At 47.5% G+C, this 143,426-nt stretch overlaps 1 protein-coding gene and 3 pseudogenes across 4 annotated transcripts; 3 read left to right on the forward strand and 1 right to left on the reverse strand.

The window, feature by feature from the left end:
* The first annotated feature begins 13,793 nt into the window (after positions 1-13,793).
* LOC136650036 (5S ribosomal RNA) lies at positions 13,794-13,913 on the forward strand (annotated as a pseudogene).
* Positions 13,914-16,393: 2,480 nt separating this feature from the next.
* PTP4A3 (protein tyrosine phosphatase 4A3) lies at positions 16,394-106,898 on the forward strand. 4 transcript variants are annotated; one of them, XM_066623350.1, is made up of 7 exons: positions 16,394-16,474; positions 36,320-36,441; positions 83,070-83,854; positions 89,227-89,319; positions 96,829-96,959; positions 97,746-97,820; positions 99,539-106,898. In XM_066623350.1, exons 3-7 carry the CDS (start codon positions 83,750-83,752, stop codon positions 99,654-99,656), a joined length of 522 nt encoding a protein of 173 aa, XP_066479447.1. In that variant the 5' UTR covers positions 16,394-16,474; positions 36,320-36,441; positions 83,070-83,749; the 3' UTR covers positions 99,657-106,898. The 4 variants fall into 4 exon arrangements, with proteins under 4 accessions (XP_066479447.1, XP_066479445.1, XP_066479448.1 ...); XM_066623348.1 differs by lacking the exons at positions 16,394-16,474; positions 36,320-36,441 and adding an exon at positions 78,063-78,207; XM_066623351.1 differs by lacking the exons at positions 16,394-16,474; positions 36,320-36,441 and adding an exon at positions 79,136-79,452.
* LOC136649979 (5S ribosomal RNA) lies at positions 41,365-41,480 on the forward strand (annotated as a pseudogene).
* Positions 43,527-43,643, reverse strand: LOC136649954 (5S ribosomal RNA; annotated as a pseudogene).
* Positions 106,899-143,426: the final 36,528 nt, after the last annotated feature.

Genomic DNA, 143,426 nt, shown 5'->3' on the forward strand with positions numbered 1-143,426 from the left:
ATTCAATGTGCAATTTACAGCAGAATGCAATGAAAAAAACTGGAGTGAAATATCTCCATTCTAACAAAAGTTCTGGTCAAAGAACCAGAAAACAAAAATGCAACTGTCTTATGTAACAAAAGTACAATTTCCTTAACTGAAAGCAGACCAGTGAGACTGATTTTTCAAAGCACCAATGAGATGCTGTTATGACACAGCATGGAACCCATAAGTTGTTAGCAAGGTGACACCCTGGAGCAGCGATTTTCAACTTTTTTCATCTCCCGGCACACTGACAAGGCACTAAAATTGTCAAGGCACACCATCAGGTTTTTGACAACTGACAAGGCACATCATGCTGCCAGCGGGAGGCTCACATCCGCCATTGGCCCTACTAATCAATGACCTTTCCGCAAGTTCCTGTGGCACACCTGTGGACCACTTGCGGCACACCAGTGTGCCATGCCACAGTGGTTGAAGATGGCTGCCCTGGAGGGCGACACCAGGGGTGGATCCAGGGTTTGTGTTTGGGGGGAGGCATAACCCTGACTCCAGAACCCAGGTAAACTGGGCAGATAGACCTGGGCTCCTGGTTGAACTTTGACTTCTGTAGCCAAGGTTTGCTGGGAGTAGACTTGGGCTCCCATTCTGACTGCCCCCTGGAGTCACTTCTTCCAGGTGGGTAGATCTGGACTTGCATCCAGACTTGAAGCTCAGATCTACCTGCTGAGTAGACCTGGGCTCCCATTCCAATCACCTTCTGGAGCCCTCTTCTAGGCAGGTAGACCTGGGTCCTGTTTGGATTTGGGGGCCTGATTTACCTGCTGGGTAGACCCAGGTTCCCATTTCAATCACTTTCTGGAGTCACTTCTTCTAGGCAGGTAAACCTGGGCTCCCATCTGGACTTGGAGCCCAGATCTACCTGCTGGGTAGACTTGTGCTCCCATTCTGACTGGTGCCTGATTTCACTCCCCATCCTGGTGGGCACCGTTATCTGCTGACAAATTAATTTTGTCATATGGGGGGATGACAAAAATCTATGGGTGTCAAATGACCTAGCTATGCCAACTTCCATCTATCCTTGTCTCTGCCCCATCAATTAAAATACTTGAGGAAAGCTTGGTTCCACATTCTACCTCCATCTGGGGTTAAATTGGTGGGTACATGAGACAAGCTATTCTCAGGCTCCCAGGCTCTAGAATTCTCTTCCTCAAGAGTCACAACACACCTGTCCTTTTGACAAACTTTTTATGTCGATTCTTTGAGGGTTTCAGTGGTCTTCCATGCTGTAGAAGCTTATGATCAATGCTGTTGATGAATTTGACTTGGGCGGATTTCAGTTTATAAACTAGTTACTTGGTTAATGCATTTGCATTAATGCAAATTAATGCAAATGCATCTTGCATTTGTTTATGGCTGTGAACCACTTTGGGGGAGGGCAGTCACAATGGAACCAAAAAGCAGCACAGGAATGTCGATATAAGTGAACAAATAAATCAATGCCTTCCAAAAGGTGTCTGGTCAGTGGAGAGGCAAGCTGCATGCTGGAGGGAGAGAGGCAGTAAACAGACTCTCCCTGGGGAAACTCCGGCTGCCCCAAGCTGGTGGCAGCCCCAGTTCATGCAGGGAGTGACGTCAGTCTTAAGTCCCAGAGGCTCAGCGGAGGAAGACCTCACTGCTCATTAATTTATCTTCTCATCCGGTTATTTCTCGGGATAACCCACACTGAGAATTCTGGGGAGGGCTTTAAATAAATCCCCAGTAACATACACTGTGAGAATAAAAAACTTTGTCCATGCCAGGCTGCGGAAACCTAATGCCGTTCAAGCGCTCCAGACATTCCTCCAAGACAGAAATTGATCCAGAGCTTAATCCAGCAATCAAATGGAGTAGGTAGCGAAGCTAAGCATAGGCCTGGGAAGCTCATTGTGGGAGTCACTTCACATAAATGTGGTTTGCTTCAGGGCACAAGAAATGTACCTGATGATCCCACCAGGAAGCAATCAAGCCCCCCTGGTTCCAACTGGAACAATGCCTCAGGTCCTTTTTCCTGGGCCACACTTGTCAGAGCACAGATTCCTTCATCTTCTGCTGAAAGAGCTTGTCTGTTTTGAGACAATATTGTGTGAACATAGAACTACCTTCTAGTACTAAGTCGGCAGGGACATACGGTAGCTGGGGAGGCAGGTGAGGCAAAGCCTCCCCACCAGAGACCTTTGAAAAGCTCCACCAGCGTGTGAGGTGCACAAGCACTTGTGAGTGCTTGCACACCTCACATGGCGGTGGCACTTTTCAAAGGACTCTGGTGGGGAGGCTCTGCCTCACCTGCCTTCTCACCCACCATGCATCCCTGCAAGTCAGTCTCTTGGTCAGTCTGGCTAAGTCCTGTCTACAATGACTGGCGCTCTCCAGGGTAAGATAGTGGTCTAATTCAGGGGTTTCCAAACCCCAGCCCGGGGGCCAGATGTGGCCCACGGCGAGCCTCTATCTGGCCCGTGGCCAGCCTCTTGTCCCCTGAAAGCCCCTGGCCCACTTTGCTGAACATGACTGGAACTATGCTCTGGTTGCATCTGGAGGGTGTTCTAAGGGCCAGAGAGGTTGAGTGAATTAGCCCATTCATTCATTTATTCACACATCTAAGTTCCATCTCTAATTTATTTATATAAATTTTATATTTAAAATTTTTTTCCAGCCAGAAAAACCCTCTAAACCATGCCAGACATTTGATGCGGCTCTCTGGCCAAAAGGTTTGGAGATCCCTGGTCTAATCCCATCCTACCTGAAGACTCCAGGGAGTTGATCTGAAGTCCCCAGCATGTCAAGTTCATACTTTGCCACTGAACTCCCTATGTATGTCTGGCCACCTTATTTGAATGTACAGGTGGGTCCTCTTTATTCGCAGATTTGGGAGCTGCGGATTTGTTCCCGCCGTGTGCAGGAGCCTTTCTGAGGCCCATAGAGGTCACATGCAGCCTCTAAGAGCCTCAGAAAGCCCCCCCCCCAGTTGTGTTTAAAGGACACTTCCAGTTTTTGCCAAAAACCAGAACTGCCCGTTAAACACCTCCAAGGGCTTTTCGGAGACTGTGGAGGCCACATGCAACCTCGGTGGACCTCAGAACACCCTCCAGAAATGACCAAAGCAGAGCTCCAGTCACAATCGGAGGTTTGGATGCCCTGACCCACGGATTTCATTATCCATGGGTTTCAGCAAGGGGGTTCTGGGAACTGAACCCCTGTGGATGCCAAGGCATCACCTGTATAGCCAGATACCTCAGAAGGCATATATGTCTCTAATAGCCCAATCCTGCTCCCCCCTCTACGCCATAGCATGCAGTGGCATCAACAGCTGTGCCAACAGCATGGCAACAGCCAAGACTGCCTTCTAATTTCTTCCCATTGAGCCCTTTTTAAAGGCACAGGAATGCTAGCTCGGGCATAAAGCTGGCAGTCCTGATATCCAAAGTCCACTTTTCCTTTCTGGTTTTATTGTGTTGGCTCAGAGGCTTTATGGGACTTTGCTTGTAGGCTGCCTGATATTTTAAGCCACTTAACTTGCTGTAACTTTTTTTATGAGATGCTCTAACTGTTCCCAGCAAATCCAGTATTGATTGCGCTACTTCCTTTGACCTCATACAGCCCTCACTTCGCCCTCCGACGAATCATAAGGCTCACCCCACAAGCCTCCATGGAGGCTGGATTCAGCCTCCAAGTGCCAGCACTACCTCTGTACGCTGGTGGAGCTTGCTCGTGAGGAGGTGCAAACGTGCTTTATGGCATGTTTGCAACCCTCCAAGGCTGGCCCAAGGGACTTGCATCAGCCTAACGTGCAGTTAGGATTGCGATGCAAGTAACTGAGTAAATAAGTAAGTAAAAAATAAATAAATAAACCAAGTTTTACCATAAATGCTATTCTCCACTTTTGACTGAGCAAGTTGTATACATCACTAGCAGGGTATGGGGGGCTGCGGGCCGTACCGGGTGACACACACATGGGGGTGACACCACTACTGGCCAAAATTTTTAAAATCTTGGTTTTTTTTTAATATTACCATCATATGTCATTCAATGTGTAATTTCATGCAGAATGCAATGCTGCAAATTGTGTTGAAATATTATATCAAAAGCTATAGCCAAAAAACCAGGGTGGGACAATGGTACATCACCATGCCCACTGCCTGGGGCATTCCCCCCCCCCCACTGCATGGGAGGAGGTCTATCCTAGGGGTGATGCACTAGCCTCCTGGACTGGGTGACGCAATCCCTAGTGATGCCACTATCTTATACATGGATTTGGACTCTTCCACCAAGTTGTAAAACATAGCCTTGCTGCTGCCAATAGTGATTTTCTCTTTCGTTTACTAGGTGGGGCATTTACTAGGTGAGGTTTTTCATTTACTAGGTGAGGTGACTTTATTTTCATGCCAGGAAAGTCTTCACCTGCTCAATTTCTGGAAGGCTGCAAGAGGCACAAAAACCGAGCTAGTAGGAAAAAAAGAGTGGCAGTCCAAGTGCACTTTACTCTCAGAGGTAGACAAGGAAGCTGGTGTAGAGCATTGCACACAGAGCTTGAGTTGAAGCAAACAAACCAAGAAACAAAATCCCAGCGTCCTGACACTGCTGAGATGCGAAGAGCACCATTGCACAATCACAAGTCCCATGTTTAAGATCATTCATCTCAGAGAACCATCCATGACCCGGCAGGCCGCTCGAGGCCAGCGACTGTTTGCTATGAAGTCGATCCAAGACCATCTCCAGGGACACGTTTTTATTTCCACAGCTCCAAAAGGGGCGATGGGGTGAAATTCACCACAAAGACGGCAAATAAACCACCAGAAAGGACGATGTAAGATTAGCTGAGCTAAGAAATTCATTTACCGGAATGGTTCTCTTGGGAGAAAGTTAGAAAGTCTTGTGCACTCTCTGTGGTATGGGGGCCCATTAATCTTCCAATGTAGAGTTATCTATTTTTGTGTTTCCTGTAACTTGGGGAAGCAGGGGGAAGAGTCAGCTCCCTGGAAAGACAGGCCTGTAAGGAATCACACATTTTGCAGAGGACTACAAAGATGGGGTTAAATCTCCGGGGCTGCCACAGGTCAAAGCTTAAGATAATGTGATCTCTGTGAGAAGATGTATAGCACATCAGACACTGTTTCCTATGAGCATTTTAGGCGTCATCACTCTGGGTTCAAGAATGCCGTGACCTTAATAGTGGAAACGCAGGAATACCCCTAACACAGTGGTTCCCAAACTGTGAGCCATGGCTCCCTGGGGAGCCACAGAAACCAGCCAGGCGAGGAGGAGAATCCTTGGGAAAAACCCACCACCCTATGCAATGGATAGGGTTGGAACCCTAATGGGGAACCGCAGCCAATGGCCCAGTAGGTCATGGGAGCTAAAAATCTCTTCACCCAGCACAGTGCACAGGATCCTGAAAGTCACAGATATACATTTTGTTACAGACTGTGTTTTCTCAAACACATTTAACATGTGCACGCAGGGGGGAGCTGGGATCCCGTGTAGCGGCCAATGGCACAGTTGTATTATTTGGCAAGGAAAAGGAGAGGAGGGCAAAAGGTGCAACAAAGCATTTATTGTAGTGAATGAAATACAAATGTTCAAAACTGGGGGCAAACAGAACTTACTCATACATCAGTCTAGACAAGGACAGTGGCATAGCTATAGGGGGTGCAAAGCACTAAGTTTTGCAGGGAGCCTCGGTGTGGCTTGCAAGCAGCCACTCCCCCTTGGAGCCATTCCAGGTGGTGGGAGCAAAATGGAGGTGTATGCTTTGCACCCCCTCTAGTTACACCACTGCCCCATAGGATCCTCTGGGATCGTGGCAGGGTGAACAAATTCAGGGTACATCCCATTGAGGGTGCTGTGGCTAGTTTGGATGGCCATTTGCTCTGCTGGTGGAGGAAGAGGGATAGACAATTTGTTACTAAAGACATCTTGTTGACAACCTTCAGTCTCGAAAGACTCTGGTATCGCGCTCTGAAAGGTGGTTCTGGAACAGCGTCTAGTGTGGCTGAAAAGGCCAATTCGGGAGTGACAGTCCCTTCCACACTGGGAGCAAGTGCAGTCTGTCCCTGGTCTGTCTCCCTGGCTATGGGACTTCCTTCTTTGCCTCTTTGCCTCAGACTGTTGGCCAAGTGTCTCTTCAAACTGGGAAAGGCCATGCTGCACAGCCTGCCTCCAAGCGGGCCGCTCAGAGGCCAGGGTTTCCCACCTGTTCAGGTCCACTCCTAAGGCCTTCAGATCCCTCTTGCAGATGTCCTTGTATCGCAGCTGTGGTCTACCTGTAGGGCGCTTTCCCTGCACGAGTTCTCCATAGAGGAGATCCTTTGGGATCCGGCCATCATCCATTCTAAACAGAGCTGCAGAAACCAGAAGAGTTTTGCATTTCCAACCGCAGTGCTCCAAACCCTCGCGGCACACCTTTGGACCTTTTGCAGCACACCAGTTGAAAATCGCTGCCTTATAGGGTGCTATCAAGATAACACAAGTGAAGTGCTTTGCTCAGTGAAGAAGTGCTGTGCAAATACAAAGTATTTTTGTAAAACCTGCAGCCCCTTCCAAAGTCAAGAGCACTTTGGCTTGGTCAGCATCCCCTCTCCTTGCCTCTGGAGTCCATGTTCATGAGGTTTTGTCACTGAGCAGCTGCTTGCTCCTGTCCTGACGGGCTCCGTATTCTCATTTTTATTTCATCAGCCTGACATTTGCTACGAGGACACTTCCTCCTCTCCCACTTTCCTTTGATCCCCCCCTCCCAACAGGAATGAATATTTCAAAATAACATCTCAGAGATGTGTTCCTAGCGGGTCGAGGGCACATGAATTTTTTAAAGTCACCATTTGTACCACATCATCTCTCCTACGCAGAATTCCACTATAAATATTCAGGCATCCATTTATTCATGGAGCTCTTGCAACAATCTCCAGTCCCACTTGGCTTAGCTTTTTATTTTTCTTGTCTGACTGCTTGTGTTTCTTCAATAAAACATTGGTAGTTGCCAAAGAAACAAACCCCCTCTTTCTTCGTCCTCCATTTCTTTTTAGCATTACTTATTTTTATTTTTATAAAGAAAGAAACTACCATAGATATTGGTGTATAAGTCGATCTCACAGATAAGTAGAGGGCAGGTTTTGAGCCAAAAATCATGGAATTCACTATGACCCTTGGATAAGTTGGGTTATAACTTAGGGGCTTGTCTGATTTTATCCGCGGTCAGATCCTGAAAAATAATCTACAGTGATTGTTACCTAAGAACTGTACAGTCTCTAATTTATTAAAAATTTAGTAAAAGATCATAAGATACATTTTTATTCCTTAACATTTTTAATTCTGGTCTTCCCAACCTTTTTGTAAACACTCTCAGACTTAGAGCCCAATCCTGAGATTAGCGCGCCAGCTTCCTGCCCGTGCACACTGTCGCAAACGTGCCATAAGATGCGTTTGTGAGGCTTACCGCCAGGCCAGCACCCATGCTAGCCCAGCGCTGGCCATGCTAGCCCATGCTGGGCTAGTGCCAGGTGAGTGCCTGTCCTCTGCCACTTGGGCAGACTGCCGCATACCAGACTGTATGGTAAGCAGGGGTGGGGAGAGGAGTGGGAAGGAGGTGTTCTGGGGAGGAGGAGGCAGGGCAGAGGCGGAGGGCAGAGAGATGGGGGAGGAGGCATTCCGGGGAAGGGGAGGCAGGTGGAGGGCGGGGAGAGGGCGGTGGGACGTGTGCCAGGGGGAGAGAGGGAGGTGGGTCTGGTGGAGCTCCTCTCCATGTGATCCTGCAAGTTCATGTGGGGCTCGGCGCCCTACACGAACGCCTTTACCTTACCGCCGACCTTTTGGTCGGTGGTAACTTGAGTAGCCCCTTTGCAGGGCTACTTCCCTTACCTGGGAGAAGCGGACTTCCAAGGGCCACCCGTGGTAGCCCGATGCGCACAGGATCCAGCCGTTTTCGGTGCCACCAAAGCTGCGCACTCCAGGCAGCTCAGATTTGGGCTGCCCAGCTGCAATCCTAACCACACTTTCCTGAGAGTAAGCCCTATTGAACAAAATAGAACTTACTTCTGAGTAGACCTGGTTAGGATTGTGCCCAAAGGCTGCAATCCTAACCACATTTTCCTGAGTGTAAGCCCCATTGAACAAAATAGGATTTACTTCTGAGTAAACCTGGTTAGGATTGTGTCCTTAGTGTATTGCTGTCTTGCATGCAAATTATTAACAGCATTTATATACGGCTTCTTCTTTAAGGTGGCTGGTGCATTGTCAGAAGTTGTGCATATAACACACAACATATAACTGGGTGTGTGTAATTAAATTCACAGTGCAGAAACAAGCAATACGGAATGCGAATGAGCAAGCACGGCTACACACAGTTGCAACTCAGTTTACTCAGAAGTAGACCCCCTTGCTTTCCATGGGCACCATTCTTAAGTAATGGTGCACTGAACTGTAGCCTTGGACTTTGTTTCAGATGTAAATGGCAGCAACTGTTACCCTGCACATGCCTGATCTTGTCTGATCTCGGAAGCTAAGCAGGGTCAGGCCTGGTTAGTACTTGGATGGGGGACCGCCTGGGAATACGGGGTGCTGTAGGCTTAGACCATGATCTTGGAAGCTAAGCAGGGTCAGGCCTGGTTAGTACTTGGATGGGAGACCGCCTGGGAATCCCGGGTGCTGTAGGCTTAGACCATGATCTCGGAAGCTAAGCAGGGTCAGGCCTGGTTAGTACTTGGATGGGAGACCGCCTGGGAATCCCGGGTGCTGTAGGCTTAGACCATGATCTCGGAAGCTAAGCAGGGTCAGGCCTGGTTAGTACTTGGATGGGAGACCGCCTGGGAATACCAGGTGCTGTAGGCTTAGACCATGATCTCGGAAGCTAAGCAGGGTCAGGCCTGGTTAGTACTTGGATGGGAGACCGCTTGGGAATACCGGGTGCTGTAGGCTTATACCATAGTCTTTCGAGACTGAAGGTTGTCAACCGAGGATCACATCCTGGTGCCAAACATTTGCTGGAAGGAGGTGCAGAAGAATCTGCTAAAGAGAATGAGGCTTGCTTGATTTAAATGGAAGCCTTCAGCCCTGGCTTACTTTTGTCTCAGGAGCAGTAAAAAGGTTAAAAGGTGGCACACCTGGGGACCATTCACGGCACACCAGTGTGCCACAGCACAGTGGTTGAAAATGGCTGATCTAAAGCAACCAGCAGAGACCAGGTGGCCAGCAACCAGTTACTGCCAGTGGTGTAGCTAGAGGGGGTGAAAGCACTAAGTTTTGCAAGAAGCCTCACCGGCACGACATGCAAGTGGCCCCTCTGCTTCAGAGCAATTGTGGGCGGTGGGAGTGTTTTGCCCAGAATGGCTGTGAAGGGAAGGGGCCACTTGCACGCCATGGTGGGGCTCCCTGCAAAACCTAGCGCTATGCACCCCCTCTAGCTACACCACTGGCTACTGCTCTGCTGGACAGCAGTCTACCTTTGCCTTACTGCAGACCTGTACAACAAATCAAAAATCAGCAAGGCACAGAGAAGCTGCGGCCAACAGTGCCATCCACAATCATGTAACTCAAAGCTAAATTAAGCAAGGCTGCTTGATGCTGTGAGTGGTGGTTCACTCTCATTTCTTACGACTCTGTTATCCTCTCTGTATCAGAATCTAGGCACAGTGAGTGATTTACTAGCATCTCAACGCACTAAGACAAGACTCCTGCCCTGAAGCCTGGAGCTTGCACAGCTTATAAATCACTTGTCCTCTCATTTCACTTAGTTTGCAAACGCCTGCTGCCAGAGATCAGATTATTTTATCAGATATCTATTATTTTATAAATCGCTTAGGAAATTATCTCGCTTTTTGGTTTTTTAAGGTGGCTGTTATTTAATCTGCCAACATTCCAGGCTGACACAACACAGCAGACAGTACGTCAGCTGATTAGGCTTCAAGAAGCATCCAGGTACCCTAGAAAATCCTAAGGGGGAGTCATATGTGCACAATTCCCTGCTCCTCACTCTGGGACAACATGGAGAGAGGGGAGGGGTACAGTGCTCCCTATTTTAGCCCACTAAATTTAGCTAAATTTAGCCCCTTTTCCTTGCTGTATTAACTTTAGGGTGCAGAAAGAAGGGACATAGCCTCCATATGGAACAGGGGCAGAGTAGTTGCATAGGCTGGCCAGTATATATAAACAGATATATTTTCTTATATTCATTTCTATACTATCTGTTCACAAAAAATAAATGCTCAAGTTCTAAACAAATCCGAATTCTTCATTCAAACAATTCTGTTCTCAGTGGCATTACGGTAACTTGAAAAGCCTAAAGACAACTTTTGCAGCCCCTTGTCCCCATAAATCTGCAGCACTCTTTGGAAGTACAGGTGAGTACAAACACCTTTTACAAAACCAAACCTGTCCTGCTCTCTTGCATGTAAGAAGAGTCTGACAGATATAAGCAGGGGAGATCTGGTATAACTGGCAGCTCCCAATTAGGGCTATAATCTATACATCAGCATTTCTCAAACTGTGGGTCGGGACATGAGCCAATTTCAGGTGGGTTCCCATTCATTTCAATGTTTTATTTTTAATATATTGGACTTGATGCTATCATGGTATGTGACTGCATTTGGTAAAATGTTGCAGACCTGTACTACATATGTATGTATATTCTTTTAACAAAGATAGTAGGATTGTTAAAAAAATTTCCTGCTTGATGATGTCACTTCCAGTTATGACATCACTTCCGGTGAGTCCTGACAGATTCTCTTTCTAAGAAGTGGGTCCCAATGCTAAATGTGTGATAACCACTTGCTATACAATGTATAGGGTAGTTGGTTTTTCGTGAGGATTCCATGACTTCCCTGGCTGGTTTCTGTGGCTTCCCAGGGAGCCAAGGCTCATAATGACGTCTCAATCAAAGTCACCCAGTCACTTTTAAAAGTCACTTTTAAAGCCACAAAACCACCGAGTGACATTATGCATTTTGCCTTCTATATAGCTTCCTTGACCCCATTTGTGAGCCATGTTGCTCCTACCTGGTGGTGTACATTCTAGCACAGGGGTGCTCACACTTTTTTGGCTCGAGAGCTACTTTGAAACCCAGCAAGGCCCGGAGATCTACCAGAGTTTTTTTTACAATGTTTGCGCCATCATAGCATATAACATTTATGTGTACAATGTATGTTGGTGTACCTTGAGCCCCACTGAGTATAACAGGACTTACTCCTAAGTAGACACGCCTAGGATTAGGCTGTGAGGCTGCAATCCTAGCCACACTTACCTGGGAGTAAGCCCCATTGAGTACAATGGGCCTTACTCCCAGCATTTCCTCCCAGAGGCACCTGAAAGGGGGGGGGGTCGGCACTCCGCGATCTATTCATTTTGCCTCGCGATCACGAGGTAGACCGGTAGATCGCGATCCACCTATTGAGCACCCCTGTTCTAGCAGTTTGTTTTTTTCGGTTTTAAATAAGCTCCATGGACTATGGAGAGATTGGATCCTCTTGACTTCCCCATTCAGTTTCTTTTTTATTAGTCCTCTCATTTTTGACAAGTTTCTTCTTTTGAAGTTCTTTGGAAAACACTAATACAAGAATGTTGCAACTACTCAAAAGCAGGACATGCAACACCTTCCACTAGATTTAAGAGTAGAAAAAAAGTATTCTATGAATTAGAGTAGAATTCAAAACAGAACTCAACAGCAAGTGATGGAAAAGCAGCCACCTAAACTCATAAGCATATCATATAAGTATATCAGTAAGTTAGGCTCTGTGAAAAATACAGCTGTGTGATACCCAATTGCTAGAGCTGGGAGAAACCAGCTTTATTTTTTGTGGATTTCAGTGTCTTCCAAAGTGAGAAGTGCAGAAAGCAGTGTTGTGTTTTTATTCAAAATTTACAACTATAATCACTTTAACCCAGTGTTTCTCAAACTGTGGGTCGCAACCCACTTGGCGGGTTGCGAGCTGATTTCTGATGGGTCACAAGAAGGTAGTGGCAGTCCCTGCTGTTGTGGAAGCCCAGTGCGACTGTGGGGATGACCCCTTGTCACAAATAAGTCCATGTTAGGCCTAAGTTGGCATGAGAAGCCTGAACCAAAGTAAGAAAGCATAACTGAGAAGTTGCTAGCAGTTCACAGCTGCAGGAATGTGGTTAATAAAACAAAGGGAAAGGAATGTGTTGTCTCTCCTTTGATGGCCAGGAAGGACAGATAACAGGAATTAGGACCAATTGGAGTGCTTGGCACCTTAGCAGACAGAGAGGCTCCTTATCAAGGGTGATTGAGTGCAGCTGTGGATCTTCAGTTGGGAGGGGTAAGAACTATGAGGGGTTAGCAACAAGGCCAACTTCAAGAAGATTCTGTTCATCAAGGGTTCTGATTGGACAGTCTAATAATTATGAAGTCACCTCAGTACTATTAGCATAAAGGGATAATAATGAGTGCCCAGAGGGTGTGGTTGTTCCCTCTTGAACAGAGAGTTTGGGGTGTGACAACCTGCACCCGCGTAAGCTCCATTGTTCAACATGGGCACCTGGCACCATAGGTACCCCTGGAGCTAAGAGATCTGCAAAGAGTAACTGACCCAGGTGAGAGATAGGTATTAACAGAGATAGCCAGCTAGCTTTATTATTTTATTGCTGATATATTGCTGATTCCTAGATGTTTATGCCTCTAGTATTTGCTGCCTTATTGTAGAGTGTGTATCCTTATGTACTTAATAAACTAAAATATCTTTTACTACATTGTGTTATTGTCTGTTGGGAACAAAGGTTCAGAATCCTGCCTAGCCGTTCAGCAAGCTACCAAGTACTCGTTGAGGTCTAGTACCTTGAGGCCTGAGGCTTTATTTGAGAAAGAGCTTAGTGCCTGCAAGGGTTAGCATTAAGCCTAGAGGGTCTCAGTGTCCCTGGACTGAGTCACTGGCACGTACAGGGTGGTGGCAGTACTACCGGTCAAGGGGCCTTGAGGTTTTAAGGTCTAAATCAGGGGTCTCCAAACCCTGGCATGGGAGCCAGATGCGGCCCGCGGCAAGCCTCTATCTGGCCCGCAGCCAGCCTCTATCTGGCCCGCAGCCAGCCTCTTGTCCCCTGAAAGCCCCTGGCCCGCTTTGCCAAACATGACTGGAACTATGCTCTGGTTGTATCTGGAGGGTGTTCTAAGGGCCAGAGAGGTTGAATGAATGACCCCATTCATTCATTTATTCATACATCTAAGTTCCATCTCTAATTTATTTATATAAATTTTATATTTAAATATTTTTTTTGGCCCTCTAAACCATGCCAGACATTTGATGTGGCCCTCTGGCCAAAAAGTCTGGAGACCCCTGGTCTAAATAACCAAGAGCCCTAAGTCTCCAAACCCCCTTTGATTACGACACCCCTGACAGGCTCAATGTGGACGTGCCTGTATGTTTTGCAAATGCAGATAAATGTGTAGCTTGCACTGACATGGGGACTGGGAGAGATACTACTGTACAGGATCAAAAGCTGAGAGGGCTGTCTGCTGCCCATTGTAGATCTTGCGGCTAATTACACAGGCCAACACACGTTTTGCTTCCTTAAACGTTACACCAACTCCTGGGTATATTTGGGGTGCTGATTCAAAAAATGGCATCCATTTTGCCCTATCAGGTCTAGTTTTGGAGTCATGGCATAGCCTCTTTAGTGAATGGTCCAAGCAGCTTCCTCATGAGGAAGCCTACACCTGGCAGACAGAAGAGCGTCTGGGGTAGCAGGGTGTATTTGATGAGAAAAGGAAAGAGGAGATGCTGCAGCTAAGGACTGTCACCGGATCAGGCCAGTCAAGCACACTCCAAGGAGCTGACGGTGCTGTCAGCAACTGTTACCCTGCAGATGCCTGATCTTGTCTGATCTTGGAAGCTAAGCAGGGTCAGGCCTGGTTAGTACTTGGATGGGAGACCGCCTGGGAATACCGGGTGCTGTAGGCTTATACCATAGTCTTTCGAGACTGAAGGCTGCCAACCACCACTAGCTGTCAGTGTGAGTGACACCCCTTTGAAGACTCTAGAAAACATGCTGGAGAAACTGAACCAGAAGCTGGAAAGATGACTTGGCTATGTGCAGCTGGCCAGCAACTGGAGTTGGGCCTCCGTGATCTGGGTCCATAACGTATTGTTGGGCCTCCTTAGACTGTTGACTCTCCCTCTGAAAAAGAGTCTATGACTTGTCCAGCCAGATGAGGATGGTGTTCTGAGTAAAGATGATCAAAGGCCATCGCAAATTCAAGCCCCGTATGGGTCACTGGTGCTGACTTGAGTAAGGTGGGCTGTCTCCCCTCTCGCCAAGGGATCCTGGAGTGGGGTACCTCTCTCCATTGGGAGATTCACTAGGGCAGAGGTTTGAGCCACAGTAAGTCCTTGTGGGGGCAGGTGGGAGGCAGCTCCATGATCCCCAGGATTGTGTCACGAAGGGAGCTGCAGGGACTGGCATTTACTTACCAGTCCCTGAAGCAGCCTCCCAGGGGTGCGAGGAGTCTTGCGCAACTGTCTGCAAGGCTCTCCAAAGTTTAGAAAGTGAAAGCTGATCGATCATGCTCTGCCTCTGCAAAACCAGAAGTGGAGCGTGATTGCTCCACCTTCACATTTTAAGCTTCGGGGAGCCCTGCAGAGGGTCGTGTGGGGCTCCCTGTACCCCTGGAAGGCTGCTGTAGGGACCGCTGCAGGGCCCTCCCCTCGTCACTCCCACAGAGCTTCCTTCTTCAGCAGCTTTGCAGGTGTTTCTTCCACATCCTTTCAAACTGTGACCCCTTTTGGAAGAGACAACCATTGATTTATTGTGCCAAGGAAACCGCTTTGTGAAGTATTTTGTTGAAAAGTGGCATACAAATATTCATCAAACTGATAGTAAATGTCAGGTGGCCAGCTGCTTGCCTGGGGCCCCAATCCTAGCCAACTTTTCAGTGCTGATGCAGCCACAATGCAGCCCCAAGGTGAGGGAACATTTGTTCTTTTACCTTGAGGGGGTCTCTGCAACTGCCCTCCCATTGCTGGGTGCAGCACGCATCCCGTTGGCAGAGCTGCATCAGTGCTAGAAAGCTGATAGGGTTGGGGCCTGGGCCTCTGATTAGTGCAACACAAGGAAACACAGCAGCTGAAGCTACAGAGAGAGGGAAGGCGACCCCTGCCCAGTTCCTTGCTGCGCGTGGCTGGTCAAGAGGACCAGAGCCTCCGTCTAGAAAGGGGTGGCCAGGGTTGGTGGCTCTGCTCTGAGTGGTGAAGACCAGAAGAGATTGTGAAGAGCTCCAGAAGGATCTCTCCAAACTGGCAGAATGGGCAGCAAAATGGCAGATGCATTTCAAAGTAAGTAGGATCCAAGGATCCAAGGCGCTCGTGCAGGGCTGTGCGCCCTACACGAGCGCCTTAACTTTAGCGCTGACCTTTTGGTTGCTGCTAAAGTGTGTAGCCCCATTGTGGGGCTGCTTCCCTTACTTGGGGGAAGGGGTGAACGTCCCCTTCCTCCTGTGGTAGCGCGGGAAGTGCAGGATCCGGAGGCAGCCCCCACAGAGCCGCCGGATCTGGGTGCTGCAGGCAGCTCAGGATTGGGCTGCAGAACAGATACAGGGAGCTGGACCTGATGGGCCTATGGCCTCATCCAGTGGGGCTGTTCTTATGTTCTTAGTTTGGGAACCACTGCCCTAAGGCTATTGAAAAATCAGATAGTGTTGCTGCAAATCACCCTGCAAAGAACTCACCTCCTGCGGTTTGCAAGATAGCTGCTAATTGCTCTTCACAGAGCAGAGCTCCTGTTGTTTGCAGGCTTGTGTCAATATAGGGAGATAGACTTCAAGGGTCTCTTTTTGGGTTATTATTTTAAAATAAGTAAAATATTATTTATTTTTTAAAGTCTTAGGTGGGTCCCAACAGTGTTGTTTTAAAAAGTGGGCCCTGGTGCTAAAAAGTTTGGGAACCACTGTGTTAGGCTGCAATCCTATCCACACTTACCTGGGAGTAAGTCTCATTGATGATGACAGGGCTTGCTCCTGAGTAGACTTGCATAGGATTGGGCTGCAAGTGTGCTGCAGCAAAAACCAACCAAAGGTCTCGTTGCGCATACTAACACAGCCTTCCTAGAGCTCAGATCACTGCATTTCCCAGTGTATTCCCGGAAGTCCCCCCTAGAGACACAGAGATGCATCACTCTGGCGCATTCTTACCTCTGTGGTTTACTCCGTTCACAAAAAAGCGAGGGGGCGTGGCCTAAAGCGCCAGGAGGCTGGGGGTGGATCCGTCCGAGAAAGGGAAAGAGCCGAGAGGGGGTATGCTTGGAGAGCGGCGTGCTCTGATTGGCTGCCTCCCTCCTTCGCGCTCGCGCCTGGGGGAGCGCGGCTGCTGAGGCCGGAGCTTTGCTGCTCCTGCTCCGCGCGCGCACCTCCCGTTGCCGTGGAACGTTGGGACGCGCGGGCGCGCGCACTGCCTCTTGCTGGACTTGGCGCGCGGGAGGCTCCCCGGGCGGCTGTTGCCGGGGCGGCCGCCGCCAGCGCACTAAGCAGGTCAGTGGCGCGCGCATGCATGCATTTCTGGTGCATTTTTTTTGCAGCGCATTTCCTGCAGTGCATCCAGCGGCTTGCATTGTGCACTGCAGCGGCAACAGCTGTACATGCTGTGCTCCAACCCAGGTCGCGTTGTGCTGCTGCCAGGCAGCCTTCTGCTCCTCGGCATGCACGTGCAAGCCCTGCCTGCAGTCCTGGGTGGGTCTGCAAAGTGGGGGAGGGGGAGAGGAGAAGGGGTGGTGCTGCATTTCCTTTCCCCTTTTGTGTGGGCGTGGGGGGTGCAGAGGGAAAGGGCGTCCGTTGCATGTGCTGGGTGGAAACTGAGGCACTGGGGGCGGGGCAGCTGGCAGAGAATCCGAAGCCCCCCTCTTTGCACTGTGGCCCCTTGCTAGAGAAGGGCGTTGCTCTCTTGCAGAAAAGTGGGGAGGGGGCTTCTTCCTAAGCACAGCACTAGGGGGTTGCTTGCTGCACAGGATTGCTGCCAGCAGCCCTTTTTCCTTCTGCTTGGACTGCATTCCGCGTGTGTTCTGGGACCAGCTGGGCCATGTGCAGGGACTTCCAGAAATGCACCCTGATGCCATTGCTTGGCTTGCACCGATGAGGTTTTTACAAGTCGGAGCGCTCGGCATGTCGGCTGGGTGCACCCATGTGGTATTCAGCGCATGGCCAAAGTGCTGGGGTGATAGATGGCTTTGCAGTGTGCTTGTATTCCAGCTGAAGCTTCTCTTGGCCAGGCCATTTCAGTGTGTGGGCTCAGTGCACCCATGTGCCATGTAGCACATGGCCAAAGTGCTGGAAGGCTTTGCAGTGTGCTTGCATCCCAGCTGAAGCTCCTCTTGGTTGGGCCACTCCAGAGCTGCTGATGCAGGGCGTGGTGTTGGAGCCCTGCCTGCAGTATGAGTGTTCCCTGGCTGGTGGAGCAGACTGACAACACCATGTGCTCCCTGTGCCATTTGAGTGGTGCAGTTTGACCCTGAGACTTGGAAGCAGTTTGCAAACTACATGGGGAGGGGGTGGGGAGAAGTAAACAATCATGATTAATATTTACCATGAGCAGATGCGGCCACTTCTGTGTGCATCAGTGACAGTGTCAGAGCAAATGGATATTGTCAAGGAGTGATGTGGGAGGTGACCAGATTTGCTTGAAAAGTAGCAACACTTGAGATTATTTATTTATGGGAAAAAGTTAGCCCTCACTTTCCTCTCCTTAGGGAGGCTCTTAAGGCAACTTACAAGAGAAGAGAAATGTATTGAAAAACAACTAAAATAAGATACTAAAAAGCAATAACAGCCACAGAACAACCATTAAAATAAAAAGAATTCAGCAGAAAATCATAAGCAGAAGGCCAAGCAGAACAGAAAAGCTTTTTGCCAATGCCAGAACTTAAACAAAGATAGCATTGACCTTGCCTCCTGGGGGAGGTAGTTTTCATAATTTGGGTGCCACCACAGCAAAGGCCCTGTTCCATGTCACTGCCAACGTCCTTTTATCAGCAATGGAACATGCGGAGGACCTCTCCTCGATGATTTCAAGGGACAGGCAGGCCTTCAGATACTTTGGCAAACCAGCATAGCAAACCTATGGAACTTGTGCTCAAGGTGGGATGGGTAAAAATTTTGTTAGCACGTAGCATGAAGTGGTACTCACTATATACAAGCAGAAAATGTATCATCCCTTTCCTGTGCACAAGTCTTGTGTGGGGTTTAAAGGGAGTGGATCCTTTTAAACTTTAAATGCTACATGCGGAAGAAGCTCTTCACTTCTTTCCTTGCTCAATGCTTAAGTTTGCTCCATACTTAGGTTTAAAGGAATGTGTTCCCTTTAAACTCTAAATCCCACGTGAGGATGGAGCACAGTGAGAAGGGAAAGGAAAAAAAGGAGCTTCCCCATTGCCCTTTCTTCTTCCAGTGCTGTGTGAAAGGGGGGGGGGAGATTATCACCACTGCAGATCACCTACAAGTAGGCAAGTACGGGTACCCTTCCCTTTAAGTGTGTTTATAAGGAGTGTGACCTGCAGCCTGCATGGTTTGCATCACTTCTGTTTGTTATAAGCAGTAGCAGAGCAAGGTGGGAACCCAAACTGCACCACTTCTGTTTTCAATAGAACAACATGGACCAGGCAGGCTGCATATCGTGCTCCTGGCAAATAAAAGGATCGGGTATGCAAATGTTAAATTTAGAATGCTCTCAAGCATTCCTTTCTTTCTCCATTTAACAACATTGTCAAATACAAATATAATAATAATAAGTTATCTGCTGCTCAAAATTATCATGGGCATGCTTGATTTTTTAGATTATTGTCAGTTTGGGCACATGGTCTCGGACAGGTTCACCAACCCTGTCTTAAGCTATTCAGGCCCTTGGTGGTCAAAACCAGCACCTTGAATTGCGCTGGGGAACATACTGGTAAACAGAGCAGATAACGCCATATAGGTGTGATGCGATCTCCAGGCCTCGTGCTGCTCAGTGATTGCGTAGCAGCATTCTGCATGGTCTGAAGGTCTCGGATGATCTTCAAGGGCTGCCTCACATAGAGTGCCTTGCAGTAGTCCAACCAAGATGTAACCAGTGCATGGAGAGCCATGGTCGGTTTTGGTTGGTCCAGAAGCAAAGCTGGCACACTAGCCTATGCTGGGCAAAAGCATCATGAACTATAGCTGTCTCCTGTGCATCCAGGTCTGGTCCAGAAGTACTTCCAAACTGTGAAACTTCTTTTTCAGGGGGAGTGCAGCTCCCAGAACAGTTTGTCCATAACCTGGGCCACAGATCTCCTGGCCTCTATCTTGTCCAAATTCAGTTTCAACTTAATTGCCCTCATCCAGCCCAACATCCAGTTCAGGACCTCCACTGCCTCCCCTGCATTGGATGGAACTGCAATATAGAACTGCAGGTTAGCCGCACATTAATGACACCCCCATGTCCCTTGCTGATCTCACCTATCAGTTTCATGTAGATGCTGAATTGCGTGGAGGACAGAATTGCACTTTGCTGGTGGCTCAAGGCTGATGACCAAGTTGTTGAGCAGAAGTCCCCCAGTGCCGCATCCTAGAACTTACCCTTCAGGAAGGACCAGGCTCAAAGAGGTGTTTAATGACACCCTGTCCCCTCAGCAGATCTCATCAGCTGAGCTGGCCAAAAATGCAGCAGAAGCGTAGATGATCTCTCATTGCCATGATGGCTGTTGGTATTCTTTGCTGTACAATTTGCAAAGAACCCTTAACAGGCCAGGCAGATGCCTAGGGTGCATCAAATGGATCTGTCAATGCAGAGTCTAAGTCAGTGAGGGATGTGGGCTATTGTATCAGCAAAGTAGTTAGCAAATTGGTCATAGCAGGCCACTAGAGCAGCTTTTTTTTTTCCAACTCACAGTTTTTCAATCTTATTCCTCTCACAGCACACTGACAAGGCACTAAAATTATCAAGGCACACCACCAGTTTTTAACGTAAATAATATCATATTATTGAAATTAATAAATACATTTAATTTAATTTAATTAATGCAATTAAATGATTACATGACAGTGAATCATGTAATTACATTAAATGATTCATTGTCATCATCTAACTTCCGTTTTTTAATTACAAATCTATCCACGTCTAATAAGCCCAGAGATCCCCTCAGGGATGTGATTCATTCGCATGCACTACACACAGTGAACATCACACACTCTGCTGCTCTCAGGTCTCCATGCGGTTGCTGCAAGAACTACAGTGCTTTTGGTGAGGACAGGAGAAATGGAAAGCAGGTACACTAAGCGCAGCACTAAGCCCAGAATAAAATACAAAACGGCTGCTCATAGCCCCTCTTTTATTTGAGCTACCCTGCAAGGCTCAAGGCCGCCTCTTCCCCCATGCCACTACTGTCTTCTGCAGCACACCTCTTTAAAAACCACTGCACTAGAGTGTCTTCACACTCCACTGTGGGTCTGGATGTAAAAGGTCATACACCACAAGAAAGTTCCTCTGGGTGACTTTACTAGTTTAATGGTGGCAGAGAAGTATATTTCCTTCTCTGCCATCATTGCCATGGAGTAATTCAGAAGATGGGTGATGGCCCATGTTCAGTTATGGGTGCAATCATGACAGATGCCCTGGTCAGCTCCTCATTCCAGAAGTTAATCAAGGCCTAACGTTTGGCAGCAATTCCTTATGCCTTCTTGTAGGAGCTCTCAATGGTAGCATTGATTTATTTTTCTAGTCGTGCTTGCAATTGAGTGTTCCAATTACTTTACTCCAATTGAGTACTTAACTGAAAATTTCATTTATTTAATCTCTGTGGGTTCATAGTTCACTTTGCACATGGAGCCCATTGTGGTCCAGTAAAGGATATCCCTTTGCTAAATATAAGAGAAATAACACTAAAAAGGTGTGCCTTAGGCCAGATACAGCACTTTGAAACTGGACCATTTCAAAGTTGTAATTAAATTTTCCTCCCACTTACCCCTAGGATGTGCACAGGTGCATGTGCAGCTCTTCAGGTGTGCTAAAATTAGTGCATTAACAGTTTGCAATGCAACTGTTCCGTTTTCCTTTAAAACTGGAATTTGTGCAAGGAATTGTGTGCTGTTGAGTAAAACAAGTTAAGTGTCACATTTGTTTGATGTGACATTTAAAGCGCATTTATGTGCTTTATTGACTTTTTTCTGATCAGATATATCATTTAATCATGATTGGTGGTTGGAAAAAGCATTTGAGGTGTAATACAGTATGTAAAAGTTACATGGCACCCATTTCTAATTTTGTTGGTTAAATGTAAGTCAGACATGCTAAATGGGATCCCAAACATTTTAGCATATTGTACAGTTTTGAAACTTTCCAGAAAATTTGTGTCATTACATGTTGCTTCTTTAACATCTTTGACTGCTGCCATTATGATGCATGCAGCTTACTCTGCGATACTAGCCTTATACAAGGGGATTGACCTTGTGCATATGCCTCCATTTTGGCCCTCCTGAATGACTTGTAAGGGAAGGGGCCACTTGCACACTGTGGCAAGACTCCCTGCAAAACTTAGTGCTTTATGCCCCTCTAGCTACACCACTGCCACATTCCTGGGGAGGATGCGCAAACCCACATAGACAGTGCCCCCAGCCAGAAATCAATGCACTTTTTCTCATCAACTTTATAAGAAAATGACTTTAAGTAGGGACTTGCTATACTACACTGCTGAGCTTACAGCACCCGTCTCATGGTTGAATTTGAGTATGAATTCAGTTGGATTTTTAGCCTGTGCTAGTCCAGGGCATAAACTGGGTGGGTGTATGTGTTCACGTTCTCACAAAAAGCTCATAATATTGCCCCAAAACAACCTGTTCCAAGAAAATGGTTTCTGCAATGTGTGTACATCATGAAAGCATAAACCACACTGAACATGTTTTATCATCATCAAGGGCACAACACTGAAACTTCCCCCAACATCCTTTGGCTTCTGATATTTCTCAACTTTCACATTTGTGGGCTCGCAATAGGGCTTTCTAAGACTGAAAACTATGCTGAAAACTGCAGGAATTTGAAATCCCACCTTCTAAGTGTGTTCCATGTTGGTGTGTAATCTGCTCAGATGTGTAATCACCTGAGGCTTCCCACCAGGGTTTGCTCAATTTTGACAGCTTCTTTGCTAACTGTAATTTTGGTGGTGGGATCTTCCAGGCTGCTCCATCAGCCCAAGTGCTGATTCAGCATTGCGAGGGACCCACAGATGAGTGTCATCACATAACTGTCTGAATGTTGGAAGTGATTGTGGGGGCCCTTTGAAGTGTAGTTGCCTCTTGGCAACTGAGTTGCTACACAAAACACCTTTCCCCTGAATTCCAGTGCTATGGAGAGAGCAAGGACATTCCTGGCAGTTGGCTGTGCAGCTGTGTCCTGTCTGTATGCAAGCTGCTTCCCAGAAAGTTGCTAGAGAGATCCCTACAATAGGTCTCCTTTGTCTACACCTTTGGGCTAATTAAGGGCCCAATCCTATGGACACAGTGAGCTTCTGGACATTGCATTCTGGCATCACAGCATGCTTTATGGCTGTCACAAAAAGTGATATGACATAGAGCATAGCTGCACACCAGTGAACCCAGGAGAAGCCCTGGCACCAGTAAGTCAGTGTAGGGGTGGGTGGAACAGAGTATGGAGGAAGAGGAATGAGGCAGAAACTGGGAGAGGGGGTGGATCAAGGCTGGGAAGGGGATGATAGCAGCAGCAGTGGTTCACTGATATCCTGTCTGCCTTCCTAGTTCCATTCAAATTTGCGCCAGCAAAATTGTTGGTGCAGATCCACGTAGACCCATTGGGGTGGTGGAGACTTAACCAGAGGAGATTCCACACCACTAAGCACATTTTTGGTCTCTTGAAATTCTTTTGGAATGAGCACCATCTAATAGTTAACCAGTAAATGTTTATAAACACACGTATAATGTAGGTACACTAGTCAGTAATTGGACTTGGGTGGTTGCACATGGTATAGTTGTGAATTCAGGTTTGACTTTAATTGTGCATCATTGGGAATGACAGTCAATCCTCATTCTCCGTGTGCGCCTGTATAACACATGCATTGGTTATGTTCATGAGCAAGTTTTAGGTATACACTTACATCAGGACACTAAGGAAGACGTGCTGGTTTGACTTCCTGATTAAGAGTACACAAAAGCTAACTCTGGTTTTCCTTATGAAATGTGCCAATGAACCATAAGTAGTTGTAGAAGTAACATTCAGGTGGTTGTCTCTTGGGTGGAGTTCAGTACCCTGAGAAATGTATGGGACTGATTCATACATGCAAGTTGTGATCTCTTTACCTGAAGTTTAATTGTTGAGTTAACCTCAACAACCTCAACCCCTGGGGGCTGGGGATAAGAATAGGCCCGCAGTTTGGCTGTACTTGTCATAAGCGGCGACTAAACAGCCACCGGGTAGATGGGATTCGTCAACCTGGGAAGGCAGCTCATCTGAGAGAAGGAAAACTCTGATCTCAAACCTCCACTGCCTTGTGGCTACATCCAGTTATGAAAAAGGCTTCAGGAGTCAACCTCCAGGCAAAATCCAGAGCCGGAGTCCCTGAGACAGTTCATGGCTGAACACAGTCACGTTCTGGCAACTCCTGCGAAGCCGCTGGAACCAACCGTATTGGCTTCTGCCTTTCCATTGGACCATTTCAGCGTTGTGGAGAGGGGGGATTTGCTGCATGGGTAACAGCCTATCCTCCATATCTACTTTACCCAGGCTTTGCGCACTGGAGAGGACACTCTATTCTAGAACCACCATTCAGAGCGCGGTACCACAGTCTTCCGAGACTGAAGGATGTCAGCAACAACAAATTGTTGAGTAGCGATTTGAATGCAAGTCTCCCTGGGCCAAGTCCAGAACCCCGTCCCCAGGGGCTCACATGTATATTATCCTGACTTGCAGCTGAGCATATTTGAAAGTAATATGATTTTAGATTAAGTTGGGTGGTATGTAAGTTGTGTGTGCAATGGTAAGTATTTCAGAAGTGCACGTTGCCTCTTAATGATACAGACATAGTATGGTGAACATTCACGTGTGAGCTTGCCCACAGTGATCTGTGAGGGATGCTATAAAAAACAAGGGGTATGTTCCTTGATGTGTGGACAGGAGCCTTTATTTTAGATCTTGTTTGTGTAAACAGTTGCTCTCTTCATGAGTGGGTTGGCATTAACATAAGAACAGCCCCACTGGATCAGGCCATCTAGTCCAGCTTCCTGTATTGCCCTAACACAGTGTGCTGGGTAACCAGGATGTGACTGGTTATGGCAATTAAAATGCAAATGTAGGAGGCCTCTTCTCCGTCTATTCCAAGAATTGATGAATTCCTGCAAGATTTGTGTGCCTGCAGTTCATCCTACTCCAAGGATTCTTGTATTCCCAGCTCATCTAAGAGTTAGTTTAAGCTACACTGTACATTCTTAGTAGGAGAGAATCCCTGTAGCTCTTTCACAGTTGTTTGCTCTTATAAATGCCTCCTTCCCTCCCTGGATTCTGGAAGACAAATAAAGATTTGCCTTGCTCTTATATCACTACCTTTGATGAGATATTACCACTTACTGGTCCCCATGCCTGCAGATGTCCTCGCTCTCCTGGGAGGATGGCTCTGGATTGGAATTTTGGTTCCCACGCGGAGAGTGCTGAGTGTTAAAGAAAGAGAGAGGTCCAATTTCCAAAGTGTAATTTGCCCACATGTTTTGCTGTGAGTTACGTTGCAGGCAGATCCCGAGATTTGCAGTTGCAGCAAATAACTGAGTAAGTGGCATGCGTCATCGTATCCGATGATTAAGCCCTGATGTTCTGCTGCCATAGTTCGTACGTCTCTGCAGACAGAGATGCTGGCTCAGATCTCTGTGATATTCAAAACCTTCTCAGCTTCTTCGGCAGATGTTTCCTCCTCCTTAAAGCACCACTGTGCGTTTGGACTTGTGTTCACAGAAGTAGGAAGAAGCTATTCAGATCTGGTACCAAACTATGGTTTGGTGTTAGGTGAACGAGTAGACAGGAACATGCCCTCAAATCCTCATGTGCTGAATATATGTTTCTGCCCATGTCTCCCCAACCATGCCTTGCTATTACCTGAATATTCCTGAGTATTATCTGACTGTTCAGTGGGTCATCTTTATTCGCAGGATCAGGACCCACAAGTTTGATCCGTGGCAGGGTCTAAACCTGCGGCTAGAGGACCCATGATCTCCCTGCAAATCAGAAGGCCTGCCAGAGCCTTCTGGGTAGGCACTTCTGGTTTAGCAAAAACCAGATGTTTTACCTTTTCTGGAGGAAAAGCATCATGGGTTACAAGCAATGATGGGTGTGTGCAATCCCCTGATTTTGAAAGTAGGCTACCTTAGAATGCCAGATGCAAGAGAGGGCACCAGGATGTTGGTATCTTGTTGTCTTGTGTGCTCCCTGAACCATTTGGTGGACCTCTGTGAGATACAGGAAGCTGAACTAGATGGGCCAATGGCCTGATCCGGCAGGGCTCTTCTTATGTTCTGTTCAAAGGCCCCAGCAGGCATTCTGAGGCACAGGGACAACATAAGAACCGACCCGCCAGATCAGGCCATAGGCCCATCTAGTCCAGCTTCCTGTACCTCACAGCGGCCCACCAATTGCCCAAGGAGCACACAAGACAACAAGAGACCTGCATCCTGGCGCCCTCCCTTGCAACTAGCATTCTGACATAGCCCATTTCTAAAATGTGCACATACACATCATGGCTTGTAACCCATAATGGATTTTTCCTCCAGAAATTTGTCTACTTCCCTTTTAAAGGCATCCAGGCCAGATGCCGTCACCACAGCATGTGGTCGTATGCGAGTTCCCTGTACTTCAGAACAGAGGTCAGACCATGAATTTAATAATCCACAGTTTTCAGCATCTGCAGGGGTTCCAGGAACAGAAGCCCCGTGGATGCCAAGGGCTGACCTTGCTGGGGAAGTCTTTTCTAAATGACTTTATGTGCTTTTAATCCTAGTTTTGCTGGCCGTTGTTCCTTGCTTAAGCCATTTCTGCCCCTCATGCCCTGTTGCATGTACACAACAGGGACCAAATATGTACACCCATGGGCCAGGCAAAAAAATGGGTTAAAGGCACAGATTCACCTGCTTGTTGTGCGTGCAACTGGCCCATCTCTTGGTTCACAAGGGATTGCGACTGCACATCTTTCCCCCTTTGCAATTGGGTTAATTGTGCAACTTCTTACACCAGTTGCAGCTTCAAGTCGCAATAATGTGTTTGCGCAGTTGATAGCAGTACTGCTGGCAGGAACAGATTTGGTGTTTTGCATTTATATTGTGTTTGAATGTTGATGTGCATTGTGTCTGAGGTATTCTTTGCTGTGGCTCGCCACTCCTGGTTGTGTGGTATGTCCCTTGACGAGTTGCAGCCTCCAGTGCAGGCACGAACTTAATTTTGCTCTTTACGGATCCATTTTCAGACTCTGCAGGGTTCTCTCGAGCTCTTTAGTGATGACCATTTATGGTACAGTTAAAGGATATTTTCCTTGTTCTCGAAAGGTGCTGGAGGAAGGATGGCTGTTTTCTCCCAAATTGATCTCATCACTGGAAGTAATCAGATAGAAGGTCTGAAACCGTTTTCCTGAGATTGTTCCTACCCTTGGCTGCAAGCTCTGCCTTGGAACCTCTGAAACAATTTTTTCCTACAAACCTGGGGGAGCAGTGAGCTAGTCCATTGGGACAAGACATTTGCAGAAAGCTGTGCCAAGGTCATGTGCAGGCAGTTTCCTTCAACCATCCACCTGTGGTCTCTACTTATTCCTTCCAAATTCTTTCCAGTGTAATAAGCATTCTTGCTGCTATTGAGGCTAACCTTCAAGCTGAGGAATGCGTAGCGCTTACTGAGAGAAAATAACTTGTGAATCAGTTCCCAGACATTATGACACTTTGTCTGGAGCAAGGCCGCTTGAACCCTGGCCCAAGGGCCGGATCTGTCCGCCAGTGAGCAGACCTTTCAGTTCCGCCCAGGCACCACATGAAGCCCTTCACGTTTGGAGGACAGGGTCACTCTGGGCAGTCATGTCTGCCAAGATGTCCTGATGTGCATCCTTCTGGGATACCGGGCAGCAGGCGTGACTGCCCAGAGCATCCCTGTCCTCTGAATGAGGAGGACTTTGCGCAGAATGCCCGGATGCTGTTTGGATGGGAACCGCATTCTGGGCACACAGTGGTTGCTAGTTTGAGCATCTCTGGTCTAGGGCAGCATTTCTCAACCAGTGGTACTCTTACCACCAGTGGTGGTTGGTGTCTGGTGGTACTTGTGGGGCCCCCAGGCTCCCTGCTTCCTGGCAGCAAGACCAGCAGTGCAATGCAACAAACAGCAGTAGAAGGCTGGGCTCAGCAGGCAGAGCTTTTCATCATGCATGCTTGGAAAAAGTCCTCCTGTCTGCTCTGAGCCTCTTACCAGTGTTTTCCGCATCGCATCTGACCTCCCAGTCTTGGAGTAACTGGCAATGACGTCATCGCCAGTTATTTCCAATGGTACTCCCAGTAGGTGGACCATGTGAAGTGGTGCTGCAGGGGGCAAACGTGGAGAAATGCTGTTCTAGGGCTCAAGTTGCTTTTCCTTCTCCCCACCACCATTCAGGGGTGGCTGCTTTGCCCTATTCAGGCTCATTTATAGTTCCGTGTTTCTGTCCCCTTTGCTCTCCAAAGATGCTCCTCCTGTCTTTTTCAGTGGCCAAGTTTGCAATGTTACCACAAGGTTTCGTTTTGCCTTCTCGTTCCATTTCCTGCCTGTCTCCATTTTATTTCTTGCATCTGCCTTCTGAGTTCTTGGCCTTTTAACATCTTTTTAATATCTTTTAATATTTTTTACAGGCCTGATTCTTTTATGACTCGCTGCTGCTCTATGCTCTTTTTACCTAATTTTTATTCTGACTGCCGTTTTTATGATATGTGTTAATATGTTTTTAATTGTTTAAATTATGTTTCTTAATCTGTTGTAAGCCGCCTTGAGTCCCTTCGGGGAGAAAGGCGGGGTAAAAATAAAGTTATTATTATTATCTGTCTCCTTTTTCACTGGGTCGTGTTCAGGCTTTTTTGAAATGATAAGGGTCAGACAAGACATAGTTCAAAAGTAGGGCTTAATTTTACTTGAAAATAGTGCTGCGTGAATGCCTGATCTGGGTCAACGAGTGACATTCAGTTCAGGACTTCTCATTCTTATGGAATGAGGTTGGAGATGTTCAAAAACGGCAAGGGAACGGCAGAGTAGGAATGGAATCGTGATGGGCCATGGTAACCAGACCAGCAGAACGAGAGGCTGAGGGAATAAAGGCACAAACAAGCCCTTCTCCAGGGACTGATATATCCATCCATGTTGGCATCCTTCAGTCTCAGAAGACTATGGTATTGCGCTCTGAATGGTGGTTCTGGAACAGAGTGTCCTGTCCAGTGCGCGGAGCCTGGGTAAAGTAGGTATGGAGGATAGGCTGTTTCCCATGCAGCAAATCCCCCCTCTCCACGTCGCTGAAATGGTCCAATGGAAAGGCAGAAGCCAATACGGTTGGTTCCAGCGGCGTCGCAGGAGTTGCCAGAACGTGACTGTGTTCAGCATGAACTGCCTCAGGGACTCCGGCTCCGGATTTTGCCTCGAGGTTGACTCCTGAAGCCTTTTCCATAACTGGATGTAGCCACAAGGCAGTGGAGGTTTGGGATCAGAGTTTTCCTTCTCTCAGTTGAGCTGCCTTCCCAGGCTGACGAGTCCCATCTACCCGGTGACTGTTTAGTCGCCTCTTACGACACATACAGCCAAACTGAGGGCCTGTTCTTATCCCCCAGCCCCCAGGGGAGGATATTACTTATTACAACTTATTACTAATACTGCATAATTATAATATTATTGTGTACAAAATAATTACTACCTGTACTTTACTATAATTACTATACTATACATACAGGTGGTATTTTGTATTGGCAACCTTCAGTCTCGAAAGACTATGGTATCGCGCTCTGAAAGATGGTTCTGGCACAGCGTCTAGTGTGGCTGAAAAGGCCAATCCGGGAGTGACAATCCCTTCCACACCGGGAGCAAGTGCAGTCTGTCCCTGGTCTGTCTCCCTGGCTATGGGCCTTCCTTCTTTGCCTCTTAGCCTCAGACTGTTGGTAAAGTGTCTCTTCAAACTGGGAAAGGCCATGCTGCACAGCCTGCCTCCAAGCGGGCCGCTCAGAGGCCAGGGTTTCCCACTTGTTGAGGTCCATCCCTAAGGCCTTCAGATCCCTCTTGCAGATGTCCTTGTATCGCAGCTGTGGTCTACCTGTAGGGCGCTTTCCTTGCACGAGTTCTCCATAGAGGAGATCCTTTGGGATCCGGCCATCATCCATTCTCACGACATGACCAAGCCAACGCAGGCGTCTCTGTTTCAGCAGTGCATACATGCTAGGGATTCCAACACGTTCCAGGACTGTGTTGTTTGGAACTTTGTCCTGCCAGGTGATGCCGAGGATGCGTCGGAGGCAGCGCATGTGGAAAGCGCTCAGTTTCCTCTCCTGTTGTGAGCGAAGAGTCCATGACTCGCTGCAGTACAGAAGTATACTCAGGACGCAAGCTCTGTAGACCTGGATCTTGGTATGTTCCGTCAGCTTCTTGTTGGACCAGACTCTCTTTGTGAGTCTGGAAAACGTGGTAGCTGCTTTACCGATGCGCTTGTTTAGCTCGGTATCGAGAGAATGAGTGTCGGAGATCGTTGAGCCAAGGTACACAAAGTCATGGACAACCTCCAGTTCATGCTCAGAGATTGTAATGCAGGGAGGTGAGTCCACATCCTGAACCATGACCTGTGTTTTCTTCAGGCTGATTGTCAGTCCAAAATCTTGGCAGGTGGCAGGTATATATACAGGTGGTATATATACTATATGCACAGGCCTCTTTATCCGCTGATTTGGCACCCACGGATTTGCCTCACCACAGGTTCTGATCTGTGGATTGCCCCCACTCCCAGATGCTGCCATCTCCCAGATGCTACCAGAATCCTGTTCCTGCTGCATCTGGGAGGTTTTCTGAGCCTTGGAAAAGCTGCATGCTACTATGCTGGATCAGGCCTCTGCTATGCCAGCAGACAGGTATGCAACAGCCTGCCTTGGCTGATGCGGGGGTTTGAGGAGGGTGGAACTGGGGCATTCCAGGGTGGGGGGAAAGTGGGTGGTGGGTAGGCTCATGGCCAGGCCTAGGAGGGAGGTGGAGTTAGGATCCAGCACTTAGGCCAGATCCTAAACCCCTTCCCAGGTGATCTGGACTAGCACTGGGTAGCTCGGATCAGCACCACCTCTTTAGGTGGTGCACTGGCTAGTAACAGACCTGCCCTGCTACGTGCCCCTGGGCAGAGGTTTGTGATGCCACCCCCCCCACACACACACACCAAACTGCCCCCCCCTTATCCGGAGCCTTGTGCAACGATGTGAACAACTTCTGAGGTTTCCCGTGTTCTCAAACAGTACTTTCAGGAAAGCAGAAGTACTGCTTAAGATCTCATTGGCTTCCCGCACAGTCTGGAGCGCTGTGTGAATGCAGCACTCAGGGCATTTGCCCCCTCGTCCCCCCCCTCCAGGCCTGCCACTGGCACTGCACAGATCTGAGTGGCCCCATTCAGGCCACTGCTGTGTAACATGGAGTATGGGGAAGTGATTCCCCCTGCCCCGGGTTGCACCACAGCCAGCCTCAACCCTGCACTAGATGAAGCACAAGCCAACTGGCTGCCTGTTCTAGTGCAGGATAGGATGGGGCTGTCCACTTTAGTGCAGTAGGGAACAGAGACTAAGGCGTGATGCCGAGGGCTCCATGGAAAAGGCGGGTTTTAGGAAGGGATTGGAAGAAAGCAAGGAGGTATATGCTCCCTCAACACATTAACTTAATGCAGTGAGGCATTAACAAATTCCTTGCAAGCAGAAAACTAGCATGGCAGAGATCTAAGTAAATATGCAAGGGACTGAGCTACACAACCACTGAAGTGCCTTACTTAGTCCATTGTTTCAGCACTGAACCCAGGAAATGAACTCACGGTGCAACCCTTTGCATGTCTACTCAGAAGTAAGCACTACTGAGTTTAGTTTGTATATACAGTAGATGCATTTATGCAAATACATAAAGTCTTCAAGCAGTGATTAGAGAACTGGAATGTTTGGTGGCTAGGGAAAACATTGACATAGTGGGCATGACGGAAACCAGGTGGAATGTGGAGAACCAGTAGGCACAGTCATTCAGCTTGTTAACCGTTATCTTTTCATGACTAGAGCATGAATTGACCCAGCTGTTATGAGAATAATTGAAGTGTCGTCGTTGTTGTCCATCCGTCCCATGATTACAACCCTAACTGTCATTGGTGCCTCGCTGATTTTGTGTCCTCATCTCAAAGTTCCCTTCTGGTTTTGGTCCAGAGGACAATAGCACATCCCCGCAATCACATTGCTCCCTGAACCTGATAACACAGGCCAACACACATTTTGTTTCCTTAAATGTTCCCCCAATTCCTGGGTATATTTGGGGTGCGGATTCCAAAAATGGCATCCAGTGATCTAGTGGGGCTGTTCTTATGTTCTTATGGCCTGATTTATTTCAGCCCACGAAAATGTGTAAAATATACAGTGTGGCCCTCCAACTAAAACTCTGTTTTAGAATGTATACATTTTTAATTTTATATTTATGTAATTCTGTATTTTATTACTGATGTGATTTTGTACTAATTACACAGGCCAACACACATTTTGCTTCCTTAAACATTACACCAATTCCTCGGTATATTTGGGGTGCTGATTCAAAAAATGGCATCCGTTTTGCCCTATCAGGTCTAGTTTTGGAGTCACGGCATAGCCTCTTTAGTGAATGGTCCAAGCAGCTTCCTCATGAGGAAGCCTACACCAAGGCTTCCTCATGAGGAAGCTGCTTGAACCATTCACTAAAGAGGTTATACTATATCTCCAAAACTAGACGTGATAGGGCAAAACAGATGCCATTTTTGGCATCGGCACCCCAAATTCATATCAAACCACCATAAAATTTGGGAAAAACTTTTCTGACCCTCAATTTTGTAGGCCTGTGTAATTTAACCCACAGTGATTCTGTGGTGGCATTGGACCCACAATCTCTACTGTGATGGTTTCTGTCCTTTCTTTGACACAGATGGCCACCCCACCTCTGTCTCTTCTATAGAGTTTATAGCCTGGGATTGTGGTATCCCACTAGGATCATCCTCGAGCAAAATGTCTGCTCCATGACTAGATTATAGCCCTTCTCCCATATTTCAAAATAAAACATGCTTTGTTTGTATTCTGCCAGTCAGTGCAGCTGGGGAGGCACACATGGTTATTCCATATTCTGCCATTCCCACTACAAGGCAACTGCAACTCTCCATTGGGGCTACAATCCTATACATTGTCTGGGGCTGTGGGTTTTTCATGAGGGTTCCGTGGCTCTCCTGGCTCATTTCCACAGCTCCTTGGGGAAGGAGACTCAGTTTGGGAACCAACTGCCACGGAGTGTCCTTCCCAGGTTGGTGCTGTGTGATTCAGATTTCTGTGATGGACACACAGGAAATTTTAGCCCAAAGGGCGCAGTACTGAGGTGTACTTCTTGGGACAAATGTATACACTTGTTCTAGTTTCTTTTCAGTTTCCCTTTCGTGGAGTTATATTTTTGGTTTGCAAAGTAAATAAAACCCAACTTTTTGGCTCTCTTTACATCTTTGCAGTCCAAAAGTTCAGGAGAGGCTAAATCTTTGGCTACGCTAGTTTGTCAATAGCTTTTTTTCTACCTCCTTGGAGATGCCTGACCCCTTGGATTTGGAGAAAAAAGCATTGAAATGGACAGCAATATTTTTGGGTTCCTGTGTGAAAACTCCTATAATGCTGCCAAATGCCAACTCCTGAAGTTCCCAGGAAGTCAGCTAACCATAGTTAGCATTTAATTTTTTCTTAGCTTCAGTCATGAAAATAATTTTCTTTTTCCTCTTTTTTTTTTTTTTTAAAACTTGCCAGTACTTTGCAGAGTTGGGGCAAAATCCTAACCAGGCCAGGTCTACTCAGAAATAAGTCCTATTTTGTTCAATGGGGCTTACTCTCAAGAAAGTGTGGTTAGGGTTGCAGCCTTGATTGGTTAAAGCAAGAGCCTCCAAACATTTCAGTATGAGGGCCACATCGTATATTTCACACATCTTCGTGGCCCATAAAAATTAGTTTTATAATCAGATGAATGAAATTTAAATGAATGAATACATTTTACCTGGATCTTTTAATCAGCATGAACAAATCAGAACAAAATAGAAATATGACAGTTACAAAGAAAGCCATGCTTGAACTGAGGCATGATATATAGTGAGCAAAAATGTCAAACATTTGCAAAAAAAAAAATAGCAATAAAAATATTTGAAATAGCTGTAGACTAGATAAAATTATGTGTGGAACTGGAACTGAGCTGTTAGGCTGTAATCCTGTCTTACTCACCAGACGCAAACACTTCTGCCCCTAACTCTATTATGTATAAAAGTAGCCTGGAATTAAGTATATCAATCCACGCATCACCATACTGAAGAAAGCTTACCTATGGATTTTTTTTATGATGCCTGGGTTGGCAACCCAGATTCAGAAACTATGGTTTCACATGAATTTTGCAAACCATAACTTGGTGTTAGACCTGCATTGGTGTAGACCAGGGGTCTCCAAACTCTTTGTCCAGAGGGCCACATGAAACATCTGGCGCAGTGCTGAGGGCCAGAAAAAATTTTAAATATAAAATTTTAATAAATAAATTAGAGATGAAACTTGAATGAATGAATGAGTGGGCTCATTCACTCAGCCTCTCTGGCCCTCAGAACACCCTCCAGATGCAATCAGAGCACAGCTCTGGTCATGTTCAGTCGAGTGGGCCAGAGGCTTTCAGGGGACAAGAGGCTGGCCGCGGGCTGGATAGAGGCTCAACTGTGGGCCACATTTGGCCCCTGGGTTGGGGTTTGGAGACCCCTGGTGTAGACCAATGAAGCAAGTTTATGCATGCTGGATTCTCAGACTTTTTTCTTCCAAGTCTCTAGCATTGTGAATGCAAAATGTTTTTTGAAAAGCTGGTGGAGCAAAGAGCCCATGAGTGGCAGGTGACTCTGATTTGGAGGACAAGTGTACTGCTTGGAGTTACAGGATCCATTTGCCCAGAGGCTTTGCAAACACAGCATTTGCACTGATGAATGTGGCCATCCTGGACATTGTGATGCTCCTTTAATTCTTCCTGCTGAGTAGGTTGCTGCAGGATGTTTTGCGAGCATGACCTCATGTGGCATTTTGGCGTATTCATAAGGTATGAAACAGATCATGGGTTTCCACCAAGTGACAGCACCCTTGAGAACCAATTTGTAAGACCTTTTAAATAAAAGTACCTGGGTTTAAATGGCACATTGCTCACCTCCATCTATCAGCTGTGAATGAGGCATTGCTGTTGAAAATCTCTCTGTACTGAAGCAGGGCCTGACTTCTCACTGGCTGCTGTTGCTTAGTTGAACAGGCTTTGCTTAACTGCATATATGATGAAAACACTATAGCTCTTTTACCATTTTGTCTCAAGTACTGTACTTTTTGTGCACAAGTTTAAAAAGTCAAGTGAATGGCCTACGAGAGCTATTTGGCCCAGTTTCACTTGCGCTGCAAGTTGGCTTTACAGGAACCCCCCTCTATGTGAACAGCACTTTCTGCCCCAGTTTGCAATCTATGCTGCTGAATAGGAAAGCTGGGTCAGGAGCATTCTAGCAACTCCCCAGTGAAACTGGCAGTGTTGGAGTGAAACTGACAGGTGCAGCAGTAGAGATGGGGGCATTTCTGTACATTTGAATAGAACTCTGAAACCGAACCTATTCGTAAATAGGGGAGCTTCTGTACTTGTAACCTACATGTGAGAGTGCATGGTCTAACATTGATCATAAAAGTGTGTCTTATGTAGCTGTTTGGCATTACAGTGAATGAGCTATTAGAAATGGGCTATGTCAGAATGCCAGATGCAAGGGAGGGCACCAGGATGCGGGTCTCTTGCTGTCTTGTGTGATCCCTGGGGCATTTGGTGGGCCGCTGTGAGATACAGGAAGCTGGACCAGATGGGCCTATGGCCTGATCCAGTGGGGCTGTTCTGATGTTCTTAAACTACAACTCCCAGGAGGCCTTGCAGGTCTTCTTGTTATCTGGTGTGCTCCCTGGGGCATTTGGTGGGCCGCTGTGAGATACAGGAAGCTGGACGAGATGAGCCTATGGCCTGATCTAGCGGGGCTGTTCTAATGTTCTTATGTATTTCCAGGCTACTGCCTCTTCCTCCCTGTTTGCAGCAAGCCACAGTCTGCTTGCCTGGACAAACGGGTAAACTGTGGTTTGTTGCACACAAGAATCAGAAACCTGCAATCATGGCAAACAACAGGAAGAGGCAGCACTGGAGCCTGAAACTCCTCAAAGCTCATTCACGTAGTACCAAATCATTGTATGGGCACTTGTGAGTGACTTATGAGTGAGTCACTTGTGAGTGACTGCATTACAATCTCTTCGCATAACTGGAGGTTGTCCATGACTTTGTGTACCTTGGCTCAACGATCACGGTCATGTCGTGAGAATGGATGATGGCCGGATCCCAAAGGATCTCCTCTATGGAGAACTCGTGCAAGGAAAGCGCCCTACAGGTAGACCACAGCTGCGATACAAGGACATCTGCAAGAGGGATCTGAAGGCCTTAGGGATGGACCTCAACAAGTGGGAAACCCTGGCCTCTGAGCGGCCCGCTTGGAGGCAGGCTGTGCAGCATGGCCTTTCCCAGTTTGAAGAGACACTTGGCCAACAGTCTGAGGCAAAGAGGCAAAGAAGGAAGGCCCATAGCCAGGGAGACAGACCAGGGACAGACTGCACTTGCTCCCGGTGTGGAAGGGATTGTCACTCCCAAATTGGCCTTTTCAGCCACACTAGAAACTGTGCCAGAACCACCTTTCAGAGCGCGATACCATAGTCTTTCGAGACTGAAGGTTGCCAATACAGTACAATGTGAGTGAATGTAAGAAAGCAGAAGTAGTTGATGTGCTCATACTTTTGTGCACACCTTTCCAAGAATTGCTCATCCTACATTTTAACTTCCACCAGTTTGTTCTTTATCCTGAAATATTTTCATTGAATTACTGGACCCAAAGCAAAATGTGGCACAGATTGTTGCTTTTAAAAACTGTAGTCTGCAGTATTAAAAACCAGTATTGTGCTTGAGAACAAGAAGATCAAAAAGCAAGCCAGTTTTGACATAAGGTGTTCATGATTTTTAAAATCAACCATTTAATCATAAAGATCCAGTCTAGCGGACATAGAATTTGAGAGTTCCTGTTATCCGTTTCTTCACAGGTGTGGATCATGAATGGTGACTTGGGAAAGTCCTGAGGATGGAAACAGTTGCATGGAGATGAAATTACTGAGCCTGCCTTTTGACTGTATTGGGGGCTTTCTTGATATAGGTGCTCATTTAGGTAAGTCATTGTGTTGAGCCTGCTGTTTTTCCCTGTTGAAGAAAACCAAACTGTGTGGAGATCTAAGCTGTTATTTATGTGCTGATCAGAAAGGAACTTAATTTTAAAGCGTCTGGGCTTGTTTCATTCTCCTTGCCTTGCGATTCTGTTGCTTTAGTCTGTCATGGGACATTGGGCACAAGTTGTGTTTGCTTCCCACCTGAAACTCTGCACAGCCAGACCATGTGGCTTTCATGGGCCATCCACATGTGAATTTTCAGGGAGTGTGTGGTGAGGATTTGCTGATGCAGTGGAAATGTCCTATCCCAGTGCCTAAGTAACAATTTTTTGCTTAGTTTGTCCTCTTTAGAATGGAAGGGGTTTTAGCTTGTTCTTCCTTTTTTAAAGAAAGCAATGCCAGCTAATAATTTGAGCTTAAAAGCATGTTCAAGAAAGATAGTTTCAAAACATTCCTAGCCAGTGGTGTAGCTAAAGGGGGTGCAAAGCACTAGGTTTTGCAGGGAACCTCACTGAAGCATGTAAGGGGCACCTCCCCTCTCCTTGAGCCAGGTATATGCCTCTGTTTTGCTCTCCCTGCCTGGAATGATTCCAAAGGGGAGGGGCCCCTTGCACGCTTTGGTGAGGCTCCCTGCAAAACTTACTGCTTTGCATCCCCTCTAGCTACGCCACTGTTCCTAGCCCTTCTTGCTATTTCTAAATGTCCAGCAAATGCCAAACCCAAGTAAGCCCTTTTGCTTTGGGGTGTAAGTAGGGAAAGCAAAGGGTTTGTTCAGCTCACTTTGAATTTGATGGGCACTTGGAGTGCTATACAAGTTCCTGCCACCTCTTTTTTTTCTGCTGTGAAACTGGAAGGCATAGCAGGAACTTGTCCAATTGACTCCTATGTGTGCAAGCTTGTGCCCCAGATATCTTGATGCAGGCCTGCCTGATAAGATCCTCAGGGGAGGGTCTGGATTTTCCACCCTGCATTGGCTCATTTGACTAGCTCACAGGTTTTAGAATTCTGTTTGTACTGCCCCTGCCTTAAGGCATTTCTGGAAAACTTGCTTGTTTGGCTGGGCTTTTGGGAATATGGAGAGATAAGGGGGCTTATCTGCTTTTACCTGATGGTTTCCATTTCTTTGCTTATGTGTTGTGTTTAAAAAAAATCCTTATACCATTTTAGAACTGTACTAAGCTGCAATAAGGTGACATAGAATTAGTATAGCTAATGTGGAAACCTTTCGGCAGGCCTTTAGACTTTTTTCAGAGGCTTTTAACTGCTGACTTGTCAGGCTGGTACTTTTTAATGAATATGATTTTAATTGGTTATCCGTTGGGGTCTGATTGTTTTATGGTTTTGGTTTAGATTTTAATGTTTTAAGCTTTTACTGTATTGTGTGTTCCTTTTATGTTGAAAGCTGCCTTGGGTGTCCCATTGGGTGGTAGAAAGGCAGAGGTAAAAATTCATTTCTTCATCATCTTCATCTGTGTAGAGATGCCATAGTTGATCAGTCTGATATTGGTACACAAGAAGAGTGGCATTGGGAAGCCCCACTAGTGATTATGCGCATTTTAGGAGTTGGATGAATGCCCTCTGATTGGGTGTTTGGTCAAATACTGGTCAAGTATTTAAAGAATTAGATACCCGAATCTTGAAACGTGGAGATTCCAGGTTGCCCTGGGAGTCTGCACCCTCATGTTGCTTAAGCATCGTCCCTGCAAGATGGGAGCCATGGAACCTCCAAGTGGGAGAATCTGCAGGGCAGGAAGGGGGGAGGAAGTTCCACCCACTTTCTCCTTAGCGCCTCAGGCTGCAATCCTAACCCCACTTTCCTGAGAGTAAACCCCGTTGAACAAAATAGAACTTACTTCTGAGTAGACCTGGTTAGGATTGTGCCCTCAGACTGGAAGCGGAAGGAAGAGAGTCAAATGGCTCCCAAGTTCTCCACTTCTGATGGTTTCCCTCGGTCTCTGACTCTGCGGCTGTCATTCAGGTATTCAGCCTTACCTCTGTCTCACCTGTGTCATCACAGGCACTGATCAGAGCTTGAGCAACCCCCAGTGATTGCAAAGCTGGCTCCTACACCTGTCTCTATTGCTTCGCTTGTCTTTGGGAATCGAGGCAGCTGAGCAGGAATTGTTGCAAGGGCAGGACTGTGTTGATGCAACTGGTTTTCCTACTGATGAGTTCTGCCGTCTTGGTCCCTTTGACCTGGAAGGAGGCCCTCAGGGTGGAGTGACTGGCCCTGCTGACAGCATTGGCTGTGGCAGGTCCGTACCTGCCCCAGAGACGCCAGGGCTGGACATGCATGTGCTGGTTACAAAAGCAAATTAGTTGACTGTTGCGAAATGAGGAGTTGGAACCAAGGACTCCTTTCCTCTAATGGAACCAGTCTTTCTTCCAGCAGAAGAAGGGAACCTTTTGGATCCAACCTGATGAAAATGTATGTATGCATTCATTCATTTTAACATAATGGATTATTATAACTCAAGGTACTGAGTGGCGCTTCTCTTTGAACATAAGAACATATGCTTTTATTCTGGAACACCAAGGTCAGCCTATAGTTAACAATAACTTTAAAAAAATTACATTAGAAATAAAGCAAAATAGAAAAGTTTTATTTGAAAAATAAAACCAAAAACTTGTTTTTAAGGGTGATTTCTCAGAATAGGCAGTGGCTCATTCTCCAGGGATCTTCATGGAATTCACGCGTTCTCCACATATCCATGGAGGTTCCATTCTGGAACCCCCAGTGGTTAAGTGAAACCACAGAAACAGGCAAACACCTCCCCCTGGAGACGGGGGGTGCATGGGGGGCGCAGACTCGATCTGCAGCTAAATGGATCAGAGGATACGGCAACCGCTGATACACCCCCCCCAGCCCATATTTGACAGTATTATTATTTATTATTAACAGTATTTATATACCGCTTTTCAACTAAATGTTCACAAAGCGGTTTACAGAGAAAAATCAAATAACTAAATGGCTCCCTGTCCCAAAAGGGCTCAGAATCTAAAAAGATGCAAAAAGAATACCAGCAGACAGCCACTAAAACAGACAGTGCTGGGGTGAGGTGGGCCAGTTACTCTCCCCCTGCTAAAAAAAGGAGCACCCACTTGAAAAAGTGCCTCTTACCCAATTACCCAACAGTAGTCATAGTGGGCAGTCGATTTTCAGTTATTGATCAGCATGGCAGTCGTAACACCCCAAATTAAGAAAATAGATTTGAAAGGTATTAAAGCATATTGTCTTGAGCCTCCTTGATGCACAGACCAAAGCCAGGAGTTGGGTGGGGTTATGTGTACTGTGTGTTCCTTCCTAAAGCTACAAAAATTGGAGGATGTGCTCTCAGCAGCTCTGTTCCTGGGTGTTGGAGACCACATCCAGTAATGAATGGCTGTATTAAAACTTAAAAGCAGGCTCTTTGCGGGGTGGAAGCCGCCATGTGCTGAAGGGAAGTCAGAACACGGTGTGCCATTTTGGGTGCCCATAAGGACAACAAGAATGGTAGAAGGGATCAGGCGTGGATAAGAACACCCTGGACTTGGCAGATGATTTGAATTTCAAAGCAAGCAATTAAACCACATCAGAAATGCAGTTCCAATAGCAAAGGATGGGGGGGGGGAGAACTGGGGTGTGCAGGGAGAAATGAGTAGAAGCTCAGCATCAAATTGGAACAGTTTTGAAGAATAGCAAGGATAGCAAAATGAGTCCCTTATGGGAGCTTAATTCTTAAATACTTCCACATGACCTCGGTTCTTGGCAGATTAAGGAAGGGCCTTTCTACTGGGTGATTTTAAGGAAGGCTGTTGCCTTGTATATTCATGGCGTGGAGGGGGGCTTGTTATCATTCCCCCCCAGTCCCCTTCCTATCTTTCATCCTACCCCCCTTCAGAAAGTGGATTTTTGAATAGCTTTTGAATGTCTGTCTGATGACTAAGGTTTAGGGGATTCTCCCCGGTATTTTCCAAAGGAAGAACTATAGTTCTGAGATGTGTGTCTGTAAGAGAGACAGAAAGAGCAAGTAAAACTTAAACAAGTTTTTTGGCATTGCACTTTAACAGCAGCTGCAGGGAGGGGACGATCTGAAAAGGAATGGTGGCCATATGAAAATGAGAACCCCCAGTCCTCTTGTATGTTAACCCTGTTAAGTGTAGCCAGGGCAGTTCATAGCCTATGCTTAAAAAAAATGCAACAAGAGAGTTTCTTGGCATGAAATTTATCTGAAATCTGCATCAGAAATTATTCAGATTCACATAATTCCTTAATTCTAGAATTTCTTGTGATTTCCAAAATTTTGTGTAAGGGTAACAGATATTGAGGGAATAAAAGGAATTTTAAGAAGATAAGGAGACTGGAAAGACACTGAATGAATTTGTATCTGTCCTCACTACAGAAGACAAGACTACAGAAGAGAAGGTTGAACAGACCTTCTCAAGGATGATGAACCAAGTCAAATAGAAGTGATTAATGATGAGATTCTAGAGCATGTTGACAAATAAAACATTAACAACTCACTGCATCTAGATGGCAACCATCCAAGAGCTCTTAAGGAACTCAAATGTGAAATTGCCAGTCGTCTCACAAAAATATGTAATCTTTCTGACCTCCGAGCCAGTGGACTAGAAGGTAGCCGGTGTAACTCTGATACTTAAAAAAAGGATGTGGCAGGTCTGGCAGATGGTAGGCTGGTCAGCTTAACATCTGCTCAGGGTAAATTTTTGAAAAGCATAATTAAAGGTAAAATTATGAAACATTTAGAAGAACAAGCTAAAAGAAAAATCAGCATGGCTTCTGCAGAATAAGTCCTGTGTGACCAGACGCCTTGATTTTTGAAGTTGACATGTAGATAGAGATGATCCAGCTGACATTGTTTATTTATAGAATTTATTTTTATTTATAGAAGTTATATGTTTGAGCTCTAAAAAAGCTGCTATTATTATATTGCTATTCCCTGCACATGCCTGATCTCGTCTGATCTTGGAAACTAAGCAGGGTCAGGCCTGGTTAGTACTTGGATGGGAGACCGCCTGGGAATACCGGGTGCTGTAGGCTTACACCATAGCCTTTTGAGACTGAAGGTTGCCAACCATTTATTCCTCCAAGGAATGGTATACATCAGGGGTGTCCAAACATTTTGGCAGGAGGGCCACATAATCTCTCTGACACTGTGTCAGGGGCCAGGGGAAAAAAGAATTAATTTACATTTAAAATTTGAATAAATTTACATAAATGAATTTATTAGGGATGGAATTTATATGAATGAATGACGGTCTTGCAGTAGCTCAAGGCCTATAAAAGGCCTTGCACAAAGCAAGGCCAATCTTTCCTTTGCTGCCACTGCTGCATCACAGATGTGGGATGGCAAGTAGTGGAGGGAGCTCCCATCCCACAGCTGAGGTAAAAGGTCGAACAGTCGTCCTCATGCTGAAAGCAGTTGCATCAGGCCAGCACGGGCTCCAGCAAGTCTCCGGAGGGCCAGAGTCTCCCTGGGGGAGACTGGGGGCTCCCTGTGGGCCTGATTGGGAGCCCCTGAGGGCCATATGTGGCCCCCGGGCCGGGGTTTGGGCACCCCTGGTATACATAGTTGTACACAGCAACTTCATAGTTATACATAGTAACTTCCCTTCTTTTTGGTTGTGGGACTTATTTTGACAAGTCCATCAAGAAGACTTTTATGTAAACCCAACAGTGGTGGATTAAGAGGCCACATCCTTTTTTGGATTTCTTTAACTGGGAGTGGAGAGTAGGAATAAATGGGCACTTCACAGGGAAGTAAGACGTGGGGTCTCCACTTCTTGGGACCAGTGCTGTTTAACTTGTTCATAAATGATCTGGAGTTGGTGGTAAATAGTGAGCTGGCCAAGTTTGCAGATGACCCCAAACTATGCAGTGTGGTTAAAACCAAAGCAGATTTTGAAGCGTTCCGAAAGGATCTCTCTAGTCTGGAGGCATGGACAGCCAAATGGCAATTGCAGTTCAGTGTTGTGATGTGTAAAAGTGATGCATGCTGGGGCAAAAAGTTCACACATACACTGATGGGGTCTGAACCATCTATGACAAAGCAGGAAAGGGATCTGGCTTGGAGAAGAGCTCAATGGAAATGTCAACACAACATGTAGCAGCAGTGAATAAATCAAATTACATACTAGGGGTTGTTAAGAAAGGGCTTGAAAATAAGGCAGTTAATATTATATCATCCCTATATAAATCAATGGTGTAGCCATGGTTGGGATACTACATGGACCAAGGCTCCAACTCAGTAGAAGGCAACTACAAGTGCTTCCTCTGTATATGCAGATTCAGGACCCCTAGGTTTAACTGATCACGAGTTCCAAACCCACAGTGCAGGCTGGACCTGAGCTCCCAGACGCAAGTAGGAGCCTTTCTGAACCCACGAAGGTCATGTAAAAGTGCCCATTAAACACCTCTGGGAGGCTCTCTGAGGACCATAGAGACCCTATACAGCCTCTGCGGGCCTCAGAACAGCTTTGGACATAACTGAAACAATGTTTCAGTCACGTCTGGAGTCCTTATGGGACCACAACCCATGTATTTAATTATCCGTAGGTTTTGGTATCTGCAGGGAGCCTGGGAATGGATCCCCCGCTGATACTGAGATTCAACTTTCCTTCAAGAGTGAAACCTTTCAGTTTAACTAGAAGAACAGACTATAGTTCTGTATTACAGACTCAAGAAACTGCAGTTTAACTAGGCTTAGAACAGGTCAGGAGATCAAGCCAAGATCAAACCATGATCTGATATTCTGGCTTTGTTAACAAACCACAATTCCCCAAGTTCATACTTTATGTGGGGAGGGAGTGTGCAAGTCTGATGCTCTGCGAGGCTTGTGCGAGAACCAGGCCACTCGGGGGTCTTCTGGTTTGATCCAGCCAAGTGGTTCTTATGTTCCTTACCCAAAGGATGGAATAACTTGGCTCCATGGGATTCCTTGTGATTTGGGCACTGTGAAGAAGCACCACCGAAACAGCTGCAGTGTGCATTCACCCAGGGCTATCTCCATATAAAGCATCAGAGGCATGATCTTGATAAGGCTCTTTGGTTGGTTGGCAACCTTCAGTCTCGAAAGACTATGGTATAAGCCTACAGCACCCGGTATTCCCAGGCGGTCTCCCATCCAAGTACTAACCAGGCCTGACCCTGCTTAGCTTCCGAGATCAGACGAGATTGGGCATGTGCAGGGTAACAGTTGCTGCTCTTTAAAATATAGGCATTGTATGCAATGTTGTATGCAATATATTCCTGACTTCCTTTCTTTTTAAACCATCAAACTTGGTTTGGAAGTAAGTCCAGCAAAACTACGCTTTTGAGGTTCTTCAGCCTTTGTTGCATTCCTGCAGAAAGAGCAGCGTGATTGGATGGGTGCCTGCCCAGCAGAACAGGCAGGCTCGAGATCAAAGTGCCAGATCTCTCTGCCTTTTAAAAAAAAAAAAAAAAGCCGGAGCAGGTTCTCGCTCTTCTGGGAATCTGCCTGAGCGGAGCTTGCACCTGGTGCCAGCTGGGGAGGCACTGTTGTGGTGACGGCTCTGGCTGCTTGCCTGTGCTGAGTGTGCAGAAGGCACATTTCATTCCCACAGTACTCTGTGGAAGCAGCAACCAAATGACCTCCTGATAAGGATCGCGTTCTATTGGTGTCCTCCCCTGTTGCTCTCGCACACCAGCAGCTGGAAGAGCAGTGCCCACCGAGGTGGAAGTTCTGGTTTTCCACCAGGGGCACACTAGTTACCTTCTGAATCTCGGGAGGGAAGCTTTACTCCTTTGGCTTGGACCTTCCAGGCAGCCACAGATCTCTTGGTAAGTTGCATGACTGGGGAGACTGAAACAGGATACAGAGAGATTCAGAGAAGCAGTCACCAAGGAGATTACCTGGACGCGGTGATATGTGGCTGTGCTTTTGTTGGCTCAGGCTTTGCAAAATTAACTGAAGGCAAGCAAGAAAACGTTCATTGATGCTAGCTTCTTAACTCCGCTTTTGAATTGCCCCTCAGTTTTATAAACCATATGTGAATTGAAGCAAATTAAAGCTTTGACGTTTGAAGTAGTGCCTCAGTCCCATCAGCAGAGAGAGAGACCAGTAGATCTGTAGCGCAGTCCTAGATGTGTCTACTCAGAAGTAAGTCCCACTAGGTTTGACAAGACTTGCTTCCAGGTCAGTGTGTATAGGATTGTGGCCTTAGTTGCCAGATCTGAAATGTGAAATGTATTTCTTTCCGCCTGATCCTGATAAATCAAAAGTGTACAATAAAAAAAATTATGTGGGATATTCGTATCAGTCTGTTTCAGCAGTCACAACAGAACGCAATATCCTTTTTGCAGGGCTTTGCAGCAGTGCTTGAGCTGCGGCTGTGAAGATTACGGTAACTGTGGAACCCTAGTGAATGAGGGTCCTCTTTTCTATTTGGAGGAGAGGTAACAAGCACAGTGCTGTCTTTCCTGTAAAATATTTGCATTTCTCCAAGGGCTAAGTTTCATGCAAATACCCTTAAAAATGTAAGCAGGTTGTACACACCAGCAAGCACTTTGCTTTTCCTTGCTGTGGGGGTGGGGGCTTAGCAGACTTCTTCCCCCTCCCAAGCACGGAACTCTGTTTCATTTTGGTGATGATGGAAAGGGGAGATGTTTTTTCAGTACGTGGGATACCCTGTAGGTTTTCCTTTGACAAACTTACTAATAGCCAGAACTGTGTGCCCATAGATTCAAGTTGTTAGTTTTTTGTCTTGGTTTTTATCAGCAATTATCTAGGGCTTGTAGCCAGAGGGTTGTTGCAACATCTGTTGCTTATTCAAATTCCTGAGAATTGCATTTTTCTTAAGATATGAACTGCAAGTAGGAGTTAGGATTGTGATCAAAGGCTAGCAAGCATACAGGAAGTTGACATTGATTGGGGCATGCAGGGGCATCCAGAGGTCATCAGGTAGCTGATCTCGCTCAGTCAGTCTCTCTGGCCATTATATGTGATAATCTTGTGTATATTGGATATTCATACGTGTTGGTTTGGTAGCCAAACACTCTTCATGGTCACCACCTTGGTGGTGGCATGAGAGGTCAGCCAGGTCAGTCACTGGCTGTTGGCCCACACCTTTCAGAGAGCCCATCAGGGCAGGCTGATTTTGAAGCCTCGGTGATGGTGTTAGAACCCTTAGCCATCAGGAAGCGTGGGGGACTTGGTGCAAGGATTTTCTCAGGGCCCCCTGGGTCCTGAAAGCATTATGCCGCCTTCTCTCTTCCTCCCTCTCAATTCTCACCTGTGCACAGGGAACTCAGCTTTATCCCTCCCCGCCCCCCACCCATCAGGTCTCTCTTCACTTTGCACACACTGGGGAGGGACAACAGGTCGTGAGGGACAACTCTGCACCCTTCACATCTAAATGTGTGTGATTTTTATGGGGTGCACAAGTGAGGGGAGCTGAGCCCTGCTCCCACCCTGCCTTTCCATTCCCCAGTCTTGTCACTTCAGGCTTTTTGCTCCCCAGGCTGAGAAACAGACCAGAAGCAAGAGGTGGGGAAAGGGCATCGTCCAGTTCCTTTCACCAGCATGCACATTTTTGGTACAAACAATTCTTCACACTTATGTTACGTGAATGATGATGTGAATGAAGCAGAAATGTCAACTGCAGATTATTGTGCCTCTCAAACATCAAGAATTGCATCTCTGCAAGAGGCTGAACCCACCCCACCCCCGTGCTTGCCAGATGACACGGAACGAGTGTGGGGCTGCATACCCAATCCCAGCACAATGCAAAAGATTGTTCTCCAGTACCACGCCCCCAGTTCTTCACATGTTGCAAAGGAGGATTGAGTGCCTTGCTGTTCATTGAGATGGGGCAGCAGTTGCTAGGAAGAGATCTGTGCTCCTTCACAAATGTTTTGAACCCTTTTGCTATTTCCCTTCAATCTCTCTAATCTCTGGCAAAACAAGACTCTGCAAGATCACCCATAACCAGGGCAGGAAGTGCTGTAGTTCAAGTGCGTTATCTGTACAGCAGCACTGAACTGACTTGTGACTTCTGACAGCATCTGTGGTTTCCAAAGTTAAGGTGTCTACCCTGGGGTATGTATTGCATAGAGATTTGGAAGACTTTCACAGAAGAGAAACTCATTATTTTTGCGTTTTGACGGCCAAAGCATGGGCATGTGTCCATAGCCAGAGGTCTGACTGCAGGGGCAGGCAAGGCTCGTGCTTGCGCTTGTACAGGGTGTGTAACAAAAACAGGAAATGAGGAGAGACCTGCCTTGAATGCGATATGATTCCAGAGCACATTGTGCACCTGTTCAAGGAAAACAGCCAGAAAGCCATTAAGTTCTGAGTGTAGAAACAGCAGCTATGCCTGGATGGACTCAACTAGGGATGGGAAAAATTGAGATCTGTCAAGGGAGCTGCTTTGGAAAGCATGTGATCTAGTAGACTCTGAACTTTGATGCAGTTGTAGACTGTCTTGCTGCTCCAAACTCCTGGCTGGGTGGGGTTGACCGGCAAACAAACACCTAACTTGGGGCTGACCTGGAATGATGGAAATGCCCTGTGAAAAGGAAACGGACTCAGGAGTTCCTCTTGGAAGCAGTTTGTGTTGTGTAGTGCCTGCAAGAAATCAGAATTAAACCCAGCAGTTGGTGCATTGTGTTCACTTTCTCTGCAGAAAACAAGGCTTTCTGCCCCATAGTCCGCAGCACCATGGAACAATATCTGTGGACTGGTCTACTCGTGCATTGCAGGTTCATCACTTGATGGAGCCTTAGAAAATGAACACATGAGAGAATGGCTTCAAATCCCTGTTCTGGTTGCATGTAAATTCACACACTGGTTTGCCTTGCCTGCCGTCCAACCTGGAGTATATGCATGTGTGAACCAGCCCTTGGCCTTTCTGATAGTATTTACGGTACCTAAAATAACGGAGATCACCAAGGCATGTAATGCCGCCAAGACCAGATGCTCAGAGGACTCACAAACTATTGTTGTTGGCAACCTTCAGTCTCGAAAGACTATGGTATCACGTTCTGCAAGGTGGTTCTTGCACAGCGTCTAGTGTGGCTGAAAGGGCCAATCCGGGAGTGACAATCCCTTCCATACCGGGAGCAAGTGCAGTCTGTCCCTGGTCTGTCTCCCTGGCTATGGGCCTTCCTTCTTTGCCTCTTAGCCTCAGACTGTTGGCCAAGTGACCAAGACTGTTGGCCAAGTGACCAACTGTTGGCCAAGTTGGCCAAGACTGTTGGTAAGTCTTGCCTCACGAACCTTATAGAATTCTTTGAAAAGGTCAACAGGCATGTGGATGCGGGAGAACCCGTGGACATTATATATCTGGACTTTCAGAAGGCGTTTGACACGGTCCCTCACCAAAGGCTACTGAAAAAACTCCACAATCAGGGAATTAGAGGACAGGTCCTCTCGTGGATTGAGAACTGGTTGGAGGCCAGGAAGCAGAGAGTGGGTGTCAATGGGCAATTTTCACAATGGAGAGAGGTGAAAAGCGGTGTGCCCCAAGGATCTGTCCTGGGACCGGTGCTTTTCAACCTCTTCATAAATGACCTGGAGACAGGGTTGAGCAGTGAAGTGGCAAAGTTTGCAGACGACACCAAACTTTTCCGAGTGGTAAAGACCAGAAGTGATTGTGAGGAGCTCCAGAAGGATCTCTCCAGACTGGCAGAATGGGCAGCAAAATGGCAGATGCGCTTCAATGTCAGTAAGTGTAAAGTCATGCACATTGGGGCAAAAAATCAAAACTTTCGATATAGGCTGATGGGTTCTGAGCTGTCTGTGACAGATCAGGAGAGAGATCTTGGGGTGGTGGTGGACAGGTCGATGAAAGTGTCGACCCAATGTGCGGCGGCAGTGAAGAAGGCCAATTCTATGCTTGGGATCATTAGGAAGGGTATTGAGAACAAAACGGTTAGTATTATAATGCCATTGTACAAATCGATGGTAAGGCCACACCTGGAGTATTGTGTCCAGTTCTGGTCGCCGCATCTCAAAAAAGACATAGTGGAAATGGAAAAGGTGCAAAAGAGAGCGACTAAGATGATTACGGGGCTGGGGCACCTTCCTTATGAGGAAAGGCTACGGCGTTTGGGCCTCTTCAGCCTAGAAAAGAGACGCTTGAGGGGGGAACATGATTGAGACATACAAAATTATGCAGGGGATGGACAGAGTGGATAGGGAGATGCTCTTTACACTCTCACATAATACCAGAACCAGGGGACATCCACTAAAATTGAGTGTTGGGCGGGTTAGGACAGACAAAAGAAAATATTTCTTTACTCAGCGTGTGGTCGGTCTGTGGAACTCCTTGCCACAGGATGTGGTGCTGGCGTCTAGCCTAGACGCCTTTAAAAGGGGATTGGACGAGTTTCTGGAGGAAAAATCCATTATGGGTTACAAGCCATGATGTGTATGCGCAACCTCCTGATTTTAGGAATGGGTTAAGTCAGAATGCCAGATGTAGGGGAGAGCACCAGGATGAGGTTATCTGGTGTGCTCCCTGGGGCATTTGGTGGGCCGCTGTGAGATACAGGAAGCTGGACTAGATGGGCCTATGGCCTGATCCAGTGGGGCTGTTCTTATGTTCTTATGTTAAGTGTCTCTTCAAACTGGGAAAGGCCATGCTGCACAGCTTGCCTCCAAGCGGGCCGCTCAGAGGCCAGGGTTTCCCACCTGTTGAGGTCGACTCCTAAGGCCTTCAGATCCCTCTTGCAGATGTCCTCACAAGCTATGTGTTAAATATACTGTGGTCCAACACTTTATTTTGGCCCTTCAGTGAATATGTTGAGAAAAGAGCAAAATCCCTGTATTTAAAGTTTTGTGTGAGATCTGCAGGCCTCACAGAACTACCACGACAAACAGCAAAATGCTACCAATAATTTATTTTTATTTTTAAAATATTGATACCCCAACTTTTTACTGGAAGCAGCCAAGAAAAAAAATCATAAAACAATAAAAATAGAATAACTGGATTCCTAAAACATCAAACAGTAATAAACCCTTGAGGTTATTGCTTTATTCCATCTTCTCTTTTCCCAAATGCTCAACCCAATAATACTGTTTCAGCGTACTGCTAGAATGAGAAGATGCTGGGCAAACATCGCCAGGGTGGGCATTTTAAAGCCTTGGTGCCATCACTGCTTGCAAGATCATATTTTTGTCTTCTGAAATATGCCATCCTGTCAGAATTGGATGCAAATTTTCTTAACCAAAGGTTGTCTGATTTGTGGTTTTCCTGCTGGCCAACCCATAGATATTATTTAAGAAACATGGACACCCCTGACAGATTTTATTATGTGTGTTTTCATGAATGCATGTAGAGGAGGAGCCGTGTCAGGCTGGCAGGCAACTGCATATCCCCCTCCCCCAGTCTCTATGTGCTCATTGGAAACCTGAGTATAGTCTCCATAGGTACAGGTTTCTATGCAGAGGGCTCTGCACATCAGGTTGGGAACCTTCAATCCCTGAATGTGCTAAGTACCTGTTCAGTGAATGCATGAGGTTCAGGATGGAACCAACCGCAGTTCACATTTCTTGAACACATGAGCACCTACTAATGTCTGAACAGGGGTATTCCGTTCATAGGGTCTTTGGAAGACCAAGATGTTCAGAGCACATTTGGGAGCATGAGGTGGTGTTGCTAGTTAAACCTGTGTATGCTAGTCTAAACATCTACGTGTCAGTGACACTTAGGAGACCCAATGGTGGTGGTAGGCTTTTGTTTGAACCCTCAAGGGTACCCAAACAGTTAAAAGAAATGAAATTTAAACCTTATGTCTTCAAAAGGTATTTAAAAAAAAAAAAAACACCCCATCTATGTATTGAACCCAGTGTTTGTGGCTATAAGATGGGGGTACCCAACATTCAGATGAGGGCCTTGCCAGAAACTCAGGGATGTGTAAGACACAAAGACATGTTAGGACTTTCTTGGCTTCATCAAATGTTTTGTCTATGGTCAAATATTATCAGATTGGCAGTCAGTTGTCCATATTTGACCGGTCACTGGCCGATATCCCAGTCTCGCACTTCTGCTTGAAGCACATGTGAGGGAGATACCAGGGAAGACTTCAGTGTTGCCTTGTATGTTACTTGTTGAGCCCACTGTTGTTGGACAGAATGTGGGCTTTCAGCTGCCATGGCCTGGTTCTGAACTCCAGCTCCATGACAAATTGACATGACAGGCTAGTGATGGGCTTGTTCTGTTCTCCTTGCTTTCTTTTTCACTTGCAACTCCAGTTTCCCTGTCTGCAAAATGGGAGTAATAGGCAGGCAGGACAAGGCAGTGACTTAAGTTTTTAAAAAAGGTGTTTCTACTAACTGGGGGGGCAGGGGCAAATAATGTTCCCTACCGTCTTGGATTCTAGGGGTTTGTTTTTCTAGCCTTGCTTTCAGAGTGAATTAAGAAGCTGTGGAGTACTGTAAGTCTTGCATCTTCTGACTTAAGTACAGATACCGCAGATATCAGGGAGGCATTTCTAGGCAGTAGTTGGAGAGTCAAGGCTGCCCTTCTGGCTGGCTCTCCAGCTCTGCAGAGCTACCCATCAGTAGTTTTCCAAGTGTTGTATGATCAGGAATCACTTACCATATGGACTTGTCTGCTGCAGGATTGTTGCACACCTGCCTCAGAACACCACAGCGTGTCATTAGGATGTGGGAGCATCGTTTAGGGCCCATGCTAAGTTCATGTGACGGGCTTGGCCAGGCCTGCTGGGCTGCAGCATTGTTCTGTATGATCTGAGAATGCACTCTACAGCTTGCCCATCACTCTCTTGCAGCTGCTTGTTATATAGAGGAAGATGTAGGACTGAGGAAGCTCATCCACAGACACTTACAATCCTCAGTGAGAAGTTGGCAGAATCCCAGGGTTTCCGGGAACTCTGTTTAGAAGTAACCAGGCTACTGGCAAAACCGCCCCAGTACAAAGTCAGACCTTCTTCATACAGGACCTCTGTAAAAAGGGAACATGATGTTGTGGGCATGTGCCAGAGAAGCTAGCGGAGCTTCTGTTGATGTGTGTGGAAGTTATTTAAAATCACTTTGGAGAGATTTGACCCGCTTGACTTCCCCTTCCAGCCGCCTCCTCCTCAATCCCCTCATGTTTTAGAAGTCTTCTCTTTTGAAATCAAAAGTGTTTGTGCTGAGCTTTCATAGAAGATTTCCATTTGCATATATATATTGGACAGGCTAGCATCGAGTCACTGAGTCCTCTCCGTTCAACAGCACTTATCACTCACACTACTAGATCCTGGGGTGCCACGTTGGATAAATTGATGGTCGCCTCCCTTCTGATCAGTTTCAAGACACTTGTTTAGTGCATCTAGAAATGTTCCCACTGTGTCATGGGAATGTCATGGAAACATGAATGTATCCAAGTCTCTGGGCGAGTCCTGCATGAGGCCTTCCTGGTTTCTGTCTCCCTGGTGATCTAATGATGGAGATATGATTCTGCTGTTCTCTCCCTTTGAGAAAAGGCTGATTTTCATAAAACCCGTTTCTCACCCTTATTGCTGTTCAACAGGAAACCCTAAAAATACTCTGTGAGATGCACTGACTGCAATGAAGGCAGGATCCCAGCAGCTGCTGCAAATATGACTGCAGTGTGTGGTGTGGTGGCTTCATATTCTCACAGTGTTGCTGCTCCAGCTGTGTTGCAAGAGCCAGTGGAGGTGGGTGGGGGCCTGGACTGCTGAGACAGTAACCTACTTTCTGTTTCTGGTTGACAGCCCAGATGGAGACCAGCTAATCTACAAACTGCCAGCAGCCAGTGAGCCAATAGCTTTTTCCTGCTCTCCTCCTTGCCAGTGGTAGAGAGCTTTTGATTGGGCCGCCCGGCCAGCCTCTCTGCCTGGAATACGGTCCTTCCATCTACAGGCATGTGATGAACTTGAAGTTAAATGTCAATAGAAAGCACTTCTGATTTCTAGGCAATGGAGTGGATTTGTTTCCATAGCAGAGAACTTTTGACTGCTGTCAGGCCTGCATTTGAGAGCATGTTTAGATGATGCAGCAGGTGCTGACACAAGGTTGCGCAAGTGCCTTACACCCGTGTATCTCACAACTTGGTTATAATGCTCCCTGGTGAAATCTCACAGGGGGAGGCAACACAAGTGCTGCCCGTCTCTCAAGGCTCTTGTATAATCCTTCCCACAAGGCATTGCATCAGAAGCACAAGTCCCTTGCGTGTGCCCTGGTCAGTGCTCTGCACTGCAGAGTTGGGGCAGTCCTTACGAGTTGGTAAATGCCCGTACGACTGCAGGGGAAAGATGGAGGTTTCCCCTCCGTCTGCAGCTCTGTGCCAGCGTTGCAGCATCAGAAAGACGAGAGTGTGCCCTGCTCTCTGGCATTGCACACACACACAGCCACCCACGCACCCCTGAGTTGAATTTTTTCCCTCTATAGATGAACGCTAAGTGAGGGGATGCCTCCCCCCCCCCAAGAAAGGGGGGGAACCCAGCACTTTCACAGCCCAGGAAGAAGGAGAAGGCCAAAAGCAATGATCCTTTAAAAAAAAATCCAGTTCTTTGCTTGATGCCTTTTTCAGTGAGCTCTTCCTCAGAAGCAGAAGATAAGTGGTCTCATCAAAAACTGGGGTGAAAATAATATTTTTTTGTTTATCAAAAGACCCGGAGCAATTTTTTCCAGGCTCATACCTCCACATCACACATTTATGTACCCAGATGCCCCGCTTCCTGCAGAAGGCTTGCGACCGCCTCTATTCCTCCTTTCCCACTGTCCATTAATTAAACCACTCTCAGGACATTTTCCTATATTGCTCTGCGTTCGAATGATATGGACTGCACATCACCATCTTGCCAGTACTTCTTCCACTCTGTGTGTTTCTTTATCCAGGTGTAGAAGGGATGGGAAGTCTTCCAAGTTAAAACTCTCTGCCGTCAAGCAAGAGGCTCCGTAACTTCAGAAATATTTCTTTACTCAGCATGTGGTTGGTTTGTGGAACTCCTTGCAGTAGGATGTGGTGACGGCATCTGGCCTAGATTACAAGCCATGATGTGTATGTGCAACCTCCTGATTTTAGAAATGGGCTATGTCAGAATGCCAGATGCAAGACCTGCATCCTGGTGCCCTCCCCTGCATCTGGCATTCTGACATAGCCCAGTTCTAAAATCAGGAGGTTGCACATGCACATCATGGTTTGTAACCCGTAATGGATTTTTCCTCCAGAAATATGCCCAATCCCCTTTTAAAGGCATCCAGGCCAGATGCCGTCACCACATCACATTCTTGAGTACTCTGCCTGTCTAGAGAGATCATTAAAAAGCAGCCACAGTGCAGCAGCTGCTTTAGAGACTGAGCGTCTTTGTTTTGTTTTGTTGTCCTATATACAGAAGTGTGAGCTGCTGGACAGGTGCAGCTGGAGAAGATGGAAGGCATTGGTTACAAACTGTTTCTAGATTCCTTTTATTTTAGGGCTCTAATCACCAGCAAAGTTATAAGAACATAAGAACAGCCCCACTGGATCAGGCCATAGGCCCATCTAGTCCAGCCTCCTTCATCTCACAGCGACCCACCAAATGCCCCAGGGAGCACACCAGATAACAAGAGACCTCATCCTGGTGCCCTCCCTTGCATCTGGCATTCTGACATAACCCCAGTTATGATGTCTGGAGGACAATTTAATAATGGCCCAGTCCTATTCAGATGTTGTGCTGATGGCACACCAACGCCAGTGCGATAACAACCATATCCTTCGCCCGTCCAGCATAAGGATGGAGGAGAAACATCAGGGACCAGGCTGTGGTATGCTGGTGCAGACCCTCCTGATTACACCTTCAGGGTCCATGGGAACCCCAACATACCCCATCATCCATGGAGCAGCATCCTGGTGACAGTGCATTATTGCTCCAGTGTCCAAGGAGAGCCAATCGCCTCATTCACCAGACCGCAAAAGTGTCTCCAGGCTGAACTGAGTAGTAGGGGGTAGAGGAAGTCTCAGAGTCAATGCATGGCTACTCTTGCCAATGACCCCACTTTCCAAATTGTGCACAGTCTCTCCCAACTCCATCTTGGTTCCTTGGGTGACAAGAGTTGGCCAGGTCTTTGCCCAAGTGGGGGTGGGGTGAGGCGAGGCGTAATTCCCTGTAATCAGGATCATGCTAAATAATAATCAAATGGATCACCCTTGATCCAGATGGAAAGCTGTGGCACTGCAGGGCATCTGTGTGTCACTGTTCTCCAAGGTCCTGCAAATTTGGGCTTCCTACCTTGGCATCACATCCTCTGCAAGCTCTCTGTCTTCTTAGTCTTCCTGTGTAATCCATTGAACTGAACTGCCCCGTAGCCAGACCTTCTAGTCTGTCTTTTCAAAATCCTTCTCTGGAAAGCCTCTCTCACCTCAGTATGGATGCAGCAGCCCACACTCTGCTGTGCCTTTTGTTCCTTCAGGAACTTCTCAGGCTGGAGGACAGTTAAAACTTTGTGCCTTCCTGGAAGGACACACCTTGACCCAATCAAGCCCGGAAACCTCCAGCTGCATATCCAGGAGATGTTGTAGATGCCATCAGCCCCCATCTTCCTTCCCCCCTGGAATGTCTTTGTATTCTTTGTCCCAATTCCTGTAACTACCCCTGCCCTCGGAGCAGAATTTTGGCATTTTCTTCACCATTCAAGACACCATGCTTTCTGCTTTAGTGGTCTCTCCCTCCAGTAGAGACTTGGAGGGGGAAGGGATGTTGTGGGCCAGGCAAGGAGTAGGATCAGGGAAGGAGTGGGATGTTGTGGATGGGGAGGGATCCTTTTCAGAAGTCTCCTGAGCCCTGCTGGGGAGCCTGTTCTGCAGTGATGTCAGGCTCTGCAAGCTTTCAGGAAGGGCTGTAAGGCCTTCCTGTTTTGCCAAGCTTTCCTAGGAGTGCCCTAATTATTGGCTTCTCTTTTGTTTCTGCTTTGTTGGCTTTGTTTTAATTATGCAGTCTGCGATTTAATTAGGCACTGCAGGATGGGGCCATGTATAGATATTGCACATATCTACCTTGTGCTAGCAAAATGCCCAGTGTTGGGTAGGCAGGGAGGTAGAGACAAGACTTGTCTATTTTAGGGACACCGACAGAAATCGGCACAGACCCATTTCACATACATGCGTGCCTTTGCAGGGGAGGCTTTGACCCTCCTTCCAGTCTTCAAAGACATAATTTTATTTTCTCCCATGTAATTTAATGATTGCCATTTATCTTCATGGGAGAAAGTCAAGGGGCACCCTTTGGGTGAGAGCTATTGCCAAGGAGTTTAGGGGGAGCAGGGCGCGCCAGTGACAGCCCATTCTTTTCTCTCCCACTAAGTTCTGTGGTCACTGAGAGTTGAGCTACAGGTGTCTACTTACCTTTGCCTTGGGGTGACTTTCTGGTCATGCACGTTCACGCATGTGCCCTGTAGGCAGAATCCAGGAATAGGTTTTGGAATTGTATGTCGTTTGTGAAGAAATGTGGAATATAAATATCAGTTTTGCTTCTAGTCCAGCAGTTTAAATCTGTGTCTCACCCGCCCCCCAATGCTGTTTATTGATAGCTTATATATTGATAGTGCGTGCATTAACTAAGGCTACGTGATGTAAGATGAAACCTTATACACACTTTCCTGGGAGTAAGCCCCATTGATGGGCTGCCTGTACAATGGGGTTTGCTTCTAGGTAAACATGCATAGAATCGTGCTGTTAGTCACTTTTAAAAAAGTATTTTGGTCATTTAAACGTTCCCTGAATAATTAATCTGTGACTGACAGAGTATACATGTGCATGCATCCACACACACAATTTTAATATTAATTATTATTACTTAGTAAGTACAAGTGATGGTAAATACCTTCCTGTGAGGCATTCCTTCCAGGGCCTTGGGGGGGGTGTAGGGAAGAGGGGTAGGGGGAAAAAGGAGGGGATTTTTCTTTTGAGATCTTGCCTCCTAGGCAAGAACTTTGCATCATCTGATACAAAGATGGTACACTTTTGGTTCAGATCCACTATTTTTACTGATATGCGGGTTAATCTATTAATCATGAGCTTCATTCAGTTTAGTCAATTAAGGTTTCTTTACACCAGCATCAGCCCTAATGTTAACTGTTTCTAAAGGCCTGGGCTGTTTGCCTCAGTCACAGGCTCTAAGTCTGTGACACAGCTTGTAAACCTCTGAGTAATTCTGTGCTGAAAACCAAGCAGTGAGGTTACTCAGAGTTCAACACAGATTTAGGGTTTGCCCCCTCCCCGGTGGACTGACAAAGCTGACGGCAATTTTGTTTATGTGGTTCCTTTTTTAACAGTAGTGTTCGCAATTCCACTGAACATTGAGGTAGTAGAGAAGATGGAAGGAGAACCATGTGCTCCTACTGATGTGGATGAGGGGCACAGAGAACTGGTACTGTTATCCAGGCAAATCATAGGGCAGCAAACATCCTAAATTGGGAGTCTTGGGTAGTGGAGCACTGGTACCTTGTTACTCATGCCACCATGACTGTTTGCTACAAGAAGAAGCTTCTAGCTTGCACTGCAGTGCCACCACTACAAGTGGCCAAAGGAGGTATTGCAGCAGTGAACCCTGCAAAGGCCAGGTGATACAAGGGGCCAATAGAGTTTCACCCAGTCTTATAAAGCTTCTGAATCTGGACCTTGCTCTTCATTTTGAGCAGCTCATCAGTTGAGCACAGACATGAGCGGCTTTTGAACATCTTGTTCCTGTGTGATCGCCTAAGACCCGGACAAACTATGTGGACTAGTAAGTTATTTTGAGCTGAAGCGTGAGAAATTTCTATTCTAGGTTGTCACAGGAAGGCTTATGATTCTTAGGTTCTTGGTGGGGTGGAGTTGGGTTGGTGAGCAGTTAAGAACTTCACGTGCCTGCCGTCCCCTTTCTTGGCCAAGCTTGGTCTAACGTGGGTGAATTTTAACTGTTTCAAGTGAGTCGTACTGAATCATTAGTGGTGCTAATGCAAAAGGTTGCTTTGGAACATACAGCTTGGTAGATGGAGAAGCTGGGCAGCCAAGGGCTAGGAAAGACAGTGACCAGAAGCAATTATCTTTGTTTGCACTGATTTGCGCTTGTCCAAGGAAGAAATAACTTCAGAAAGGTTTGACTCATTGCTTGACACGTCAGGGCACCTCTGCCTGTGTAAAAAGATGCAGGAGCACCCTGAGTAAGCAGTGAATAAGGGATTTGAAACTCTGGGAACTGGCAGTGGTGGGGTAAAGAAGGAGTGGTCTGAAATGGCTTCCTGAAATATCTACGCTGGGTACTGTACGCATTAGGATAGGCTTCCTGGAATGTTTTTCAGGAAGGGACAGACATGTATCAATTGCAGAAATCATGGCTGGTTTTTCATAGTGTCGTCAAAAGGTCCTGACTACTAGAGCGCAGGGAGTCAGTTTAGCAAAACGCCCTAGTTGCCATGTCTGCCATGCCATTAGGAGGCACATTCAGGGCAGGCAACTTCACAGGCTGCCAATCTGTCTATCTCTGAAATTCTCTCCCCAGTGGCATTTTTTTTTTCCTGAACCCAGTGTGTCTGAACCTTTTCATCTCTGTTAATGCTGCCAGCTTTGCTGCTATTGCTCATTTTTGCAGTGTGTGTGGGATGTCCGGGAAACTCAAGGGTGGAATATTGAAATCTTCCAGATAAACTCTTAGAAAGGCTTGGAGTTCCAACACATGCTACACAGAGCTTTCCTTCCATAAAAAAATAGGGAACGCTGCACCCTCAACAACTGCCTGTAAAGGGCTGATTGGCTGATCATGTTGACAATTGAAGCAAGGGTATGGAATATCTTGGGACACGGGTTCTTGTAGTCAGATCTCCAGCTGATTCCTGCTCCTAGGCTCACATAATCTGTTTTTATTTGTAGTGATCTGGATCTGGCTTCCCGCATTTGGCTACCTCTGATTTGGAGCCAAGCGAACAAGCTGGCTGGCTCCCCTTCTCTCCTGCCAGGCCCCTCTCTGTCTGTCTGTCTCTCTTGTTGCTCCGGGCCTTGGCCCTGTGCCATGCAGAACTGGAGCACTGAGCCTTGCAAAGCTGCCAGTTTAAATGATTATATTAAGATTCCCCGTAGAGCTGGCTTCTCTCCTTCCCCTTCCCTCCTTCCTTCTCCACACTGGCACTCGAGATTGCTAATTGAAGGCAGACACAACAGCTTGGGACTGGAGGGGATGCATTGATTTGCCTTCCTTTCAATGCTAGATAGTGTCCCTTCCCTCAGTAGCTGCCAGGAGGCATCAGTTAAGGTAGGACTATGAGCTTATTTCGGCCATTTCAGACCAGGCAGAGCTCAGCAAGCCCAGGGTGTTTCCCCGGGAGTTGCATGCATTTTTTTTCTTATACTTGTCTCTCTTCTGGTACCATCTGCCCACCCCTGGAAGTTTCAGAAGATATTTGGCCGGGCTTTCAGTGTTTCAGATTGGGACAGTCGCTTTGAGATGGGTGGCAACTTTGAGGGCTGCAGCTGTTGGCTGCAGGAGGAAGTTTGGAGGGGATATCCCAGCAAATAAAGTAAGTTGAACTTCCCCACCCACACTGTGTGACCGAGATGGGCTGAGGATAACACAGGCCTGCACACATTTTGTTGTCTGATAAGTTTGACCTATTCTTGGGTATATTTGCGGTGCTGAATCAAAAACTGGCATCAGTTTTGCCCAGTTGGCTCTAGTTCTGGGGGCACAGCACAGCCACCTTATATGCCAATTTGAGCAGCTTGCTGCCCTGCTGTTAGTCCAAGGAAACTATGATGTGCTGGATAGACCACCAGTCTGGCTCAGAAGTCTCCCTCAATGAGGACCATGCATTTCCCCAAGGTTCAGCCAGGTTTTCCTTCTCTAAGTGTATCCTCAGCACGTTGCTGTTGTGGAGGACAGCGTGGGCACAAGTCCTTTTGGTATCTGAGGCAGTGTGTCCCCCACTTGGGGACGCACCAGCCTCTACTCTTCCTATTCCCTGGATTGGAAAAGGGGGCTGTTAGCTAGTCCACCACTTTCCTCTCATCCACACTTCATCTTCTGCACCAGCCCCTCTTCCTTTTCTCGTGCAGGGAGCAGCAGGTGGAGGAGCAGTCAAGGCAATTGTGCAGGCAGAGGCTGGTGTTCCCCACTAATCTGCAGTGCCTCAGTCGGCCTCGTGGATGGGTTGACCCTGACTGAGAAGATAGTATTGTTTAGGATGTGTTGGAGAATTCTCTGTTGTTGACTAATGTGTGTCAGTTTCAGTTGTCATGTCACTGAGGTTCAGCAAGATGATTTCTTATCAATCGCAACAGCTGTGCCTGAACAAAAGGCTGGTTTGTTTCAGCCAAGCCATCGTTTTACTGTCTGAACCTGGGCCTGCCCATTAACTATATTCCCTGTAAGGGGTCTGCACTGGTGTGTGAACCCCTTCTCTTCCAGTGCAATGCCAGCTATGAATGCTCAGTGATGACTCTTGAAACAGGTTTGATGCCCCAATTGTTCAGACTGTCAACAAACCCCACAGAGCCCATCGTCCTGTCTCAAGAGGTAACCTCACCATGGAGATGGATGTAGGTTTACAAAGCCAAGTGCTAAGAAGATGAGAAACAAAACTCAGTATGTGACTTAATCTGTGGTTTGCCTGTTGCACATACTGAAGCTCAAATGATGATATGGGTTCTTAACTATGGTTAATGCAAACCATGGTTTCATGCTGTATCTTAACCCAGCTGTGGCATCATTGATATACTCCTTTCAATCTTTAAAGTCCTTTCTATACAATATTACAGTGGTCCTTAGAACAGGTCTGTAAAGTATGGCAGTGCCTTTTCTATATTGGAGGTGAGAGAGTTTGTTTGACAAGGGTCTGAGAGTTTGTTTGACAAGGGTTCAACCAATGTTGGCTAGCCTAGATTGTCAGCAAGAGAATTGTTGTCACCCATAATTTGCCTCTCCCCCAAGGGGAAGGTCCTGTCCCTGACCTTGTGCTGTGCCTCCAAAATGCAGTGCTCAGACAGGGGCAATCCCCTGCTCTAAGGTTCGTGTTGGGGAAGGGGGTGTGTGTGTTTGTGTGTGTGTGTGTGTGAGAGAGAGAGAGAGAGAGAGAGAGAGATCCTAGCCCTCTCCCCTAGCTCAGAGCCAAAAGGGGGACAGAAATTATCCCATTTGGATGCTGTATTTCTGTGCTTGTATGTACATGCACAGCTTGGAATAGAGAAGACAGCTGGAGCTCATCACAGGCTTCAGAAGGTGGTGGCTTTTCACATCGGCAAGCAGAAATCTTGAAGCTCAGCCTCACCTTAAAGTCTCAAAGTGAGTGTTGAACCTGTGGTGCTTGGATCACAGTTCAGGTGGCTGCAGCGTGAACCGGTGACTTTGCATGAATGGAGTGTAATGTGCAGGTCACACTTCTCCACTGCCTCAAGTGCGTAGCTTTCTTCAGTGGTATCAATTCATGCAGTTCATCTGCAAACAATCAAGTGATACAACTAGTGATTCAGCCCTTGGAGAGGCCTAAAAGCAGGGAAGGATCAGGAATCTGAACTCTGGGTTTGAGGAGGAGTTCCCCATAACTGTTAGCTGATGGAAAAGAGCCAAATACAACCTGCTCCATCTCACCCTGAGAGGAGGGGTTACTGGAACCTACATTGCTTCCTAGGTCGAGATTCCCTTGCATGCCTCAGTACTCCCCTTTTCCTGTTCACACGTACTTTTACCACTGCACGTAGTGCTTGTGTGAGCTGTATGCAAGTAAGACGTCCTCCATCGTCTGGTTTGCCTTACGTCCATGAAGGTTTAGTCTTCGTTGGGTTGTAGGTTTGGGGAAGAAAATGAGCAGGGCTCCGTGTATTTTTACCACAGCTTGGTAGCTAGCCATTATTTTTGGCAGTCACTGTCCTGCTCCTTTCCTCTCGGGATGAAAGCACTTGGAGCTTCCACACAGGAGTGGCTGTCCTGAATCCTCTGCTGATGCCCAAGACCTCCTCATCCTTGGAACTCTCTGCAGTCTGATTCATGAATTACTGTAGCGGTGGTCATGCTGCCAAACTGATGTGAGGCTCCTCTGCTGCAGATACTCCCTGTGACAGAGTTAATCCTGTCTGGTGTTGGGAAAAATTCACATCATGGGCTGGTTCTCTTGAATGCATTACCCTGGTGGCATGGGGGGGGGAGTGGGTTGGTGTAGACGCAGCTTCCGGCTTAATTGGGCCTGTGATATGTTAAGGATAAAGACAGGACTCTGTCTTCACTCTTGGCTTCTGGAGTAGAAGCTGGTAGTGTCTCACTTGGTGTGCAGAAATTGGCAGAGTGAAAGTGATGCTCATCCAGGAAGGGCGTGTCACTTTCGCTTGCACTTATCTGTCTCTTCCCTGCCCTTCCTCCAGTTCCTTTCCTTCCTCATCCAATGAAAAGAGACACCTCATTGCCCCTTGCCTTCTGCTCCTCAAAGTTCCAAGGCTCTCTTCCAGAAATTGTGTTTGCTGCTTAAAAAGGAAGGGACGGGGGAGTTCTGGAGTAATTGGGGAAAAATAACTTCTGGAATACTTCTGTGGTGCTGCCGCCCCCTCTGGATTTGTCAGTAAAGGACCATTTCCCTTCCTTTCCACCTGCCCCCTCTGCTGAAGAACCTCAGACAGATCCGTCTCAATGTGCTCTGACCACCACATCCCATTTTACCCAAGAAAGCAAGGTGAGAGGCGGGAGAGGGAAAAAGAAGAGGAAGTTTAATTTGGGACTGTGCATTTTTGAATAGTACGTCTGTCCTTTTTATAGCAGATGCCATTTCCTTTTGCTTCCCAAAAACAGAAGCCCTTCATCGCCTTTCTCTGTTATCCTCCTGCCTGTTTCCGGCTGGATTGGCAGATGTCGGTGGCTCTGTGGCTTTTGTTCATTCAGAAAAATGTTGGTGCAGATGATACTGTGTTTTGCTTCCTCCCTGCTCTCCTCTTCCTCCCTTCCCCCTCTTTAGGAAAAAAAGCACACACACACACACACACCCTTGTTGGCAGCCTGTCTTCCCAGTTTCCGCTTCAAGCCCATTTATGCAGATATTGGCTGTTGGGTTCTTTCTCTCTCCCCCCCCCCCGCCATCTCCTCCCTGTAAACCTTTCATCTTTAACATCCTGCTTCTTTCCACACCCTTCCACCCACTGGGAATTGGGTGAACTTTGCTTTCCTGTCGCTGCTCTTCTTGTGCGAAACATACACCCACAGCTGCTCTCAATGTCCGTCCGTCCCCCAAAGCAAAGAATCCTTGAACTTGCGAGTGGCTTGTAAAGCTGGCAAACTCTTAAGCAACACTGGAAGCCGCTTCGCCGATCAGGCTTGAATAGGATATCCTCGCAGTGTGGGGCAGGGTTGGATGGATCACAGTCCTTTGCTACATTGGTGGTTCGCAAGACTCAAGGAACTCCTCACACGTTGATTTTTCCATTGTAGACATCTTGTGTGTTACAGCAAGGGCATATATTAGGTGGTGGGAGGGAGATGTTGAGATTCTGGGGTCTACTTTGGGTTTTTTTACTTAACCCCCTAAAGTCTACAAGCTAAATCAGGTGCGAAATGACTGCAAGGTGTGATGCCACTTACCTATACAAGTTGAATTCTGCATTGGAGTTACTAGAAATCAGGGGTTCTGGGTAGACCACAGCTGCGATACAAGGACATCTGCAAGAGGGATCTGAAGGCCTTAGCGATGGACCTCAACAAGTGGGAAACCCTGGCCTCTGAGCGGCCCGCTTGGAGGCAGGCTGTGCAGCATGGCCTTTCCCAGTTTGAAGAGACACTTTGCCAACAGTCTGAGGCAAAGAGGCAAAGAAGGAAGGCCCATAGCCAGGGAGACAGACCAGGGACAGACTGCACTTGCTCCCGGTGTGGAAGGGATTGTCACTCCCGGATTGGCCTTTTCAGCCACACTAGACGCTGTGCCAGAACCACCTTTCAGAGCACGATACCATAGTCTTTCGAGACTGAAGGTTGCCAATACAATAACACAAAAACTTTAAAGCTGGTGAGCAAAGCCATACAAAAACCTCATCAACCTCAACCGATTAATAGCCATATTTTGCAAGTAAGAAATATTGTGGCTTAGAGAGAAGCAGTTAGACCATGAAAAAAAAGTTATATTGAGCTTTTTGTTTTCCTTGCTACTGTTACACTACTCCAAACTTGAAAATCTGTTGATCTTCCACAAATCACCTGGCAATCTACTAATTGGTCCCAGTCTGCCTGCCTCTTGTCTTGGGGACTCGGTTACAGTATGTAGAGCACTAGCTCAGCCTCTTGTGTGAAAAGAGAGTGCAACCCCTGTGCATTGCAGGAAACTGTTGGCCCTGGGCCATCTACTTCTTTAGGACATTTTCCACTATTAATGATATTTTAGTTGTGGAACTCTAGGTAAATCGTGACCATTCCCCTAATCTGAAACTCACCTTGTGCAATGTTATGTTGCAATGGTTGAAATGGGCAGTTTCTGGCACAGATCTTGAGCAAGGTATCCTCTGCCTGTATGTTCAATGACAGCACTTTGATGATATATACCCAAGCATTGTGAACTCTCTCCAAGCTTAGGATAGCAATGTGGGAATGCCATGCCTTGTTTAAAACTGGGTTTTGTATTGGTACAAACCTATTCTGCTTTTCAAAAAATAAAAAGCTGCCTTCTGTGTTGTATAAGTTTGTAAAAAAATTAAACTTGGGTATTCCACAGTTAGTCCTCTGCTGCTAAGCATAGACAATGCAAGACATTGTTTTTGTTCCTTTCTTCAGAAGTCTCACCAACAACTGGATGAGAACTTATTCAGGCATCCATCTGACCCTTGTGTCACACGTTGCCCACACATCCTCAGTGGAGTGCTTGCAATCAAGATGCCCAGGATCAGTCCTTTGTGTAGGGAATGGTTGGGGTTCCTGTGGGGTTCCTCCTGCGCCACTCTGGGAATATAAGAATATGGAACTCTTGACAACTATGTTGGGCCTTTTATTGTAAGGGTGGAAAGCGGGGTAAAAATGTTTTATAATAAGCAAAGCACAGCAACACTCCAAGTACTCTCCAGAGTGCATGGAGGCTGCTTAAAACAACAGTAATAGAGGCCCAGCAGAGGTGTATACCGCAAAGAAAGAAGGGCTCCACTAAATCTAGGAGGGTGCCCGCATGGCTAATGAGCCAAGTTAGAGAGGCTGTGAAGGGCAAGGAAGCTTCCTTCCGTAAATGGAAGTCTTGCCCTAATGAGGAGAATAAAAAGGAACATAAACTGTGGCAAAAGAAATGTAAGAAGGTGATAGGGGAGGCCAAGCGAGACTATGAGGAACGCATGGCCAGCAACATTAAGGGGAATAATAAAAGCTTCTTCAAATATGTTAGAAGCAGGAAACCCGCCAGAGAAGCGGTTGGCCCTCTGGATGGTGAGGGAGGGAAAGGGGAGATAAAAGGAGACTTAGAGATGGCAGAGAAATTAAATGAGTTCTTTGCATCTGTCTTCACGGCAGAAGACCTCGGGCAGATACCGCTGCCCGAACGGCCCCTCCTGACCGAGGAGTTAAGTCAGATAGAGGTTAAAAGAGAAGATGTTTCAGACCTCATTGATAAATTAAAGATCAATAAGTCACCGGGCCCTGATGGCATACACCCAAGGGTTATTAAGGAATTGAAGAATGAAGTTGCAGATCTCTTGACTAAGGTATGCAACTTGTCCCTCAAAACGGCCACAGTACCAGAAGATTGGAGGATAGCAAATGTCACGCCTATTTTTAAAAAGGGAAAGAGGGGGGACCCGGGAAACTATAGGCCGGTCAGCCTAACATCCATACCGGGTAAGATGGTGGAATGCCTCATCAAAGATAGGATCTCAAAACACATAGACGAACAGGCCTTGCTGAGGGAGAGTCAGCATGGCTTCTGTAAGGGTAAGTCTTGCCTCACCAACCTTATAGAATTCTTTGAAAAGGTCAACAGGCATGTGGATGTGGGAGAACCCGTGGACATTATATATCTGGACTTTCAGAAGGCGTTTGACACGGTCCCTCACCAAAGGCTACTGAAAAAACTCCACAGTCAGGGAATTAGAGGACAGGTCCTCTCGTGGATTGAGAACTGGTTGGAGGCCAGGAGGCAGAGAGTGGGTGTCAATGGGCAATTTTCACAATAGGGAGAGGTGAAAAGCGGTGTGCCCCAAGGATCTGTCCTGGGACCGGTGCTTTTCAACCTCTTCATAAATGACCTGGAGACAGGGTTGAGCAGTGAAGTGGCTAAGTTTGCAGACGACACCAAACTTTTCCGAGTGGTAAAGACCAGAAGTGATTGTGAGGAGCTCCAGAAGGATCTCTCCAGACTGGCAGAATGGGCAGCAAAATGGCAGATGCGCTTCAATGTCAGTAAGTGTAAAGTCATGCACATTGGGGCAAAAAATCAAAACTTTAGATATAGGCTGATGGGTTCTGAGCTGTCTGTGACAGATCAGGAGAGAGATCTTGGGGTGGTGGTGGACAGGTCGATGAAAGTGTCGACCCAATGTGCGGCGGCAGTGAAGAAGGCCAATTCTATGCTTGGGATCATTAGGAAGGGTATTGAGAACAAAACAGCTAATATTATAATGCCGTTGTACAAATCGATGGTAAGGCCACACCTGGAGTATTGTGTCCAGTTCTGGTCGCCGCATCTCAAAAAAGACATAGTGGAAATGGAAAAGGTGCAAAAGAGAGCAACTAAGATGATTACGGGGCTGGGGCACCTTCCTTATGAGGAAAGGCTACGGCGTTTGGGCCTCTTCAGCCTAGAAAAGAGTCGCTTGAGGGGGGACATGATTGAGACATACAAAATTATGCAGGGGATGGACAGAGTGGATAGGGAGATGCTCTTTACACTCTCACATAATACCAGAACCAGGGGACATCCACTAAAATTGAGTGTTGGGCGGGTTAGGACAGACAAAAGAAAATATTTCTTTACTCAGCGCGTGGTCGGTCTGTGGAACTCCTTGCCACAGGATGTGGTGCTGGCGTCTAGCCTAGATGCCTTTAAAAGGGGATTGGACGAGTTTCTGGAGGAAAAATCCATTATGGGGTACAAGCCATGATGTGTATGCGCAACCTCCTGATTTTAGGAATGGGTTAAGTCAGAATGCCAGATGTAGGGGAGAGCACCAGGATGAGGTCTCTTGTTATCTGGTGTGCTCCCTGGGGCTCCCTGGGGCCGCTGTGAGATACAGGAAGCTGGACTAGATGGGCCTATGGCCTGATCCAGTGGGGCTGTTCTTATGTTCTTATGTTCTTATGTACAACTTCCCACTGTTTCTTTCTAGATTGTAAGCTCTCTGGGAGCAAGGACCTATGCCTTTACTATTAAACTCTGTAGAACATTATGTACAGTGGTGCTATGCCAATAGCAACATTTGTAAATGCACTGGCTGAAGGCTCATGGTGTGTCAACTGCATGGAAGCTAAACAGGTCTAGATCTGGCCATGTGGGAGACCTCCTGAGTTCCATCATGGGAGAAAAGCAGGTTATCTGGGAAGGCCTTTCGTACTGACCTTGGGATTGAGCCATAGGGGAACAGCAAGTGCACCATTCAGGAAGTGGAAGATTCTGCTTCTAGGCTGTGCTTGAGGTGGGGCTTGTATTGAAATGTCCTGTGCTGGCTCAGCCTTGCACGTTGGCAGAGAAAGGACTCGGAGAACGAAATGCTACTTGTATGATGGAGCTTGTGATGTAGGAGTGAGAAGATCAGTTCTCCTGCACCTGAGAGAGGCAGTTACGACATCAAAGCGCACATTAAAATGTTGCCATTGCGGGAGGGGGGATCCAGACTCCAGGGAGATGAGCAAATACTCTTCTGTGTGACTCACAGTGTAATCGCTTGAGAGCGATCTGTAACCCTTGGTGTTTGGCAAAATCCTGCCTCTGCCTGGGGTGTGGCTAGGAATGGATAGACATGCCCAGCCTCTCCCCTCTATGCACCTGGACTCTGGTTTCGGCTTTGGTTGGCTCACCTGGGTCACACAGAAACTGGCTTAATTTGCAGGTTCTGCTCTGGCCAAGCCCGCCTCATTGCATTCCACCTTGTTTTGATTTGGGGCTGTCTTTCTTGAAGGGTGCATGTAAATGGCTCCTTCTTCAGCCTGTTTCTACAGTCCTGCAGTAGTGTGCTAGAATGGTCTTGTTGGGTACAAGCCCATCCAGCCCAACATTTTGTCTTGACTGTTGGGCTGCAGTTCCAGAACGTTGACAAGACACCTGCCCCTATGATTGACTCAACCTGACCTGGACAGACACAATTGCACACATGTACAGAGTTGCCCTGAACTTTGTGCTTGCTGGGGGAAAGCCCTCCTGGATGTTCTTTGCATACTGCTTACTCAGTCCTCTTCTACTGCTTTACCCAATATGTCTCACCTCCGTGCTGCTTTCTCGCAGGCAAGCATGGTCTAATGATGACTGCATATGGAGAAACCATCACTTGGTGGTAGCATGCATGCTGTGAATCTTAGATCTGTAAGATCCAGGTTCAAGTCTCAGTCATGAAGCTTCCTGGGGAACCTTGGACCAGTCACTATCTCTCAGCCTTACCTCACAAGGTTGTTGTGAGAATAAAAAAGAGGGAATAAATCATGTCAGCTACCCTGAGCTCCTTGGAGGAAGGGTGGTCTAAAAATGTGAAAAATGAAAACTGTTTAAAAAATGCCAAAGATACTTTAACTTAGTTCTTCAGACCATGGTATTCTAGATGTTAGAAAATTAAGCAGAGGGCATGATGGAGAGAGATTCTGGGGATAAAAGACAAGAAGTTGCTGATATTTGCTGAAGTGTGCCTCTGATCATGATAGTTCTATTTGTTAATCAGGGCTAACAGCCACTGATAAATCAGTCCTCAGCCTTGTCCAACTTTCTTGGTTGCCCTAAACCAGCCATTTTCAACCACTGTGCCGTGGCACATTGGTGTGCCGCGAATGATCCCCAGGTGTGCCGTGGGAATTTGGAAGAGGGTCCTATATTAGTAGGGCCATTGGGGGATGTGAGCCCCCCATTGGCAGCACACTGTGCCTTGTCAATTGTCAAAAAACTGGTGGTGTGCCTTGAAAATTCTAGTGCCTTGCCAGTGTGCCGTGAGATGAAAAAGGTTGAAAATCTCTGCCCTAAACTGTTGGTGCTATGCATGGGGTGGTGCACAAGCTTACAATCTCTACCCTGCCACCAAATCTCCAAAGTACAGACCCATTCAGAATTTACGGGGTGGGGACAAGGGTAGAGGGAGAGATGCCAAGGTTAGACTTGAGAAACCAAGGAAAGACTTTGCTGAAGAAGCGATCCTTGAGTAGTTCCTCAACCACATGGAGCACCATGCAGACTATCTTGCTTTGCAAGGGGTTGTGGGGTTGTGTGCACCTGGGGAGAAAAGGTCTGTATCTAGTCAGATCTGGAAGTTATCATGCAAAGGATAATAGAAACAGGATGACTTCTTCCGAAACTTATGCCGAGTTAGATTCAGGATTGCCTAGTTTACAAACCCTGTAATTGAAGCTGGCTTGATCCCAAGCACCAACTTTCCTAGAAGTTTCAGTGCAGGCAGGCTCTGAAATGTGCCTTCTACCAAGCCAGTTGCTAAAAATCTTGGTTCTGCTGAACAAACGGGAATATTGTAAGCATTTTCTGTCGCCCTGTGTGCATTGCTAGTCAGCATTCATGTTTTAGTGTTTGGGCCATTTCACGTGTTTCAATGAGCCTTAGAAAAACCATGTGTGGCAAGTCCTCCTCCTCATCATCATCATGTTTTTGTGGTGCATTTTGTGCAGATGGAGCTTTGGGTCAAGAGATTATGGCCTGTTTCAGATGAATCTGGAACCTTGTGCATGTCCAACAGATGTTCTCCCCTGTGCTGCAGTCCTTCCCATTTCTGACCAGGACCTCCGTGTTCTTGCTACTCCCCAATTATGTGTGTCCATACATAGAACACTTGGTTTGGGGAAGCTGGGGCGGGCAGAGGGCTGGCCTCTCTCCGCTGTGCTCAGCGCAGCCTTCGTTCAAAACTAGCCACTCCAGGAAGCGGTGGTTGCAGAGTTGAAAGGGAGGCTTTTTCTGAGTGACACCCACTTTGGTCATTCCTCTGCCTTGCTTACCTCTTCTGCAGTCGCTGCCAACTTGAGGGTCCTGCAAATTACACTTGCAGCGAAACAGAACAGCAGTGGCCGAGTTTCGTGTCTGACTGAGGTCTTTTGCAAAGAGAAAATAAAAAAAGCTCTGTGCATACCGGAACCTTGGATGGTCCAGACCTGCAAATTATCACCGCTGCCCATATAAACTAGATGACCCACATCCCCCTGCTGGTGCCAACATCTTACAGGCTGCTTTCTTTCCCTCTTTAAAAAAAAGTAAGCAGCTGAGATTTGCGTAGGGTGTGGGCTGGAAGTTGTTGTGTGTCCTGAAAGCCAAAAGGTGACACCCATGCTAGAAAGGCTTCCCGTTCTGTTCAAGGCTTTGACCCTTTCAGTCTGGAAAAGAGGCATCTGAGGGGGGACATGATTGAGACATACCAAATTATGCAGGAGATGGACAGAGTGGATAGAGAGACGCCCTTTTCCCTCTCACTTAACACCAGAACCAGGGGGTATCCACTAAAATTGAGTGTTGGGTTAGGACAGACAAATATTTCTGTACCCAGTGTGTAATTTGTCTGTGGAACTCACTGCCACAGGAAGTGATGATGGCATCTTGCCTAGATGCCTTTAAGAAGGGATTAGACAAATTTCTGGAGGAAAAGTCCATCACAAGTTGCAAGCATTGGTAGGCATATGCAAGGTCCTGATTTTAGAAGTGGGCTACCTCAGAATGCCAGATGCAGGGGAGGGCACCAGGATGCAGGTTGTCTTGTGTGCTCCCTGAGGCATTTGCTGGGCCACTGTGAGATACAGGAAGCTGGACTAGATGGGCCTTTGGCCTGATCCAGCGGAGCTCTTTTTATCGTCTTATGTTTTTACCCTGAACATCTTCTCTGTTCATTGCTGGTTCTTGTGTATTTGTTGCCAGGCTTGGGGGGGGGGGGTTGTGTGCTGCAACGCTTTATATTGTGGCTGGTTGCTGCTGTGTGCTAGGCAGTGTTGGTCTGCTCACACGTTGTTACTTATGATTGAGGTTCTGGTGTACAGTAGTCTCATTTATTTGCAGTGTATATACTGTATTCCTTCAATAAGCACTCAAAGCAACCCACAACAGTGGGAATGAAATATAAATCCACTCTGTTTTTACTGCTCTCCTTTGTGGTGATGATTTTTAAAAATCTCTTTGTAGATAGGAAACTAGCATGGCAGGTGATGAGCTGGGCTAGACTCTCTGTTGTGTTGGTTGTGTTTATGTGAAGAAGCATTGAAGCAGTGGCAACCCTCTGCTTGCACTTGAAAGTGGTGCATCTCCTCTGCTCATGATTAGACCACGGTCTTAGGTGGTCTCTGGTCTGATCCAGCAAGAGAGAACTGATGGCTTCCTTTACTTAAAGAGCCAAGCAGCAGATGTGCCTCTTGACTCCAGAGCTCTTAATCCTGTCCCTGGTGTGGAACTGAGCTGAGCCTCACCTTGTAGTTAATGCCAGCAACACTGTGTCATGTTTTCAGGGCATCTGTGGCCAGTGTTCTTTACCTGACTTAATTAGTCTGTCGAACTTGCCGCAGGATGTGGTGATGGCATCTGGCCTAGATGCCTTTGAAAGGGGATTGGACAAATTTCTGAAGGAAACGTCCATCACAGGTTGCAAGCTGTGATGGGTATGTACAGCCTCCTGATTTTAGAAATAGGCTACCTCCGAAAGCCAGATGCAAGGGAGGGCACCAGGATGCAGGTCTCTTGCTGTATGCTGGCCATCATTCAGTTGTCGTTGTTCAGTCGTTAAATCGTGTCCAACTCTTCACGATCAAATGGACCACAGCACACCAGGCCTCTGTCTATCACTAACTTCTGGAGTTTGTCCAATTTCATTTTATTGCCTCAGTGACACTATCTAACCATCTCATCCTTTTGTCTTCAATTTTTCCCAGCATCAGGGTCTTTTCTAAAGAGTCCTTCCTTCTCATGAGATGATCAAAGTATTTAAGCTTCAGCGTCAGTATCTGTCTTTCCAGTGGACAGTCAGGGTTGATTTTCTGGGGGATTTTGATCTCCTAGCAGTCTAGGGGACTCTCAAACATCTTCAACACCATAATTCGAAAGCATCTCGTCTTCGGCTCTCAGCCCTCCTTATGGTCCAACTCTCACAGCCATGCATTACTACTGGGAAAACCATAGCTTGCTTGCTTGCTTGCTTGCTTGCTTGCTTTATTTATTTACATACATACATACATACATACATACATACATACATACATACATACATACATACATACATACATACATACAGGTATTTATATACCGTCTTTCTTTGGTCGTCAGATTTCTCCTCAGACTTTAATCCAAGGCGGTTTACATAGGCAGGCTGTTCTAAACCCCCGTAGGGATTTTAACAATTGAGTAGTTCTAGTCTTTCATAGAACTCCTCGTTCCAGCTGGAGTCTGGCTTCTCTCTGGCCCTTCGCCTCCCACGCTCCACTGGATGGCAACTCCTCTCTGCCACCGAGGGTCAGCTCATCAGTTTTGCAGTGTGTTGTTTCGAACTGGCAGCCTCAGATCTTCAGGCATACAAGGCTGCAGCTCTAACAACTGAGCCAGACTATATGGACCTTTTTGCTTCTTTGCACAATGTGTAATTAATATGGAATTTGCTGCCTCAAGGTGTGGTGGTGGCCACCAGCCTCAGTAGCTTTAAAAAGGGTTTGTGGGTGAAGTTGTTTTGTGCTGAGTCAGACCACTGGCTAATTTAAGCCAATATTGTCTACTCTGACTGGAAATGACTCTCCAAGGTGTGTGTTGGGTTCTTTTTTCCCATCATTTGCTGCCTGGTCCTTTACAAATAGAAAAGACTGGATCTGGAACCTTCTGCTTGCAAAGTATGTGATCTACCACTGAGCTGTGGTCTCTTCACCTTGAGAAAGTGGAGCCTCCATGTTGGGAGGCAGTTAACTTTAACTGCTGGATGCTACAGAAGAAGCAGAAGAGGGCTACTGCCTTCATGCCTGAGTTTTTCAGCCTTCCAAGAGGCAACTGGCTGGCTATTGTCCTGAACAAGTTACTTGACTAAATAGGCCTTTGATCTGGTCTGGAGGATGGCCCTTATGATGCTGGGTTGCATATACCTGCAGCCCTTGGCCCTTAGCCACCCACACCTGGGCAGTGAAGCACCAAATTGTGCTCCTGTATTTTCCTCCTGGCTGCTGTTCATTTATATGCAAAACTGGGGCAATCCCTACAGCTCTTCCAGGCTGAGTGCCTTCCTTTTTCAGCCCTTTGATCAGAGGGGTTTTGGGGCAGGCAAGTGACTCCTCTCAGCCCTGTTCAGACTAGCCCTGGTCCCTGGGGCCAAAGTATTCTCAAGTTAAACCTGCTTTGTTTTTATTGTTCTGACTTTTGTCCTGCAACTTGAAAGGTTTTGGAAAAGGTGATGACAACTGGTGTGAATGATCAACCAAGTCAATTAAAATTAGGGCTCTTGCTGATGTGTTCAAGGTGACCAGCTGAAGTCGGAAAGTGAAATTAAGAAGAGCCCCACCGGATCAGGCCAAAGGTCCATCTAATCCAGCTTCCTGTATCTCACAGTGGGCTACCAAATGCCCCAGGGAGCACACAAGACAGCAAGACACAACCTACATCCTGGTGCCCTCCCCTTCATCTGGCATCCCAAGGTAGCCTACTTCTAAAATCAGGAGCTTGCACATACCTATCATGACTTGTAACTTGTGATGGACTTTTCCTCCAGAAATTTGTCCAATCTCCTCTTCAAGGCAACTAGGCAAGATGCCATCACCACTTCTTGTGGCAAGGAGTTTCACAGACTAATTACACGTTGGGTAAAGAAATATTTTCTTTTGTCTATCCTAACTCTCCCAACACTCGGTTTCAGAGGATGTCCACTAAATTGCACAACAGTCAGTATTTCAGGCTCCCGGGGCATGCTTTCAATGGTTTACATACCTTGGGTTTTAGTTGTGTATCCAGGTGTCAGGTTTGAGGGTGTTTTTTGGGGGGTGAGGGAGTAATGAAGACTGTTGCTTCCATGCCCTGCTTGGGGTCTTACTGGAACCATCTGTCTGGTCACTTAAGCAGTGTTCTGGATTTGTTGGACCCAGCAAGGCTCTTGTGGCATTATGAGGGCAAGCCAACTACTCAGGCAAGTCATTCAGTCAAATATTCACCCTACCAAAGGAGCATTAGAGCTGGGACTGAGACTTGGTCCTGGACCCCCCTTTCAGCAGCATTGGTTGCCAGTTTGTTTCTAGGCATGATTCGAAATGCTGGTTATGATTTTTGAAGCCCTGCTACTTGGGACTAAGACACCTGGAGGACTTCCTCGCTCCCGACGACCGTCCTCTAAGATCTGGGATGGAGGCGTTCTTGCGGGTTCTGCTGAACCTCTGAGGCTGGGGTGCTGATCACACACAAGAGAACCCTCAATAGTGGCCCCTACCCTATAAAGCGACAGTGGCCACTACCCAGGGAAGGGTAGACCTTTTTCCTCCCCCTCCCTGTCACCTGATGGGTCTTTGTTCCCCTCTTTGCCAGTCTCCTGCCAGAGACCAAAGACCTGGGCATTCTCAACAGCCCTTTTCTGGGCTCTCCTGACTTCTGCTGTACCCTCTGTTTAGTTGGAAGGTGTTCTGTTGTACTGTGTTCTGCCGCTTGTTGGATTTAATTTTTTGCCATTGTATTTTTAAAGAGTTTCCTAAGACTTCTTGAGTTCTCTAGATGGGAATGCAGTGGGAGAATTTTTGCTGTGACTCAATGGGATGCTGCAGTTCTGTAAGAATAGTGCCCCATCTTTTGTAATGTGGAAGCCTTGATCCTCATCCCCCCCCATCCCAAATACACCCTGGTGTCTCTTTCTGAATGGGAAAGACCCTCACTTAGTTCTGCATTGCCTCTCCAGACTGCTTCAGGAAGAGTTGTTCCTTGGGATGAAAAGCACACGGTTGACTTCCACAGCCTGCTGTCTTAATTAAAAGTGATGTTTCTCAGACCTCCAGCTGGCAGCAGCTGTTTTGGCTGAGATGCTGTTTAAGAGGACACCCTCGATCTCTGGAACCCACATCTGGCGCCTCCCGGCAAATGAGACAGGACAGTTGCCGCTGTTCTTAATTACGCTGTGCTGGACATGAAATTCACTCCAGCTTCAGCCTCCTTCACCCTTCCCATTCCTTGTCCCATGTGTCTTTCCTCTACCTGTCCTCTTCTTTGGCTGCCACTCCCCTTCCCACCTCTTCTTTTGGAGCATCCCCTTGTTGCTTTGGCCCTCTTCAGACCCTGGCCACTTCTTTCCTGGAATGGTTTTCAAACTGTGGAAACCGTAAGCTTTCTCCGCAAGGAGGCCTGGACAGGCCAACGACACTTCCATGAAAGCTACTTCTGTGCCCGTCGCTGCTGGTCTGTTCTCCCAGTATGCAAACTCAGGCTCTATTGTAGGCGGCACACACTGTTCATGCAGGTTGTTGGGGAGGTCCCCTAGGCCAGTCCAACACTTTGTGAGAGTTGCTTGTGCACCCAAAAACATGCCATCAAACTCTCTCCAATGCCAGTCTCCCTGACAGGGGTCATTTAGGGCGGGGGACGCATTCTCATGACATCTGAGCAGCTTCTTTGGCTCATATCTTGTCTCCCCCACCTCCACTCAGTCTGCAGCATCCTTGAATTCCTCTGCTTTTACAGAGGAAAGGTTGCACTGACTGCTTGGAAGATGGCTTCAGAAGGGGTAGTAATGGAACACATCTGGTGTCCCAAGGGTCTTTGTGCATTCCGTGCACAGTCCTGGTGCACACACCCTTCCTTTGACTGCTGCAGAACCATTCTAGGTTCATTAGCACTCACTTGTCTGTCGTCAAAAGAAGCAACATAATTTAGACCGCCCTAAGTGCTCTGCCTGTGTTTGGGGTGAGGTTCTCTTGATTGATGGGTGATCATGGCAGAGACACCTCTGCCATGCAGCCTTTTGTGCTTTAGTAGCTTTCAACATGTTCAAAATCAGGATCAAGTTGATTAAGAGTTGATCTCCCTGTGATCCTTCATTAAGAAGGATTTAACACTCACTTCTTCTGCGATGTGGGCAAAGAGCTGCCAGATGAATAATAGCCTGGCAGGTGGCGAGCTGGCGTCATTGCTGGTGTGTTACACCAGTCCCATGGTGTAACGCTGCAGGCCGTGAAGCCTCCTGACACTGGTTGGTTGAGCTGGTATGATGTTGGAATGCTTATGGGCATTCTGTAGCTGCTCAGGGAACAAAATGCCCAACTTCTATGAGAAGGGACAATTGTCCTTTTGGCTGGAACTGCAGTAAGATGCAGGAATCTGCTGCTTAAATTCTGTGTCAAATGTTTCTCAACCAGTGGTAAGGGTAGATAGCAGTGATAGCCTCTCATGCTGTCTCAGTCAACACAGGTATTCAGCACATATGGGAGAGTGGTGCTGTCCGCATACCCCTAGGCTGATTTCTCAGTTTCCCATCTGTTGAGCCTGTTGCTTCTTCACAGCTAAGGTCTTTTGAACAGAGTTTCCAAGACAGCACCTGGGCTCTACTGCTGATGATATCACTGTTCGCTGTTCCTGTTGTCGATTCCAAGCTCCACTCTTGCCTGCCCCCCCCCCCACGGCTGTTGTCTTGAAAACAACAGCCAGATGCAAGACAGGTGTCCCTTGTGAGGAAGGAGTGTTCTTCTGTTTATCCAGCGGCCAGAGAAGTTCACACAGGATATGCCTTTCAAAGCAACTTCAGCCAGGCGGCTGCATCCTCTCCTGCATCCAGGCTGGCCCATGTAATGTGGTTTAGGGCTATAAATAGGCCTCTCTCCATCTCCCAAGAGGACACTAGAACTTGCTGCTTGTCCCGCTTGCTTCCTCCCAGAGAGGGAACGTGTATCTCATTGACCTTGCCCCACAGCCAGGGGTTGCAGGGAATGTCGGTGGGTTTTGACGCCACCTTGTTCATTTAAATACATTTGTACCCTGCCTTTTCCCCATGCAGTGAGTGCCCAAGGCAGGTAACCAAACACGTAAACATACTATATCATCTTAAAAACAGGATAAAAATCAAACACTTAAAAAAATAAGTGACGACTTATTCACGATGAAGCCAGTTGCACAGAACGGGGAATGTCGGGCAGTAGCCTGGCACCAGGTGCAATAGCAGCCCACTGAGAACTTTAACAGGGAACTGTTTGCATTTATCCTGGGATGCAGAGTAGCCGCCAGGAAAATCCTCCCTGTGCAAAACTTGCCATCTACTTTTATTAATGAATATTTCCAAATGGGACATGGCAGTTTTGCTCTCTGCGGGGCAAAGAAAGATGCCTGATTCCTGTAGACATTTCTCTGTTTAAGTGCAAAGGATGGAGGTAGAACACCAGTCGTGGCAGCTGCTTGTATTTTTTTTTTAATAGTACTGTTCCTTTCCCTGGTGTAAAACACCAGAGTTACCAAAGTAACAATAAATGTTGCTAATATGGACTGTGAAGGCTGGTTTCTAGCACTCCTGATAAAAACAAACAATTCCGAAGGCATTGGTGTAGCAAATGTCCATGTTCTCTCTGTGTGTGAACAGCTTTTTGCACTTAAAAATGTTGAATGTGCTCTCTGTCTGTATTAACCAAATTAAGCAAATCTGTATCAATTAGCGATGTAGAATTTTGCTACTTCTGGTTGCAGAGAAATGCAGCACTGAATCCCCTCCTCTCCCCACTGCCGTCTCCCAGCCGAGCTTCTGAGTCTCTACAAGTCTGTGTCTCCCAGCAGAGTAACCAAGGGCTGTGGCAACATCATGGCACCACATGTGACCTTCTCCTGTGCTCAGCTTTATAAGTACACTTGCGTTCCAGTTGCTTCCTGAGTGTGCAAACTCACACTTAGCGGCAGCCCTTTCTGTGTTGACCACCTGGGGCAGGCCACCCCCCCTGTTGCTACACCACTGGTGTCTCCAGACTTTTGCAATGAACTTTGCAGCAATAAGGACTAGAATGCTGAGTTTATTTCTAATAGAAAAGATGATGTGCTGAGACTGCTGGAGTGCCCATTTGTGTGTTCTGAAAGTCACTTCCACCCTTGCACTGTGGGATCTTGAATTAATACTGTCCTGCTTGGAGCAGTGGGGGAAATAAGGACTTGTTTATGAGGTTCTTATGTTTGTGGCCCTGAGTGACGCAGTCACCAAGTGAGTCACCAAGTCACTGAGTGACGCAGTCACCAAGCTGATGAACAAAGCTTATACTTAACAGCTAATGGACTTGACCATAGGGAAAAAAGGTTTCACAAGGTTGCAAAACTGTGGAAGGGACTCTTGTTAGGGCTACCCCTTCCCAGCACCGTCGCCTCTCAACGCAGGCTTAACATCTGCTTTGCATGGACAACCACTAGAATGCAAAGTCGCCCTGTTTGGCCAGAGAGCCTTGTGCAGCTGACTTGAAACTTTTTTTAGAGAGTTTCAGAAGTACAGTGTTTTTGTGCAGCCTAAGTCCAGGAGCAGGGGAAGTTGGAAAGCAAAGACTCCCCCACCCCTGTGCTTTGCTGCCTCCTTGTTTTCAGTTTACTTATGTGCTTATGTTCTATTTTGAGTCCCTGGCCACGCGGTGCTAAGCAGCCTGTGACCCTGTCGAAGGTAAGCAGTGCAAAACGAGAGCTGTCAGGCAGATAACACCAGCAGCTTAGCTCGCAGCCTCTTGGAGGGGGACTTGATGCAGGAGCTACTGGAAATCTGGCTGCTAGAGGTGTTTTGCCGTACTGGGGGTCTTTTTCTTCACAAAGAAGGTGAGTCTGTGCACATGGAACTGATCCGTGGGCCAAGTTCTCTTTGGCCTATGCAGGATGGGGGCCTGATTGAGTAAAACTTTTTAACATACCCTTTTCTTTGGATTAACCCTTCGCACATTGTGCAGCAAGACATCCCTGGACGGAGAAGAGGTGCCTTTCTCAAGGTACTTCCAAAGTTTATTTGTTTTCCTTCTTCCCATTCCACACCCTGCTCCCCATTTATTGGAGGATGCAACAAAGGGCATCTGATTTTTGGTTCATAGGTCAAGAAAAATGTCCTAATTGAAGCTCATTGTTGGCATGATCCACCTTGGGGAAGCTATGGAGCTTCCTTCCCAGCAATGTACAAAAAAGAAGGGAGGGTTATCTTATTGAGGAAGAAACCTTTTTCAGGGCAAGTAGGTAGCCTTGTTGAACCTTTTGGATCCGGCTTTAAGATTTGGTCTGCTGAGCAACCCCACTGCCAAACCTTTGCTGTGTTTCATGGGCCATTTTGTGGTCCAAAGTTTTAGCTTGTTGGAAAAGGCGGTTTTAATTTCAAGACAGCATCTCTTTCAAGCTGCTGCCCAGGGTGGCCTGCCAGCGGGAGGCTTGGAGCATCTCGTCCTCCTCCACACACTCCCCCGCTGCCGGAAGCTCGCTGCCCAAGGAAATGCACATTGCTGCTGGCAGCAATCCCACCCAGCTTCCAATTCAGCGGGTTGCTGGTCAGCGGATGTGTGTCTCAACACAGCAGTTTCTAGGCTGAAAATAAGAGGAAATTGCTGGTGACGATTGCCCAGCACAGCCAACGCTTCTGTCGGACGGATACGTGAGGCTTCTGTTTTGCCTCTGGCTGTTTCTTGGCACATTGTAAGCTTCAGTGCTCTGAGTTGCTGTTGGGACAGGAGTGTGTCTACTCGCCTACTCACACACACACACTGGCTTGCATTGGCTGTTTGCGCAGTCACGCACGAACAGGCTTTCTGCACGGCGGTTTGCAGGAGTGCCTCCTCTGTTTTGACACAAGAGGAAGAGATCTGCAGGGGAAAATGCCTCTTAGAAAGTGGGAGAAGCAGCTCCACAACAAGCAGAGTTGACAGTGGGAGACTTAGTGCAGTCTGCGTGGGACACAAAACCAGCATGGGGTCCGTGTGATGAATTGGGGGGGGTGTCCCTTTGAGCCCTGCAGGTTCTTCGGAAATGGAATCTCCCAATCCTCGTGTTATGACCCTTGTGTTTGGGAAATTCAAGCCGGAAAAGGTAAGGGGGGTGGGTTTTCATGTTCATGTTCAGGGTGGGTTTTCTTGCTCACGCGGCATCCTGTCACTCGAGAAGTCTAGGGCTGTCCATCTGTGAAGTCCCTAATCTCATATGCGCGTCTTGCAAAGTGAGCATGCCGCGCCAAAAATAGCTCAACCTTTTCTGACGGCTTTTCTCAGCACTGGGGAAGCTGGCTCTGTGTTTTTGCTCCTTGTTGCAATGCGTTGATTTATTCAGCTCGCGCTGTTTTGGAGGGAAAGGTCTGTAATTTGCCGTATTTGGACAAGGACTTGGCTAGACTTAAGAGGAAAAGCCTAGAGAGAAGTGGACTTCGGAAACCACAGGCAAGTTGGATAGGGCACACCCGGTCCCGACAGCTGGGCTCTTTTGCTTCCTGAGCCTTTTGCTGTTGTCTTTTTGCTGCAAGCCAAAATAAAAGTAGCTTTATGTCTTGGGGGGGGGGGGATGAGAATGAGTGTGTGCATGCATGCGTTTGTTCCTTCGTTCTTAGCCCAGACATGTACAGTACACGATATGTGCAATCAGCAACATACCTGCCCCTAAGAGCTTTAAAGACTGGTGGTTCTTCCCCTCTCTCTTCCTGCTGTGAATATGTGGGGTAGTGCAGGTACTTTGCAATAGGCTGAGTGTTTAAAGGGCAGACCCCTGTTGTTTTTTTAATGAATCTTATGAGATGGAAGTTCAAGATAGTGTTGGAAGAGCTATTTGGGTCCCATGAAGGCCCCTCAGGCAGGTGCTTTTGGGCACAGCTTGCAGCTGTGGGCACATTACCATCCCTCTGCCCTCCCTGGATTTCTGAACAACTGTGGAGAGGTGGCAGCGCTGGGTGAGATCGTGTGCTCAAAGGCTGCAGGGTAAGTGCCTCCCTGCTGGGCTATTCTTATTGTAAGATTCCCTTCTGTGTCTGCCACTTGGATCCACTCCAGATTGCTCAGCGAGAAAGAGGCACAGGAGGGTAGATCTGCTTTGAGCAGCCTCTGTGGACAGCGGTGGAGTACTGATGGCTCCTTTTATAGCAGGCTAGACCAGCATTTCTCAGCATTTATCCCCCACTATACCACTTCGCATGGTCCACCCATTAGAAGTCCACACATTAAGCTGCAAGTGAGTTGGTGAGTTATTCAGTGATGGAGAAGTCCCGGTCACCCCTAAACAGATGGCTTGCTTGCAGGTGTTTCCGGTTCATGTTGTAGCTCTGTGACAAAAAAGGGGACAAAAGCAGGTACCACCAGAAGCAACTGGTTATGGTGTCATCACAAGTTACTTCTGGGTTAGGAGGCCAGATTCAATGTGACAGACACCAGTAGGAGGCTCACGGTGGACAGGAGGGCTTTTTAGAGTGCGTGAAAAGCATACTTTGGCGCTCTGCCAACCAAGCTAAACCTCCTACCCATGTCTGCCACATCACATTGCTCATCTCACCGCCAAGCAGCAGGTGTCCGGGGGACCCACAAGTACCCATTCCACTGTTTGAGAAACATGGGGCTAGACCCTGAGCTCAAGGCTGGAGTTTCCCTGAGAAAGAAGTGGTGTTGGGCCCCAAGTTTGGCTAGTTTGTGGGCTATGAGGGCACCCTATACAACTTGGTCAGTCTAACTTATTTTAGCGCTTTCTGTCCTCAACTCAGTGGAGGGCCAAAGGAAACATCAGAGTTGCCTCTGCCTGTGTGTTGCAGCGAGGATTGTGAACGCAGGTCTGCACACACCTGCGCAGATGCAGGAAGCCAGGACCATCCTGAAGAGGCACTTCTAGATGGCTGAGTTGTAATTTGAGGTTGAGTGACAAATGAAAAGACCGCCCCCCCATTTCGTATGAAGCTATGAAATTGCTTCTGCTGAGCCCAGCCATTAGTCCACTTAGCTTAGTAGCCCATCCACCTTATTTATTCCCAGAAGTTCCCAGGAATAGCATTGCATCAACTCCTGACATTCACAGGGAACTTCTGGAAAATCAAAATAGTAGCCATCAGAGGCTCAGAAGATGCTCACAGCAAAAACTGGCAGTGGTAGCAACCCCCCCCCCCAAAAAAAAAGCCAGCAATGCTGCCTGAAGGTGGTAGAAGGGCTGGAGGAGTGGTTGGGGGCCAGGGTAGTGTTCCTTGTCCCAAGAGGAGTCAGAACTCCAGAACGGCTAGGGTTGCGTCCTCTGTCTTCCATGTCTTCAAATCAGGCTGGTCAGAAAGTTTCTGGAAGGGGAAGACATCAAGTGACGGGCAGGCAGGGAGCAGCAGTGGCGATGATGATTAGGGAATGTGGGGCACATTCACATTGAGCAAAAAGGAAGGGGGAGGAAGCTTGTGCTCTTTGCATGCTGGTTCTGCTTGGACCACGGCCAAATTTATGCCAGGTAATCAAAACTAGTGGCAGAAATTTAGAACTCGTTCTATACCTGAACTCTTATAAGCCAGTCCCCCTGAATTTGGTGTGGCTTATCCCCAAGTAAGCATGCAAAGGGTTAGTTATGGTGTGTGCCTTCCTCCTGACTTGCTGCTAACTGGCTTGGGTAGCGGGATAAGCTGGGATTAGAATTTGCTTTGCCTAACTGGAAAAGTGTCACATGAATACTGTGAATGCATTTGATGCGTTTCTGGCTCTGTAATGCTTGGGGATCCCTGTGGGGAGCTCTTTGTGTCTGGGCCCAACTTGGTTTCCTGGTCCAGAGAAGGGCAAAACACTTGCTGGGAGTGAATGTAGGCTAGGATCCATTCATTGTATCAAGTTATCAGTCTTGGAAAAATTCCTGTTAACCAGGACTCCTCAGCTCCAGAAAATGCCATGTGGGTTCCACCTCTATATCCATTCCCTGAATTCCTGAAACTCCCCTTCATCACTCTTTTTTGCTGTGTGTCTCTCCCAGAATCATGCTTAGACTCGGCTTGCCAAGAGGGTGACCCAATTGTGACCTCACGTGTCCTCTATTATGACAGTAGGATTGCTTGGGGCAGTTCAGACTGGTGATGTCACCCCTCTGGCAGGAAAGAGGATTATACCCAGCCCGCAGTCCTCTGTGCATCGCTCCATGCTGGATATCCCAGTGGCAGCAGTTGTTCTCATGTGGTTTTGTGTAAAGGTACCAATGCCCTGGATATTGTTTAGGATTTCAAAGCGGCAGGCCCTACTCTGTGGACTTACTCTTGAGTAAATAGGCCAAGGAACTGTGAAGGGAAGGTCAACACTGTCTAATAAGAGGAATAGCGATGACTTGGGTGGAGGACATTGGCATGGATGATGGACTTCAAAGCACAGAGAACTGAAATTATTGGAGCTGTGGGTTTCTGATGACCCAAAGATGGTGGAGGGTTTGGAAATGAGTACAGTTTAAGGTCCAACTCGCTTGTTACTACTTGAGATCCTGAAATTGTAGGTTGACTGTACCCTTCTGAATTTGATATGGTGCCTCTTTCATGGAAATGAGGTCCTCAGTGGCAAAGGGCAGTGCTTGGCTAACATGCGACTTTGTAATTTCACACCTGGAGAATTTCACACTGGAGAACTCTAATGTTGAACATTTAGCATTTTATGATGGAATTGGACTTCAGATTCTGACACTGACAAAAGTCATTCTCTCCTTCCCCCCCCCCCCCTTGGCTCTTTCAGGTTGTCTTATATGCTGATTGGCTGCGGATTTATGGAGGGGTCCAGGTGCACCTTTGAGCACTGCCACGCGCAACATCCTGCCCGCTGAAGACAGGACGCTGTTGCCCCGCCCAAATCTGGCGCCACGCCCTTGGGTTTAATCATTCAGATCTCCTGTGCATGGCTCTTGCAGCCAAGGGAGGACTCTTGCTGGCTGGTGCCCCAGCCTGAGCTGCGCCGGGCTCCAGTCACTGCCCCCAAATATTTTACATATCCAGATGGGGTAACGTGACAGCACAGGAGGCAACGCCGGTGGGTTAACTGAATGCAGAGGCCTTTTTGAAGAGGGGAGAGCAAAGAAGGGAAGCTGAACGACACTGAAGACCAATTACTCTTAAATTGCACACACAGAGGAAATTGACACTACAGAGGATTTTTTTTGAGTATCACTCAGCATCAAGCACAGGGTTCCTTTTTATTATTGGATGATTTAGAGAGTCCAACGTACCCTTTCCCAAAAGCTGTGAGCATTTGCACATCATCCTTCTTGGTTGAGGTGGTGGGGGGACGAAAATCTTCTGCCAAACTCTAGGGCCATTTTATTGTCCTCTTGCCCTGCGATTTTTTTCCCTTTTGAGGTGGTTTTTTGTTTTATTTTTGGTGTGTTTGCCTGTCTACACGCAACCGCATTTTTTTTCGCCATGGCCCGCATGAACCGACCTGCGCCCGTGGAGGTCTGCTACAAGAACATGCGATTCCTCATCACCCACAACCCTACCAACGCCACGCTGAACACCTTCATTGAGGTAAGTTCAACTTGGAAGCGTTGGATTGTAGAGCTGCTTATGGAATCTCCCTCTGTCTGTTTCTGTCCCGGATTTTGAGACTCCCCTTTACCAGGCATGTTGACCAGAGTAGAGCTCAGCATGTTGCAATCTCCTGATCATCCAAAGGTGTATTTCTGGGGTTTTGCAAGACTAAGAATGGGACCGGGGTTTGCTTTTTAAGTATTATTCTGAGTGCGGGCATGCACAGTCCATCCCAACTGGAATTCAGATGGAGGGGCATTCATAGGTAGAGGTGTTTGAAAATACACAATTTCAGCAGTTCTGCTCTGCAGTTGTGATATCCTAGGAATAGATATTTGTTTCCAGTGAGTACAGAATTACAGCTTGTGTCTTACTGACCGCAATGGACTTACTTCTGAGTAAAATAAATAACACCAGTCCCTACAGCAGAAGAGAATCTTGAGTTGTTGGCTCATGCAATCCATTTAATAGAAGAAAAACTCACCTGGGGGTGATCTCCTAGCTAGATTTCACTCTCAAAAGTTGTTGGGAGGGTGGATTGAATCCACTGCAGCTTATTGAGTGTTCTTGGCCATTCCCACTTGACCTAGAGAGAGGTCTAGTTAGTTAGTTCATACACAGGATGTCTCCCATCATACTGCTTGAGTACTTGTCTTCTCTGAGGCCTCTACTCATTCTGACCCCCTGTGTGTGATGGTACAGAGCACAAGTCCAGGCCTGCCTCATGTATCTCCAGAACTGCCCTGGAATTTGATGAAAAGCTACAGGAGCAGGTGCTTTGCTGAAACCCTATTTTCAGACCAGATTGTGGTTGAAACTGAATTGTGCCCCATCCCTACATGTGGTCCAGTTGTAAACATGCCCTCTTGGAGGCATCTTTCAAAGAAAGTGTTGATTTCATGGAATAATCCCAGGGAAATACTGCTGCGTAGCAAGGTTATGTGCAAATGTAGGCAGCAGAGAAGAGGGAGTGTGAACACTTGCCCTTTTCTTTCTGAAAGATGGAATGACAACTGTAAGCGTCAGGGTCTTTGCTTCCTTGTGGGGCAAAAGGTTGAGTGTAGCAGGAAAGGCCCTCAAAGTACTCTGTGTATCTAAAAGAAGTAGACAAGACTTGGGGGGGGGTGAAAACCAATGCTACCCATAGGTGTTTGGAAAGGATAACAGCTTTTAAAAATACTGCCAGGATCTAGTTATTTAGTTATTTGATTTTTAGTTATTGAGCCATTTAGTTATTTGATTTTTCTCTGTAAACCGCTTTGTGAACTTTTAGTTGAAAAACGGTATATAAATACTGTTAATAATAAATAAAATAATAATAATCTCAGGTAGCAGGCCTGGGAAATGCCCCATCTGAAGCCCTTGAGAGCAGCTGCTAGTCAAACAACACTGGGCTTGATGAATCAGTGAGTCCAACTATACAAGGCTACTGCCTGTATTCAGATGCTTGGGGAGGAAAGGTTATAACATAAGAAAATCCCTACTGGGTCAAACCAGAGTTCTACTTCATCCCACTGCCTGTTTTCCAAGACAACCAGCCAGATAATGCCAAGAAGAGCTAAGCAGCGCATGAATGCAATAGTCCTATGTCCATCCTGCCCTGCCCCCCACACAGATGTTATACTCCCTCTGAATCTGCTGGTTCCATACAGGCATCATGACTGATATCCATCCTTCTCTTCTCTGTCTACCTGCTACAAGCCATTGAGCCCAGAGTCTGACTCAGACATGGAGAGAGGCTCTGATTCCCTTACAGTCTTTATAATGACATACTTCTTGCATTCAGATGCAAGGCAGAGAGTGCCTCCACCTGGAAAGAGCTCCCCACCAGAGGGTAAGGAAATACACTGGCCCATCAATACATTTCTAAGAAAAACAACTACAGACAGAATTGTCAAATTGTTTGTTGCACAGAACTGACCCAAAAGCCCTAAAAAATTTTTTTTTGCCCCAGAGAATTTAGAATCATAAGGCAACGTAGAAAGTTGTGTCAGTAGAATGACTTCTTTGCCCTTTACATGAGAGTCTTGTCTGCTTGGTTACCAGGCTCATGAAAGATAGGTGCACCATTAGCTGTGATTGCTTAACCCATTTTTGCCTGGCCCACAGGTGTACACATTTGATCTCTGTTGCATATATGCGACGTTGGGCGAAAATGGTTTAAATAGAACCTCCAAATCCAGAGGCAGTATACCGCTGAATCCCACTTCATAGAGGGCAATAGCAGGAAGGACTGTTGCTCTGTGCCTTGCTTACAATGTGGGTTTCCTGGGAGGCTGTGGTGGGAACAGGAGGCTGTTTCTTGGTGGAGTTAGATCTGACCCAGAAGGGCTACTATTGTGTTCTCTTCCTCTTGATGCCCTCTTTCCTCTTGGTGCCCACAAATCAAGGGCAGGAAGACTGGGGGGGGGGGGTAGTGGCATAACTGCAGGGGGACAGTCCAGTAAGTTCATCAGGCTCTGCAACATGCCATGTAGACAGCCCCTCCCACTCACCTTCAGAATCATTCAGAGCAGCGACGGTAACATGCAGTTATGTGCCTGCACATTCCCATCGCTGCCCCGAATGGCTCCAACCGTGAGTGTGAGGCTGCTTACAAGGTTTGTTGCAGCACCTGCTGTACATGCCACGCTGCTCCCCCGGTAGCTATGCCACTGCTGGGGGGGACTGACAAGGCATAAGGTAGATTCCTGCTTTCCTCCCCACCTGATTACAGTGCTGCTTCATGACGCCTGTCCATGCTCTGTCTCTCACCCCGTGGTTTACCCACTCTTATTCTGTGCCTTCTCCAGCTCTGTGATACATGGCAAGAAAAATCTGGAAGAGCCACTGCTGCTTCTTCCTCTCGACCCCCAACTCCAGCACCACCAGAAAAAAGCCAAGTTTTAGGGGCAGTTTAGAGGCAGGTATCCTAACCACAGTGTGGAGAAAGTTGGGGCACCTTTGGGTGTGGGATCTGTGCAGGCGGGTCTGAGTGGCTGGACCAGATGACAAGCCATTGCCTTGTTCCTTAGTTTCTCCCTGCTCCCCACCCCTGCCCTAGCATGTTCGCCCATCTCAAGCACATAACCTTTTGCTTGACAGTTTCAGCCCTCTCTAATACCTGGGCTCCTGGCCAGCCGCATACTGTTTTTAGCTGTACGTTTTTTTCCCCCTGTTGGGCTCTGTTTGTCTGCAGACGTTGTTCTGGTTACATGGGCAACTGGATGAATGGTTGCATACCTACTAGGATTAAAAATAAATGCCCTTGTTTACAATCTCTGGAGGAGCAACAGTAGATTCCCCACCCATGGGAGGCTGGAGAAAGTTTTCTTTCTTTAAAGGGGGTGCGGAAGGGAACTCAAATTGGAAGCAAAGTAATAATTGTGCTGGGGAGATCCGCAACTCAGCAGCAGAGCCCCTCACATTGCATGCTGATAGCCCCTGGCACCTCTGGAATACAGAAGCAGGGGAAGGGAAAGTCCTTGACCTGAAACACTGGAGAGCCACTCGCCATCCCCTTAAAGTAGGGCTCTCCAGACTCTGTCCCATGGCCCTAATCTGGCACCCTGCATAACCCCCCATGTGACCAGCACTTACTGCTTCGCAAATGCATCTTCTTTTGCAAGCATTCTAATCCAGCACCGTCAGATAAGTCAGAACCGAACTCTGCTTCACTGCATTGTAATTAACGGTGCCCTCAGCTAAACGAGGCAGGTGAGAGTTTGAGCAGATTAAGATGTGTTAGGCCAGGGTAGATCTGGAATCCACAGGATGCTGTAGGATTGGGGAGACACAGAAGAAGAGGGTCCTGCCCTGTTTTGATTTTGGCTGAAATATCAGATAATAAATGGAGGAAATATTAAGTTTTCAGTGTTGTACAGCAAATCTGGTTGGCAACCTTCAGTCTCGAAAGACTGGTATAAGCCTACAGCACCTGGTATTCCCAGGCGGCCTCCCATCTAAGTACTAACCAGGCCTGACCCTGCTTAGCTTCCAAGATCAGACAAGATCAGGCATGTGCAGGGTAACAGCAAATGTAGAAAAATGCATTTTGGAGCTGGAGAAGGTGCACAGAAGAGGCATTTGAGATCAGTGGTATACCTAGAAAGGGGTGAGGGGGCACCTCTCCAGGGCAGAGAACAAAGTGGGCATCAAAAACCATGTCACTGAGACGCCTTGAGTTTTCCTGGTTTGGGGAGAAAGACGAAATATAAATTGGCTAAATAAAAAAACTCATAACTTAAGCATTCTTTTTCCTTTTTTTATTTTAAATTGTTAGGTACACAGCTGGCATAGTGCAGACTGTAAACTTTGAACTGGGAAGATCGAATCTGACTTTAGCTATGTGCTTTTGTTTTATTTCATTGTTTTCCTCTGTTATCTATGGAACTCAAGGTGGAAATCCCAGGGCACAATCCTAACCAGATCTGCTCAGAAGTAAGTCCTATTTTGTTCAATGGGGCTTATTCTCAGGAAAGTGTGGTTAGGATTGCAGCCCCAGATAGTCGGCTGCCCACCCAGGCGAGATTTAGACTTCTGTGGTTTCAGCAAAGTGGCTGTATCAATTATATGGACCCAGGAGCTTGCTAGGTTGCTTTAGTCAATTCCAGCTTCTCTCCTTTCTCTCATAAAAGCTTCATGCACTTAGTGCGATCATGCTGGTTGATCTTCCTGCCCCAGATCTTTAGGCAATGAGGAGGCCAAGTTGAGAAATTTGTGCATTTATACCAACAGGGGTCATTCAGTCCAAGAATTCCTCCTTGCCTTTAATTGTGAATTGCTGGATCTCAGGACGCTGTAGATTTGGGAAGCTACCCAAGTTGTCAAAATTGGTGAAAGGTTTGGACCCTGCTCAGAATTATCAAAAGGCTGGAGCTTTGTTCACATGAAGGGTGTGTTTGATCGATTGAACTCTTTTTAGCTCAGGCGAGTCAAGATAATGGGGAAAATATGGATTCCCCACCGCTGATGGGATGGGGTTTTTCTCTTTTTCCTCCACAGTGGTCACTCCTTTCAATTTGCATCAGTCTTCAGCAGTCTTACTCAGAAGTAAGGCTCACTGTGTTCATTGGGGCTTACCTTTCTAGTAACTGTGCTTATGACTGCAGCTTTAATTTCTGTCCCCAGTACCTGGATCATCAGTTTGCAGTGGATATAGATAAAATTCTTGTCCACATATATCCACAAAGCCCAAGGATTGTAATTCTAAGAGAGAGCTTCTGCTCTGTTGTTACCCCTGGGAGGAGCTCATGTGGCCAGCTGTCTTGCTGCGCTGTTGGTAGAAGCCTGGCACCAAAAGGTGGAAAGACTTTCTGGACTGTTCTCAGGGAGGCGCTGAGGGCTGGTGAATAGAGCCTCTTATCTTCTCTCTCTTCTCTGCTTCACAGGATCTGAAGAAGTACGGTGCGACGACAGTAGTGAGAGTGTGTGAAGTAACCTATGACAAGACTCCACTGGAAAAGGATGGCATCACAGTGATGGTAGGTCCTCTGGTCCTGCTGTCTTGTTTGAGGCAGCCCCATGTAGTGACCAGAGATTCGGGGGAGGGGGGTACAACTTAACATTATTCTCAGGAGCCTTAGCTCAGGTTTGTTTCTGAGACCTGCTTGCATCATCCATGCCTTCGATGATACCTCATTCTCTGCTGAAGGGACTCTGATCTAGCTGGCATAAGCTGCTATCTCCAGGGGTGGTTGCTTTGCAATGGCAAGTGGATAAAGAAAGCGTTTTGGTCCCTTCCAATTTCATTCCTTGCTGTCAGGGATTTGGAAGACTTTTGGAGCACATAAACTAGTAATAAGAGAAGCAATTGACCAGGGTGCTGGTAAATCAAGGGGCTGTCATTTTCCTGATGGTAGAGAACTTCCTCACACAGTTAAAGCCATGGAGGGGCAAAGAGCAGGTGCTCTCCATACCCCAAGTGAGGTCCCAGTGCAGTCACTTCCCTGGGCTGCAGAGATCTTGGCAGCCAGGGGTGGGGTCCTTGCAAGCCGCCATGATTCATGGATGTCTGCAATTGCTTTGCACTGCTATGAGGAATGCTCTTGCGGCACCTCCTCTTGGCTGTGCAGAATTCTCACAGCTAGTCGTGTGAGCTTATCTTCTCATGTGGCAAGCTTTGGACCAGGAAAAGTCCACCAGGTCCTTTCTTAAGCAGACAAGTTCATATTTGCTAAGAAATACATCAAACCAACTTACTCATGGGTGCGGCAAATAGTTCAGTTTACTTGCAACACAAGCTTGTGGGGGGGGGAAGCTTGCCTGCCCTTACTTTAAAAGCAGGGACTCTGGCTTTCTGCCAAGGAAAGAAGGTGTTTGGAGGAGGAGAAAGCAGTCACCTTGAAAGGCTTAGCCAGTGATGGGTTGAGCTCTTGTTAGGCAGTGGTAAGCTTCCATCTGGACCGCACCCTGTTGGTGGGGTGCTAAGTGATGGAATCCACCCTCATGGAGACAAGACTACATACTGCCATATACAGGCTGGCCCTTGGCATCCACAGGGGTTCCATTCTGAAAACTGGATAATGAACTCCACAGTTGGACCTTTGGCAGTGACCAGAAGTGTCTTTGGTTGCATCGGGAGGTGTTCTCAGGTGCAGGGACATTGCACATGACTTCCCCATGACTTGGAAGGCCTTCAGAGTCTTCTGGCAGGTGCTTCCAGTTTAGCCAAAACTGAAACTGCCTGCCAAAAGGCTCCAGCAGGCCTTTGAATTAAAATACAGCGACATCCTGTTCCCAAAGCCATTAACAGCAGGTCCTCGTCATGCGCAGGTTTGCAGTCTATGGACTTGACTCAACGCGGATTGCAGGCAAGCATTGGAGGACCTCGCTTGCAATCTGCATTGAGTCAAATCCACAAATTGCAAACCTGCGCATGACGAGGACCCGCTGTAAATGGTTTTGGGAACAGGGTGTCGCTGTATTTTAATTCCATTTTGAACTCGGTCCCAGAGAATTGAGCCACTGCTCATCTTATCCAGTCTCAACCCTAGTTAACCATAAAGGAAGTGGTCATTTTCAGTAGGAGCCGACTCCTGATCCAGGGAATGCCCTCTTCAAAGGCAGGCTGAGAAGGAATTACAGCATAGCCTGACTGCCTGCACGCCATTTCCTCCAGGAGCAATAAAGCATTTTAAAGGGCTCTAAAGATTCCTTGCTCGTATGAGTAAGACTAGCTCCTTGTCTTGCCCTGTGTAATTATCTCACACAGAATGTATGAAATTATGTTTCAGAGTTTCCTGTTTCAGCAGTTGGCTTGATTACTTGAAGCCATCAGCAAAAATGACAGCATGAAAAGGCACAGATCTCATAAACACCAGTTCTGCCTTTTTAATTAGGAATAATTAAAGGTAGCATTGGGTGCAATACTCTGTGCTTGGGGCAGACAGGGAAGTTACACCCCTCTCAGGCAGAGTCTCCGTTATACACACTTAAATCCCCATTTGGTAGCATGGTTCTGTTGATTGCAGGCTCCAGGCAGGCAGTTTGCCGGGTGTGTGTGTGTGTGTGTGCGTGTGCGTGTGACTGATTGTCCTTTTAGGTTCTGTCAGCTAGTTGGGTGAAACAGGCTGGTGGGAGATTCAGGGTGGACAAAAAGGGGTGGTACTTCACATAGCACATAATTAGTCTACATTGTTGTCACAAGAAATGGTGATGACCACTAGCTTGGGTGGACAAATGAGAATTGGACAAATTCATGGAGGGCAAGTCTGTCATTAGGCAGGATGACCGCGTACTCTCTCTGGGCAGCTGGATGCCTCTGAGTACAGACTTCAGGAAACACTGACAGGAGAGGCTTGTACCTTTACCTCCTGATTGTGGGCCACCTTGGCAGACAGGACTAGATGGCCTCCTTTGGCCTGATCCAGCAGGGCTCTTCTTATGTTGAGTCAAAAAAACGTTTGGTTAAGTGGCCAACTACTGGTCTAGTGTTTGTAAAACATTAACTTCATTGGAGCAACAAAAAGATATTTTGATCCTCCAATGTTAATTACAAGAACAAATTAGCCCGCCATTATTGTGAAGAAGTGCCCCCCTCTGCTGCCTTTTGAGGGTGGGGTATTCTTGACCTGCGAGGCAAGGGTGGGCAAAACCAGGCACCCCTTGGGGTGCTTCATCCAGTCAAGGGCATGGCTTGGGAGGTGTTTGCTCAACTCTCCTCCACCCGCTCTCAGTGCACCTCAGGCTTTGGCCCTGCCTGTTGTACAATCTGCAATTAGCTAGTTGTCTTTGGAGCCAGGCAGGAATTTTTCGCTCTCCACCTGATCAGCCCTGGTCGATGGTTTTTGCCAACAGTATACTGTGGCTTTGGTTTTCTGTCTCCTCCAGGTTAGACACCACCACTAAACTGGGAGGAGTCCTTCGAGGCAGGGTCCGCTGTGGTGGTATTGAATGACCTGTGGTTGGCTTTGTTAATATTGCTATTGAACTATTATTAATGTATCATAATATAAATATGGATTTTGTTGATATTACTAATATTAACAAATGTGACCCAGTTATGCCTCATGTTGATGTGCAAGAGCATTGAAAGTAACTTAATTATAATGCGTTCCTGCAGCTTTTAACAATGTTGGGTAAGGATTCTGTAACTGGGAGATTCCTCTGATAGTTTATCCCAGAACACAGGGCTTTGCCAAGAGTTCCAGTATTTTTTTTGAAAATGAAATTAAAGCAGAAGTAAAGCAACAGCAACTATTTAAAAACAAGTCAGTTTTAATGGCAATGTTGATGTCCTAAATTGTCCTCCAGTTTTAGTTTGTTCATTTGCTTATTTAAAAAAAATATATATTTGAGTTACAAGCCATGATGTGTATGTGAAGCCTCCTGATTTTAGAAAGGGGCTATGTCAGATGCACGGGAAGGCACCAGGATGCAGGTCTCTTGTTATCTGGTGTGCTTCCTGGGGCATTTGGTGGGCCTCTGTGAGATACAGGAAACTGGACTAGATGGGCCTATGGCCTGATCCAGTGGGGCTGTTCTTATGTTCTCAGCCATCGGAAATGGCAACCAAGAAAGGATCAGAATGCAGCTTCTGTGTGTGTCATAGGGAAATTCAGCTGTTCATTTAAAACAAGAACACTCTCTTGGCAGCGGCTGGGCTGCCCGTTTATTTGTACGTGAGTGTCTGTATCGTCCTAGAAACTTAGATGAGCAGCCAGCTTCAGGGAACGTGGGGGGGCGGGTGATGTTAGCTTTTATTATTCAGAGGAAGGTAGGGGAGCAAATGGCTGATCAGTTAATGCACTGAGGTGTGGCATTGGCCAAGGATTTGCAGCGCAAGGCATGCTCTGGGCTTTCTGAGCCAGGCGTAAGGCGATTTACAGTCAAGAGCAAAGACAGAACAGGGATTTGGGGGGAAAAAATAGAACACAACAAGAGACAGCCGTCCAGTTGTCTCACGTGGCTTTGTGGAAGACCCACTTACCCGATTTCCTCTGAGAAATGCTGCTTCTCAGTTAAAAGTAGCACTTGGAATGGGAATCCAGGCTGTTTTCCCCCTGCAATGTGGGTACATAAGAGAAACTGACTTGAGTCGCTGTGGCTCTGTCTAGGCTCCTGAAAGTCGGTCACCAGATTGAGCTGATGTTGTCAGATTGTCTTGTAAGAACCGGCTCCAATTACTGTGGCTAAAGGCGCAGAGCAAGTTAATTATGTGTATACAGAGGAGGTGAGCCGCTCTCTCTGGCCCATCGGAGCCTGGGGGGAAAAAAGGAGCGGAGATCCTTTAATTTTTGTATATTCTGTTTTACTTTTGGGGCTGCAAAAGTGAACTTTGCATGCTCTTATAACATGTGAGTGTGTGTTCCTGCCCTGCGCCCCTTTTGAGGTTAGCCTTCTCCTCCTCCATGTCGTTGGCCCCTTAGTTGGCCGTCTCCTCCTCCCAAGACAAAAGCCAACTCTCACCTTGTGGAATCCTTTGCTCTGTGCAGTCCTGCGGCCCACGTGGGTCTGGTTTCAAGTCAAACAAGGCAGCGCTGTGGTTTCTCCTTATCTGAACCCATCACATTTTGCGGTTAGAAGCCTGAAACCGACTGTCCTATTTACCTTGGTTAGCCTTTCCTTGGAAAGAGGAAGGGAGAGAGGGCTGGCTTAAGTCTGCTTTCTCCTTCTTCCTCCCTGCCCGCCAGTTTCTGAGTGAGTGTCTTGTGGAGGGCTGCCTATCTGTCAGCCTCTGGAAGCCGGCCAGTTCCCAGAAACATTTTTCACTGGGCAGAAAACTGGAGGAGCGCAGACAAGCCTGTTAGCAAGACGCCACTCTCTGCTTGTGATCTCGCTCTTCCTACGAGATGATTTTCCTCCCACCGGCTGCGACTGGCAAGCTTGTCTTCCTTCCTCTGCTCGATGAGGTCCTCTCTGGACTGCAGCCTCCGCCAAAGCCCAGCGTATTTCAGATGTTCTCAGCCAGGAGAAGCTGATCATGGCCTGCAAAAGAATCGTTAACCTCTGCTAACTGGTTAAGAGGCACTTTTTCAAGTGGGTGCTCCTCTTTTATTTAGCAGGGGGAGAGTAACTGGCCCACCTCACCCCAGCACTGTCTGTTCTAGTGGCTGTCTGCTGGGATTCCTTTGCATCTTTTTAGATTGTGAGCCCTTTTGGGACAGGGAGCCATTAGATATTTGATTTTCTCTGTAAACCGCTTTGTGAACTTTTTGTTGAAAAGCGGTATATAAATACTGGTTGTTGTTGTTGTTCACAAGCTGCATCTGTAGCTGCTCCTCCCCCTTGGTTCAGTGCCTCACTGATTATGCACACGCCTGGGTTTATTGTCAGTTCAAGGGAAAGCCGTTCTCAAGCTTGACTGGCTCTTCTGAACATCCCCTCCCGGTTTCTTTCTGACCAAGTGTGCTCTGGGTTGGTGGGCTCCACTGCTGAGTGGTGCAAAGTATGATGCCCATATCTGCAAAAAGAAGCAGCCATTCATGGGCACAGGCCCACCAAAAATATATATATATTTGCCAGGGATGTTTGAAGGAATTTAGGATATTCTGGGAGTGCTGAATCCAAAAATGGCATGTGGTTTGCCTGATTGGCTCTAGTTTTGGGGGTACAGCACAGCTACCTTATATGCCAACTCAAGCAGCTTCCTCCTGACTTCCTCACAAAGAAGTTGCTTGAATCAGCATATAAGGTGGCTATGCCGTACCCCCAAAACTGGAGCCAATCAGGCAAAACGCATGCCGTTTTTGGATTCAGCACCCCAAATATACCCAAGGATAGGTACAACAACAAAATGTGTGTAGGCCTGTGTATGCTCTGCAGGTGGGGGATGGATAAGTTGCTAAATTGATGGCCTCTGTGTGGCAGGAGCCAGATCTAGGTGAATTTAGCCCCGGGCTAGAACATTTGCACAACTAGGTTGACCCAGACTGTAATGTTGGGATGGGGAGAGAAGGGATATTGCTGCAACAGGCTGATAATTGGTGTGTGTGTGTGTGTGTGTGTGTGAGAGAGAGAGAGAGAGAGAGAGAGAGAGAGAGAGAGAGAGAGAGAATTAACCCTTTGCTTAAAAAGAACTACAAGAACCTGTGAATTAATAGAAGGCCCTGCAGCATTCACCAGTTTGCCAGGGGTAGTCCTGGGTGCGAGGGAGGGAGTGAGTGAGCAGATACAGCAAGAGAGACGGGGCTGCGACATGCATGTGCTATGCATGATGATTCACAGAGAAACATGAGCCACAAATTCAGGTCCTTGCCCCAAAGGAAGCTTGCAACCTTGCATGATCTTGGTGTAGGTGTTTTATTATTTCCAGTTTGAGACAGATGGTATGGAGGGCTTACTATGCAATTTCTCAGTGAACACTCTTGTATAGAAAACACTGCTCCACTGTAGGGGGTGGGGAAAGACGTGATTATATGTAAGCAGGGATGGATCCAGTGTTCGTGTTTGGGGGGACCATGAGCACTACCGACTCCAGAGCCCAGGTCATCCAGATGGGTAGACCTGGGCTCCCCATTTAATTTACAGCCTCCTTGGCCAAGGTTCACTGGGCGGGTAGACCTGGTCTACCGCCTGGATTTGGATCCCAGATCTACCTGTGGGGTGGATCTGGGCTCCCATTCCAGCCAATCTCACTGGCACCCCCCAGTGGGTGTTATCCTGGCTTCCGATTTTGTTTCTCATCCTGATAGGTGCACTTCCCTGCTGGCACAACAGTTTTTTGGGGGCGGCCACACACCCATGACCCCTCCTTGGATCCACCCCTATATGTAAATGGCTGGTGCAGCTGCACTTGGAATATGGTGTACAGGTCTGGTCTTCCAGCCCAGAAAGGACATTGTAGAGCTGGAAGAGGCAACCAGAATAATCAAATGTTTTTGAGAACTTACATGTTTCCTGGTGATGTCTGGTTGCTGTTGGAAACTGGTATCTGGGCTGGATGAGCCTTTGGTCTGATCTAGCAGGGCCTGCGTTGCCCTTTTTGAGGCGAATCACACAGAAAGCATTTCAACTGGCTCGCCTCTCTCCTCTATTGTTCGTCTTGGATACTGTGCAAAGGAAGCTGTGCATTAAAACGATGTGTAATCAGGGCCAAGCCAAAATGGAGCCACCTCCACTGCTTTTCAGCACCCCATTTGCAGAGTACGCAGTTGGTGGGGATGAATTTCAGCGCTTGGGAGCATGGAGCTCCAGGACCAAGAGCATTTTGCAGTGCCGAGGTCACAGAAAGGCAGTGACATGCCTCCTGCTTTGTTTCTCCCACAATCCTTTCCTCAGAGCGATGCTCCATCATGGCTAGGCTGGGTGGGCATGCGAGGCAGCTGCTGATAGGAAGCTCACAGTGAAACAGGCAGCAGCCACAAGTGGAGAGAACTCTGGGGGAAATGGCCCATGACCTTCCGCTGCCTTTAACCTGGACGTTGTTAAATGAAAACTTGGGCTCAGCCCTGTGTGGGGCAGACCCTGTGGGCTGCTGCATCAGCCTCTGTGTTGTTGTTTTTAAAGCCCTCCAAGAAGAAGCACCTCACCTCCTCTTTTTCTTCCTCCAGGACTGGCCATTTGATGATGGGGCTCCACCTCCCACCAAGATTGTGGACGACTGGCTTAACCTGCTGAAGACCAAGTTCTGTGAGGATCCCGGCTGCTGCGTGGCTGTCCACTGTGTGGCTGGCCTCGGACGGTAAAGAAGCCCCTTGCAAGGAGGGCAGAGATCCCTAAGGGGAGGGGATAAAGTGCAGCAAATATTCTATACCAAGGGAGCCCAAATTCTGCAACCAGAAAAGGCTAGATCCTACAATCTGAATAAACTGTGCAAACTAGCAGCAGCTCCGTCCCAACAAGCAGCAGAAATGTTATCCAACCATTTTTGCCTTCTGAGATCTCACTGGGCTCTGTCTTGTGTACTGGATTAGGCCGAGAGTGAGCAACTGTCTCCCGATCACCCCACAAGCTTCATACCTATTTGAACCCAGATCTTCCTGGTGCTATCCTGACCCTCTGACCAGCTATACTGTACATGTTTGATACCTGGTGCGTGACTAGGAAACTGAACTTAAAATCAGAATGCCCCCTGGTTTGACTCTGGACTCTGCCATGAATTTATGAGGGGCCCTTAAGAAATCCCCTCCCAACTTCTCAACCTCAATACTGTCCTCTCTGCGTTGTGGTGATAATACTGTATAAGTTTGTCATAAGGGTGCAGTAAGATTGCAATATGTTTATGCAGGTTTTTTGCAGACTCAAAATTCTTAGATACTCTCTTTACTTAGAGGGTTGAAACTTAAAATACTTAGAGGGTTGAAACTTTTCTTGTTTACAGCAGTTTTCATGTGAAATCTGGTGTTCAAATCCACCCACCTGGCCCAAATTGCCTTTCTCCCAGGCTGATCGTTGCTTTTTAATTGGACCGGGGAAAGAGTGTCCAATGGCCAACTTCATGCTCTCCTCTCACTCCTTCGTTCTTCAGGGCTCCTGTTCTTGTCGCACTGGCCCTGATTGAGAGCGGGATGAAATACGAAGATGCCATTCAGTTCATCAGACAGTAAGTGCCTCGCTGTAAACCTCTGAGCCACCTGCTAAGGTAGAAGCGAACAGCTCAGTGTTTGGGGGGGGTCTCACCTCTGGAGGTGCCACATGAGATAATGAAATGGTTGCTAAAGACTAGGCAAAATCCTGGTGTGGCATGGGACTAGCAGCCAACTGCAAACCGTTTCCCACCTCCACCCCAAACTGCCGATAGGTTGCTTCTGTATTATCCCCCCACCAGCAGCTTAGAAATATAGGTGTCCCCAGTATTCATGGGGGATCAGTTCCTGCTGCTACCATGGATACTGGGAACAGCAAATAACAGCAACCCTAAAAGAAGTGCTTCACAAATCCCCCATAGCGCAAATCTAGGTTACCTCTCTGATTGCAGCCTCCTGTTGCGGTCTCTGCTCTGTCTGCAACCACTAACAGGAAGTGGGTTTGGGCATTGAAAATGGTGCGACGCTAAATGCTTCCTATTCGTGTTTGGAGACAGCACAGAGACAGCCACAGGAGGGCTGCAATCAGAGGGAGATAATCCAGTCATCTGCTCAGTGGGGGGATTTGTGAACTGCAGATGCAGGGATAAGCCTGCTTCTCAGGCAGGCTTGTTGTGCATCACTGCACACTCCGACAGGGCTCTTCCTGCAATCTGAAGTGGTTCAGCCCAGGTGCACATCAGTCACCTTATCTGTTGCTTGGGAAAACCAGCCCACAGCCCCCACTGTGTCGTGCTGCTGGAATCCTGTCGGCATGACAGCATCTCTGCTGGCCCTGTGATGTTCACACCCCACTCCGTGGGTGATGGTAACTGGGCAGCTGTGTGTCCTCCCAGCAAGTCATCCAGGGTAAGGGAAGGACTGAAATGAACCCTGGGATCCAGTGAAAACAGGCCAGGTGGAATGGCGGAGGATTACGGCCCATCTGGCTGCATGGCTGAGCTTGTGCAGTTGCAGCTCTGTGTGCTCTTCCCTGTGGCTGGTTTGCATCACCAGCTGCAGCTCTGGGCATTCGCACTCAATCCCTCCTCTAATCTCCTTAGCACATCCTGCTCGGGCTACTCAGACGGAGAGTGCTGTGTCTCTCCCACGCTCTTGGCAGAGGCCTGGACACCTCAGAAGATCCTTGGGGAGTTGGCTGAAGCGTCAGGGCTCACTTTGAGTCCCCGCTCACTTTTTAGTTAGCTGTTTTGAGATCTGTATTGCTACGTTGTCCACTACCTAGCTTGGCTGTGCACAGAGGAAGTTGCATTCTGTCCAGTCCATTCAGGTCAGTATTTGATGACACTGACTGGCAGCTTATCTTCCTGATTTCAGATGGAAATGTTTTCTTTGCCCGACCTGGAGATGCCACCAGGGCTTGGACCGGGGACCTTCTGCATGCAAAGCAGATTCTCTGCTGCTGAGCTGCAGCCTGGCCCCACCCTGCAGCTCTCTGACAGAGAAAAGTTAGGTGTGTTCTAGAGCACATTCTCGGCTTGTGCAAGGTGGAAATGAAGCCTGGTCGGGCCAGTAGCCCAAGTGACTTGAGAGTGTGCCCTAGAAGATTGCCCAGAATCCTCTGCAACGGGTTCCATCAAGAGCAAATGTCCAGAGTTCTTTGAGAGGGAGCATAGTGCGGAGGGGGCTTTCCTCAAGGCAGCAAGTTCTGCAAAGTCCCTGTGTGAGTTCTTCCTTTTGCAAGGGGGTTGGAAAGTGGAATTCGACTTCCTGAGCCTTACGTTTCTCTCACTAGGAAGCGCCGGGGAGCAATCAACAGCAAGCAGCTCACGTATCTGGAGAAGTACCGGCCAAAGCAGCGGCTCCGCTTCAAGGACCCTCAGAACCACAAGAACAAGTGCTGCATAATGTAAACCTCAAGAACAGCCTTTTGCCAAAACACACACAACACAGGGAATACACAGACACACGCAGGGTTCTCTTTTTTAACAGTGTCACTGTACCTGTGACATGCTTGAAGCCTGGGAAGAAGAAGTTGCCTGAGTTCTGGCCTCTGGGTTCAAGGCTAAAAATGATGCTGGTTTCTCTTCCTTTCTCTATCCTTCTCCTTCCCCCCCCCCGCCCCCACTTGCCACATGAAGATGTCTTTGCAACAACAAGGAAAACCTCAACGCAATCACTCTTCCTTCTTTTTTTGCTATCTAGGGCTCAGATAGGCAGTGTCAAGTTGACAGGCCAGTGTTTAGGCCCACCAGTGGCTTAGCCAGAGGGTAGTGGCATGGTATGGCAGGTACAGTAATGCGCCATGTAAGCAGCCCCCAGTGACAGAGAGGGGCAGCTCACACAGTGCATTGCAGCGCCTACTGTACTTAACGCACCTCCCCCTTGGCTAAGCCACTGGGCCTACCAAGGCTTCACTTGTTCATTTCCTGGGGAACATCTCCACACAGTGGCAGCCTGAGGCTGAAATAGTTGTGCTTTTCAGCCTCACTCTGTCAAACCCACGTGGCTTGAAACCCATCACTTGAAAAGCAGACCATTCACCATGCAACGTAACCTGCCCAGTGCTCTGCCAATGTCTCACTACCCTGTTCTTGTGGGCCTTTGTGGCTGGTGGGTTGCGCTGAGTCACAAGCTGCTGAGGACTCCTAGAAGTGGGGATGGTGGTCTCTGGTGAGGAATGGGACTGGCTGACTTACAGGGTGCAGGGTGCCAAATTTGATTTGTTTTCATCTTAAATGTAGCCGTGGCACTTCTTCTCCTTGTGATCTGTTGTGATCCTTGCGCTAAAGCTGTGAAGGTCAAGGGAGGGTGTTCTTCCCCCCCCCCCAAATGTTATAATGAAGTTGGCTGCTTGTATGAACTTCCAGAAAGAGAAGGGCTTGCTCTGTAGAAGCTGCTGGGATTTCACATTGTGATGAATCTCCTTGGCTGATTGACTTGTTGTGTGTGGCTCCACGCTTGGTTATGGCACATTTAATGGTTATCAAGCTTCAGCCCCAACCCCGGACCTGAAAAACCACCCTCGCTACGTAGGTTTACAAGGGAAGCGGCCGACTTGAGAGTTTTGTAGGGGAGGTGTTCAGATGGTCTTGGAGCTGAGAATCGAGAGCTGTTCAAAAAACTGTGGAAATCGGGCCTGAACCAGTAAGGTGGAATTGGTTGTTTTAGGTAGAGGAATATGTTGTGTGTGGACAGAGTAGTGTAGCACTTGGCTTGGGACTGCACTGGTGCATTCCAGCTTGTGCTTGTGCAGGACTGGTGTGGGACTGCGCAGTTGTCATGAGTGGTTTCGTGCGCTTTCCGTAAGGGTGTCATAGGTAGGGAAAGACATGCCAAGCGTGGGAAGGCTGTTGAACGAATGAGCTAGAACGAGAAGCTGACTTGTGGAAGTGGAAATCTGGTGCTTTTAAGAGGAGCCGGGTGGAGTTAGGGATGACTCATTGGCAATGGCCTGTTGAGCGTTGAATGCCATAATCTAGGCTCCAAAAGGAGCAAGAACTTGGTCCCTGAAGCTCCTGTTTCTAGTCCCTTTTGGGGCGTGCTGGTGTCCTTTGTGCAACGTTGTGTTCCTTTGGTTTGGTTCCTGCTTGTGTTGCACTGACATGATGTTGCCCACCTTTCCTGACCCCTTCTTGCTTCACAGCAGACTTCAGTCAGCGTTTGCACGGGAGGCAGACCCACTGACCCTCTCTTCCATTTTGCCACCTCGAGGGCCATCCTGTTTCCTGTGGCAGCTGTTGTTTTGGGCTCTGGCTGCCATGTTTCATTACAATTCAGCATGTGCTTAGCAGGGACGTGCAGTGGGTGGGAAGGCAGGCGAGGCAGAGCCCGCCCACCAGAGTCTTTCGAAAAGGCTGCTGCCATGCGAGGTGCCCAAGCACTCACATGGCGGCTGTGTTTTTTGAAGGGCCCCAGTGGGGAGGCTCTGCCTCACCTGCCTCCCCACTCACTGCATGTCCCTGGTGCTTAGAGATGTGCTGACTAGAGCTAAAGTGTTCGCAGCCTCCGGTGCAGGCCTGGTTCCCACTGAGGTAATAAGCCTTTGTATGTCTGAACTGTACCACATTGGACTGCAGTGCATGCGGTCACATGGCTGAATACCCCTTGATACTTCCCTCCCAAGAAATCAACCCACTTCAGGGGCGGGGGGTTATAGCCCAGTGTTCTCCCTGACTCATAGTTGTGTGTGTCTGTGGGGAGGCTCAAGCAGCACAGCCCAGGCATAGGCTTGCCATCCCATTGAAGCCAGAATAAGAGGGGTCATGAGCGGAGGCGGCTGTCGTTGAGACCCCAGATTTTTCAGCAATCTGTAGCAATGCCAGCCTTTTGCTGTTTGGGAACAAACCAGAAGGTGCTGAATGAGAACTATCCATGATTAGGCTACGGGCAAGGGACTGCACCTGCAGTTTGTAGCCAGTTCTGCTGTCAGGAGGAAATCCCAGCCCTGGGGAAGAAAGGAGTACTGTTGACATGGTATCTTCAGTGTCTGCATACAGAATACATATGATGGTTGAATGCATGTACTACTATGCACATACAGTAGTACCCATGATCTGTACCTTCCTTACTTGCGGGCTCAGCATCCACGAGTTTGAATATCTGCGGGTGCCAAGCCTGCAGCTGGAGGGCCTCTGGGACATGACTGGAAGGCACTTTCTGGTTTGTGGAAATACTGCCACACCTCAGCAGGCTTCCAGTTTGGAAGCCGCTTCCAGTTTGCCAGCACAGCCCCTCCCCCCCAATTTCATTATCTGCAGAATTCAGTATCCACAGAGGGTCCTTGAATGGCTCCCTTGTGGGTAGAGGGGCCACTGTGCTCGCGTTTTCTACAGGTCCTGTCCCAGTGTTGACTTCTTAAATGAATGCTTGCAAGGTTCATTCATGTGAAATATAATTACACACGTGCAGACACCTGTATGTGTGTACCATGTAACACGTAAATAGCCCTAAAAAAGAAAATGGACAAGTGATGGTCTTTCCCCCTCTTCCTCGATGCCTGTGGTGATCCCAGGATCCTTGAAGAGGCAGGGCTGACTGCAGGGAGGGGAGCCTGGCTTCAGGAGCAGCCAGCTAATAATATCTTCTGGCTTCTCATAGGTTGTGAGGAGAGCCCAGAAAACCTGCAGCTCTCCACTCTTTCTGCCTTCTGTCCCCGAGCACCTAAGCATTGGTGTTGTGTTTTTTTTAATACTGCGTAACTTTTCAATTAAACATTCAAGATTTTAAAAGATGTCTTTCCAAAGCCAAACTGTGTGGTTGCTGTCCGTCATTCCTGGAGTTTTGCTGGCTGAGCTGCTTGGCCAGCCAATGGGGAGTGGTCCTAAGCTGGGGCTCCTGTCTTTGCTCTAACCACCACTATCTTTGGTTGCTGTTCCGGGCTGCTCAGCGAGTACAACAGCCTTTGGAGGAACTTTCTCAACTGCTGGGAAGCAGAAAGAGGATCCTTCTTGGGTGGTTTGTGTCAGAAGCCCACTGGGGAGACATCAGTAAGGAAAAGAGCTGAGGCCGAGCAACCCGTATATACATTAAATATATATGGGCAAATGAAGCTGCCTTATTCTAGATCAGACCATTGATCCATCTGTTCCAGGCTTGTCCACAGAGTCTGACTGGACTCTGAACCATGTCCTTCAGGGCAAGGTTTTGCCCATCACCTGCCATCTGACCCTTTTAACTGAAAGTGCCACTATCCAACCTGGGCCCTTGACCTTGCAAAGTACGTACTCCCCCATTGAGCTATAACACCTTCCTGTTGACGAATATGGAGTCTGACTTGGTTCTCACTGAAGTGACAGTTTGGACACTCCTTGGCCCTCTTTGTATCCAAAGTAGCCTACTTGGCAGTTTTTTTTTTTGCTTGCAGAGAAAGAAGTAATGGCTACAAGCTTATTTCACTGCCATTCTGCACCTCAAACACTTAAAAAAAAAATTTTTTTTTTGGAGGAGGTGCATCCATTCCTCATTGTGCCACCCCTCTGCCAGGTTAATGACCTCATGCATGCACTCCAGACATGTGAAGCTCTTACCCTTTGCTAACAGCAACTAGTTGACTTGGATCAAGCCAGACCACTAGGCTCATTCCAGACCCTTAACTAGGGTCTGGAGAACATCGTCTCCACCCTGCTGAAAAATCCCAAAACATCCCTGCTCTAGGTCATCTTGACTACTTCTGTTGATTGTATTAACTGACCCAAGAGGGGACAAGAAGGCATGGCTGGAAACACTGTGTTTATCTTCCTAGTGCATCAAGAATGTTTTTTAAAAGGCACAAAGTCAACCTTGCCTGAAAAGTGACAGTCTTCCCTAGGCCATGTATCTTCACAAAATTCTCCTTTTTTTTAAACTCATAGCACGTGAAAGTGTCTTTAGGCCAGTGGCATAGCTAGAGGGGGTGCAAAGCACTAAGTTTTGCAGGGAGCCTCACCGCAGCATGCAAGCAACCCCTCCCCTTCTGAGCCATTCTGGGCAGTGGGAGCAAAAGGGAGTCATATGCCTGGCTCCGAAGAGGAGGGGGAGGTGCTGCTTGCACTCTGCGGTGTGGCTCCCTGTAAAACTTACTGCTTTGCACCCACTCTAGCTATGCCACGGCTTTACGGATTCCTTCAGAATATGGGCTCAGTGAGACATACCAGCCTTTTTCATAGCCTTATAGTGTGGACATCTTGAATTTAAAACACAAATTTCTGTGTGTGCTTTAGCAGGGTGGGTGGGGTATAAAAGGAAAGAAAAAAGTTTCAGTGGGGGGGGCAGTATTCTCCCAACTCTTGTACAGCAAATTGATCATGTTTCTTTGGAGTTCTCCAGACTTTGTGGTCTGAATTTGTGACACATTTGTGAGAATTTGCAACTCTTGACCAAGTTCTGATATGGCTCATTACAGTATCGAGGAATGTGAATTTGTACTTTTAGAAACAGGACAGCCGTTCCCCTGCTTAGGATAGTGGATGAAGTATGTTGTGATTCTCAGCTACCCAAAACAACAAATGGGGTAATTTCATTCTTCCAGCACCCTCCAAAAGACAGGAAAGCAGAAAAAAAGTTTGTTGTTACTGTGAAATGGGTGGTTCAGATACTCTCTCTAGACTACCAGTGAAATGTATCTAATGGGGAGGGGGAAAGCCTTTCTTTCAAAGCTCCTCCCCCCCCACATCTATATGATTTGAGGATTTTTCCACCCCAAGAAAGGTGTTGGAGGAGTTGCTTGAGCCTTCTTTGTTACACACTTGACGTAACCTTTACTTTTTGTTATGTTCCTTCTTTGATACGCAAGTTGTCTCCAAATCCCGTGTTACAGAAATAGTTCTTTTACTAAAATATTACATTGAAAGAGTGGCACAACGGTCTTGGAGAAATCTCTCCTAGGTGCCTTTTAGATTTCCAGCCACAAGAGATCTGCTGGTGTCCTGCTGGAAAAACTCTTCTGGGTTCTACAGCTTATTTTCTAGGGCAGTCCTTCCCAAACTTTTTAGCACCAGAATCCATTTTTTTAAATGGCAATCTATCACAACCCACTAGACAAAAAAAGAGATCAGAGAAGAATTAATTATTAATCAGTCGGGACTGTGTGCTCCTGAGGCTGGTAGAGACCTTACATATAGTACGTGTGCATGTAGACATTTGCTAGACTCTCCACAGAAGTGGAATTCAAGGACTGTTCCCCCAAACCTTCACAGTCATTCCAGGGTACCCAAAAGACTGAACTGGAGAGCAAGATGTGCAGTTAGGGACTTCCAGGCCAGACAAAAGGCTGAAATTGGGTTCATACGTGAGCTACAGCACGCCAATTACTAGAGAAAATAAGAAAATGTGACATTTTAATTTGGGGGTATGAAGATGACCTCATACCAAAGCTTAGCAGTTCAGCTAACAATTTTCTTCTGCAAGGGTGCGTGCGAAGTTGTTTTCAGAAACTTCTCATGACTCACCAAAAATTGGCTCATGACCCTCTGTGTGGGTCCTGACTCACAGTTTGGGAAACACTGTTCTAGGGCAACCGTCCATAGTAACAAATGGTTTTGTCTGTGCCACTTCTTCTGCTGGAATAGGGAAAATTTATTACTACAGACAGTTGCCCCAGAAACAGGCACAGAATCCGGAAGAGTTGCCCAGAAGTGACGTCACAAGAGGCAAAGAGCATAGAGGTCAGTGTCCCATGAGCAGAAAAACGTCAAAAATCACTGCTTTGAAACCTCAAAAGCAACTCGGGGTGGGGTGGGGGAGACGGAGGGGAGGACAATTGGTAGATTAGAAGAAGCTTCGTTGAGCCCCTGCTCCAAAAGCCAACATCTTTTGTCTCATAGACCAAGTTCCCACTGGCATGCTGGCCACCTGAGAGCCAATCTCTTGTGTCTTCTTCCCAAGCCACTCTTGGAGACAGAAACAGTGCAGGGTGGCAACTACTCCCCACTTCTCTGAATAGCATCCAACCAGGGAAGAACTCCATGCTGGTGGAGACATGCGGTTGGCCCCAGCTACATGGGCCCTGTATCTAGTCCGTCTTAAGAGTGGCTCGCAAGCCACTGAGTGGTGAGTGGAAATGAACCTTCTTTGTGAGCAAAGATTGTGGTCTCTGGACTGGGGTAGGGAGGTGGAGGCATGGTTGTGTTTTCTGCCTGATATACCCATGTTCAATTTCTATCTTAGTATGTTGGGGGGGGGGAGGATTATTTCATTTTTTTACCCCAGAACATTGGGTTTTCCTTCTGTTTTTCTCCACGACAGAATTTTGTTACATCATCTTTCTAACTCCATGAGCAATCTCCGTAGTTTATAGATGAAGATCAAAATACGGTGTGCGTGTGTGTTTTTTCTTCTCTGAGCCATAGCTAAATTATTATTAATTATTATTATTGTTGTTGTTGTTATTATTATTATTATACCCAGTGCTTTTATATCAGGCAAGCATCACTTTTTGGCATATGTCAATGAGGTCTAGAATCTTGACACTTTATAACCTTTTTTTAAAAAAGAAAAGAAAAATAAACTTGTCTGCTCAAGTCCTGTGTAAAACTTGTATGCCTTTTTTAGTATTCACTCTTTTTTCTTCTTGAGTTGTGAGAGATTTCCTTTAAAAAGTGTATTAAGGTAATTCTGCCTCCAACTGCAGCGATGAAGAACATTTCAAATAAAAGGCCTCACTGCTTTGTATGAGATTTCTGAGTGGTGCTGGGTCTTTCCTTTCCCTGCCGTATCGATTGTAGTGTTCATTGATGGTGATTGAGTCTGATCCTTCAGCTAAAATTCAAATCGCATGCAGTTCAGGGCCTGTCTGAGTTGAGCTCAAAGCTTTGTGGTCTGCACACTGGTGCCTCCACTGGTTAGCTGTCCCCTGTGGCAGAATGGAGGGGAAAGGAGTGTCCTGTTTGCTGTCAGGATCAGGAACTGAGTGCTCTGCCAGGATCAGGACTGGTTCAAGCTGTGGGAGTTGTCAACCTTCAGTCTCGAAAGACTATGGTATCGCGCTCTGAATGGTGGTTCTGGAACAGCGTCTAGTGTGGCTGAAAAGGCCAATTCGGGAGTGACAGTCCCTTCCACACTGGGAGCAAGTGCAGTCTGTCCCTGGTCTGTCTCCCTGGCTATGGGCCTTCCTTCTTAGCCTCTTTGCCTCAGACTGTTGGCCAAGTGTCTCTTCAAACTGGGAAAGGCCATGCTGCACAGCCTGCCTCCAAGCGGGCCACTCAGAGGCCAGGGTTTCCCACCTGTTGAGGTCCACTCCTAAGGCCTTCAGATCCCTCTTGCAGATGTCCTTGTATCGCAGCTGTGGTCTACCTGTAGGGCGCTTTCCTTGCACGAGTTCTCCATAGAGGAGATCCTTTGGGATCCGGCCATCTTCCATTCTCACGACATGACCGAGCCAATGCAGGTGTCTCTGTTTCAGTAGTGCATACATGCTAGGGATTCCAGCTTGTTCCAGGACTGTGTTGTTTGGAACTTTGTCCTGCCAGGTGATGCCGAGAATGCGCCGGAGGCAGCGCATGTGGAAAGCGTTCAGTTTCCTCTCCTGTTGTGAGCGGAGAGTCCATGACTCGCTGCAGTACAGAAGTGTACTCAGGACGCAAGCTCTGTAGACCTGGATCTTGGTATGTTCTGTCAGCTTCTTGTTGGACCAGACTCTCTTGTGGGAGCTGTGGGAGTATGGTGTAGCTAAGGCATCTGACACCTGGGAGGCATAAAAATTTTCAACACCCCTGAGGTGTTAACACCTTCCAAGGACCAGGTGCCCAGAACACCCCCTGGGGGTGCCAGGAAGCGGTCTGAGGCACAGGGAGACCACTTGCAGCCTCCCCAGGCTTCAGGCAACCACCTCAATGCCTCAGGATCTGCCATTGGTGTTGTGGGTTGGCACCTCCTCAGGGTGTTGCATGTGGAGCAGTGTATCCCTCTGCCCTCTTAGGTGCACCACTGATCAGTGCCCTGCTGGAGCTGAACTTGCAGAGCTATCCTTGGTAAGAGGTGAGGATATGCAGAGGTGGACATTGACGGAGCAACCTGAGAGTGGGACCTGCAGCCGGTCGTGTCTCAGAGCTCAGCGGTCAGGATCACGTGGCCTGTTCTTGTCACGTAAACACTGCACCTTCAATGCTGCGCCTTGGTAAAGGCCTGCTGTCTGCCAAGGGTTTGGAATTTGGGTGGGTATCCAGTAAGGGCCTGCAGCCCCCCCCCAAGCCACAAATTCCTGGTTCATGGCATCTTCAGGGGCTGGGGTGTTGCTATCCTTGGATTTCCATCTGCGTTGGGTCCAGAAGTGGAATCCTTTTCTGCCTGAAAAGTCTTTATTTAGGGTATAGGTCCTGTCAGTATGTTCAAATTCTCCATCTCCCAAGCTGTCACATGGCTCCACTTCCAGGCCCCCGCTTCCCATCGGTCTGCATCGCACGCATCCAAATTGTCCTTCGAAAAAGACAAATGGCGCAAATCTAAATAGCTTCCTTCAGAATGGAATTCCACGTGACAGGAACCACTCTGCTGGTTGGACAAAGGCCAAGCTCCTACTTTGTATATGAGATCTGCCCAACCCAGAAACTTTGTATAGTCTGTCAGTTTAGGCTGGCACGCATCAATATCTCTTTCCTGTACCTGAGGAGGGCTGATCACACGCAATCACAGGCAGGTAAAGTAGACCATGTGACTCTTGAGTGTCTTCTATGCTTCCAATCTCTGGTTCTTGCCCCAAAGTCCTAACAATCTAGGATTATCTGTTACGCTTCTGTTCAATGAATGAGACACAACACAGGGAGACTTCTAAGGCTAACTTGAATGAAGTCGTAACCTTGGTCCATCCACCCTAGTATTGTCTATTATTCTGATTAGCAACAGCTCTCCAAATTCCCATAAGATTTTTTTCCAGCCCTGCTTACTGATCTAGAACCTTCTGCTTTGGAAATGTGCCCTCTTTTTTCAGAATGAATGGAAATAGATATGAATGGATGTCACTTGTATGCAGTTCCGCTAGCTGCCATTTAATTTCATGCTGGCCATCATATTTTTGCTTCATTTCACCCCCCACTGTGATTGGGGGGGTGTGCTTCAAATGGCATCTGCAAAGAGGCAGTGGTGTAGCTAGATGGGGTGCAAAGCACTGTTTTGCAGGGAGCCAGTGTGCAAGTGGCCGCTCCCCTTGGAGCCATTCTGGGTGGTTAGAGCAAAATAGAGGCTCCCCCACCCAGAATGACTGCAAAGAGGAGGTGAGTTCCCTGCAAAACTTAGCGCTTTGCACCCCCTACAGTAGCTACACCACTGCAAAGAGGTAGCTATGTAGCAGAGCTCCTGCAGGAGCCTTTTCTTACTTTAAAAAACAAACACAAATGGAAAAATTTGGCAATATATCCAGGAAAAAATTAAATGAAAAATGAAACTAGTGAAAGGAATCAAACTGAGAAAAGAATTGTTGCACGTGGCTGTTGCGCATGAAGACTTGTGCTATGACCATATAACGTTTCTGTGTACTTGGAATTGACCCCTGCAGTCTTCTCCCAGATTCTACATTTTGGTGAAGCTCCCAAAGTCCTTGACTTTCATCTGAGTAATTTGCCCAACCCAAGTTCATAGGAAACTGGAAGTGAAGGATAATTCACATTCATGAAGACTTAGCCTTGAATAGAAGCCATGGTATGGGTGAAGAATGTTCCACCGGAACCTGACCTCTGATTGTCCATTTGTAGCTGCCAAACCAAACAGCTTGGTGGAGACGGAATCTCCCCACTCATTACATATTAGTGATGGCTCATCAACATCAACTGCCTTCATGCTTACTCAAGTCCCCATTGGTTTCTGCTCCCCTTCCATTTAGGAGGACATAGAGAGGATAACAGATTTCCTTCCTGTGACTGATTTTTTTCCCCACTTCAGCTTCCATCCAGAAATGTACATCTGTCAAAGCTATCACAGGCTGGAAATGGGAAGTCAAATGAAGGTTAAATCTCAGCTGGAGAGCAGTGTACTGCTGGCTCCGTAGTTATTTGAAGGGGGGGGGGGGAAATAACAGGTTCTTTTTATCAGCCCCCTTAGCTTGGAAGGTCTAGCCTCAGTTTGCAGTTGGCTTGAGGCTTGGACTAATTTTGCCTGCTTCATCTGCATTTTCACAACCATTGCATTGCATCTGAGATTGCATCTGATGAATGTGATTGTGCTTTAATTATGGAGCGTGGCCTTTCCTTAAATGCCTGTGGATGTAGCGTAGACCTCACCAAGTTCCTCCTGCCTTTGAGGATGTAGCCTACAAAAGCAGCTTTTGTTCAGTGTGGGATACAAAATGGATGGGGAGGGAACTGCCAAATTCGCAGCAAATGGGAGTAGAGCTGCATGGTCACTGCTGGTCCACACCTATGGTCAGTGTTGGCCTTTAACAGTGAGTGTCCCTCACTGACACCCAAGGTTGGTGTTAGAAGACACCAAGGACTTACGGGTAACAAGCTTTGAAGCAGGTGATAATCTGCAAACTGCTGACTCCATAAAGCAATCTTTGTTCTGTGCTTATGTAGCAGGCACATGTTCACCTGAATGCAACTAGATGTTCCTTCAAGTCCCCTGGCAGTCCCTGAACCAAATCCAGGTTGCTATGGGTAATCCCTCACACCTCCTATTGACAGAAACTGAGCAAGTGGTGGAATGGGAGGTGTACTCCTAGTTCCACCTGGGGGAAGAGATCTCAGACGGTGTGAATTGACCTAGTTTCTGAGCATCAACAGAGTGCAGGAACCAAAATAAGGATTTAAGAAAGATTACCTGTCCAGATAAGACCCAGCCCTGAGAATGGAGTTAAAACCAAGGGAGCGGCACAAATCTCCCCCCAAGCGACTTCATTAAGCCTTGTCCAGGAGGAGTCCGCTCTGGGGGATTCCATGGCCAGCATTGGGACTGCTTGTAAAGGAAATGCAAGTGTGAGGCTGGGAGGGTCAAGTCAGGAGAAGTTTCTGCTGTCCCCAGCAATGTGAATGAAGCAAGAACTCAAGTCCCTTAGCCCTGTTCCCAAGTCCAGTTCTATGCATGTTCAATTTGCAGACAGTGTAATGGCAATTGTTGATCTGTACATAGTTGGCAACCTTCAGTCTCGAAAGACTGGTATCGCGCTCTGAATGGTGGTTCTGGAACAGCGTCTAGTGTGGCTGAAAAGGCCGATCCGGGAGTGACAATCCCTTCCACGCTGGGAGCAAGTGCAGTCTGTCCCTGGTCTGTCTCCCTGGCTATGGACCTTCCTTCTTTGCCTGTACATATGCTCTGTACATATATACTGTGTATATAAACATGTTACATTTAGTGCACGAACTCACACACAGGCACTGTACTCTACACTTTCATGGCAGTCTAGCCCAGGTTAATTCTAAAAAATCAACACATTATCACACAGGGCACAATCCTCACCCCTTATGTCAGCGCTTTCCAGCACTGACATAAGGGCAATGCAGCTCCGAGGTAAGGGAACAAACATTCCCTTACTTTGAGGAGGCCTCCGTGAGTGACACCCAACTGCAGGATGCAGCACACGCCCCATTGGCACCGCTATGCCGGTGCTGGAAAGCACTGACATAAGGGGTTAGGATTGCACCCACAGAGACGTGTATATGAGACCTGAACATGTATGTAGTGTGCTGTGTGAATAGACCTCTAGTCCAAGCTAAGCAGCAGGAGTCAGAGGAATGATTCTGTCGCCACCTTCTGGTGCTGCATGAGCACTGCATCTAAGCCTCTCTCTGGGCTTTCAGAAAGTGAACAGCAGAGCGACCTGCCTTCCACAAAATCATTGAAGCAGCAAAAGAAGCAGAGGAGACTCCAGGGCCACGTTTTGGAGACTCTCAGTTTGTCCTTGCTGCCCAGCCCTGCAGACGAGTGGAGGCAGAATCCATTTTGGTCATGTTTCTGCCCCCCCCTCCTGTTCTCCTGAAGAATCAAGACCTGAGGCAACTCCTAAGACTTTTAAGAGAAGCAGGGAGTCCCCAAACCCTTTTTTGGCCCCAGCGCCTCATACAACCTGCACAGGGTTGTGAAATGGGCAACAGTAAAGATTTTGAAATATATGCTAAAACAACATTCAGAAATGTCCTGGTCTCATTTTGAAACCGTCGGACTAGTTCCCAAGGTTTGGGATGGAAAGCCAGAGATCTACCTGCTCCGAGGCTCAGTGTGGGCAGCAGGCCTGGGACCGTTTGAGGATCCCTGAAGGAGCCTTTGGACATTTTGACCGGTGGAGCCTCATTACTCAGAGACATGACTGCCACTGTTTGCTCTAAGGTGGTTCCTGGTCAAGAATGGGCCAAAACGTATAGGTGGGCGTGGATATGGTCCATCCTGGCAGACGATCAAGGGGACCAGCCTCAACAGAAACAGCCAAAATGCAAGTGTGCAGATTTGCACAGGAGATGGATGTTTTGTAACACAGTTATTGGTAAGCAGCCAAACTTACAAAATCCATCCCCCTCCCAAAGTCTGTGACATACAGGTAGTGACAGAGTCCAAGATGGAGCTTTACCAGCGCAGGTCATTTCAGGGAAAGCAGCCTCCATGACCCATGTTATAATCCATGGATGTTTATTGGTTCAAGAAATACAGCTCGAAAGTGCTTTGGTGGTCGCAGAGCGTCGGGCAGCCCTCTAGGGCCAAACATAGCTTGTGCCCACATGTAGGGGACAGAGGTCTGCTGCGGACCAGAAGTGCCTCTTCTGTGGGCAAAAGGACTGCTTGGAGGAGGAGTGGGTCTGCTCAAGCTTTCCATCTTTTCCCTATTTAAGCCCAGAATCACCCCCCAAAGCATCAAATAGCCTCTGCAGTGGCCAGTGCTTCAATCGCTATTTGCTGCTTGCACAGGGGTAGGGTGGGAATTTTGGCTTGAAAATGGTAGGCAGGGAACAAGGGACACCCCCTCCCTTTGCATCCTAACCATGACCACTCCTCCACATTTCTCTTACACATGGGGGAGGGGATTTATCCACATATCCCATGTTCATGGTTTCACTTATCTGCGGTTTCTTCCTGTTAACCTCAATCTATTTTCAAGCAACCAGGCTGCCAAAAGGAAGACTGCTGTGAGCTTATAAGCTTATAGCAAGCTGGTTTGAGCAAACCTTTTTGGCTGCAGTAAGTTTAAAAAAGGTGTTAATGGGTGCATTTGGGGGGCTGCAGAGACAGATGTCCCCATACCCGCAGTTTCTGGTATCTGGGGGGCCAGGAATCTATTCTCCACGGATACCGGAGCATGCCTGTATTTGATTGCATGAGTAGATTGGCGCAAAACATAGTTTTGCCCCTCCTCTCTTTGCAGAGAGTGCAAAGGAGAATTTTTGACAAGATTGTAGTGTCATTCTAGCAGATGTCCAAAAGGTGGTGCCATGGTCCCATTCCATTGATGCTAAATGTGGTTCAAGATTATGCTACACAATCACTCACTGGGGCTTTGATTCAAGGTCACTTGAATCTCCATGCATGTTTATTATCCTCACCCCACACACACACACTTTATGATAGGCCAGTCTGGAACCAGCTCTCAGGCCTTGCTTGTGATTTAAAATCATTATCAATAATAATGGCTCCTAACATATGAGGGTATAGCTGGACAAGACCCAGGAGATCTGGGATAAGGAGGTTCTAGGGATACTTTCAAAATTTAAAAAACTGAGGAGGGTGGGACGGCATCAGATTGACACTACAGTGCTGGGGGAGGGTGTCATCTTTTTCCCCACCCTCTTTTCCCCATTTAAAGCTTCTCATCCATTTGGACTGTTTTGCACCTGATTGGAAAATATACAGGTCTTAAACATGATACCTACATGTTTGCTTCCAGGAGTCAATTAAGAGCCCAATGCTATCCATGTGCACTCAGCAGTAAGTCCCATTATAGTCAATAGGCTTACTCCCAGGCAAGGATTGCAGCCTTAGATTGGGAAAATGGTGCAGGTGAAAAGGATGCTAGCACTGCAACCTTCACCGGACTCCCCTTCAACCCCTTTAAAAACATGCACCTCAGAACCAACTCACAGATGCTCGTACATCAACTCTGTCCTGCCCCTCATTGGGCAGGTTTCTGAAGGAAAAATCCATTATGGGGTACAAGCCATGATGTGTATGTACAACCTCCTGATTTTAGAAATGGGCTATGTCAGAATGCCAGATGCAAGGGAGGGCATCAGGATACAGGTCTCTTGTTATCTGGTGTGCTCCCTGGGGCATTTGGTGGGCCGCTGTGAGATACAGGAAGCTGGACTAGATGGGCCTCTGGTCTGATCCAGTGGGGCTGTTCTTATGTTCTTATGAACTGCAATTATCTTCATGTGTTCAGTCACTGCTCCCCAGTGATTTTCATTACTTAGTAAATTGGGAGCTTTTATTATGAGATTTTCCCCCCTGAATTTGAAAATTAAACCCAAAATCATCCCCTGGAAATCCTGCCCAGTTGCATGCCAGAGCTTTGAGTGATATCCAGGTCAGACCAAAAAGAAGGTTCTGATGTCACAAGGGAAAAGGAGGCGCTGTGGGGCCTTTGACAGCTCGGTCTGATTTAATGTCTCTGTCTGATTTTCCACAGACCTTTCCAGCTCCTATCCTAACTGTTACTGAGATGATTGCAAGATGATATCCAGTGAGGCTATCTCACCTCTGTCTTGCAAAAACTGTAAGAAGGGACAATTCACGCAAGCCGTTTGCCTAACAGATGGAGAAAATGTGATTCTTTTATCCCTAGTTTTCTCTTCTTTTTTTTTAAACAGTTTTGCTGATCGTCTGTGATGTTTTGAGCACTGGCCAATAGCACCAGCCCATGACCCTTGTACAAACTTGCAGTATTGATTTTTTTCCATTTATTTTACAGATTTATATCTACTGTTCAAAAGCAAGCACTTCTGGGGCAGCTAATAGACAACAATTAATTTAAAAAAAAACCATAAGTAAAAAAAAAAGGCAAGGATAAAAATTGCAAGCTGGTTGCAGCATAAAAATCAGTATTTCACAGCTTGAGAATGGTGTGGTAGCAAATGTTGTGAAGCTTCTTCTGCTCATGTTCATCCTCGCCCTTTCTAGCTATTTGGTTCCTGTCCTGCCAGAGAACAGCCTCTGTGCTCAGTTCAGGATCCTCTGCTTGTCCTCTGGGGAACACCTTGTGCTTCTCCTTGACCAAAATCTTTTCTCTCTGGACGCCCCCTCAGTAGAATGCCTTGTTCTACTCCACCTCCTGGACCCCTGCACAGAGTCTATTCCTTGCTGAGGTGACCTTGAGTTGTGGTGGTCATGAGATAATCCTGTTCTCCTTGCCAATGCTCTTGTCAACTGCAGACAGCTTGAGAATACTTTGTGTCAAGGTTATCCAAGATAACAGATGGACATAGTGGATAGGGAGATGCTCTTTACACTCTCACATAACACCAGAACCAGGGGACATCCACTAAAATTGAGTGTTGGGCGGGTTAGGACAGACAAAAGAAAATATTTCTTTACTCAGCGTGTGGTTGGTCTGTGGAACTCCTTGCCAACAGGATGTGGTGACGTCATCTGGCCCGGACACCTTTAAAAGGGGATTGGACAAGTTTCTGGAGGAAAAATCCATTACGGGGTACAAGCCATGATGTGTATGCGCAACCTCCTGATTTTAGAAATGGGTTATGTCAGAATGCCAGATGTAAGGGAGGGCACCAGGATGCAGGTCTCTTGTTATCAGGTGTGCTCCCTGGGGCATTTGGTGGGCCGCTGTGAGATACAGGAAGCTGGACTAGATGGGCCTCTGGCCTGATCCAGTGGGGCTGTTCTTATGTTCTTATGTAGAATCCTTTAAAAAGCCCTTCCCAACATGGGGTGTGCATTCCATAGGGACAAACACATTTGTTTGCTTTTGTCCTGGTGGGGGGGGGCACCTTAAAAAGGACATGGCAGACTTGAACGATGAAGGCACCCAAATCATTGCCCTGCTGCTGCTTAGGGAATAGGATTCCAGCGCTGCCCGGAAGGCTGAAGCCAGCCTTACTTTCGGTTGGAAAGGTTTGGCCTTTCCAGTCTCCCCAAGCTCCATCCAAGATTCCAACATAACTTCAAAGTGAGCAAGGTTTTGGGAGGGGGCAGGTTTTTCCAGCCTTTGGGGGCACAAGGTTCCTCTGTTTCATATTTTCCTGAACACAGTTGGCAGAAGACTCAGTTATTTGCTGGGATGCCTTTGGAGGGGCAGGGGACAAAATGGACCCATAGGCTGTTGTCATTGAGAAGGCAGCTTACATGCTTAGCTCCCTGACATTCTTTTTTCAGAATATACCAAGGAAAAAAAAATGGTACAGATCTTTTCTGATTTTCAGTGATTAAGTGCTTAAAAAGAGAATGTGGGTGGAAAGGGGGTTGCTTCTCTGGATACAGTTCACAGAAAAGCCTTCACGGGCTGTACGCCCTAATGCTTCCCTAGTCACTCCCAGACCAGTGGTGTAGCTAGAAGGGGTGCAAAGCACTAAGTTTTGCAGGGAGCCTCACTGTGGTGTGCAAGTGGCCCCTCCCCTTTGGAGCCATTCTGGGCAGGGGGAGCGAAATGGTTTGGGATGGCTCCAAAGGGGAAGGGGAGGGACTACTTATATGTCATAGGAGGCTCCCTGCAAAACTTAGTGCTTTGCACCCCCTCTGGCTACGTCACTTTTCCAGACCACTGTGCCCAGCTGCCTTCCTTTTTATCTTAATTCTGCCTCTCAGTTTGTCCCTCTTTTGCCTTCTGGTTGTTGGCAACCTTCAGTCTCGAAAGACTCTGGTATCGCGCTCTGAATGGTGATTCTGGAACAGCGTCTAGTGTGGCTGAAAAGGCTGATTCGGGAGTGACAATCCCTTCCACACTGGGAGCAAGTGCAGTCTGTCCCTGGTCTGCTTCCCTGGCTGTGGGCCTTCCTTCTTTGCCTCTTTGCCTTGGTCTGTTGGCCAAGTGTCTATTCAGACTGGGAAAGGCCAATGCTGCACAGCCTGCCTCCAAGCAGGCTGCTCAGAGGCCAGGGTTTCCCACTTGTTGAGGTCCATCCCTAAGGCCTTCAGATCCCTCTTGCAGATGTCCTTGTATTGCAGCTGTGGTCTACCTGTAGGGCGCTTTCCTTGCACGAGTTCTCCATAGAGGAGATCCTTTGGGATCCGCCCATCATCCATTCTCACAACATGACCGAGCCAATGCAGATGATACCGAGCTAAACAAGCGCATCAGTAAAGCAGCTACCACATTTTGCCTTCTACAGCTCACAATATTCTAAAGAGACAATTAAAAATCTTTGCCTTATGCACATGCATCTCACATCTGTTTCTGGTCATCTACCAGTCCACCTGCCAGATTTTGGTTTCAGAGCTAAACTGCTGTGGGCCTCACCCAGCCATGAGGACTGCAAGCAGGTGAAGTCCAGCCACCATCCAAGGGTTTGCTTCAGAGGTACTGTCAGGACCCTTAATTAGCCCTTGAGCAATACCTGAATCTCTCCCACACACCTATAGAAAGAGGAGTGGGATCATCCAGACTGGAATAGTCACAGGGGGCAAAGATTGACACACCCCTTCCTCCAGTGGCAGTCCAGATCCAGATTGTTCCCCTGCAACCCAATGGCAGCTATTTAGCGAGGGGGGGGTGTTTCTCCCAAACACCCAAAGGTTAAGCATAAGCTGAAAGTGGTCTATTCTTTGATCCTGAATGAAAAAAGAGGTTTGCAAGACTTGCAGGCAGCCCATGCTATGGCTGCCAGTGGTGTAGCTAGGGGGGTGCAAAACACTAAGTTTGGCAGGGACTTAGAGCCTCACTGGGCGGTAGGAGCAAAACGGAGGCGAACCCCTCTTCTCTGGGTCTTCACCTCCATTTTGCTCTAGCGATCCGGAATGGCTCCAAAGGGGAGGCAGAAGGGTTGCTTGCATGCCTCGCCAAAGCTCCCTGCAAAACGTAATGCTTTTCAGCCCCTTTAGCTACACCACCAATGGCTGCTCCTCTTGCCATTCACTAGAAGGCCATTTGCAAAAAGGCAGTCCACAGATGTAGTTCTGTTCTTTTAAAACTGAAGCTGAACTGGTGGGGGGGGGAGTTGTACTTAGGAGAAGGATTTACACCTCTCTGTGTTTGTGCCAGCCATCACAACTCATGTCTCAATGCTCTGCTTTGTGTCTTGTGCTGTTTATTAAAAAAAGAAAATACACACATTGATAATTTATTGCCATCACGTGTGGACGGGCGTTATGAGCGGATGTTTAGTTTTCTGGCATGTTTCTCCCCCTCCCCCCTCCTGTTTTTCCTGTCACTCTCTACGGCTAGTTAAAAATAACCATCTAAAAACTCCATGTGCTCACTTTAAAGGGCCCCAAGTATTGCAAACAGGGGACATTCTGAGTGAGCAGAACAACAGAGGGGAAAGAGAGAGCATTTTTGAGAAGTGTGCCTCATTGCAGAGTCATGCAGGCATGCAGAGAACCTCGCGCTGAGTCAGACCATCGGTTCATCTTGTCCCAGATTGCTCACTGGTCCTCTCCGGGGATTCAGGCAAAGGCCTTTTCCCAGCACCTTCCGTCTGAGATCCTTTAACTGGAGATGCTGGAAGTGAAGCCTGGAGCCTTTGCATGTGCACCACCACTTCCCCTCCCGGGGTATAGTGGACATCATGGCATACTGGAAGAGACTCAATGAAACTTCTAAACCACTCCGTCCCTGGCTCTCATTGTCACTAATTCTCTCAGGGCCCACCTCCCTATGCATGCTGATAGGGTGACCCCAGAATCCCCAGAAGTAAGTGGGGATGACATCATCACCAGTTACTTCTGGTAGTACATCAAATTGATGGACCGTGTGAAGTGGTACGGGAGAAGACAAACTTTGAGAAATACAGTATTTCTCAACGTTTGTCCTCCCCTGTACCACTTCACACGGTCCATCAATTTGATGTACTACCAGAAGTAACTGGTGATGATGTCATCCCCACTTACTTCTGGGTTGGGAGGCCAGATGTGATGCAACAAACACCAGTAAGAGGCTCAGGGTGGACAGGAGAGCTTTTCTGAGTAGCTCTGTTTTTTGCGTCCTGTTCCTGGTCTCACTGCTAGGCAGCAGGTGTCCTGGAATCCCACGAGTTCCACCAGACACTATTTCAGGTACCACCAATAGTACCTGTACTACTTGTTGAGAAACACTGCTCTATCAGGTGGCAGCACATTCTGGGACACGCACCTTATCAGGGGACGTGCTCACCTTCTCTCTCCGAAGGCGGCAAAAAACTCTGAAACATACTTCCTTGAAATTCTCCATGGAAGTCAGCCACAGCACAAGGATTCCCAATCACTGGGTTGGAATGCCCTTTTTTAATTGAATGCCTCAGTTGAACAGTGAACAACTGGAAATTGTGGAGTACAGTTCTGAGATTGCACTCTGCAGTCATAGTGCAGAGCAGAAGTACTATTTTCCCAGGGTATTTACAAGAGGTTGAATGGATGTTGGAGCCGTGGCAATGCTGCAAAGATCAGCAGTGTAGCTAGAGGGGGTGCAAAGCACTAAGTTTTGCAGAGGACCTCCCTGCAGCGTGCAAGTGGCCCCCCCGCCCCTTCAGAGCCAGGCAAATGCCTCCATTTTGCTCCCCCCCCCATTTGGAATGGCTCTGAAGGAGAGGGGCGCTACTTGCATATTGGGAGGGAGGCTCCCTGCAAAACTTAGTGCTTTGCACCCCTTCTAGCTAAAATGGTTGACAACCTTCAGTCTCGAAAGACTATGGTATAAGCCTACAGAACCCAGTATTCCCAGGTGGTCTCCCATCCAAGTACTAACCAGGCCTAACCCTGCTTAGCTTCCAAGATCAGACAAGATCTTGGAAGACCCTGCATGTGCAGGGTAACAGTTGCTGTCTCCTAGCAAAGACTTTTAATTCCACAGTAGGTGGCAGCCCACAACAGTGGCCACATTTGGGGATTTCTCATAGCCCTCTGGTTTGAAACATCTGCCCCCTCCACAAAAAGTTTTCTGATAGCCAAACTTCACGCACTTGAACCACACTAGCAATAACCCAAGATGAGCAGGTGCTTGAACGCCACTTTGGACTATCTCTGCTGTAAACAGTTCCCAATGCATTTGTCACACCAGCCATCTTGGATTCAGACTCTGCAGTGCATCCGTGTGCAAAGAAAGAAGATCTAAAACCATCCCATCAAAGCTTTGCTAGACTGCATCCAGTAACAACAAATTCACACAGGCTGGCCTGTGTGTGTAGGAGATGGGAATCAAACTAATCTCCTGGATCTCCTCTGCCTTGGGGCTACCTTCCCGCCAGTTTGCTTTCTTATTTTCATATTGTCTCTCTGGGATTCCTAAACTACACATGATGTCCAATTTCAACCTCCCCACTCCTTCGTCCCCAGTGCTACAAGCCCCAAATGTGCGAGCCTCCTTGACCTGGTTCTTTCTTGTTTTCTCTCTGAAACTCTTGTATCTTCTCTGCCCTTTTTTCTCTTAGCACAATTTCTTCCCAGCTTCCAAGAATTTGCTATCCTCTCTCCGATCAGAATGCTCTGGTTCATTTAAAAGAGGGGAAAATATCCTTTTCTCTTCTCCCCATAAGACTTGGAGGATAGTTAGTTGTATGAGTATTTTTCTTTCCATTTCCACGACTGGATTTACTGCCCTCCATGTAGCTGCCCAACACAGCCAGCTGGTCTTTGTCTGCAACATCCGTTCAGACCACACTGCACACACCAAGGCTCCAAGATCTGCAAAGGAGAGTAGCTGAGACACACAGCACATTATGTATTTATTTTATTTATGCATATTAAAATATAATTTAAAGCATTAGAATACACAGTGACAGAATTGGGAAGACCATGTCAAAGAAGAACAGTTTAACTTCTGTTTTGCCAAATCCCAATCCACTGGGCCTTGCAAGCCAGTCCAATCAATCAGAGTTGCCAATAAGCCAAGTTCCTGTCCAAAGTCAGGTTCCAGGTAGGTCAGTCCAATCCGTCAGGGTATCCAAATCAAAGTCCACAGCCAAAGTCTAGTCACAATCCACAGTCTGATTCCCAATTCCATAAACCAAGTCAGTCTCCTCTCCAACCTGCACTCCTTCAAAACCCACCAAACCCTTTCTGCCTCAGGTGCTCCCTATATACCTGAAGGCCTTATTACCTTCCAGTGGCTGCAGCTGTGCAGCACACTCTGCTGGATGCCCAGGTCTTACCCTTAAAGGGGCCACTGCTGACACCACATCTACCTCCTCGCCAGTTCTTCCGCAATTCCAATACAACTTCTAAACGCGACAAGTGAGGGAGCGAGATGGGTCTCTCTGGGAAGGGCTTTCCACAGCAGTGGGGTCCCTACAAAAAGTGGGGTCCCTACAAAAAGTCCCACCAATGCAAGTGGCCCCTCCTCCTCCCCTTCAGGTGGTGGGAGCAAAATGGAGGTAAATACCAGAGAAGATCCAAAGAAGAGGTGTGTAACTCCATTTTGCTCCCACCGCTCAGAATGGCTCTGAAGGGGAGGGGTCGTGGTTGCTTGAATGGCATGTTCAGGTGCCTGCAAAACGTAGTGCTTTGTACCCCCTCTAGTTACACCACTGGCTTCCCCCACTTATTGTCTCAGGCCCAGGGTTGGCTTTGCACCCCCCTCTAGCTATGCCACTGGGAGGAGCCAAGGACGAGATGCTGCCCCTCTGGATTTCTGGCATGTGGCCTGCAGGAGCAAGTCCATGATTTATGAAGCATCAACATTTGTCCTCAGGCATCATCCATCATCACACTAGGATGCTATTGACAAAGGTCAGTGCAGGGTAAGTAGTTACCCTTTCCAAATAAAGCTGTGGGAAACAAGGAGGCATCAACAACAATTCCTTTAAAGCGTTTCAAAAGTAGACATTTGGTGGGCTGCTGTGAGATACAGAAAGCTGGACTAGATGGGCCTATGGCCTGATCCAGTGGGGCTGCTCTTATGTTCTTAACTACAATTCCCAGAAAGCCTTGCAGGTCTCTTGTTATCTGGTGTGCTCCCTGGGGCATTTGGTGGGCCGCTGTGAGATACAGGAAGCTGGACTAGATTGGCCTATGGCCTGATCCAGTGGGGCTGCTCTTATGTTCTTAATAGAGACCAAGTGAGGGAGATGGAAAAATAGCAAGAGATTCTGCTAGTTATCTTCATGTTTTTCCTCCTGATCTGAGCTGCTGCCATAGAGAACTTTTGCCAGACTCTGAAGTCATTGTTGACTCATAAATTAATCGAACTAGAAGAAAGTGACTTCTTAGATGAGTGCAAGTCAACATGACTTACCTTATATATGTCCAGGGCTTTTTTTCTAATGGAACACAGGGGGACGGAGTTCCGGCACCTTTTTGCAGGGGCCCCTCCCTTTCGGAGGCATTCCAGGAGGGCGGGGAGCAAAACAGAGGCAGAATAGACAGGCACAGGATTGGACTCTAAGGCTGCCATACTATCCACAGTAAGCCCCATTCACTAAAGTGGACTTCTGAGTAGACATGCATAGGATTGGGCTCTTAGGCTGCAATCCTAGGCACTTTTCTGGGAGTAAGCTCCATTGACTAGAACACGACTTACTTCAGAGTAGACATACCTAGGATTGGGCTCTTAATCCTGGCAGAGGTATATATCTGCACCCGTTTTCACATGCTAAGGGCAGGTGAAAAGGGATTCTATGTGTGTACAACGTGCTGTCCAGCCTTGCCAGAGATCTTCCTCATCCTTCCCCCACAAGCATGCCCTCCGCCAGCCAGCGTTTGCAGCTCCTTTCCAGCAATGCAAAGCAGCTGCTCAGGGCAGCAGAGAACATGCAATTGCATGCCAAGCACCTTCCCAAAGACACAGAGTATTCTGATACCTGAATTAAACCATATTTAATCGCTTGTTTGCAATGTAGCTGTTTCTATGTGCACCTAAGGACCCCTCTCGTGTAAGAATTCCTTTTTTGTTCTTACTCCCACAGTTGCTTAGAGCAATTTTACTACATGGAACTCATGTAAGCCATTTTTTGGAATCCATTCACTGCTTCCTCTCCTCGAAGTAGTGCCACACTACATACTACATGCTACAAGTGCACCTGTACAGTATTTTTCCCCATGTGTAGAAAAAATAGCTAGGGGGAAGGGGATGTGGAGATTGAAAGCCCAATCCTATGCATGTCTACTCAGAAGTAAGTTCATCTTTAGGGGGGAAGCACATAAAAATATTTTATTTCTCCTATAAATAAATAAATAAATAAATAAATAAATAAATAAATAAATAAATAAATAAATAAAAGATTAACAAGTTGTGAGTTCCTGCACCTTTTTTTCACAAAAAAAACACTGTATATGTCTATATATACACTACAGTACCAAACACAGCAGGGTAAATATTCCACAACCCCTCGACTGTGGGAAGCAATGCTGAAAAAGACAATACCAGAGAAGGTCAGCTCCAGGTCCTGTTTAAGGACTCCTCTGAGCCATTAACAGATTGCAGAAGTAACTCACCAAACAACAAAAAAGCAACACCAACAAACCCCAAAACACCATCCCAAGGTGGTAACGACACAAATTGTAAACCACTGGTGAGAGCCATAGCTAACCACTGTCAAAAGTCAATGTGTAATTAATCTGTGGAACTCCTTGCCACAGGAACTCCTTGGTGAAGGAATCTGACCTAGATGCCTTTAAAAGGGGACTGGACAAATTTCTGGAGGAAAAGTCCATCACAGGTTACAACCATGATGAGTATACATAATCTCCAGATTTTAGGCTACTTCAGAATGCCAGATGCGAGGGAGGGCACCAGGAGGCAGGTCGCTTGTCTTGTACACTCCTGAGGCATCTGGTGGGCCCCTGGGAGATACAGGAAGCTGGAATAGATGGGCCTTTGACCTGATCCAGTGGGGCTCTTCTTATGTTCTCATGTTCTTTTGCCCCAGGAATAGCCATTACATTTTTACAACCAGACAAAAACTTAACTAGGATGGAGCTAGCCAGACCTCTGTGGGCAGGGAATTCCAGATCACTGGGGAAAAAACCATTAAGGGCCAGTGTTAGGGAACGGCTCCATGAGCCTGGGCGGTGGCTCTGCTGTTTCCTGTCTGGAGGGAGGCTTTGCTTTTTCTCTCAAGGCAAGCTCTGCGTGGGCCGGATGATTTTGGGTGGCAGGCCAGATCCACCAATGGAGGAAAAGACAATTTGTTACTACAGACAGTTTCTCCAGAACCTGGAAGAGTTTTTCAGCAATTTTGTTCCAAACTCCCATGGCCGTTTTGCAGACATTTCGCAGTACACAATGTGCTGCGGCACACTGGTTGAAAATCACTGATCTAGAGCAGGGGTCTCCAAACCCCAGCCCAGGGGCCAGATGCGGCCCACAGCAAGCCTCTTTCCGGCCCGCGGCCAACCTCTAGTCCCTTGAAAGCCCACTCAACTGAACATGACCAGAACTGTGCTCTGACTGTGTCTGGAGGGTGTTCCGAGGGCCAGAGAGGTTGAATGAATGAGCCATTCATTCATTTATTCACTCATCTAAGTTCCATCTCTAATTTATTTATTTAAATTTTATATTTAAATTTTTTCCCTGGCCCTCCACAACACGTCAGATATTTGATGTGGCCCTCTGGTCAAAAAGTTTGGAGACCCCTGATCTAGAGCTTTGGAGACAGCTAGATAAACAAAAACTCCCTCTTAATCCAGCTTTCCTTTCAATTAGCTGCGAGGTGAAAAGAATAAAGTACAATATTTGTGCTATCGGGGGCCTAGAGTTCATGTGTAACCCCCTTCATTTAGCAGAAATCCAGAGGACCTGGCAATCTGCGTTTAATCCTGAGCACATCTTCTTGTGAAAGAAAATACTTCCAGACTCAATGCTAACATTTTCTTTCCAGCTAGTATGTTGTGGCTAATAAGTCAGGGAGACAAAGTCCAGCAATCGGGTCTTGGTAGCTAATGAGATGTGTTCATTGCTCTTCCATAAACATCAGCTTCGGCTTCCTGCCCAACTCCTAAGGAAAGAACCTGCTATGTCTGCCTTGAAATCCTGGTGGTCACCTTGAATTGTTTTGGGTAACAGGGATGTTATGGAAAGAATTTAGGACTCCAGTAAACATCAGTAACATAGTTTGGGAGTCAGGCGAAAGCACTTGGAATGAATGTATAATGTACAATGTGGTGATCTGCAAAAAAAAGCAACATAAAGCAGGGAGAGGAGGTCTGAAGCACTTTATATTAAGTCAGGCCATTGGTTCATCTTGGTCTGATTGGTCTACTGGCTAAGCAACAGCTTTCCAGGGTTTCTGAGAGATGTCTTTCCCAACCCTACTTGGAGATGCTGCCAAGAATTGAATCTGGGGCCTTTTGTATGAGGGTCAAGCCAAAAATGAACACTATGACTTGCATACAAGCTGCAGGTCCCCTTGGGTTCTCTTGATATGCATGCCTCTACTTTTCTTTTGTTTCTCTTTTGTGGCTTGTTCTTTGCTGTAACCCACCCATTCAGTAGTGTGGTTACGGGGGGGGGGCAGCGTGGTAAGAATTGCAGTCAATGGCGTAGCTAGAGGAGGTGCAAAGCACTAAGTTTCTCAGGGAGCCTCACCGCAGTGAGAAAGCAGCCCCTCTCCCTCCCCTTCAGAGCCATTCCGGGCAGGGGGAGCAAAACAGAGGTATTCGCCTTGACTGCCCATGCGCTCTATCCTGCATTCACCTCCATTTTGCTCCCCCTACCCGGAATGACTCCGAAAGGGAGGGGCCATTTGCACACGGTAGTGAGGCTCCCTGCAAAACTTAGCGCTTTGCACCCCTCTCTAGCTATGCCACTGTCTGCAATACTTACCAGGGCACCCCCCCCCCCGTAGCCACAATATTGAATGGGGGTGCTTTGCACTCCCTCCAGCTAGGCCACTGATGGCAGTGTTGCCTACGCATTACTGCCCCAAATGGCGCTGACAGCAAGTGGGAGAGGCTGCTTACATGGCATGCTGGAGGGCCTGCAATGCTTAAAGTGCCATCTCCGTAACCACTCTACTGCTCCCATTTGCTTGAAACAATCATGGCATTGCCACTTTTCCCCTACGCACATCATTGCATCCCTGAGCACCTCAATATGTATTTTTGTAATCTCTATGGCTAAATGTGAATTAAGTGGACAGCCACAATGTGTGATTGGAGAGTAGAAGGGAACTGATAACTGAATGTACCACGACTGAAAAGTCTGCAAAATGGGAGAAAAGGCTTGCAGGGACTGAGAGAAGAACAAGAAGACCCACTACCAACTTCAAGGCTGATCTGAGCTGCATCCCCAGGTTTGTTCTTTTGCCTCACCCATGCCCCTCTCACCGTTTCTGCTACTCAATGTAATCCAGACCTTCACTGAAGGCTCACCCAAGCCCAGAAGAGCTGGTCTGAGCAGAAAAGGGGAGGACCCCTGCAGCCCTTCCCCTCCACTCATTTACCGGCTTAGGCTCTCTGAGCTTGGCCAAGGGCTCAGCACCACCTCTAGTGGACAAGAGGGCCATTGCTGCACTACTCTCTTCTGCTCACACCAGAAGCGAGCTGGCCTTGTGTCAGTAGAGAGGCTCTTCAAGTCCATCATCTCAAGCAACATAATTGGTGGCCTTGGAGCCTGTGCCTTCATGCTACCTCCACTGCTGGGAAAACCTCAATGGCTGGAGGGAAGCACCTATGAATGAACAAGACACTCAGTGTTCCCTCATGCCTACGGCCTATGGTCAGTGCATGCCACTTCAGACGGTATGTGCGACACACCACTTGTCAGTGTCTCCTGCAATGGAATAAAACTGCCCTGCTATTCACCAAACCAGCCCATAATGGAGAAAGTGACTGGGGGGTTTCTCTGAAGGGAGGGGACCATTCAGAAATGTGTTTCTGCTCTACCGGCAGTGGTACCATCTACCACCTCATCCGGCTTCACGTGCAGACAGACTTGACTGATCCATTCCTGCCTCGGGCTGGCTGTGAGGCTATGGCTTCCTCTCTTGTATTTTGCTCAGTTCTTTGAGTGTCCTGTCTGGGGCACGGAGGAGAGAGGAATGCGTCTTCTACTTCTCTGTTTATGCGAGGGAAGGCGAGATGCGTCTCAACGGGGAGTTAATCCAAGCAAACCATGAGCGTTTGACACCAAGCGTGGAGAGGCCACTTCGCTTTGTACTTCTTGTGGTTAAGCTGTGTAAACCATGTCCTCCGCTGTCCAAATCCCCTTCCCAAAACCAAAGCAAACACAGCCCGCTTGAACATGAGAGGAAACCACAGCTGAGGCGCCATCTTCATGCGTCTTAGGGAACTTGTGTTTTTCCACAGAACACTTTGACGGGTCTGAATTTGTCCGCGGGACCAGAGTTTTCTCATTTCCTATGGTGTGGGGGCCATTATCTGCTCCAGTTTTGGTTGATGAAAAAGTGGCTTAGGTCTTCTTTGCACATCTTCTCACCCCCCCAACATTTTCAGGCTGAATGGGATTGGAATGAGTATTTACAGTGAGGCTAGCATCACCTCTCAATAATGCTCTCATTACTGCACTGTGCTGGGTTGCCAGCCTTTGTACTAGCACTCACTCCTCTGCTTTCTCCAGAAGCTTCATCGGCAGAATGTAGCAGGTGTTGCTACTGCTCATCTCCATGCCATAGAAGTTTATTTACTGGTTTCTGCAGTTTAAACTGCTGTTGATGACACAGAAACAAGCTTGGGTGCATTTTCTGGTCAGTTGGTAAACTCTAGTTCCTGTCCTGGCTGCCGTCTGCTCTCTCGTTGTCCCTCCTGGCAGTGGCATAGCTAGAGGGGGTGCAAAGCACGAAGTTTTGCAGGGAGCCTCACTGCGGCGGGCAAGCAGCCCCTCCTCCTCCCCTTTGGAGCCATTCCAGGTGGGGGGGGGGCAAAACGGAGGCATTCATCTTGACTACCCATGGGCTCCATCCTGCATTCACCTCCATTTTGCTCCACCCACCCAAAATGACTTTGCACCCCCTCTAGCTACGCCACTTCCTCCTGGCATCTTTTGGTTCAATGTTTTTGTTCATCTGGGATGTTATGCATTATTCTCTGCTGTTTCCACTTTCTCCCTTCACCCCCGGTTACCTCAAATGGGCTGGTGGACATTACTTTTTCCCCACAGCTGCCAAACGGGTAGATCACTGGACCTAGCTCCAGGTCCTTCCCTTATGCATTCCTACATCCTATAAACTCAGGCGTTTTAGAGCAGGGGTGTCAAACTTGTTTCATATAGTGGGCCAAAGAGCATTCATGGCTCCTGCTGAGGCCAGAAGTTACATCAATAAGTTGGAAGTTATTTTATTAAGCAGATGGTGGCCAAAAATACATTGAAACTCATCAGCTGCAAATGACAGAAGAGAAAATGCGCAAATCTTGATCATATTTTCAAGATATGGGACAGCCCATTTTATCAAGAAATGCCTTTCAGTAGAGGCATCGCTTCACAGCTCAGCAATTGAGAGATGACAGAAGCATCACTGCTGAAAGGGCAGCCTGCCTGCAAATTGGGCTCTCCCAGAACCTTGGCAGTGTCTCCCTCCTCTTGGTCTATCCTTTACCCTGACGCATTTCTTATCTTCTGTGGCCTCCTTCTGTCTCTCTCTCCCAGAACCTCAGCAGAAGCAGAGCTGCTGAAAGGGAGGTTCTGGGACAGCCCAATTATCATGGGGGGGGGGGCGAAAAAGAGATTCAGGGGCTGCTTCTGTTTGACACCCCTGTGCTAAAGCAGTGGTTCTCACACATTTAGCACTGGGACTCACTTTTTAGAATGAGAATCTGTCAGGACTCACCAGAAGTGATGTCATGACCGGAAGTGACATCATCAAGCAGGGAAATTTTGGACAATCCTAGGCTGCAATCCTACCCACACTTACCCAGAAGTAAGGCCCATTTACTATCATTGTTAAAAGAATAGACATAGTAGCTTGTTTAAAGTGCAGGTCTGTAACATTTCCCAAAGGCAGTCACATACCATGGTAGCATCAAGTCTAATATATTAAAAATAAATTATTGAAATTGGCTTGCACATGAAATTGGCTCGCAACCCAGCTAGTGGGTCCCGACCCACAGTTTGAGAAACACTGTGCTAGAGAGTCTTGTAATGAATAACTCCTTGTCTCTCTCTAGTGCAGTGATTTTCAACCTTTTTCATCTCATGACACACTGACAAGGCACTAAAATGGTCAAGGCACACCACCAGGTTTTTGAAAATTGACAAGGCACAGCATGCTGCCAGTGGGGGCTCACATCTCCCATTGCTTTTCAACCTCTTCATAAATGACCTGGAGACAGGGGTAAGCAGTGAGGTGGCAAAGTTTGCAGACGACACCAAACTTTTCCGAATGGTGAAGACCAGAAGTGATTGTGAGGTGCTCCAGAAGGATCTCTCCAAACTGGCAGAGTGGGCAGCAAAATGGCAGATGCATTTCAATGTAAGTAAGTGTAAAGTCATGCACATTGGGGCAAAAAATCAAAGCTTCACATATAGGCTGATGGGTTCTGAGCTGTCTGTGACAGATCAGGAGAGAGATCTTGGGGTGGTAGTGGACAAGTCGATGAAAGTGTCGACCCAATGTGCGGTGGCAGTGAAGAAGGCCAATTCTATGCTTGGGATCATTAGAAAAGGTATTGAGAACAAAACGGCTAATATTATAATACCGTTGTACAAATTGATGGTAAGGCCACACCTGGAGTATTGTGTCCAGTTCTGGTCGCCACATCTCAAAAAGGACATAGTGGAAATGGAAAAGGAAGAGAGCGACTAAGATGATTATGGGGCTGGGGCACCTTCCTTATGAGGAAAGGCTACGGCTTTTGGGCCTCTTCAGCCTAGAAAAGAGACGCCTGAGGGGGGACATGATTGAGACATACAAAATTATACATGGGAAGGATAAAGTGGATAGGGAGATGCTCTTTACACTCTCACATAATACCAGAACCAGGGGACATCCACTAAAATTGAGTGTTGGGCGGGTTAGGACAGACAAAAGAAAATATTTCTTTACTCAGCGTGTGGTCGGTCTGTGGAACTCCTTGCTGCAGGATGTGGTGATGGCGTCTGGCCTAGATGCCTTTAAAAGGGGATTGGACAAGTTTCTGGAGAACATAAGAACATAAGAACAGCCCCACTGGATCAGGCCATAGGCCCATCTAGTCCAGCTTCCTGTATCTCACAGCGGCCCACCAAATGCCCCAGGGAGCACACCAGATAACAACAGACCTCATCCTGGTGCCGTCCCTTGCATCTGGCATTCTGACATAACCCATTTCTAAAATCAGGAGGTTGCGCATACACATCATGGCTTGTACCCCATAATGGATTTTTCCTCCAGAAACTTGTCCAATCCCCTTTTAAAGGCGTCTAGGCTAGACGCCATCACCACATCCTGTGGCAAGGAGTTCCACAGACCGACCACACGCTGAGTAAAGAAATATTTTCTTCACTGCTCAACCCTGTCTCCAGGTCATTTATGAAGAGGTTGAAAAGCACCGGTCCCAGGACAGATCCTTGGGGCACACCGCTTTTCACCTCTCTCCATTGTGAAAATTGCCCATTGACACCCACTCTCTGCTTCCTGGCCTCCAACCAGTTCTCAATCCACGAGAGGACCTGTCCTCTAATTCCCTGACTGTGGAGTTTTTTCAGTAGCCTTTGGTGAGGGACCGTGTCAAACGCCTTCTGAAAGTCCAGATATATAATGTCCACGGATATATAATGGAGATATATAATGGAGGAAAAATCCATTACAGGTTACAAGCCATGATGTGTATGTGCAACCTCCTGATTTTAGAAATGGGCTATGTGAGAATGCCAGATGCAAGGGAGGGCACCAGGATGAGGTCTCTTGTTATCTGGTGTGCTCCCTGGGGCATTGGTGGGCCGCTGTGAGATACAGGAAGCTGGACTGGATGGGCCTATGGCCTGATCCAGTGGGGCTGTTCTTATGTTCTTACGGCCCTATTAATAAATGACCTTCCCCCAAATTCCTGTGGTACACCTGTGGACCACTCACAGCACACCAGTGTGCCACGGCACAGTGGTTGAAAATGGCAGCTCTAGTGCATTATCTAGGCAGCACACAGCCTGATTATAAGTTTCCTTCCACAGTGGCCTTGCATGCATACACACTCCTGCTGTTGGAGTTCCCTTACCCCACCCATGTGCATTATCACCATCACTAACAGGTCTGGTCCAGTCTGCCCCACTGTGAAGGTTTGGTGTGGGCAGGTCTGAGCATTGCAACCCTAAGTGTTCCAACTGCCTCTAGAGATTTCAGCAGCTCGAGATTCTTCCCAAAGAATAGCTTGGAAATATTCATCAGACAGAGCGAAGGGCCACTTCCAGTTCGCTGATGTGTCCAAGCTGATGCACTGCATTCATGAACGTTTGCTACTCCCTTGACTTCCCAACTCAGACCATGCAGTGAACAGAGACCCTTCGCTTTCCTGCGGAGTCACAGTTTTACAATGCACCCAATTATGTCAGACAATAAAGTAAGGATGGCACCAGTAATCCTGCCTGATCTTTAAATATTCTCTGACTCTGTAGTTCAAACATCAAAAAACAACCTAGTGAGGCTTTTTGGAGAGTTGCCCAGGAAGAAAGGTCAAGATGACAGTTGGGCTGCTGGCACTATGAGAAAATGACTGCGCTCTCAGCAGCAAGATTATTTTCTTCATTCCTTGAGATTTGGGGAAGGGGGGCTGTATTTCCTTTTCTCCTTCATGGACCAGAGGTGGTGGTAATGGCTGGTGGGTTTATTTGGCAAGGTTTGTTTGGCAAGGTCGACAACACTGACAAGTGTTTGGGGCCATAGCTCCGAGAGAGAGCACATGGCTTGCACACAGAAAGTCCCAGGTTCAATTCTTGGCTGCTCCAGGTTTGGCTGGGTATGAGCCAGACTTCTATGTAAAACTGTTAAACTCTTAAACTGAGTTGCTGCCAGCCAGTGAGCTAGATGGACCAAGCGGTGCACTCCACTCAGGAGAAGACAGCTTGAGACATTCATGTGTTCCCAGTCAGGTCAGGTCCAATCTACATGTTACTGTTACAATGTTTTAACCAGCAGGCTTAAGGCTGGCCAAGTCTCTTCATTGACAAAAGGGGGGGGGGGGTTTAAATCTTAACTAGACTGAGATGGTGGCATGCAGGGGAGAGAGGTTAATCCTTTATCCTGTGCTATTTTCCTGCTGCGAAGGAGCCCAACCCTGATGTATGTCGCATATGTAGCAAAGGGTAGATTTTGGGGAGAGATTTTTCATGAGAAAACAGCACAAGAGAAAAAGATTTTAGCTTGGATGCCACTGTCTTGATCAAGACCCCACCCTCCTCCCATCCACTCAAAACTTAAGTACATTCCTTGAAACCACTTCTCAGGGAATGTGTCACTATTTCCTCTGGACAGTCCCTATTCAGCTAATGGCCACCATTTGTCCCCCCTACACAATACTCCCAACACAGCATTAAAAACACTAGGGGAGGGGGGCAGACAGCAGCTCCCACGGAAGCCCACCATTTTCTCCCCACAATGTGACCTCATTCCAGGACATTGTGGGGGGGAATGGTGACCTGCCTTGCAGTTTTCCCCCCACAGTGTCTCAGACACTTGCAGCATCAGAAGCATTAGTAAAACTGCAGTGGGCCCAATCCTCCAGGGGTGAGGCCCAAGGGCATGCATCAGTGTTCTCCCCTGCAGCCTATCTGAGAACCTGTCTGGGTGCTCCTGAGGAATACACAGACTAACAGACCTGCCGGCTTCCCTCATCCCAGAGCACTTGAAACTGGGCAAAGCTGCCGAGTCCTTCCTCTGAGCCTCCAGACCTCTGGACATCATCCAGTCAGTCTCCCGCATGCCTGTAGCCTGACTTCAGCCCACTTGGCTCCAAGTTGTCTGCCCATCCCTTGACTTGTGTGTCTGACACTCACTCGGTTCTGACAGGTCTTGCTGAACTTGTCTGAATTCATTGCTGGCTGCAAAGCTCTGAATCTACCTGAATGCTCAACAAATACTGGACTTCAGCATGCAAGGGAATAGCTTGCACTCAAGAGATTGTGCTAAATGCATTCCTCTGTCATGCTTGCTCCTGAGCTCTTCATGAGGGTACATGACTGTCGTGATCTTGACAAATGGTTTACTGCGTTAGGCTTTTATTTATTTAATTTATATTTTATTTTTCACATTTTTTGACTCCCCTTCCTCCAAAGAGCTCAGGGTGGGGTACATGGTTCCTTCCCTCCTTTTATCCTCACAACAATCCTGTGAGGTAGGTGAGGCTGAGAGTGACTGGCCCAAGGCAGGGTGACCAGATGTCCCCTTTTCCCAGGTCATGTCCTCTTTTTTAGCCTCATGTCCCGGAAAAAAACTTAAGGGCACAATCCTGAGAACTACTTGGGCAGGCGCAAAGCCGTAAAGCATGTTTGTGCCTCCTCAGGAATAAGCCACGCTGGCTCACAGAGGTGCGCCAGCACACGGAGGCTGAATCTAGCCTCCATGGGGTCTTCCTTGGCAAGCCTTGCGTTGGCCCGGCTGGGCCGATGCAAGGCTCTAGGGTAGGTGGGAAGGAGGCAGGAGGGAGGCATTCTGGGGCAGGGGGAGGGTGGGCAATGGGCGGCCCTGGGGTGGGCGGGTGGGGAGCGAGAGGAGGGGCTGAGACCCAGCAGTTATGCCGGATCCCAACCTCCATTCCCAGGGAGTTCGGAGCGACTTCAAGCCACTCCACTTTCCTCTGACTTGCGCAACCTCAGGAGGTGGCACAGGTCCAAGGAGACCCATAGGGGCAAGGGCTCTGGCTGAGCTTCTTTGGACCCCTATCCCGCACTGGATACACGCAAGCCTCTTGGTCTGTGTGTTCCAACGCAGGGTAGGTCTGTGCCCTAAATGTCCTCTTTTTCCCTGTGAGCAGGCCCTTGCAGGCAGCGCATAACCTTCTTATAAATAATAAATTTGATGTAATAAATTACATGTAATATAGTTTTATTTTAATAATAAGTAATATAGTGTTTAAATTAAGCACATGAAAATCAATATACAAGTGTTTTTCACTTTTATTTTATCATGTCCTACATTTTTTCTTGGATGCCCTACATTTTGGGGTGCCTTGTCCTCTTTTGCCATTATGACATCTGGTCACTCTGGCCTAAGGTCCCCCAGGAAACTTCATCACTGAATGGGGGATTTGAACCTGGATCTTCCAGGTCTAATTCTTAAACTACTACACCAAGCTGACTTTGGGGTTAAGGAAGGCCCCCATCTCTGAATACATCCAAAAGTTGTATCAAGACTTAGGGAAGGGGTGCCCCAACCCCAGCCCAGGGGCCACCTGTGGCCTCGGGGACTCCCAATCTGGCCCACAGAGAGCCCCCAATCTCCAATGAGCCTCTAACCCTCTGGAGATTTGCTGGGGCCCATGCTGGCCCAACACAACTGCTCTTAGCGGGAGGGTGACAGTTCGACCTCACTTGTGAGCTGTGGGACAAGGTCTCTTTCCACTGCTTACTGTTTCATGTCTGTGAAACAGCAGTGACAGTGAAGAAAAGGCCAGCCTTGCTTTGTGCAAGGCCTTTTAAAGGCCTCAAGCTACTGCAAGACCTTCATTCATTCATTCATTCATTCATATGAGTTCCATCTCTAATATATTCATTTATGTAAATTTATTCAAATTTGAAATATAAATTAATTCTTTTTTTTCCTGGCCCCTGAACACAGTGTCAGAGAGATGACGTGGCCCTCCTGCCAAAAAGTTTGGACACTCCTGACTTAGGCCATGAGTTTTTAAACTCTCATCCACAAAGACAGAATGTAGGGAGGAACATCTCTGCTGTTAAAGCTGGAAGATAGTATGACCTGCCAAAATATTACTGGCCTAGGCTGCTATTCCCTCGTGGGACCGATCAAAAGACGCAGTGGGAAAATCCACACTGGAAGAGGTCAGAAGTGGCCAGGCGATTCTAATAATGGCCCAGTCATGTCCCCATGCGCTAGGCCCTGTGTCCCATCTAAACACTTAACTTGTTTACCTGGTAGTGTGTTTCAAGGACGTGGAGTCCCAGTGCGGGAATCTGCACAGTAGTCATTCCATTCCCTGATATTCCCAGGCCTGTTTGTCTGCTGTTTCAACATCTGTCATGCTGAGCTTCTCACACACTCATTGCTGTGCCAGGGCTATACATTTTCCCAGTCCGTCTCTCTCTCCCCACTGCCCCCCACCAAGCAATCAATGAGTTTTTTCTTTTCTCCCCAAACAGCTGCACCCATGCAACCAGAGAGCTTGGGAAACTCAGGCCTGATATATGCCATTCCGTCATTCTTGCATCATAGTTCTTGCAACGGAGTTTATTCCTGGCATCTGTCTCTCGTTGAGATAATATTTAGTGTGTGAATTCGCTAACCAAATTGGGGCAGGGGGAGGAGTGTTGGAGTGTCTGGATGGTGGGATTTGACCCACAAGCTTCTCCTCTCCATTCAGGGAGAGACCATAGCTCTGGGGCATACTTTGAATGTATAGCTGGATCCAGAATTTAGGGCCCTTGGCAAACCACTCTCCATGCCCCCCCCCCATAGATATACAAGTCCCAAGAGAGTGACTCCACCATTCCATTGAGAGGCTAAGGGTCCGGAAGTGGTATTAGAAATAAGTTGCTGGTGCTCTGGAAGACCCTGGAACTTTGACAGCTGCCTAGCAATGCTGATCTCTACATGAGAACATAAGAATGGCCCTGCTGGATCAGGCAAAGGGCCCAGATTCCTGGATCTCACAGTGGCCCACGTGCCTCAGGAAGCACACAAGACAAAAGGTTCCTGCATACTGTGGGGACTCCCCCGCATCTGGCATTCTGAAGTAGCTCACTTCTAAAGCCAGGAGGTTGCACATACTCATCATGGCTTGTAACTGTGATGGGCTTTGTCTTCAGAAATATGTCCAATCTCATTTTAAACGCATCCAGGCCAGATGCCATCACCACATCCTGTGGCAAGGAGTTCCACAGATTAATGACATGCTAAAGAAAAAAAATATTGACCCTATAAAAGGGTAAAGAAATATTTTCTTTAGTCTGTTCCCCCTCTCTCTCTCTTGCTCTGAGAGGGAAAAGAACATCCCTCTGTTCACTCTATCCACTCCCTGCATAATTTTGTATCTCAGTTATGCTCTCCTCTAGCACCTCTTTTCTAGACTGAAGAGCCCCAAACACTGTAGTCTTTCCTCATAAGGAAGGTACCCAAGCATCTGAAACCAAGCCTACTTTTGTGAGCAAAAAAAGCATCTTGGAGAAAGGGATTTTGATCAGAAAGAAGGGACTGCCTGACCAAAGCAAGGCACGCATAGTCTGCGCCACTCGTCCAATCGAATACGTGGCCTTCCACGGCTGCCAAGTTCACAGTTCCTCTCCCCAGAGCTGATGCGCCTGAAATTTGTATTGGCAACCTTCAGTCTCGAAAGACTATGGTATCGGGCTCTGAAAGGTGGTTCTGGAACAGCGTCTAGTGTGGCTGAAAAGGCCAATCCGGGAGTGACAATTCCTTCCACACCGGGAGCAAGTGCAGTCTGTCCCTGGTCTGTCTCCCTGGCTATGGGCCTTCCTTCTTTGCCTCTTTGCCTCAGACTGTTGGCCAAGTGTCTCTTCAAACTGGGAAAGGCCATGCTGCACAGCCTGCCTCCAAGCGGGCCGCTCAGAGGCCAGGGTTTCCCACCTGTTCAGGTCCACTCCTCAGATCCCTCTTGCAGATGTCCTTGTATCATAGCTGTGGTCTACCTGTAGGGCGCTTTCCTTGCACGAGTTCTCCATAGAGGAGATCCTTTGAGATCCGCCCATTATCCATGCGCCTGAAAAGGATACAGAATTTCCAGGTCACCCTGAATCATTTACATTATTAACCATTTATTGTGTTTTCTTTCAAACCAAAGGCCTGTCTGAAGAAACAGCAGTGGCAAGAGATTGATTGAGGAAGAGGAAACCGGAAAAAGCGATTTGCACCTGCTTCAGTGTTGAAGCTAAACCCATCCTGCTCAATTGAAATGCAACCTCTGCTCTGCTAGAAGCTCCATCTTCTCTCCAAGGTCTCCAGACAGGGGCAATGAACAGAAAAGGAAGCAACTTTTTCCTTATACAGATTCAGCCGCTGTTCCCTTTGCTGCGCGGCCCAGTGACCCATCTTGCTTGCTCTTGTCTCGTCCAACAAGGCTGTTGTCAGCACCGCATGCTTTTTCTCACTCAGCAAGCCCTGAAGGCCTCCTCTTCTCTGTTCTGTGTCTGTGTGACAACCTGTCTAAGCAGGAAGCAAGTGAGGTCACAACCTGACACAGCTTTCCCCATTCAGCAAGGGGCCGCGGGATGCTTGAGATGCAGTGTTATTTCAGGCCCAGACTGAAAGAATTCCTGCATTGCTCAGGATATCCCAGTCCATTTAAATGTGCTCTCAACCAAGTGTGGGGAAGGGGTGACAACAAAACTCCATACCCTCCTACACAGCCTACTAGAAAAACTGGATTGAGCAACTAATCCTTGAGCTTCTGTAGAGGGCAGGAAGGAAGGTCCACATGCTCTTGTTTGCTGGCCCTGGTTGCCACCTTCTCACACTCTCTTGGTCCCAGTTTCCTTCCTTTCCTACCTAGTTAGCACCCAAGTCCATGGACTGTCTTCTTTTCAGCAGAGTCCTTACGAAAACTGGACATATATAATGCAAATATTATATTATTATATATGCATATATGATGCATGCCTGGGCCATGACTAAGCTGCACCATGTTCTTTTTAACCACTAAGAGCAGCTGTAGGTAGTGGTAGGTTGGGTTTGTGGTGTGTATATGAGGAGATATAACCCTTTACCCCCATGCAGATTCCCTGACTCAACTTCTCCCAGAATTGCTGTTAACCAAAATTATGCATTTTAAGTTGTTCTCTCCCCCCCCCCCCCCCGTGACCAAGAGCAGCGTCAGAAGGCAACATTTGTGGGCAATGGCTCTGTGGGCAAAGAGTTGGACCCCCCCATCTCCTCCTGCACTGCAGTCCTGTCCTGTCCATTCCTGTCCCAGCAATTGCTGTGCGTAGAATTTCCATGTTGTATTTCGTGTAAAACCATGAAACATGACCATGAAACGTCACAGTCAAACTGAGCGGGTATGCAGATGTTTGTGAATATGTGGGGGAGGGACAGGCAGCCCAAAAATGTGGTGGTGAGGTTAGGGCCTTCAAGTGATGCTCAAAAACTATTGACAGCATTGAGCGGGCACGATTGAAATGTTCACTGTGGTGGGGGCAAACTACTGGAGCCCCACTATCCCCCCCTTGTATTTTTGAGAGCCATTCCGCACACCCTGCTCCTTCCCCTTGCATTGGATCAGAAAGATACACCTTTAAGGGGCAAAAGCCACATTTGCATGCATGCTTAGTTGGCCCTAAGCTAGAGGGGACGCAAAGCACTAAGTTTTGCAGGGAGCTTCATCGCAGCGTGCAAGCGACCCCTCCCCCTCACCTTCAGAGCCATTCTGGGCAGTGGGTGCAAAACAGAGGAGTATGCCCACCTCCAAAGGGGAGGGACAGAGGTCCCTTCCATGCTGTGGTGAAGCTCCCTGCAAAACTTAGTGCTTTGCAGCCCTCTAGCTACACCACTGGCCCCACTGGCGTGAATGATTTGTTCACAGGTTTGGATGAATGCTATCCCTCTCCTCTCCCCTACACACACCACCACCACCACTACAAAAGTATGTGAAAATTGTTCTTTCCTCATTTATTCTTTCAGCCTATATTCCACCTGTCCCCATGACCTTTTCATGAGATGATGAAAACTGGGGGAGCTTTAAAGGGCACTCTGTTCAAGGAAGTGCCTGCATAGAGAAGTTCTTCAACATTTACTTTTCTGTCAGTTTCTCTTACATACACAATGAACCTGCAGACCACTGGGGAGGAAGGAGGAGTGTCCATTAATCCCAAAAGTCCATTAGACCCATTTATAACAATGCACGTGTCGCATGCCAGCACGTGTGCAAAACGTACATGACTAGTTTTAAATATAAATACTGTTAATAATAATAATAATAATAATAATAATAATAATAATAATAATAATAATAATAATGAATTGTGCATCACCCATTATTTCCAAAGCCCATTAAATCAAAATAGCAGCAACTGTTACCCTGCACATGACCAATCTCGTCTGATCTTGGAAGCTAAGTGGGGTCAGGCCTGGTTAGTACTTGGATGGGAGACTGCCTGGGAATACTGGGCGCTGTAGGCTAATACCATAGTCTTTCGAGACTGAAGGTTGCCAACCATTAAATCAAAGTCCGTTAGTTTAAAGAGTCTATGAATATTGGCTTTCTCCTTCTTCTCTGCTCCTTCCATTCTTTGCCATTTCTTCGTCTAGCACTTATTTCATTCCCTCTTTCTTTGCAAAGTGGGACTTCCCCCAGTGTTTCCGTCCATTTCTAGTCGGAAATCAGTCTTTTCCCCCACAGTCCCCTATGACATTCCTCCTTTACTATCACTACAGCTTTCTGTTTGTTCCTTCTGCTTCCTTGGGTCCAGCCACCTCCCCTCCCACACACACATTATTCTTCTTTTCTCGTCCTCTTCTCCATGTCTTTCCCCTTGAAACTTTGCTTTTCGCTCCCTTCTCCCTTTCATCATTCATTTCCTCCTCCTTTATCTCTAATTGTCTTCTTTCCTGGCAGCATGGCTAAATTCAATCTGAAGCTTCCCACAGCACCACTCCAGAACATCTCTGTGACAAAATGTACTTTCCCCCCACAAGTAACTGGGGACTTTTTTTTTCTGTTGTGATCCATAATATTTTGGTTTGCATTATGTCAATGCTGAAGCTGATGTTCCCCAACACTCAACTTCATGTTCAGAATGAGGCAACTCCAATCCTGGTAACCTCACCTCTGCCAAAAGCACAAAGAGGAATTTTCTGAGCTTATACTTTGAGGCAGAGCCAGGTCTGATCCTGAATCAGGTCTGATCCTGAATCCTGAATCCTTTTTTTTTTTTTTTTTTTTTAAGCTAGAAAGAATATAAGAATAACCCCAATGTATCAGGCCAAAGGCCCATCTAGTCCAACTTCCTGTATTTCACAGTGGCTCATCAGATACCCCAGACTGCACACAATCGTGGTACCCTCCCTTGCATCTGGCATTCTGAGGTAACTCACTTCCAAAATCAAGATATACATACCCATCATGGCTTGTAACCAAGAAAGAAAGAAAATAATATTTTCTTAAAAATAAAAGGCATGCCTCATCACAATGAAAAGAAGTTTGCCCCTTCCTTCTCCCACATCTCTCCCCCTCCCTCGCATCAGGCTAGCTTCTTTGGAGAAGCATCAAAGCCTGGCATCTTCCACACCATTGCAACCTTCAGCCACTCCTCTATTAATTTTCCCAAGGAAGACAGTTAGCAGAGCAAACAGTGAAGATTTATTGGTTGAAAATGATAAGCCTGGGAGGGAGGGAGCCCTTGTGTGCCAAAAACATTTGGGACCTTAAATCAATAAACCAAAAAAACTCCTGCATAACACAAGGAATCTCGTGCTGACATTTTTGGGAATGACAAACTTCCTTAATCTGTTGAAAAAAGGCCCAAGGCGCTCTCTCTCTCTCTCTCTCTCTCTCTCTCTCTCTCTCTCTCTCTCTCTCTCTCTCTCTCTTGATGAACCTGCAGGGTCACTTAATGACTTCACAAGTGAAGGAGGTGCCTGCTCAGATTAAACACTACAGACAATTTTTGTCATGGCTCAAGCACATTCTTTGTTAAAATGATTTGATTCACCCATTCAGCTGTGAGTCACTAGGCATTGAGTCACCAAGTGATGCGCATCCAGGTGTCAGACACTCCAAATCTGTGAGTTCTTGTACCTTTTGTGAATATTGAATGTGGCTAACAACCCAATTCTATCTAAACTGGTGTTCCACCAGCAGAAGTGCCAGGATCCAGGCAGAAGTCCTTGGATCTGACGCGTGTTGCACAACCCTGTCGAGCTCATTGCCATTGCTGTGAGTGCAAAGAGGTTGCCAGAGCAATTCCTGGCAGCTGCGCATAGGCTGATGGCAAGGCCACAGTCTGCAGGCACCAGGTGAGTCAGTGGGGGGGGGGCAATGGGAGGGATGGAGATGGGGAGGAACAGGGATGTTTCTGGGCAGGGAGGGAAGGATGGACGGAGAGGGCAGGATCATGTGCCAATCTTTTTGTAACTTGAAGGAAAGAACAATCAATACAAGAATCCTATTGAATCTCCTTTCTCTGTCACTCCTGGCATTTTGACTTCAAATGCGGCCGTGCTCTCGAAAATAGACACATTCCCACTGGGAGTTATGGGAAACTTCTATCTTGGTCCAAGCAGGAATGCGCCCCTGTTTTCTGCCCTCCTGTTCAGCCACTGAGAAGTTGGCAAACTCCATCAGCACTCTTCGCCCCATCACAGAGCAGGCAGCGGATTCTTTCAAGCAAGGGGAAAGGTGACCTGCCAAGGGAGATGCAAGAAGTTGAATATTCTTGCTTCTGTCTGGTGGCTGAAGAAGACCCGGGGGCAGTTTTTGTTTTGCTTTGTGCGTTCCAAACGCTGCAACAAATATATCCCAGCTGTGATGCTGGCCACTCGCTCGGCTCTCAGAAAGAGTTAGACAAATCCATAAAGGAGGAGAGGTCTCTCAGAAGGTATTAGCCGCAACAGTTAAATGGAACCTCTGGGTTCAGAATTTGGGCCAAACTAGATGTCATTTGAAGATGGATGAATGTATCTCCTTGGGTCTTGGGGAATTAAAAGCCACCATGAAGATGATTTGGGCCAGGGCTTCAGTGCAGGGTGGGGTGGGGTGAGGTTCATTCTTTGCTTCATGTCAGTTCCTGATGCAGATAGTCTGCATTAGAGCTGCACTTACAGGTTCCAAGATGCGTTAATATTTATTTATCTATTGCACCATCAATGTGCATGGCACTTAATAATAGAAGAGAGGTCCCTGAGGAACTTTCAATCTAAAAATAAATGCCAGGGGGAATAACCAGGGACGCGGAAGGGAGTGGTGCTGGAATAAATGGGGAAGAATATGCAGTTATTTGAACGCTTTCCACATTTGAACGCCTCCGACGCATTCTCGGCATCACCTGGCAGGACAAAGTTCCAAACAACACAGTCCTGGAACGAGGTGGAATCCCTAGCATGTATGCACTGCTGAAACAGAGATGCCTGTGTTTAACAAGTGTTAACCTTCTAGCTCCCTTTCACATCCTCCAGGGGGAAGAAACAGTACTTATTTGAATTTGTCTTCTGGTAGATGTATCAGAATCTGGACCTGCTGAAACAGAGGCACCTGCGTTGGCTCGGTCATGTCGTGAGAATGGATGATGGCCGGATCCCAAAGGATCTCCTCTATGGAGAACTCATGCAAGGAAAGCGCCCTACAGGTAGATCACAGCTGCGATACAAGGACATCTGCAAGAGGGATCTGAAGGCCTTAGGAGTGGACCTCAACAGGTGGGAAACCCTGGCCTCTGAGCGGTCCGCTTGGAGGCAGGCTGTGCAGCATGGCCTTTTCCAGTTTGAAGAGACACTTGGCCAACAGACTGAGGCAAAGAGGCAAAGAAGGAAGGCCCATAGCCAGGGAGACAGACCAGGGACAGACTGCACTTGCTCCCAGTGTGGAAGGGATTGTCACTCCCGAATCGGCCTTTTCAGCCACACTAGACGCTGTTCCAGAACCACCATTCAGAGCGTGATACCAGAGTCTCTTGAGACTGAAGGTTGCCAACATGTGTAGGATTAGATACCATAGTCTTCATGGAGAAGGTGGGCTTCGAGAAGGGATGTGAGGGGAAGAAGAGATGAACTGCCCTGCAGCTGACCTAGGAAGGAGTGCTAAGCATGTTTCCCTTCCTAATCTAGATACCTAACTAATATAATCTATTAATTATTAATAGATTAAAAATTAATAGGTACCTAATTAGATTAGAATCTTAGTTGTAGAACCTTAATCTAGATTCTCTCCTCTGTGTGACTGTTAATTGACAAGGGGAAGCTCGCTCCTTGTCAGACAGCTGTATGAGTGATGAAGTCGTAGTGGGGGCAAAGGAGCAAGGCTTCCCTCCCCCCATGCCATGGCCCTGATCCAGGTCCCCCCACAACAGTGATTTAGCATGTCAGGGAACATCACATTTCACAGCATGAGTTGTTTGCCCTGCCATCATAGCAACTATGCTATAGATCAGAAGTGTAGCCCGAGGGGGGGGGGGTGGCACAGAAAGCACTGCAGGTGCCACAATGCACCATATATGTGCCACCTCC

The sequence above is a fragment of the Tiliqua scincoides genome, chromosome 4 (genome assembly GCF_035046505.1).
Source record: "Tiliqua scincoides isolate rTilSci1 chromosome 4, rTilSci1.hap2, whole genome shotgun sequence".
Classification (NCBI taxonomy): domain Eukaryota; kingdom Metazoa; phylum Chordata; class Lepidosauria; order Squamata; family Scincidae; genus Tiliqua; species Tiliqua scincoides.

Coding starts and splice junctions, on each gene's coding strand:
- PTP4A3 (XM_066623350.1), top strand. CDS start 83,750: ATGGCCCGCATGAACCGACCTGCGCCCGTGGAGGTCTGCTACAAGAAC. Junction 89,320..96,828: donor AGGATGGCATCACAGTGATG/GTAGGTCCTCTG, acceptor TTCTTCCTCCAG/GACTGGCCATTTGATGATGG. Junction 96,960..97,745: donor TGTGTGGCTGGCCTCGGACG/GTAAAGAAGCCC, acceptor TTCGTTCTTCAG/GGCTCCTGTTCTTGTCGCAC.